The following is a 144,179-nucleotide window of genomic DNA, read 5'->3' on the forward strand; positions in this document are numbered from 1 at the left end:
TCAGCGGATATCGTCATAGGAGAGCTAAACCAAAAAGTTCTGCTCCTTTGAGGTTTTGCAAACAGAGTGATATATTTAATATACCCTGTCGTTTTGGGGTGGAGCCTATTAAAAACCCAAAAAAAAAATGGTTCCTAATGGGGTTCCTTGAAATTCGATAATTTTTTATTGGTTTTCCTCATTAATTTCCCCCTTTTTCAGAGCTCTCCTTGGAGCGCATGGCCCAGGTGAATAGCGTTTTGAGAATACTCACAGAATCGATTGAAAAACTGAAAATATCTCTAATTCTACCTCACCTCTTCGAGAATCCCATTACATTGAGACAGCATTTGGATGATACCGACTACAGATATTGTGAAAAACTCATTATGGAATATATCAGAGAAAGGGTAAGCTCTACAAATTCAATTCTCAACAGCTAATAATCCAAATTGCCTTTCTTTGCAGAAACTCAAATCACACTCAAGCGATTCGGAACCCCATTTAGATTATCGTTTAATCAAAATCATTGATTATTTTCATGAAAACTACAATGTTTTGGAATGCATTACCGATATGGCAGATGATTTATCGCCCAAAGACAAATCCTTGCTGCAGGCATTCGAGTTACTGCACAAAATCACCGAGCAACGTCTCAAGAAATCAGCTATAAGTGAACTGAATAAAGAGAAGAAAATCCATGAAATTTTTCATGAAAATGAAACGGTCAAGAAGAATATAAAAAGTGAGAATTTGGTGGGGAGGAAAATGATATGGAAGTTGTTAAAGGATTCGTTTTTTGCTTTTTTTTTTGTTCCAGTGACCCAACGCCAATTGAAAAAGCAGCGCATCAACCTGCAATGGAAACTGGCTGCCAAGGAGGCAATGATACAGAAATACGAGGAAAGTCTTTCATTTCGTAAATATGACAATAATGTGAAAATCAAACAGGAAATGTAAGGGAAATTGATTTTTTTTTTTAAATATTTGAAAATAAAATAACATTTTTCCTATATTTTTCAGAATCAAGTCAAGTCGCAGTATACGGCAAATACATGCTGCCAGTGCGGTAAAACAAAAGGAGCTACAGGAAGAGCTGGAGCATATAAAGGCAAACTATGAAAAAGTGCTGAAAGACAATTTGAAACAGGAGAAAATTGCCAGGGATGAAAAGTAAGACAAAAAAGTATCTTCCGGACTAACATAGAAAGATGTCACAGAATTAATTTTTTATATCCTCCATCATAATATGGAGGGTATATTAAGTTTGTAATACCTCGTAATATATATTTAGACCCCACAAAGTATATATACAGGGTGAGATAAAAGACTGCAACAAAGTCAAAAGCCATAATTTTTTTTTTTTTATATTTAATTGAACGACATCTCGGAAACAGCATCAAATTTTAAAATAAGTTTAGATTTTTTCAAATTTGTTACATTTGGCACGAATTATGGTCTTCAAACGACGAATGAAACCGCCGTGACACGATGGCCTAATGTTGCTCTGCCTTATTTTGGCCCTATCCCAGTGAAGCGACAATTTGGTAATTTTTAGTGCCAACCTTGCTTTCCAAAATACTCCAAAATACTGATTGGTATCCGGAGATTTTGGTGGCCATTGAGCGCTGGAAATGAAACGAAAAACCTCATTTTGTAATCATTCATAGGTGGCGCGTGCTGATTGCAATGATGCTGAGTCCTGTTGAAATGTCCAAGGTCTGCGGCCAAAATGTTTGCGTGCCCATGGCTTTAATACAACCTCCAGAATATTTTCACGATAATATTTCGGATGCCACGGTCGATTTTAGAAGCCACAATGTATATAAATTCTTGATCAGCATAAAATTCTATGTCGATTTAGTGGTGTCCGTCAATCCATCCGTCAGTGGAAAACACTCTAGCTTCCGAACGAAATGATATTCGGTATTTAGATGATTTTAGCGACATTTTTCACGGGAATTGTTTTAAATTTGGTATTTGCAGTTCGTAATGGATACTACAGCCTATGACAGAAAATTGTCTGTGCAGGTTCATGTCTTCGTATAGCCCCAATATAACACCTACCGATATTCGGTTCTTTCGTGACATTATTCACCTGAATTGTTTCAAATTGGGTATTTGAAGTTCGTAATGGATACTACAGCCTATGACAGAAAATCGTCTGTGCAGGTTCACGTCTTCATATGGCCCCCATATTACTCCCTATATTCGGTATTTTGATGACCAAGTTTCGCATTTGAATATTGTAATGGCTTATGACAAAAGTTGCCTATGCAGGTCTGAGTCCTCGTATAGACCCTAATATAACGGCTACATTCGGTATTTCAGAATTTTTAACGGATTTTATTTTTTGAAAATTGCCAAATTCCTTCCAAATAGTGGAGGGTATTCATATAGCCTTTTTACTTATTTTAAACTATTTTTCTCAAAAACCTTAAAAATTAACTATTTACATTTTTTCTTTGACAGAAACAAACTTCTCATCCAACTGCAATCGCTGATCAAAAAATTTGATCAAACCATTGGCGATAAAATGATTGAAAATATGAATTTGCAAGAGGAATATGAAAAACAAAAGCAACTATTCGATGAATTTATGCTTGAATATAGCCGCGAAGAGGAGGAATATAATCGTATTGTTCGAACCAAAGAAGAGGAAGAGAAACGCAAGCAGGAAGAGAAAATCCTATTATTTATGATGAACCGCGCGGCAAGGACCATACAAAGGCGATGGCTGCGTTTTCGCAAGCAACGCAGTCGCAAGCAGGCGAAAAAGGGCAAGGGCAAGAAGGGTAAAAAGAAATAAAATGAAAATCAATTTAGAAATCACTTTCACAAATTTTCCCACTTTGTATTTTCTCGATACCGAAAATATTATGAAAATATATTTGTTTTGAAAAAAATATCAAATCGAATGGTGTTTTTTATTTTATTTCATTTTGTTGTGTGCTGTTGAAAAAATTACGTTTCGCCTCTTTCAAGTCGGGAAAAAAATTTGTAAAATATTTCAATTTTATTGTTGTTAAATGTAATCTTAAAAACAAACAGAAACCTTAATTCGCCAAAGAAGTAGCCAAAAATTATATTTCGAATGCGGTCGATTGTGGTAAATGCCTGAAGACAAAAAGAAATTAAATTAATTGTCGTTGTTCTGCGTGTTAAAAAGTATTTGATGCTTTCTTCATGAAATTGTCGAAGGTAAGGTTTAATAAATAAGCAGTCTTATCCGCGAGTTATTTCCCTTCAACATTTTTTTATAAAGCAGAACAAATTTTATTATACCAAAAATGTAAGGTTATGTTGAAATTTATATGTTATGATCAAGGCCTACAAAAGGTCGGCCAGTAAGCTGTCAAACAGCATAATTACGATTTCACCATCAATCCAAGAAAACCAAATCACAATAATGTTCTTGTCAAAAGTACTCATCTTGTCCGACCTTATATATGCCTTGGTTGTAATCATAAAGCTACCACTTTTTTATTACTTTTTTGTATATATACTTAATGTTCGACAGGTTATCAATTCGTATTATATATACTTTTATCCAGACAAATTTTCCTTTAACACGCCGATTATGAAGTTAATGCATTTTTTTCCTTTAAAGTTCCTTTTTCGGTGCAAACGGAATGCCAAACATAATATACCCTCCCCTGCTAAAATAATTTGTTAGAATTTAAAATTAACACAATCAATCTGAGGATCCCTACATTATTTCAAATGACTTGCATTGCATCTTGTCTTCAAGATTTCCATTGACATAATCGATCTAAAGAGCCCTTACATCTTTTTCAACAGTTGCAATTATATTCTTGGACATTTTTCAATCAATTTTAAACGATAACATTTATAAAACATCCTTCCGCGGAGTAAAAAAGAAATTTAAGCTTAATCAAAAATCAAAAAAATATTCGTTTTGACCTTGACTTTAATTTTGACCCAATCGATCTAAAGAGTAGCCTAACATCGATTAGCTGATAAAAAGCAACAGGTTCATACTTTCCATTTCAATTAATTTTGTGAAATATTTCACATATGGGCAACTAGTATCGTTTCGGTAGCCCTTATCAAAACTTTTGTGGAAACACAATTAACGAAAGTCTCTGCAGGGTAAAAAACACAGCTAATATTGACTAAATGGTAGTCGGTAATCGGTATTTCTAGATTTTCCACAACAATGTTGGCACACATTGAATGGTACGAAATATTGTACCACATTTGGTACCATTTTTTATGTCCAGGAAACATCGTAGCTATCAAATATCGGGAATACTCTGAGGTTTATAGCAAAAGGATGCATTCAACTCGTTTCTATTTCTGAATAGTTGTCCCTCATAGGGCTTTAACATCCTTCTTTATGGCAGAAAACTTACAGATGTTTTTGCAATGTGTTAAGATATCATTAGCTTGGTTCCAGAACAAATCGTCCATGTATCCGAAATTCTAGTATACTATTATATCTCTCTTTCTCTTACTTTTTTGCCACCAAAAAGTATGGGAAATTCGGAATATATCTTGTTTTTCCCCTTTCTTTTTTCAACGATAAAAAAGAATGCCTTTTCCCATATCGGACCCAAAAGAGTTTTAAAATATATATTTTAGTGGCACCAAATCTAATTTAAAGATAACCAATTGGTATGCCACATAAAAGTTTTTCTCTGCCTTTTATAAATTTCAAATGGAAATCTACAAAAAAATTCTACCCATTTTTGATGAAAAGTCCTTATCACGCGTAACATTTTTTATCATCTCTAATCGATTGGTTCCAGCACTAACACGAAACGATAAGTAATCAAGTAACTGCAATGCAAAGTCTCTTTCTTTTCAATCCGACGTCAAACGAGTCGAGTCCGTTTTGGTGAGCGGTCGTGGAGTTTGTGCACACGACTTGTCATCACATTTTTTTGTGAAAAAAAATTAAAAAATAAAAAAAACCAAAAAAAAATTTAAAAAACCCAAAAACAAAAAAAAAGTAGCAAAAATCGAAAAAAGTGATAAAAACGTAAGTGTAATTGTGTAAAAGAAGAACGAAAAAGTTACAGACATTCTTTGAAATGTGACGACGACGACGACAATGATGAAAGAAAAAAAAAAAAAACGTGGTGTGGTCAATTGTCCCAACTTTGAAATGAAATGAAGAAAAAAGAAATGAGTGAGCGTGAAAGATGTATGGAACTTACCAATGGACAGAAAGAGATGCAAAAAATCGATTCAAAATAAAAATTACTGTGAATTAGTGTTAAAAGAATGCTATGGAATTGCATGGGAACAAACGATATTAAGAAAACTTTAGATTTTTCAATAAAATAGTAATTTGCAAATACATATGTTGGTGTGTTGTCTCTCGTATCATAACCATGGCAATTTACGTCTACTTTTTTTTCTTTCTCTTCATAAGTCATCAGTGTGATGCGATGTGTGTGTGTGAGAGAGTATTTGTGTGATTGCGACAGGAAACCAGCTCACTCATTTCTTTTGAAACTAAAACATGGGCAGAGTTGCCATTGCATTGCAATTGTTAAACCCGCCTTAAGTCATTTACAACCACTGTACGACGACATCAATGTTTTTTTTTTATTTTTTGGTTTCTTCAAAATATTAAACAATTTAATGGTTTTTCTTCTTTGTCTCTTTACAGTTTCTTTTAAGTTTTTCCTTTGTGTAGATTTTCTTTTCTTCTTAAATACAAAAAACTTGAAAAGTAAATAACAAACGGACTTGAAAATGGCTTCTTTATACGTGGGTGATTTGCATCAAGACATCAATGAGGCTGGACTTTTTGATAAGTTCTCCCTTGCTGGCCCAGTTATGTCCATTCGTGTATGCCGTGACATCATTACTCGTCGTTCATTGGGATATGCTTACGTTAATTTCCAACAACCAGCTGATGGTAAGTTTTATTTTTTTTCTATTCCATTTAGTGTTTGTGAGTGCGCCTAGTTTGTAATGTAATCTGTAATTAAGTAATTTTTTCATATCTGCCCCTCTCCCTCCCTTTTGTTTCTCCCTTTGTTTTTGCAACTGTTTTTCTTGGTATTGCAATTTAATCGCTTGTTTATTATTACAATGATGAAATTGTCCCTCCAAACAACACCCCACACACATATGTGAATCATACAACCTCTTTGGTATTCGTTATTTATAAGTCTGGGCTTTTTCTGTTTTGTCCATATCGTTTACAGCCAGTTCTAGAACTAAGCAATAGAAAAAGACAAAGACGGATTGAAAAAAGACGAATCCCAATATGAAATCAAATATTGTCGAGGGAATTCCCCACATTACGAATCTCCAAATTCAATGAAGAGAAACATCCATTTATTAAAGGAATGTGATATATAAAAACAATATTCGCAGCGAAATCTCTAGAACTTATTGCCATTAACAAAAGTTGTATGACATCCTAGGTCTAATATTTTTCTTAATTTCTTTTTCTCTAATATAAATATCTAGAACTATACCTCTAGAACTTATTGTCATTAACAAGAGTTGCATGGCATCCTAGGTCTAATATTTTTAATTTATTTTGCTCTAATATAAATAGGCATGTAAAACATTGGGAATGTGTCTATATTGATTTTGTAGACGACGGTTGGGGTTATAGTTTAGCTAGATATTTACAGCTGACCTTTGCGAGGGCTTCTTAGATCGATTTTGTAGCAACAGAAAAATTGGGCATTATTTTTATTTCCTCTAAAATTTAACGAGTGCAGGTATATATTGCATATTATAATAGTATATGATGTTTGGTATATTAGGAATACCAATTATTATCCACAAAGATTAATAACTCATGCAAAATTTTAAAGAGGAAATATATTTTGCTAATATAATTGTGTTAGGGTTCCATAGATCGATTGTGTCGAAACAGAAAATTGCGCCATTTTATTGATGTCATTGCTACATTCGATCATTCTGCGGGAAGTGGTAAATAATAATTATAAGGGGGGTATATTAGGGATTTAAATAATTGATAATATTAAGATTAATAATTCTTGCAACAATTTAAAGACTCTTGAAACAATTTAAAGACTTGATAAGCAGCAAGTCAATATTCGTATATTAGGGTTACTTAGATCGATTTTGTAACAAGGGCATTTGCGTTCGTTTTTGATTCTTCATCAACATTTTTTTTTATTATTGGGGGAGGAATATAAGGAATATCATAAGATTCGACAATTTATAATCTACGTTTTTTATGAAAACATGTGTAAACTAGGCATTTCTTATATTTCATAAAGAAAATGAGGTGTATGACACTTTTCTGTTTTGAAGCAGAGCCAAAAAAAGTACGTAATTTTTTTCATTTACCCGTTAGATAAGAAAAATATAGCCTTATTTTCTCTTACTTTCCCAATAAGTTGAATAAATTTTACTCAATCACGTTCTTGAAAACATTAAAACACTCCTTTCATTATATTAACTTGGACACGCATCAAGTCAATATGCTTATGTTAGGGTTACTTAGATCGATTGTGTTACAAGCGAATATTACGTTCGTTTTTCGTTCGTTTTTCTTCATCAAAATTTGTTATTATTGGGGGAGTGGAATATAAGAAATCTCATAAAAATCAATAATTTTACATGTAAGTGATGCCCCCTTGAAAATAAATAAACAATGACAATCCATTTGCTAAATGCTTGATATATGTTAGGTTTCCTTAGATCGTTTGTGGAATTATACATTTATAAAAGCAAATAATGAAGAAACTCACCCAAATTAACTGCTTTACCAAGATTTGTAACTTATTTAAAGTATAATCAAAGGAATTGGTACTCTAAGTAACGTTTTTCATGTATAAAGTAGGCATTTCTTATAATTCATAAAGAAAAAGAGGTATATGACATTTTTTTCTGCTTTGAAGCAGAGCCATAGCAAGTACGTAATTTTCCCATTTACCCTTTCCCAAAATTGCTAAAATGCTTCCAAAATGACAAGAAAAAAACTTGAGTAATTTTGCTCAACCACGTTCTTGAAAACAAGCGAAACACGCCCTTTCATTATATATTAACTTTGATATTTCAAAATCACAGTCCGCCAGTGTTTTGCATATAAAGAAAAAACCCAATATAGCTCGCTGTACAATTTTAATGCAAACCGTGACTTAAAAATGCAATTAAATAGTCATTACCTTGCGTCTGTTTTTTTTTTCGAAACCAGTAAAAGCTGTGACTAGCCGACAACAACAACAAAAATTGCAATGCAAAGCAAAATATTTTGTTGCTCTATTCGCCATCACCCATGAGCTTTTTTGTTTTGTTTTTTATTTTTTTTTAATTCGGTTTAACTGTGATTTGAATACGATTAAGGTTAAATATTTTAAATATGTGTGAGCGTAGTTGTTCGTAAATGGCTAACAACAGCAGATACGTCTTTTGTGAGAAGTACACGTTTCAATTAGTATTGGTGGGGTAGTTTCTTGAAATCCTCACTATTTCTTCTTTAGGTAAAATGGATTGGAAACACATTTTCTTGTTCTCAAAAATCCCGCCTTTTTTTGGGTGTACATGACATTAAAATATTGAATGCTAAATAGCTCTTTTCAGCTTCCAATATCATTGTGGTGGGCTGCATTCCACATCCTCGCTCATTTTTTTTTTCTTCTACCTAAAGCATTTTCATTTTCCCCTGCATTATGGCAACAAAAAATGTATTGGGGTGATTAAAGTTCATTCCATCGCAGTAATTGTTTACGCAGTTGGTTTTTCTTTTTTCTTTAGAAATATTTGAATTATTCCCCTTGTGTGTGTGTGCGCGTTTCTTTTTTTGCACACGTTAACATTATATTCTTTTGCTGCTCCCATTTAAGAAACTAGAGGCTATTGTTCTTTGGAGATGGATTTGTTTTTGTTGTGTCATGCTTTGTTGCCTTCTTTTCAATACAACAATTCTTGAAATAAGAAAAAAAAAAAACATGGAACTGGTTTCGCTTTTATTTGGTGTAGCAACAACATCATTACTGGTTTTTAACGTGGCATAGTTTATATTTTTTTTGGTCTTTGTTATGTAGGTATTTGTTTTTGTTTATTGTTTTTATTATATAAATGTTTCCTAAATATGCTGATATTTGTGATTTCTTCACTTGCATTTGTTTTTTCTACTAAAACGTGATTTTTTTTTCTAAAAAAAAACTTTTTTATTTTTATTAAATTATTCATGAGCTATTTTATATGATGTTGCCATCCGCCGTTGCTTTTGGAATTTTTGTTGTTGTTGTCATTGTCACTACTGACCCACCTCATAATTGGGTTTTAAATATCGTCACATTCTTTCCATGAATATTTTAAATTTGCGACTGGCGTCCAAACTGGGCAAACAGGCAGACAGAGCCACACAATTATATCTGACGAATAAATAGCTAGCTCCAATTAAATTTATATTGTGCAATAGGTATGTGCATATTTGCTGGAAATGTGACACATACATAGGCTACATTAGTTAGCCAATCTTATTTTCAATTCGATGAAATGGTATCATCAATGACAGTGGAAGGATGCACATAGAAAAACCAACCTTAAATCTAACAAGTAAAATAGTATCAGCCAGTTTTGCCGACAGATGTATACCCCCAGCCTTGAGTTATGATTATTTAAATTGTTGACCCTTTATGATATGGAGGAGGCTTCGAAACTGTTGACCAATTCGTATCTGATCTAAGACTGATATAAATATTAAAACGTGCCAGATTTGGACTATATCGACTACTTCCTATACATTTTAGGAGATATGTGCAAATTTTTGGAAAATGTGGACATATGTGTGGGGTGGGGTAGCAGATACAACGGACCGAAGTATTTCATTTTCATACTCCAGGGTTTATTTCTATAAGGCACGCCGTTGGCCGTATCAAATGATATATACCCTCTCTAGCCATATGGCTGAGGGTATAAAAAGATGTAAACAAACATTCCATGAACTTGATACAGCGATATTGTTTTTGAATAAACAATGAAAAGCTCTATGGATAATGGGTATATGCAATTCAAATATAATGGGAAGGCTCTCCGAAGACATATGAATATAAAGAAATAGCTATATTTATTAACAAAGAATAGGAAGTGGTGCAACTCGTGTAATCATCAAACCCATTGTAAATTTATTTGTGTATTTCCCCGCAACCCTATTATGATACACATTGTCAATTTTAAATATATACCCACTTTTGTTGCCGTTGTCGCTTCACTTTTTACAAAATAACTAAGTTGGAATTTTTATTCCATGCATGTTTCCAAGGCCATTTGTTGTGCTGAGCGGGCGAGAGTGAGTGACGAACGCGTTTAATAGATGATAGCCAGCCAGCCCATTTGATATGTGTGATGTGCAGTAAATTCAATGATTTGATTTCTTCATAGGTTTTTGTTGTTCCAACAAAAAATTGTTTTTTTTTGTTTTTGTCGACAAAAATAATCAAACTGCGCAATTTTCTATTAAAGTCTGTTTTGGGTTAACATTTTTTCTTTCAATTTTTGAATACGTCTTTCGGGGCTTCTCTTTTGTTGTTGTTGTTGTTGTTTATAAGATATTGAACAAGCTCGGGCCAGACAATAATAGCATATTTTCGTTTATTGGTAACTTTCACTATTATACGCTGTGACGACCTCCAACTCCCTCCTCCCCTTCCTTCTCCCCCTGCACCATATTTTTGTGTGTGAATGGGTTTTCTTGTCATTCGAACATCAAGTTTTTGGTCGTTTTTTTTTACGTTTCTCTGTCTGTTTGTTTTTGTTGCAACAGCAGCACAACTTGACTACAAACTGTTGTGCTGCAGAGGTCATTGTCCTCAGTAGCGACTATTATAAAGTGATATTTTGTTTTTTTTTTTTTTTTTTTTTTTTTTTATTTATTCAAGATTTCGTAACACAGAAGCCTTTTTAGGCCAAAAATAGCATTACAATGTAATATTACCAAATAGAAAAAATCTTAATTATACAAATACAAATATTTATTTTATCACACATTACTATATAATACTTTATCTTACTCTATCTTTTTTGTTTAAATTAGAGTTTAAATTTAAATTTGTTGGCTCCCCAGCCGCAAATACTTAAAGATTAAATACAGAATTATAGAATAGGCGAATAAATCGAAGAAACATCAAGTGAAAAATGGAAAATTGTAAGGCAAAGGTAAGATTATGCAAAGTTACAATTCAGTAGTAGTTAAATGGTTACATAACTTTAAACGAATCACATTATTAGAATGCGAAAAAATGCGCAGGTCAACAGGTAGGAAGTTCCAGCATCTTGCAACGCGAATTATAAAAGACTTCTCAAATTGAGAGTTAAAAATCCTTGGTAAAACAATCTGGGTATTTCTAGTGGAACGGGTAAATTTAAACATATCGCACAGAGGCAAGGGTATACCAGTTTTAATAATTTTGTAAAAAAAAAGCAAATTGCGAAGGTCAATATATCGTTCGAAAGGCAATCCCAGAAACTGCTTAACAAATGGGGAAACATGATCACGCCGGCGAATATTATAGACATATCGGATAATAGAGTTAACAATGCATTTCAATTTAAGAACATTGTAATAGACAGTTCCAGATATGACTTCTAAGGCGTATGAAACCAACGGCATTAATAGCGCATAAGCAATTCTGAACTTAATCCATTTTGGAAAATAGAAACAAGTTGAGTAAAGTCTACGCAAAATTCCATAAACTCTAGCATGAACAGAGTCAATATGAGGTCCAAAATTAAGCCTTCTATCAATAATGACTCCCAAGCACTTATGCTGATCTAAAAATTGTACCATAGTTTGTCCAATAAAAATATTTATTACCATCTCATTAGAAGTAAATCGAATTGCTTTTGTTTTTAAAGGATTTATCGTCAAAGAATTGCTGCTTGTCCATTGGAGTATTGAATTAAGACACACATTTATATTATTTTCTAAAATAGTCTCACATCCCTTATCAGCACTAAACAATAAGAAAATATCATCAGCAAACACAAATGCATCACAGGAGTTTGTATTCAAACACGCAGAGAAATCATTAATATAAAGTATAAATAAGAGTGGTCCTAAAACAGAGCCCTGTGGTACACCAGAAGTCAGGCGTGCAACCCTAGATCTTATACCATTCAATTCAACGAATTGAAACCTATGATTCATATAATCCATAATCAGTTTACACGCTGTATAGGAAAAATTAAAGCCATTCCTGAGTTTACGTATCATAGTAGCATAACATATAGAATTAAACGCTTTAGACAGATCCAAGGAAATCAAGATGCTCTCATAATTTTTATTCATGTTGCCTCTGATAGACTCGGTGAGATGCAACAGCAAAGATGTGCTACTATGACCAGCACGGAAAGCATATTGTGATTCAAAGATTTTATTCCTGGTAAAAGACAGAATTTGATTCTTTAATATATGTTCAAATACCTTGGATAAGACAGGTAAAATTGATATGGGCCGCATATCATCAAAGGAACGTATAGCAGAAGTTTTCGGGATAGGAACAACACGCGCTGTCTTCCATGCTATAGGAAAAACTGATGTAGTTATAATCGAGTTAAACAAGTCCAAGATCAAGTAAGAAATATGAGGAAACAAAATCTTTAAAAACTCAAGTGGTATTTCATCCACGCCAACAGACTTAGACTTAATTTTACCTAAAGCAATTGCAACATCCTCTCTACCTACACACTCAAATGAGTACGAATTACTAACATCTTCAAAGTGATCAACATCAAACAATCCAACTACATCAGGACCAGCACCTGATGCGAAAAAGTTATTCAGCGCATTAACATCATCATCGTAATCTGCACCCTCAGCACCTGAACAACCATACCTTTTTAAAGCCCGCCATAATTCTTTACAATTCATTCCATTAAAATGTCTAGAATAGAACTGACGCCGCACCTTTCTAATCAATGATTTAGCCCGGTTACGATATCTTTTGAAAATACTCCAATTCTCATTAGTGCTATTCTCTTGGAATGCTTTATATGACGCATCTCTTAAAGACTGAGCAAATACAATTTCCCTTCTACTCATCCACTCATGATCAAACGAATGAATTTTTCTTTTAACTGTAGGTACAAAAAGAAATAGCTCTTTTATAAGCAAATCAAGTAGCAAACATTTAGCATTAACGTCACTAGTTGAGAAGAATAAAGGTGTGTCAAAATTACTCAAGGTTTGTTGCAAGCCATCCCAGTTTATGTTATTGTAATCCTTGTACTCTATAATTTCATCCAAGGTTTTCATATTAATATCAAAAGAGGAAAAAATCAAAGCATGGTGTGATAATGAGGGACATTGGACTTGATTAGAATAATGGGGCTTTAAGCTGTCACTTATTAACATAAAATCAATCAAAGAAAAGGAAGCATGAGCCACATCAAAGTGCGTCGGTATAGAGTTATGTAAAACGGATAAGTTCAACCTAGAGCACATAGCACGCATTAAACTACTTCTCGCAACTTTGAACATATCACAATTAAAATCACCAACAACAATCACATTTGAAAAACTCATTAACAAATCATAGTGAATTTCTTCGAAAGCCACCAGATCCCCTACAGGTGGTAAATAAACAACCCCAAAAACGCACTTTGTGTTGCCAGAATATAGTTCTAAAAAGAGCGATTCACACTTTCCCAACACTGAGGACTTAAAAACCAGTTTGTGTTTGAGGGATTTAGATACAAAAATACACACACCTCCACCTCTTGACTGCTCACGATCATTCCTATAACAGTTATATCCTGGAATACTAATCGCTTTCCTGGATACAAAAGGCTTCAACCACGTTTCCGAGATACCAAAAGCATCAATTTTGGATCCAGCCAACATTGCACTAAGTTCATCAAATTTAACTGAATTACTAGAAGGCCTTATGCTTTGGCAATTTAAATGAGCCACAATAAATCTTCCTTCGCTTGAATTAAAAATAGATCTAAAATACGTGTTTCCACTAATCGCCTCACCCATATTCATGTTAAAAGACATCAAAATTATACAAGGCACGTAAGATGGGGAACCAACAAAAATAATTATACAAATTCAGAGTATTATTAAAAAATTCCAGAAATTTCATTAAAATGCGAAAGACACAGCTAATCATAAATCTTACGAGATCAATATAATTGTAAACTCATATTATGAGAAAAAGAAAAAATTCAAAAGCTATAGTTATAGTGACAACAAAAATTATAACCTAGATTTAACAAAAGTTGAACTTCTTATAAGGACTGATATTATAATATTATGCCATTGTATCATCAAAACTAGGTTAAATATGTAGAAAAAGAAAAACTTAGTTTAGCGAAGCAGCATCATGTAGGAGCAAAATACATCGCTCAGTATCATAAATCACCTCCTTACCATCGGACAGCAGCAATTTGGCTCTAAGCTTATCAGCATTTAAAATTTTGAATTTTGTTACAATTTGCTTGCGAACCATACTCTTGCATATTGTATAAAGTTTTGCAGCAGCTGGAGAATAGTGGTCATTCAGGTAGATCCTTGCATTAATATCTCCTCCATCACCTTTCAGGATGTCCGAGACCTTTAGGGAGCGAGTCCGGAAGTACTCCTTCATAACTTTATCACGAATCAGTACACAATTGAATTTTACCAAGACCGCCTTGCGATTATGCATATAGCACACATGATGGATATCGTTTGCCGTAATGGGTATTTTGAAGAATTCACCCAAAGCAACAACAACAGCAATCAAATCATTTAAATGTTCAGGCAAACCCCCAATAATAAAATCTGCCCGGTTAAGCCTCCGATGAAGTATATTATTTTCCGCTTCCAAAGATTTCATTTTTAATGAAGTGCGAGAATCAACATCATCAATGCGGTTGTTACAACTTACAATATCTTCTTTCATGCCATTCAAACATGAAACCATCTCGGCTTTTATGTTATCAAGAGCACTTTTAATAGCATTCTGCTCAGCTTGATTTGTAGTAATAAAATTGTCGAATTTCTTATTGAGCTGGCGGATATCATCAGCAACACTACCTGGATTGGCAAGTTTGTCTCCACAAGAACTACAAACAAATGCTGCTACTTTGATCGCCTTCATAGCCAACAATTCCTTATCAGATAGCTGGGCACATGATGCATGTACCCAGTGTGAGCAAATTATGCATTTGATGCTACCACTCTTCCCAACATTTTCAGAGCACACACCACATACAATTTTAGCGGCACCCGGCATATTGAACAAGAACAAACAGCATACAACAACAGCAACAAGTAGCGTAAAAAGCAAAGCAACTACAGTTAGAATCCAATTCAGCAATATATTATAATCTTCACAGCAACACGCCAAACTCCAGATAAAGCTCGTATACTTTTCCACAAAAATCCAAAGTTTATCTTTTAAATTTCAATTTCTCCACAATGCTCTTACAAAATTCATAAAAGCAAACACAAATTTAGAGATGTATATACGCTTTAGCAAGACAAACGCGAAATATGATCAGCTGCACAATTTCTCACTTCTATTCAGTCATGGCGTTGCCAGATTTTATGATAAAGCCAATGTAAAGCATAGCCGAAATGAAAAGTGAATGTACTTTTGACGTTTTATCTTTTTTGTCTGCTGCTACAACCACCATTCCTCCTCCCCAATTTTTCTTATTACTGCCCTTGTGTGTGTGTGGCTCTCTCTTGTGGCTTTGTAGATATGTGCCAAACAAAGATAGTCTTTGTTAGAAAGCCGATTTGATTTCTATATAGTTTGATAACACCCAAAAACATTGGCATTCCAACATGAGCTGCACTGTGATTTCGTTTCATTGAGGAAACTTACATTATTTTGTTAATGGTAGAATGGTACATTGGATTTCATTATGAAAAAGCTTCAATTTTAAATGGATCCAAATATGTAATATGGTGCTGGTGGGTATTGTACATGGGGTCTTTGAGAGCTGGAATATACACAGAAACAGGATTACAGTTTAAAGTTATGAAATAAGCTTATGTGTAGTGGGAAACCGAAATACATACCCACCCAGACTCTGGTAAAGCAGACAATAGATTTTATTGTTGTGGACGGTTCTACTTCCTAGACCAAATTCCTTTTTTAACTTGAGACAAAAGAATACCACAGGCAAAATTCTTTTTCTGCAAAAAAAAAATGTTAAATGCCAAACGGTTCATTCGTTTTAGGTTTCCTTAGGTTTCCAAATATGTAATATGGTGCTGGTGGGTATTGTACATGGGGTCTTTGAGAGCTGGAATATACACAGAAACAGGATTACAGTTTAAAGTTATGAAATAAGCTTATGTGTAGTGGGAAACCGAAATACATACCCACCCAGACTCTGGTAAAGCAGACAATAGATTTTATTGTTGTGGACGGTTCTACTTCCTAGACCAAATTCCTTTTTTAACTTGAGACAAAAGAATACCACAGGCAAAATTCTTTTTCTGCAAAAAAAATGTTAAATGCCAAACGGTTCATTCGTTTTAGGTTTCCTTAGGTCGACTTGTTAATTACCCATTAGTTTACAAAAAACAGAGAGTTTACGAAGTATACATCAAAATGCAATTGATTTGGTTATTGTTTGTATTTAATTTCAATTTTCCTATGTTCTTTAGCTTTCTATCCTTCTTAATCGCTGCTTGTTACACAGCAAAAGCTAGATTGATTATTATTTTGGTATTGATTATTCTCACTTATGATCACTATCATCCAGCAGTTTAGGGTTTTGTAGATCGAAAATGTCAATTACATTTGCTAATCAAATATGACATAAATAGGGACAAATGAAATAAGCTGAAGAGCTCTACAAAGGACTTTCTAAACTATGTGTAACTCGTATAGTTGAGGATAAATTATGACGGGCTACAAAAGCCTCAAAAATATTATGAATAGTTTTCTAGGATTATAACAATATATAATAAAGAATATAAGGGCGTCAGTATATAGTTGCGTCCGAATTTAATATGGAGAAGTATATAGAGGTCCTAATATATATTGAGGTTCTATACTGTAGTGAGAAGCCCAGTATAAATTGTTGTATATAATGGACTTTTTTTTTAAAAGTTCCACATTTAAATATAATGAGATTTATTTATTTATCTGCAATTATGTACGGAAATACAACTTATTATTATGCAACTTATACCCATTGATTGGTTGGATTTCACATATCTTTTTTCAACCAATTAAGATTCACAGTTGCTAGAGAAATATAAAGCTTGACTTACCATGTTGTAGTCCAATTTTACCACGGCACAACAGAAGTAGAAAAGTTACATTTTAGATTAAAGTAATTTGAGTATTTTCTATGCAATTTATACCCATTGATCGGTTGATCTGCAACTAATTTTCAGTCGATTAAGATTCACAATTGCTATACCAAAATCATTGGCTTGACTTACCATGTTGTGGTCCACATTTACCCGGACACAACAGAAGTAGAAGAGCTACATTTTGGATTGAAATCGTTTTTAGTATTTTCTATGCAATTTATACCCATTGATCGGTTGATCTGCAACTAATTTTCAGTCGATTAAGATTCACAATTGCTATAAAAAATCATTGGCTTGACTTACCATGTTGTGGTCCACATTTACCCGGACACAACAGAAGTAGAAGAGTTACATTATAGAATGAAATCGTTTTGCGTACTTTCTATGCAATTTATACCCATTGATCGGTTGATCTGTACCTAATTTTCAGTCGATTAAGATTCACAATTGCTATAAAAAATCATTGGCTTGACTTACCATGTTGTGGTCCACATTTACCCGGACACAACAGAAGTAGAAGAGTTACATTATAGAATGAAATCGTTTTGAATATTTTCTATGCAATTTATACCCATTGATCGGTTGATCTATAACTAATTTTCAGTCGATTAAGATTCACAATTGCTATAACAAAATCATTGGCTTGACTTACCATGTTGTGGTCCACATTTACCCGGACACAACAGAAGTAGAAGAGCTACATTTTAAAAAAGAATTGTTTTGAGTATTTTCTATGCAATTTATACCCATTGATCGGTTGATCTGTACCTAATTTTCAATCGATTAAGATTCACAATTGCTATACAAATCATTAGCTTGACTTACCATGTTGTGGTCCACATTTACCCGGACACAACAGAAGTAGAAGAGCTACATTTTAGAAAAGAATAGTTTTGAGTATTTTCTATGCAATTTATACCCATTGATCGGTTGATCTGTAACTAATTTTCAGTCGATTAAGATTCACAATTGCTATAAAAAAATCATTGGCTTGACTTACCATGTTGTGGTCCACATTTACCCGGACACAACAGAAGTAGAAGAGCTACATTTTAGAAAAGAATTGTTTTGAGTATTTTCTATGCAATTTATACCCATTGGTCGGTTGATCTGTAACTAATTTTCAGTCGATTAAGATTCACAATTGCTATAAAAAATCATTGGCTTGACTTACCATGTTGTGGTCCATATTTACCCGGACACAACAGAAGTAGAAGAGCTACATTTTAATGATTAAGTGAATATTTATCAATATTTCATTTAATAGGACATTCTTTGTTGCATAGAAATTAAAGAAAATGTATTCTTTTTTCATTTTGAAATTCGTTGTGGGCTATAAAAAATATGTTAGAGATCGTTAGATCGATTATGTCCAACCCAATTTGCTATCTCTAATCAGATTATCTAAACTAGGTTTCCATAGATCGAATTATTACTTCATCATCACACGCCAATAACGGCCGTTACTCAAAGAGATTTCACTGTCTTATGCAAATATAGAACATTAGGAGTCAGAGATGTCAAACTATTCCAAGTGGGTTTCAAATGTCCGGAAGACTTGGGAGGGCTTCTTTATAATTATTAATGTAATTTACTTGGTTCTTTTCAAAAATATACTTGAGACTTGACTCACGACTCTCCTTCCATTCTCTTTCTTTCCAGCTGAACGTGCTCTCGACACCATGAATTTTGATTTGATCCGCAACAAACCCATCCGTATTATGTGGTCTCAACGTGACCCCTCATTGCGTCGCTCCGGCATTGGCAATGTTTTCATCAAGAACTTGGACAAAAGCATTGACAACAAAGCCATCTATGACACATTCTCTGCCTTTGGCAATATCTTGAGTTGCAAAGTTGCCACCGATGATAAGGGCACCTCCAAGGGTTATGGTTTCGTACATTTCGAGACCGAAGAAGCTGCCAACAGTGCCATCGAAAAAGTCAACGGTATGTTGTTGAATGGCAAGAAAGTGTACGTTGGCAAATTCATTCCACGCAAGGAACGCGAGAAGGAACTCGGCGAAAAGGCCAAATTGTTCACCAACGTCTATGTCAAGAACTTTGCCGAAGATGTCGACGACGAGAAATTGAAGGAGATGTTTGAACCATATGGCAAGATTACCAGCTACAAGGTAATGACTAAGGATGATGGCAAGAGCAAATGTTTTGGATTTGTGGCCTTTGAAACCACCGAGGCAGCTGAAGCTGCTGTTGAGGCTCTCAACGGTAAGGAAGTTAGCGAGGGCAAGACATTGTATGTGGCCCGTGCCCAGAAGAAGGCCGAACGCCAACAGGAGCTGAAACGTAAATTCGAGGAATTGAAAAAGAAACGCCAAGAGTCGGTGTTTGGTGTCAACCTGTATGTTAAGAATTTGGATGATACCATCGATGATGAACGTTTGCGTAAGGAATTCTCGTTGTATGGCACCATTACCTCCGCCAAGGTTATGACCGATGAAGAGGGCCGTTCCAAGGGCTTTGGTTTCGTGTGCTTTGTTGCCCCCAATGAGGCCACCTGTGCCGTTACTGAATTGAATGGCCGTGTCATTGGCTCCAAGCCTTTGTATGTTGCCTTGGCCCAACGCAAAGAGGTGCGTAAGGCTCATTTGGCCACCCAATATATGCGTCACATGGGTGGTATGCGCATGCAGACCCTTGGTCAAATCTTCCAACCCACAACTGCTGGCGGTTACTTTGTGCCCACCATGGGACCCGGACAACGTTTCTTCGGACCCCAGGTGCCCACCGCTATGCGCAACACTCCACGCTGGGCTGGTCAGGTACCAAGACCCGTTGCTGGAGCTCAAGGTGTGGCTCAGGCTGCCCCTGCTGCCGGTGGCTTCCAAAATCCTGCCATTCCCGGTGCAGCTGGTGCACAATACCGTCCACCAAATGCCGCTGCTGCCGCCGCTCGCGGTCAACAACAAGGCGTGCAAGGTGCCCACGCAGGTGCGGCCAATAGCATGCGCAACACCGGAGCTAGAGCCATTACTGGCCAGCAAACTATTCCAGCCGCCAATATGCCAATGGCTGGTGCTCCTATGCCAGCTGGTGCTGGACAACAAAGGGCTGCAAACTACAAATACAACACCAATGTCCGTAATCCTGCAGTACAACAGGTCCCAGCTCAGCCTCAGGTTCAGCAAATGCACCAAAAGGGTGGTAAGTAATGGAAATGCATAACAAATAGCAGCAATGGTTTATTTTTTGTTCCTTTTTCAGGTCAAGAAAAATTGTTGGCCTCCATGTTGGCCAATGCCAAGCCTCAAGAGCAAAAACAAATGTTGGGTGAACGTTTGTATCCCATGATTGAACGCATGCACCCCAGCATGGCTGGCAAGATTACCGGCATGTTGTTGGAAATTGAAAATTACGAACTTTTGCACATGATCGAAGATCATGATGCCCTCAAGGCCAAGGTTGAAGAAGCTGTTGCCGTGTTGGAAGTTCACAATGTTCGTGAAACTGTGCCTACCAACTAAACAAAGGAAAAACTTGCAAGAAACCAAAAAAAATTAAAAATTTACAAAAAACAAGCACTACAAAAAACAAACAACAACAACAAGAAACTTTATAGTAGCAAAGCAGAAACTCTTCACTCAAATGGAAAAAAAGGAAAATCAACATTTTTAGAAATCCTAAACTACAAAACAAAAGCTCAGCAAATACCCACTCTTTATGAAATTTTAATGGAATTTTGTTAATTTTTCTTTTGAATACCACTACTACTACTACTACTATGTTTTGTTCTTTTTTACATAAGCATTTTCTAGATTTTGTCTTAACAAACATTGAAAATCTAATCTTCTTTCTCTTTATGTTTTTGATTTTTTCCCTTCATACCATCAGCAGTCGCAAATCGAGCAAGTTTCTCTCCACAATGAAAAAAGAAAGAAAATGAAATGAAATTAGAAGAACTATGTATGAAATTCATTCTGCCGATCACCAAACGGAATTTTAGCTGTCCTCTTGTGTGTGTGTGGCAATACCATAAACAAAACATTTTTAATACTTGTTTTTAATTATTTTTTGTTTGAGCTATTGCCGCCAAGATTCCAAGGGGGACATTAACATTATGATTCGTTACAAAAAAAAAAAAACTGAATTTTTTAATTTCTTTTAATTTGTAAAATTTTCAAAAATAAATTTTTTTATCTGCTGAGTTCTAGAAAACATATATTTTTGTGTTCGCCACCTCCAACATTTTAAAACATTTCAAAAAACCAAAACCAAAAAAAAATTGCAAAAAAATCGAAAAAATTAAAAACTTAAAAATTGAAAACAGTTAATGAAAATGCATAAAAATATTGAAAAACCAAACAACAACAAGAAAAAAACCTAAAAAACAAGAAGAAGAAGAACAAGAACGATTTTTTGCTACTTGAAACAAGATAAAAAATTGAAAAATACTTTCAAACAAAAAACTTTAAAAAATCCACAAAAAAATCGTAAAATGCCATTTAAAAAAACCTTAAAAAAGTAACCAACAACCATACAAGGTTAAAATATAATTTTTTTGAAATATAACAAAAAAAAAAACAAAATCCAAATACAAAAAAATCGCAAAAAATTTGCAAAAAATATTTAAAAAATACAACAAAAAAAGTATATAAAACTCTCAAAGCAAATAAAAACAAGGCCTACAAAATACACCTTATGGCTTCAAAATGTGTGGAAATATTGCTTTCTTCACCCCCTCAAACAAAGTAACACCAATTTGTTTTTGGCATTTCCTGCCCTGCCCAGCGCCCTTTTATTTGGAAAACAAAACGATGGCGTATGAGTTTTTATTTATATCTGGTGGCAAGAAAAAATAATAAATTCAAAACCAACGTTCGTCTCTGAACACAATCCACCAGAAGTAAACGATTTGGAATTTTATGTTTACTGTACCTACTTTTTTTATTATTATATATCCATTAAAAAAATAAAATACACATATGAATTATTATTTTTATTTTATTATGTCAGTAAAAATAAAACAAAAACACACACATCTTTATATTCAAACAACAAACTTATCTCTTGAAATATTTATGTAAAACAAAAGAATTTATTGAAAAATCCATATAAAAACACACACACATTTTTTAAAAAATAAATAAAAAACAATATATAAAATTCCACTTCGGCAAAAATGAAAGTGTTTTTATTCATTATTTGGGGGAAAAGGGTTAATGTTGAACGAAAGAAAAATTTTATAGGTTATGTGAAAATTTGTTGAAGATTCAATTAGACCTGCCAAACCCATAGACAAGTAAAAAATAAGCTAGGTTCGCCCGGACCGAACTTTTAATACCCTCCAACATGTGGAAGGAACTTGAAATTTTTCAAACAAAAAAAGAAGACTATCGCTTAATTGAAAACCATTATATGGCGACTATACGAAGACGTCAACATTTTTGTCATATGCTGTAGTACCCATTCCGAACTTCAAACACGAAGTTTGAAACAGTTCCATTGAATAATGTTGCTAAAATCATCAAAAATCCAAATAAAGGGAGGTATCGTTACATGGGGGTTATACGAAGACGTGGACCTGCACAGACAATTTTCTGTCATAGACTGTAGTATGCATTACGAACTTCAAATGCCAAATTTGATACAATTCCCGTGAATAATGTCGCTAAAATCATCAAAATACCGAATATCGGGAGGTACCATTATATGGGGGTTATACGAAGACGTAGACCTGCACAGACAATTTTCTGTCATAGGCTGTAATATCCATTACGAACTTCAAATGCCAAATTTGAAACAATTCTGGCGAATAATGTAGCTAAAATCATCAAGATACCCAATATCAGGAGGTACCATTATATGGGGGCTATGCGAAGGCGTGGACCTGCACAGACACACTTCTGTCATAGGCTGTAGTATACATTACGAACTTCAAATACCAAATTTAAAACAATTCCGGTGAATAATGTCGCTAAAATCATCAACTCCAGCACAGAGTTGCATTCTTCTAATTCCTTTGAAGTTGCACAAACTTTATTATTGAGCCATGATTAAGCATAATTTAAATGAAAATCTCAACATTAGAATAAACAAATTTACACGTTTTCCTAATAAATAAACAATAAACATTATTATATATTTAATAATGTTTATTGTTAATTTATTAAAAGAGGTCATGCCAAAATTAAAAAAAATACGTCATGAAAAAACCTTTTCAACCTCCCTTGCAAAAGTAAAGACGCCAAACGCCAGAACGCTGTCATTTAATTCCATTAAAAAGTTCTTTCATGTGAAGTTGGCTGCAGTTGTTTTGTTTTGGCAGACAGACAATCAGTTGTCAACCTATATATTTACACTTGACAGATTTTGCATTATTTTTTTTGGAATTTTGGGGTAAAATCTAGAAAAAAATTGCCAAAAATAGATCAAAAATTAAATAACTTGTATTTTATCGCCCATAGTCCATAGGAGAAAACAATAATAACAAACTCGCACAATGTTAATAACACGCATCGCACAAATTAGAGCAGCTGCTGCCACTTTGTCCGCCGCATCTTCACCCGTTATGAGACAACTTTTGGGTAGAGCCATCACGGAGACACAAAGGCGACAATCCACACATTTTCGCAGTGGAGCTCTGAAACCGAAACCCGAAGAAACCCCATTTGGCATGGTGGGTGTACTGTGTTCGGTATTGCCTGGTCTTTTTATTGGGGCTGCGATTAGTAAATCTGTGGCCAATTTTCTGGAGGAGAATGATCTATTTGTGCCAGAGGATGATGATGACGATGAGGATTAAAACCTCGCCCAAGGTTTTGTTCAAGAGCAATTGAAATGCCAGACAAGACGACAATAGCACATTTTTTATTGTATTGGAGCACACACAGACACAACACACTACACTAGTCATATGTACTACTACTTGTTATATAGTGAATCTTAAGGAACGACAAAAGTTAACACAAAACTAAAACACCATCAAAATACGAAGCAAATTGAAGGAATTGCTTGACCAGCCAATGATGGCTACTCTCGACACACCAAAAACACACAACCTATAGAAAAAATTCAAGGTTATGTTAAAATTTGTTCGATAAAGAAACATATATCCCTTGTTTTTTTCTCAATAGCGCACAGTTTTCTTTTTTTTTCGCTGGACCATAGCACAAAATCAATGGACTATATTAAATATCGAAATCGTATTGTTTTCTTCGTTCTTCTCTCTGGAAAAGAAAACTTTTCTCTTATACATATATATCTTTCAATCTCTCTTTTTATATATAGTAATTATAAGCTATTTGAAACAGTCTACTACGCTGATGATTATGAATGATTATTCTTCTTAAGCTTAATTTTTTTTCTTTCTTTCTAAAAACAAAAGCATTTTCTTGTTTACCAACAACAAAATTATAAAGATACAATTATAATCAACGAAATAAAATAGAAATATGAATTATGTTAATATGTACCTAACAAATCAACAATGTATGAATGAATGTGTGTTTGTTTTATTTATAAATCCAATGATTCATTTCAATTGTTGGGATGTGAAATGTTGATCATGGTGAATATGGCAAAGAACAATGCAACAAATTATTTTCCAGGGATGATAGAAAAAACTAGTGTGTTCTGTTTCAGAACCTTCAAGAATCTATGAATGTTGATGGTTCTTAAAATTTATAGAAATTCCTGTTTTTTTATCTTTTTTAATACTTCCATGTATTTCCATTGTTTAGACATTAGATATTTTTTAAAATCCACGAATTTGTATGCCAATTGAAAATCCTTGAAAATTCTTTCAAGCAAATTTTAAAAATCCTAGTTCTGAAGGTATTTTCCTTTAATAGTATTTATACCCTCCACCATTATATGGAGGGTATATTAACTTTGTCATTCCGTTTGTAACTCCTCGAAATATTCATAATAGACCCTACAAAGTATATATATTCTGGATCAGCCTAAAATTCTAAGATGATCTAGCGATGTCCGTCTGTCTGTCTGTCCGTTGTAATCACGCTATCTTTCGAACGAATTGAGATAAAAGGCTAAAATTTTGCATACATGCATAGTTTACCAGTAGGCAGGTTACGTTCGTAAATGAGTCATGTCGTATTGCTACCATATAACGGTACCTCCCAATATTCAGTATTTTCATGATTTTAGCGACATTGTTTACCGGAATTATTTCGAATTTCGTATTTGAAGTTCGTAATGGGTACTACAGCCTATGACAAAAATTTTTGTATGCCAGTCCAAGTCTTCGTATAGCCCCCATATAACGGTACCTCCCGATATTCGGTATTTTGGTGATCTCAGCAACATTTCAAATTTCGTACTGGAAGATACCATTATTTATTTATTTATTTATCGAAATTATTTCAAACTTCGTATTTGAAGTTCATAATAGGTACTACAGCCTATGACAAAAATTTTCGTATGCAGGTCCACGTCTTCGTATAATCTCCATGTAGCGGTTTTCAATTAAGTGGTAGTTTTCGGATTTTTTTTTTTTTGAAAAATTTCAAGTACCTTTCAAATGGTGGAGGGTATTAAAAGATAGGCACGGCCGAAATGAGCTTTTGAATAATTCCATGTCTTGGTTCAGATATGATTAAAAAAATTATGAAACTATTTTTTTCAATTCAATTCAAATTTATTGAGTCTTTGTTTTTTTTAACACAAAAACAAAGACTTAATAAATTTTAATTGATTTAAAAAATGTTTCATAATTTTTTAATCATATCTAAACCAAGACATGGAGGTATTCAACAGCTAATTTCGACCCGGCCGATCTTTTAATACCCTCCACCATTTGAAAGGTACTTGAAAATTTTCAAAAAAAAAAATCGGAAAACTACATTATGAAATATTCCTTCTTTAAATAAACAATTTTGTGTATCAATTGATAATCCTAGAAATATAAATAAATCCTAATCCTGAAGGTCTTTGTAAATACACCCTTTACAAGTTTTCCGTCTCAAATCCTCAAAAAATTATTCTTAAAAAAATATTCACTAAAAAATCAAAATTTTTTTGGAATTTTGAAAAAAAAAAATTCTTTAAAACTTCTTCACTGGCTGGCTTTGAGAGTCTCTTCTAAAAATTATTAGTTTAATTAAATCTGCTCCCTTCATTGTCATGGCCAAGTTTGCGTGCACGCAACAATGTAAGATAACATAATATGGGTCAACGAATTCCCTTTTTGTTCCCAAAGTGCTTGTCACGCAGCCATGGCAAAAGTATTTCGCTTAGCTGCCAATTGGTTAAACTTTTGTTTAGTTTATCAACAACTCCGACGAAGGAAAGTATCCCCCAGAGATGACAACAAGCTTTTGGGAAAAATACAAGGACAAAATCTACATATTTGGTCATATCTATGCCAACTTGTATGGACTGGTGGTCATCAATTATATACCCACAATACCAACGAAATCTTTTCGCCACTATCTGGCCTTGGTGTATAGTCATGTGCTTATGTTCGTGGTCATTGTGGTGCTTCCCCTGTATTTTGTGTATTCCATACAAGATTTAGTGGAGACCAAAGATCGTCGCTGGCAGCTACAGCTTGTGGTGAATTTTTCCAACACCCTGATCAAATATTGCATGGTTGTGGTAACATATATTGCCAATTTTATACACTACAAAGATATACGTTCCATAACAAAACATCGTCAGTATCTGGAAGATGAATTCAATCGTTCGAGTGTGGGCATGGATGAGACGCCGCGGAAACGTTTTGAGTTTATGTTGCTTTTCAAATTTGGTCTAATCAATGCCATGATGATTGTACAAATCTCACAAATTTTACATGCCTATTTTGGTGATGGTCATCCGGTAAGGGTGTATTTTCAGATCTATACTTTCTTTTTGTGGAATTACACGGAAAATATGGCAGATTATTTTTATTTTATAAATTGTTCCGCTCTGAAATTCTATCGGCAGCTGAAACAGCAATTATGCCAAATGGTGGAGGAGAATAGGCTGTTGCTGGCCTACTGCCAGAGAAGGCAACGTGCTGGTCTCTTGGGTCATTTGTGTTGTGTGATGAGTGACCGTGTACAAGAGTTCTGCCGACGTTATTGGCAAATTTATGATCTCTACAGGGATAGCATAAGGCTACATCAGTTTCAGATTTTGGGTCTGATTTTCACAACTTTGATTAGTAATTTAACGAATTTATTTACATTATTTAATTTGCTGTTTAAACACAAAACCTTTGCGGTAACGGGTATTGTTTTGAATTTCATTTTTGCCATTATTTTCTACATCGATACATATATTGTGACAATGATTTGTGATCAAATCGAAAATGAGGTCAAAGCGATAAAGAAAACATTAAAGGAATTTGCTGAGTTGCCGGCTTTGGATTGGCGTTTGGAAGAAACGGTGGGTTTTGCATATAACATTTTCTCAAAACATATGTTTATTCCATTTCATTTTTTTTATTTTAGCTGGAAAATGTCTCCCTATCATTGATAACATTTGATGGTCGTTTTCGTATATGCGGTTTATTTTATTTGGATCGACATTTAACATTTCTAACTGCAGCCACTGGCTTATCATATTTTATAACTTTAGTACAATTTGATATAAATTGGAATAATTTCAAGTGAATTTCGTTTATATATATGTTTTTTTAAAGAATTTAGAAAAAAAATTTTATAACAAAAAATCTAATTAACAATTGTCTTTTCTATAGAATATTCTTCAAATGGAATTTCGTTATGATAATTAAAAAAAGAAAATAAATAGCTTAATTCAAAACTTAACCTTACTTATGGCAAATAAACAAAGAAATAATCCGGGAATCACACAGAGAAAGTTTATGAAAGAGACTTGGGATTTTTTACTGAGAGGGGAAAAGAATAAGAGAAATTTTTAAAGAAAAATGAGATTTCAAGGAAAGCAGCGAAAAATTTTTAGTCATGGTGAACGGTTGTTTTTAAGCAGAGAGTGAAAGTTAATAGAAGAGAACTAAACTCATGTTTTCCAATGAAGAAAAAAAGAGTTTTGTAAGAAAAGAAAGCAGAGTTTTATTTTCATAAGAAAAAAAAAAACAGAAAAAATGACATACTCCTCATGGCTAAAAATATGTTCATCATAAAAGTAAATCGACAGTATTGGAAAGAGAGGAGATTGGGGGAAAATATTCTTTGTTCCTGCATGAACATTCCCGTTTGTATGATTCCCGGTAGCAAGGAACCTAGTTAGTTGGCAAATGTCATTTGTTCTTGTGTGTAGAGTAAAAAACAAATGCCATTCTTAAAAATAATTAATATACACAATTTCTATAGCTATATAGTTAACAAATTTAAAATATCTATATATGACTAGATTTTATACTAAAACAATATTCCAACTTATAACTAAATCAAATTAAGTTAAAAATATTTAAAATTAGCAATAAATAAAAAAATTGCATTTAACAAAATTTTACATAGTTTTTCTTTTCTCTTTTTTGTTCATTAAAATTAAAAAAAAAAAAAATATTCTATTAACACTTTGTACGTATGTTTTTTTCGGGGGCAAAAAAAAAAAATAAATAAAAGAAATCCTAACACAATTATCTATGGTAAATATCTTTAGATTAAGATAAATTAAATTTACTTGTTATTTAAGAACTTGGCTACGATTAGGAAAACAAATGCACTGGTCAGAAATATACTGCCCGGCAGGGAACGGCGTATGGGCAGATTTGTGTCACGTTCTCTTTGGGCAAACAAGGCAATGTCCTCTTCGAATGTTTCATAGTTGTTCCAGCTTAAACACTTCTTAACGGCATACTCCCAGCGTTTGTAGAGCAAAGCACGGCCTAAAAAGAAAAACAATTCAAATTAAAAAAAAAAACCTTGTAAAATAAATCTAGAAAAGCATAACTTACGGTTTGGTGTGGTAGTTGGACTAATGGCATCTGAGGGTGGGACATATGCAATTTGTGCATAGTTTTTATCCAAAACTTTCATTGTAATGCCAGCTGCTATCATGGCACCCAATGCACATGGTGCCGTGGTCTGCGGCCTTTCCAGCACAAACCCCACAATATCGGCAATGAATTGAACAAAGGAAGTATTCTCCGCATAATCTCCACCAAAAATCAGTCGTTCTTTTATATCCTTCCAATTCCATGTGGGTGTATCACGTTTGAATGCCTCCAAGACTTCGTGGATTTGAAACCCGGTTGCCTCATAGGCAGCCTGGGTAACATTTTCGGCAGTAGTTTGACTTGTCAGACCAAGAATGATGCTAAAGAAAAAGCAGAAAATAAATTAATAAGGCAAATATAAATAAAAAGTTATTAAAAATTTTCCTTACCCCCTGGCATCATATCTCCAATAGGGTGCGTAAAGACCATGAAAAGCAGGTACAAAGGTAATCTCCGATCTTCGTGCTGCCAAACCACACTCAGCATTCAATATACTTGAGGAACATGATGATGAGATCATAGAACTTTCGCCCAGAAATGTATTCAACACCTCGACGACATTATCATTTGAATTAATTTCCGTATTAATTTTCAAACCCTCCTTAAGCCATTGGACCGTTGAACCGGCATTACTGATGGCGCCCTCCAAGGCATGACATGCCTTGGCTTTTGGACCTAATTTATATGAAACTATTGAGAGCAGGCCATTTTCCGATTCGATAAGTTCTTCGCCAGTATTTAATAATAAAAAACAACTATCATCTATGGAACAAACGTTTTGGCCAACCTTTAACGATAGTTGACCCAATAAAGCTGCAGGTTGATCACCAATACACTGGAAAGAGATACAGAAAACAGGAAAAATGTTGAATTTAGTAGGCAATTCTAGCGCTATTTTATGGTCATCTAACTTACACTGGCAATTGGTGTATTGTTTAGTGGTCCTTCGATAACATAACCAAAAATTTCTGAATTGGAACGTATTTGCGGCAGTATTTGCATGGGTATTTTATAAAAATTGCATAGTTGCTTGTCCCACTGCATTGTGTGTATATTCATAAGGCCAGTATATTGTGCATTAGTTACGTCTGTGGAATGAACGCCACATGTTTCGGAACCGGTAAGATTCTGGAATTTAGAAAAATACAAATATTAATATTTGGAATTATATTTCTTTATAATTTTGTTTTTTTTTTTACTAACCCACATTATCCATGAGTCCAGGTTTCCAAAACATAATGTATCCCTCTCCAAAGCCTCCTTCACAGCCGTTACATTTTCAATTAACCATTTAATCTTCAAAGCACTAAAACACGTGCTCAATGGCAAGCCACACAGGGGCCGTAAATAATCAACATTTTGTTTAACATTATTAAGCAATGTCTTCAACATTGAAGTACAACGACAATCAGTCCAGCCTTTAGAGAAACAATAAAACAAAAAGAATGACAACATTTAGCATAAATAATTAACACGAAATATTGATAACATGGTTGGCTGGTAACGAAGATTGAAATTGAAAATAAAACATAACTTACCAATGGCATTGTGTAAAACATTTCCAGTTTCTTTGTCCCACATGACAGTGGTACCTCGCATATTACATATGCCCAAGGCGATGATGTCATGCGGACTGATCTCTAATATGACCAGATTTTTGTAAGCCACCTAGAACCAAAAAATCAAACAGTCAATTTGCCATCCCATTGCAAGGATTTTTATATTTAAAACTCACCTCAATACATTCCTGGGTATGTTTCCATATTTCATTGGGATCATATTCCAGCCAACCGGCATTGTGGACTATTTGTTTTAGCTTTAATTCATGGAAAGTCAAAACTTCGGCATTTTTGGTTGAAAAAATCTATAAAGAAACCCAACAGTAAGTAGCACGCATTATGTTTATACTCTTTGGCACACACTCATCATTATTATTTTTATACATTCTCCTCAAGCAATATATTTACCATAAATTTACAATGTGTATTGCTTAGATAGATGACACCAATTAATGGTCCAAAATTTCCATACTGTTCCATAATTTGCTTAGCGTTTGCGAAATTAAAAAAATTCAAATATTTTTCCACAATTTACCGCCGCCTTGACTTGTTTGGCTTTTTAACAATTTATGTTTGATTTTTACAATTTATTATTTGAGTTTGTTTGTTTTTCCGTTTATTCATTGGTCATTTAATTGTTCTTTGGATGAGGAGCAAAATGGATGGTTGGTTTGATTGCGTAAAAAATGTCTGCGAAAAACCAGCCGTCAAAATATTATTTTGGAGAGAGAGGGAGAGAGAGTGAGGGAAAGAGAGAATATGAGTTTGTGAGAATGTGTATGGGGTTTGTTTACCTTCAACCTTTAATGATGGCGTACAACTTAAACTCCATATGGTTATATGTTTTTTTGTTGTACTTCAAACAAATTGGTTTGTAATACAAAAAAGAAGGTGTGCCAGTGAAAAAAGTTGAGTAAAGTTTCGAATAATTGTTGTTTTATTGCTTAAAATTACGTGAAAACAGCGTTTTTATCTTTTCGTCTTTATTAAAGTTGCGCCTTTGTATTGCAGTGTTGCCAATTTTGCAGTTGACATGTCCGTTGCCACAATGGGGGTTATTTCAAAATAATAAACCAAGAAAAGAAATTGGATATAAAATATGGGTATAATTTGTATTTTATTATAAAACTCAAGCAGTGTATGCTGGAAAATAGTGTTATACGGTATATGGGGAGTAAATGGACAAGCAATGTATAGTATTATTGGTAAAAATAGATAGAACTACAAAATTGTTGATATTGAAGTATAGATGGCGTTGTATATAAAACGATTTATGTCAAGTTAAGCGTTACAAATTAGAAAACAGCCATCAAAAATATTACTGGTGGTCAAAACACATTAGGAATTAAAGTTATTGAATGAAAAGATAGTCAGTTAATTAGAATCAGTTAAATTTGTTGAAACCACAAAAATCTAAAAACAATTTATTATTGAAGATTTTTTTTTTAATATTTCTGACATATCAATGTTTACAAGTCGTGATGCATCTATTCTTCTACCATCAGAACTTCCAATAGAAGATATCTTTATCGACTTTGAACCCACAAAGAGAATGTTTAGCGCAAGTCATTTAGGATATTGGGAAATATAGGACGGTTTTGTAATCGATCCGGTTTCCGAAATAAAACTCCAAAACGTTGTATGGTGAAAACATATATTTTTTATTAATTTTTTTCTCTTTCATTGGTTTAATACAAGCATTTTGTTGTTGTTGTTGATGTGGTACATTGTTGTTGTTGTTTTTGGATTTTTTGGTTGTTTTTCTTTTTTTTTAATTACTAAACATTTAAAACATTTGATATACTTTGTTTGCTTTGATTAAATAATTGATTTGTTTATGATGTTTTGTTTATGTACTTTTTGTAATAGTAAAATTTAAGCTACAATAAAACTTAAAAAATATAGAGAACAAAAAAAATGAACAGAATTAAATAAACTACAAATATTTTAATATATGTTTTTTAATAATTTTAATAATAATAATAATAATGATAACATGATTTTTGTTATAAATAATTGATAAATATTTTTTGTTTGTTTTTGTTTTATGGCAGCAGTTTAATGTGGTAGGATAAAATATATATGTATATATGTGTGTGTGATATAATTAAATATTGTTTTAAGTTGTGATTGTTTTGTCTTATGTTTAGAGTGCTTAGGAGTTTTTTTTTTTTGCAACAAAATTAAATTTGAAATCACAGCATAATGGAAATTAAAAAAAATATAAAAATATATGAAAAAAAAAAAATAAAACTGGCTATAGTTATACTGTAAAGAAGAATATAAATGTTTTTATATTTTATTTTAAATATAACAATAAAGTACAGCGAGAGGCCAACAAACGAGCAGGAACAAATAATATGAAAATTTCCTGAAAAAAAAGAGTTTACGATCAAGCCGTGTTTACATTTATAGTACGTTTAGACTTATTAAATCGAGTGGATTTCAACTGTCAATCCCATTGCGTATACGCACTCGTGTGTGAAACAGGACTTAGTGTAACTCATTTCATGCTCAGTTTACATTGGCCTCCCTTGTAGAGAGAGTTCATTTATCTTTAAGTACGCTCAATATATATAAATACGGTTTTTTAGGCAGCAGTTGTATGATTTGTTTTCTTAAAAAAAATAATTCTATATGTGGGGAGATCTACAATTTATAATTGTGTAGGCAAACTTCTGGAACATATATTCTTTAATTATATGCTTAACAATATAAGCGGAGCTCACACACAGAAAGCTTCAACCAAGTGTTATTTCTATAGGAGGAAGAAAGTCTCAAAGAAACTTAACTCAAACCTTCAATCTAACCTATAAATTCATTATTACCTTCCTAAAATGTTAATTTTTGTCGAAATATCGACAGTGTAGTTTTCTAGGACACAAAGAATCTCATGATTTTTTTTTGGGATGAACGTACTCATTTTGCAGGGAATCTTAGTCCCTATTCACACGTAGTAAGTTTGCTGGGAGGAAAGTCAAGCAAAGGATTAGAATGAGGAGTAGAGTACAAGCAAACTGCAAATCTCTTTTGTTACTTTATGCGCAGTTTTTAAACTGAGGAAAGTCCAAACTTTACACGTGTAAATCGGAATCAATAGTGAGTTTTTAGGAGAAAATGTCACATTTATCTCATTCAACTTTCTTCTTTGCCATCAAAAGAAATGTGAATTCACTTTTTTTTTTTGTAAAAACTTTCTGTAAACTCAGAAACTTTCTGTAAAAGTGAATTCACTTTTCTTTTCACCTATCTCGAATGTTTTGCTGAAACTTTCTGTATGTTTTTCCTAAGTAAGGACTCAATAAATATATATATGTAACATCTTCTTTTGTTGTACTAACAACAAATAAACATTTAAATTACTACCCAATGATATAATTTTTGAGGTTATGACACCGATTTTAAAAAACTATTAAACATTCACAGGGTCAATAAAGAAATTGAAACTTGGGACAGTTTTGAATAACTGAAATAGGTTTATCCTGTTGTATGAAGCTAAAATCGGACCAAGAAAAAATGGTTTGGTTTCTCTTAACGAAACTTATGTAAAATTGAGGTTAGGTTCGATTCAATGAAAACAAAAATCCCATTACAAAAATTTATTTTAAAACTGACCTACTTAGACTTGAAAGAAATCTTCGTGAGAAAAGGAAGGTTTTGAAGGCGGGTCGGATAGCAAAATTATTTTCAAGAAGCCATTAGACTAGCTGTCAGTAAATTCTCTTAAAAAAGGGAAAAAACTGGCCCGACCGAACTTTAAATACCTTCCACCATTTAGAACGAATTTGGCAAATTTTGCCATAAGCCATTACAATATTCAAATGCGTAATAAAATCTGGGAGCTATACGAAGACGAGGATCTGCACATACAAATTTGTCGTCTTAGTCTGTAGTATCCATTACGAACTTCAAACACCAAACTCGAAACAATTCCGGTGAATAATGTCGCTAAACTCATAAAAAAAAACTGAATATATGGGAGCTATACAAAAACTTGAACCTACATGACCCCTTTTCATTACCAAAAGTCCTGCAGACATAATATACATTTGAGTAAAATGTTATCAACCTACTTCATTTCGTTAGGAAACTAGAGTGATTTCCACAGACGGACGGGCATCACTAAATCGACATAGAATTTTAAGCTGATCAAGAATACAGGGTGAGATGAAAAACTGCAACCAACATCAGACTGCTGTCATTTCTAAGCCACTCGTCCGACAGCTGTTAAAATTATTTCAGTGACAGCTCATTATATTGTTTACAAGCGTACAAAAGCATTTTGGCGAGAATTTTCCAGGAAAAAAGTTATTCGTGATGGAATTCAAGCGTGAAAGTCCGATTTCTTTATATTTGGCTGGAAAACCACAAGTGGCTATCGTTAGAGCACTTCAGCATTTAAATGTGAATAAATTTTTTCTGTCTCGTAAAATCGCTCGTTGCCGTGGTACTGGTAGCGTAGCCCGACGTCAAGTAAGTGGACGAAAAAAAAAAACCGCAAAATCACCAGAAATGGTTCGAAAATAAAAAAGCGAATTGATCGAAATCTGCGTCGCAGTGGCCGAAAAATGGCTTGTGAGTTGAACATATCGCAATATTCGATTGTGCAAATATTGAAAAAATGAGCTTGGGGTATAGCCATTGAAATTCCAAAAAGTGCAAGAACTTACACCGCAACATTAAAAGAAAATAGACTCAAAAGAGCTAAAGAGTTGCTTCGCTTGGCCGAAAGTGGTGAACTGCTGAAATTGTTTTTTTTTTTTTCGAGTGAGAAAACATTCGATGTCCAGCAGTTTGTAAACAAACAAAATGATCGTGTTTACTTGCCAAAGAGGTTAGCTGAAAATGTGCACCTTCGTTTGGGCACCAGAACAGAACTCAAGCGCCGGCCATGGTGATGGTGTGTGCCGCCATAACAGTCGATGGTCGCTCTCCGCTCGTATTAATCGACCGTGGCATCACGGTCCGCGAAAATATTCTGGAGGTTGTATTAAAGCCTTGGGCACGCAAACATTTTGGCCGCAGACTTTGGACATTCCAACAGGACTCAGCACCATCGCACTCAGCACGCGCCACCCAAGAATGCTTACAAAATGATGTTCCTCGATTCATTTCCAGCGCACAATGGCCACCAAAATGTCCGGATACCAATCCGTTGGACTATTGTGTCTGGAGTATTTTGAAAAGCAAGGTTGGCACTAAAAAAATTCCAAACTTTCGATCACCTCAAGCAAGCGCTTCGCCGGGAATGGGCCAAAATACCGCATAGCAACATTCGGGCAGTGTATGAGGGTTTCATTGTCGGTTTGAAGGCCAGAATTCGTGTCAAAGATGGCCAATTCGAACAAGTCTAAACTTATTCTAAAATTTGCTGCCATTTCCGAAATGTTTTGCTTTCATTAAATAAAATTTAAAAAAAAATGTAAAAATTATGGCTTTTTGACTTTGTTGCAGTTTTTCTATCTCACCCTGTATATATTATTTTTTTTTTTAAATAAATAGATGTATAATAGAATAAATTATTTCTTTAAATACTTAACAACTAAAAGAGCAAAAAAATATATAGGAATAAATTTCGTTTGTGACTTAAATTAGATGATAATGAAATTACTTAGGTTAATAAATAGTTAGTAATAATAGTAATTATAATAGTAATAATAATAAGTATAGTGATAATGCAGCTTTTAGTGAGAGAGATGATATTCATGATGTGTATAAGAGAGAGAGAGAGAGAGAGAGAGTCTAGGAAACAATCATTATTTTGTGAAATTAGAGTTTGAAACGATGTGAAAGGCAAGTGTTTGTAAATCAATGCCAGAATATGAAAGTTTAACGAGAATGGTAATTTGGAAGCCAGGAAGGCGTAGAAACATTTTCATGAGTTGTTGAGGAAAAATAGGTATCAGAGAGAATTTGGATTTTTTTGATTTCAACCACTTTTGATGATTTGACAAACGCACAACATTTATTTTGAACAACTTCTTTGAAATATTGCAAAAAGTTGTTGAAGAAAGAAATAGTAACCAGAGAGAACTTCGATTCTTTTTTTAAAATAAATGCCTCGATTTTTTTTTTTTTTTTTTTGAAAAATTTTATTTGGATCATCTTGGAGTTTGATTGGTGATGATCATCTTTTACAAATTTTATGAAAATAATTTGCAGACAGACATAAAAGTTTTTTGATAAGCAGGAAATCAAAATGGTAAAGGGTGAGGGAATTGTTGAATTTTTTAAAGTAAACGTCTTGATCGTTTTTCATATGAGAATTGGACAATTTGTACAATTTTTTTGGTAAAAGTTTGATGTCTGATTTATAAATTTAAGGAAAAATATTTAAGACACACAAGAAGGTATTTTGGGGAGTAAGAAATTCTAAAGGTAAAGAGTGAAGAAATTTTTACTATATAGAAGCCATGATTTTGATATGAGAACAATTTCATTTGAAAAACTTCTATGGTGTGCTTTGAACCATTGATGGAACTGGCATCTGTTGAATTGCTATTACTGTTCGTAAGACTAGAACGATGAGCTTGGGACATGGAGGCCAACATGGTTTTATTTCTTTTTTTTTTGGAAATCATCCTGGGTCAAGTGTTCGCGACATTTACATTGTTTCAACACCAAACCCTGTACAGAATATAATTCCGATTGATATTTGAAAAATGTTTAAAGTTTCTGTTAGTGGCTGTTGCTACCTTTCATATTTGGCATTGAGATTTTTGGAGATGAAGTGTGTGTAAGATTGTGAATTTATATAAAAGATTTGTATTGAGATGCAGGATGATACGTTACATTTAATTGGGTTGTTTTTTTTTCTGTTTCTTTTTTTTTATCAAATACAAACTAGTTGCGAAAAAATGCCTCAATTTGTTTTATCTTCTTTCCATGTGTTGTTGTTATTGTTTTTCTTTTTGAAGCTGGAAAGAAATATAACAATTAAATGAAATTCTTAATTAAAAAAAATGCAATAAATAAGGAATAAGTTCGGAAACTAAGAATACTAGTTTAATACAAGTAACTATTTCAAAACAAATAAAAAAAAACAGCTTCAAATTTTTGTTTACATGCATCGAAATTTTTTTGAGAGGAGTTGATCTGCCAGCTAGGATCTGAAAAATCAAAAGATAGCAGATTTGCTTGAAACATTTGTGGGGGAGGTTGCAGAAGGATTTCTACCATATTTATAACAGATCTTGTGTTGATAGAAATATTGAAATGTGGCAAATCTGAATGGAATCGGATGTAAATTACCCATTTTACAAGCTTCATTTATATTCAAAATGTTGACCCTTTGCGGGGGGAGGTACCAGAAAGAGTGGACCAATATTGCCCATTTTGGCACTTGAACTTGCACTGATGCAAACATTAGGATTCGCAAAGTTGAAGCAAAATCAGATTACCTTTCACTTTCTGTGCAGTAAATTATTTTCTTTGAAAATGATGACATTTTGTGTGGAAGGTACCAGAAGGAGTGGACCGATATTGCCCATATCCGTACTCGATCTATGTTTGACTATAATATTACGATGTACCAAGTTTGGATCAAATCGGATACGCGCACCAGCCAACCAGACAGACGGTAGGACATCGCTAGATCGACTCCAAATGTCCTGAAACGGATTTGGTCCAAAGGGACCTATGGTCTAAAACCGTTATTTCGATGAGGCACGTTTTGCCCGTAGCAAACGATATATAAGGTGAGATGAAAAAACTGCAACCAACTTCAGACTGCTGTCATTTCTAAGCCACTCATCCGACAGCTGTTAAAATTATTCCAGTAATAGCTCATTATATTGTTTACAAGCGTACAAAAGCATTTTGGTGAGAAGTTTCCAGAAAAAAAGTAATTAGTGATGGAATTCCAGCGTGATAGAGTGATTTCTTTATATTTGACTGGAAAATGGCACAAATGGCTATCGTTACAGCACTCCAGCATTTAAATGTGAATAAATCTTTTACGTTTCGTACCATCTCTCGTTACCGTGATACTGATTGCGTAGCCGACGTCAAGGAAATAGACGGAAGAAAACAGCAACATCAGCAGAAATGCTTTGAAAAGTAAAGAAGTGACTTGATCGAAATCCACGTCGTCCCAGTGGCCGAAAAATGGCTCGTGAGCTGATTATCGCAATATTCCATTCGGCAAATATTGAAAAATGAGCTCGGGGTAAAGCCATTGAAATTCCAAAAAGTGCAAGAACTTATACCGCAACAGAAAAAAAATAGACTCAAAAGAGCTAAAGAGTTGCCTCGCTTGGCCGAAAGTGGTAACCTACGAAATTGGTTTTCTCCAATGAGAAAACACTCATTGTCCAGCAGTTTGTAAACAAGCAAAATGATGGTGTTTACTTGCCAAAGAGGTCAGCTGAAAATGTGCACCTTCGGTTGGCCACCAGAACTCCAGCGCCGGTCATGGTGATGGTGTGGGCCGCCATAACAGCCGATGGTCGCTCTCCGCTCGTATTAATCAACCGTGGCATCAGAATAAATTCTGAATATTATCGCGAAAATATTCTGGAGGGTGTATTAAAGCCTTGGGGTATGCAAACATTTTGGTCGCAGACATTCCAACAGGACACAGCACCATCACACTCAACACGCCACCGCCACCCAAGAATGGTTACAAAATGAGGTTCCTCGCTTCATTTCAAGCCTCCACAACGGCCTCCAAAATCTCCGGATGAAAATCCGGACGTATTTTGCAAAGCAAGTTTGGTAGTAAAAAATACCAAAGTGTCGATCATTTCAAGCAAGCGCTTCGCCGGGAAAGGGCCAAAATACAGCAGAGCAACATTCGGGCCGCGTGTGACGATTTCATTGGCCGTTTGAAGGCCATAATTCGTGCCAAAGGTGACCAGTTCGAACAAATCTAAACTTATTCTAAAATTTGTTGCTATTTCAGACATTAATTGCTTTCATTCAATAAAATTTAAAAAAAAAATGAAAAAATGATGGCGTTTGACTTTGTTGCAGTTTTTTTTATCTCACCCTGTATACCCTCTCTAGCCATATGGCTGAGAGTATAAAAAACCTCCTTTTGAGGAATATCCCTGAAAAATCTACGTTTGTGGCTTCAAAGGCTCTTGAAGAATATTCTATAATTAGCCAAGTTTGTGGCCCCAAAGAGCAAAAGAACATTCATATGTCGAATTCACGTCTGTGGCTTTAAATACCTTTAAAGAATATTCTAAAAAAAATAGCCTTAAAAATATTCTTAAAATAGTTAAATTGGATTCTTTTAAAAAAACATTTTTAAGGAATCCACGATCCTTTAAAATAGGCACATTTGGTTCCAAAGATGCTTGAAAAATATTCTTAAAAAGTTCTTTCAAAACAGCATTGATTGATGTAGGGTACAACTCCATCCCACCCCAATATTGCAAAAATGAATTAATTAAATAAAACAGTGCCAATTCTTCATAAATAAGGATGATTAAGCCAATGACAGCTGATAAAAATTAATATAAGCTAAAAATGGGAAACTGATAATAAAGATAAGGCCATAACAAAGCGGTTGATAAACGCTAATGGAAGAAATGTCGACGTCATATTTGTACTTACATTTTATTTTCTTTTTTTTCTGGGTTGTTGTTGTTTTGTTGTCAATTTATATTTAATTATGTGAAATCCCTGTTCTCTAAAGGATTATTGTTGTAGTTGCTGATGTTGTTTGTTTTCCCACTCTTTAGATTGTCTTTTTTTTTTGTTGTAATTTAAAATCTATCGTTTTTATTACGATTGACATCGGCGGTCATATCCCCACCATTAGCAGCACCTGCTTTCTGTTGAGTTTGACCCGTCTGTTGCTGTTGCTGCTGTTCCCCACCACCAGGTCATAAGTCTGGAAAACGCCTTGAATCCTCAACATAATTTTTCGGAATTTCAAATAACGACGGTGATATATTGTCACGAAATTCAAATTTCTGAAATGTTATCTTTGCCGTGACCGTATGCAGCACCGGTATTTCCACCTTGACCGGAAAGCCGGGAGGCAATTTCAAATTGACAAACTCCCGCAGCTTATTGATGTGCTTGAACGGCGCAATTACCTCCAAGATGTTCAGTAACATTTCGACGGATAGGGGAAAATCTTTGGACATGGCAACAGTGGCTTTCAGCGATTTATTGGATTGTTTGTGGACGGGTGGTCGCCCCAGCTGGGGGCATTTACCAGTCTCGGCATTTATGTATTGTTCCCACGATATGGAGGGCTTTGGTGGTGGTGGCAATGAGGAGCGCCGCACAACTTCTATGGTGTGATTTGAACCATTGGTGGAACTGGCATCTGTTGAATTGCTATTACTGTTCGTAAGACTAGAACGACGACCCTGGGACATGGTAGCCAACATGGTTTTATTCTTTTGTATATCATCCTGGGTCAAGTGTTCGCGACGTTTACGTTGTTTTAACACCAGACCCTGTACAGAATACAGTTCCGATTGATATTGTCCGCCCACCATTTCTTTGCGATCCTCCCTAAATATCCAGCCGGTTTGGGCTCGTGCAAACTGTATACTCTTTGTGGACATGTGGGCTGCCAAAATGTCACTGGACATTAAAATGTCCACTTCATCATCAATATCGGAATCCTCATAGTGTATGTGCTGATAGCATTGATATTCATTGTCCAGCACCGTAATGGAATGATTCATGGGATGGTCACCACGAAAGATGAACGAAATATCTCCACGTTCCCAGCGCATATCATTGAAGTCCACCAAAGTGGTGTCCAAACGCAGCGAGGTGCCACACTTGTGAATCCTACACACATCGGAGGGTAACATGCGAGACACCAGCGGTACCCATGATGTAAAATCCCACTTGAGCTCCATATAGAAATCTTGTATCTGCTTCAGCCCCTTGATCATTGAAGATCTCCGTGATTCCAAATGCGCCCGCGACTGTTGTCGCAACTTTTTCAACAACAAACCAATCGTATCCCTATCCCCATAGGATATTGCCTCTGCCAGCACTGTCCAACCTTCATTATTTTTTATCTTTACCGTGGCATCATAGTCCAAGAGCAGTTTTATGCATTCCTTACGGCCCAACATAACGGCCAAATGCAAAGGCGTATTGCCATGCTTGTCCTTCAGCGACAGATTTTCACGCTTACTCTGCAGAAGTTTCTTCAGCTCGGCAATGTCATTTAAAAAGATGCATTTGTGTAAAGGCAACGCTTCGCCAGAAGTGGTCGTGGTCGTTTTTGCACCACTTTCCTTCTCTTCACGTCTTCCTGAAGTTGGCTGAGACTGCTGCTGCGTGCAAAAGGATTTCAACGAACTATTCGATCTGGTAGGTGTGGTGGGGGCGGAATGAAATTGATCACTACCATCATCATCGTCGTCCTCATCGTCATTGTCTTCCTCTGTATCCAAATCTTTGGCAAATTGTATGACATTCTCACACTTTTCCATTATTTTTCTATCTGGTTGATTGGAATTTTTGGTTACTACTGCCGCCGTCGACGTTGTCTCCATCGTTTCTTGGCCGTTTACACTTTGTTTCATTGTGGTATTGTTGGTGTTGGTGGTGCTGCTGCTGTTGGTCGTATTATTTTTATTCTTTTTTGTTTCTTTTGCCTTAGACATATTATTCAGTTGTTGGCGGCTACCAAACAACAAAAAAAAACAAATTTATTTATTCAATATTACACTATTTTCTCTTGATCTGTTGTTCCTTTAATTTTTCTCGCCATCTTGGACCGAACAATTAAAAAAGCGTTCCAATAAAACGAATTGGAAAAACAAAGGAGTACGTCCAATAAAAACTGACACAAAAGAGAATGGTCAATGTTTACGAATGAGTGTTAGGCATAATTGTCTTCTGTTTACGAATGAGAACATGACAAAATAGCGATACACAATCAGTTGGAAGGGTAGTGATACTGTGGTCGACATCTGTCTATAGGGACAAGTAAATCGATTTTTGATCAAGATTTCAAATGATTTCACTTTCATATGATAATGTGTCCACTAGAGAATTTTTATGAAATAAATATCATGAATTGAGGATAAGGGCACGAAACAAACGTGCATGTTTTCATTTTCTTGCCATATTTGATCAAATGTGTTCGTTTGTTTCAATTAAAAACATTTAGGCCGGTTTTTACATCTTGCCGATAGATAAAAAAGTGATGTTGTCGGACACATAAATCGTTTTTCGTTATTACAAGTTTCATTTAGTATGAACTGTCCGATAAATAAAAGGTCAGACCGTCTTCCCTTCAACTTTTAACGTAAAGTTTACAGAATTCATGTTGCAATATTTTATATTCATAATAGGCAATAACATGGTACAATGATATAAAGGTAGGGCTATGATACCATATGATTTCAATTTTTTTATTTTCTTGGCTTAATATGTCATCTATATTTGTTTATGTATGTGTTTTCTTTTCAATAACAAAAAATTGTTCAGAAAACATTCAAAATCGGGTGTTTTCAAAATGTATATTTCAACGTATGCATCGACAAAATCTAGAGTTTTTGTAGCGAAATAATCCTTTAGAGATATATAGTACATGATTTTGAAAAGAAGTGTTGACCTTTCATTCAGTTGTCGCGGTTTTCAATTATTTATTCAAAATAAATGCAACAAGTTGTTTGATTTTTTATTGTTTTGATACTAATTCTGACATTACAAGCCAAACAGGTAGACCTCTATACTTGCATTTTTTTCAAAGTTGACCTACCTTCTCTTCATTGTACCATGGGCAATAACAGCTAAATTTATTTAAATAAAAAAATGGATAACGCTAGTAGTGTATTTTATATTGAAGAACTGAATTATCAATTTATTTCACGAAAAGAATTGGTATGATTATATCTAGAGTAGTTCCTTACTTTTCAAATTAGATATACATAAAATAATTTTGAACATTTTCAAATTCTGCTGAAATTTAAATTCATATTTACAGCTTATGGGAGAAATCATGGTACAATGAAGAGAAGGTAGGTCAACTTTGAAAAAATTGCAAGTATAGAGGTCTACCTGTTTGGCTTGTAATGTCAGAATTAGTATCAAAACAATAAAAAAAATTAAAAAACTTGTTGCTTTTACTTTGAATAAATAATTGAAAACCGCGAAAACTGAATGAAAAGTCAACACTTCTTTTCAAAACCCGGTTCTATATATCTCTAAAGGATTATTTCGCTACAAAAACTCTAGATTTTGTCGATGCATACGATGAAATAAACATTTTGAAAACATCCGAATTTGAATGTTTTCTGAACAATTTTTTTGTTATTGAAAAGAAAACACATACATAAACAAATAAAGATGACATATTAAGCCAAGACAATAAAAAAATTGAAATCATATGGTATCATAGCCCTACCTTGATATCTTTGTACCATGGGAGAAATAAATGTTTTCGTTTTGAAATGAAATCAAATTAAAATGGTGAGCATTCCATTTATTTTCCGCAATTTTTCTATTTAATTAAAGTATTGTGAGAAAAGTGTCGAATACACAAAACGGTTCGTTGTATTTGTTAATATGATGTTACAAAACTCTAGCTTCATGGTTGTGTTTTTCAAATTTAATCATTCTGCCCTGCCATTTAATTACTGTACCATGGTATGTCCCGTGGCATAATTACAGAAGGTAGAACAAAGCTACCTCCTAAATACAATTTTTTTCTTTTGGTGTCCCTATCCTGTCAAAACATATACACAGTTTGTATATGTTTGTGTATTGTTTTAAATAAAAAATAAAAACAAATTTAATGTATTCCAAATTCAAGAGAAACAAAAATGCATATTTTCGACTTTAATGGGCCACAAGTGTAAAATTTTCGGATAAAACTGCATTGTTCTTCTATCGTAGATTCAATATTGTGAAATAACTTCAACATTTCTTTCAAGTTTTGTCATTTTCCCCCAATATAAGAATTTTGTCGGAAAAAATATAAAATAAACAAAACCAATTGTTGCTTTTTAAAAGTCTATTTGATTCTATAAGACTTCGATACAGAGTTGTAACCCTTCTCCATGTTATCCATCCATGTTATGTTCTACTTTAATGAAACTACCAAATGTTGACAAGTCAATAATCGATTCACTGACCCCTATAAACGAATATCGATCTATATGGCACTATCCTTTCTATGTTTACTCCACCAGTTGTCGCTGTTTCGCTATTTTTCTATTTCTAATTTCCACAATCATTCGTAAACAATGGTATAATAGTGTCCACTATCCATCATTCTCCTTTGTGACAATATTTATCACATTTTATTCCTTATTCTCGTTCATTCTTACAATTGGAACACTTTTAAATTCGTTGGGTTCCAAGATGGCTGATTTATTTTTATCAAAACAAATCAATTAACAGCAGGCAAATATAACAAATAGACTATTTTTTTAATTACAATCAAAAAAAAGTTCATTTGACCCGTCTATAATTCGTAAATTCGATATCAGGGAATCTACTCTTTCCCATCCAGCAACAAATATATAATGTTAACTTTTTTGAATAATGTAAAAACTAGAAAGTTTTTGCTATGGCTATTTGAAAAACAACTGGATGAATAAGTGAATTAACAACAGAAAAACAACGACAAAAGACCACCGAGAAAAACAACTTTATCAAATCAACAAGAAGAATAATAATCTTCATTATTGCTGCATTGCAATTTGCAAACGCAACGTCAATAGTGAGATAAGCAACAAATCGTCGACGACGACGTTGTGGACGGGCAGAAGAGAATCAAAGAAGACACTTAAATTTCAGGTCGATTCGATGTCTGCATAAACACCAGTAAGTTGGTTAATTGTTTATAAATGTTCGATGAACAGTAGATAAGATTATACTTTTGCGTTGCAGATGGTAAATTAAAACCCCTTGGTAGTTACTTTTGAATTGGAGCATTTTGATTTGCAAAATAAGCTTATTGTCTCCTTGAGGGATTCCAATTAGATATCTGTCAATTAGACAGTGTGATTTATTTTAAATTCTCATTGACATCGAAAAAGAGCGGAATCTTTTCCCCTATTATTTGATATATGTGCTAGCCATACTTCTTGTCGATATGTTCTCACTGAAATTAAATATAAATTTGTTTAAATGTTATTCATTATTATTATTCCATTACAGCAACATGAGAAAATCCAAAAGTTATGATTCTCAAAGCAATAATATTGCTCATCTGTTGAATGATCGTATGCTCTATAGCGACGATTTCGGTAGTCATGTGCGAAGACGTTTACATGCCTTGCCGTCATTCATGCAACGTCTCGAACAGGAGTGCGTACTAAAGGGACATGAAGGTTGTGTAAATTGCTTAGAATGGAGTAGTGATGGACGTATTTTGGCCTCTGGTTCCGATGATTTCCAGCTAATTCTCTGGAATCCATTCAAACAGAAACGTTTGCAAAGCATTCACACCAAACATTATGGCAATATGTTTTCAGTTAAATTTCTACCGAAATCCAATGATAGTCTAGTGGCAACGGCAGCGGCCGATAAGACAATCATGTTATTTGACATTAATGCAAATTCTCCGGCAGAATCGTTGTATACATGTCATTGTCATGTGGCAAGGGTGAAGAGATTGGCCACAGCACCAGATTCGCCATATGTCTTTTGGTAAGCAAACGAATGTCCATTTGTGGTTTTGTTTAAATTTTCCATTTATTCCAGGTCTGCTGGGGAAGATGGCTGTGTCCTGCAATTGGATCATCGTGAAAAACATGTTTGCCGTTCGACCAGCAATAGTGTTAGCCTTATAAATTTAACAGCCTACATTGATCCCAATGCTGAGGCAAAATGTATTGCAGTAAATCCAATACGTACGGAATACATAGCTGTGGGAGCAAATGATCCCTATGCCAGAATCTATGATCGACGTATGCTTAAGACTTTTTCATCGGCTTTAAATGGTAAGGCCCCAAAAGGGGCTGAATGATTGCAATTATGAATTTCAAAAGTAGTCCATGAAAAGGACGACCTATGGAAGGAAGCATAAGTTTTTATATTCATAGACATTGCGGAGAAGCTCGTCCAACATACTAGCTTCTAAAGATCTCTTAGGGGTCTGCTTTACTTGGAATACTTTCGAAGGTCTTTTATAGTTGGAAAATCTTTTAAAGGTCTTCTATGTTTAGCAGACCTTTCAAAGGCCGTCTATCGCTTTTCTATTGTTAGAATACCTTATAAATATCTGCTTTCCATTATAAACCATCAAAAGTTATTCTATCTGTGAAGGACCTTCTATAGGTCTCTCATAGGTAAAAGATCTTAAAATGGATTTGTATAAGTAAAAGATTTTCAGACCTTCCAAAGGCCTATTATAGTCAGTAAACCTATGTCTTCTATAGTTAGAATACTTTACCTTATTGGCAGAAGGTATTCGATATATGGAAGGCCTTCCATATATCGATTTCTATGGAAGAGTCTCTATGAATAGAATACTCTGAAAGTGTCTTCTATGCATAAAAAAACCTTCCAATAATTTAATGATGGATTTAACAATTTTCCAATGATCGATTTAAAAATTGTCTTTTTTATCTTCAGATGCTCCCGAAACTGGCGACATACCAAAAGAGTGCGTCACCTACTATTGCCCGGGGCACATCAGTAAAAACAATAGCAAACGAATCGAACATGAATCGCGGGCAATAACATATCTAACGTTTAATGCCACCGGCACCGAACTGCTAGTCAATATGGGAGCAGAACACATTTACATTTACGATTTATACAATGCAGAACAGCCGGTGTTTTTAAATTTACCGGAATTTAAAACACCTAGTCCTAGCACAGAATCCGATGCAGTGGACAAGGATAAGGTGGCCACGCAAAGGGAAAAAGAATCGACGAGTCATAATCGTCGAAAATTACCCGAACAAATTGAGGAATATAAAAAGTGGGGTAATGATTTTTTGGAAAATGAAAAGTATTATCTGGCCATACGAACGTATTCCGATGCCATACGCCTGGCCTCGTTTGCCTCGCCGGTGTTGTATTTGAATCGAGCCACAGCCTATATGCGACGCGATTGGTTTGGTGATATTTATGCCGCCTTGAGGGATTGTCATACGGCCTTGCGTTTGGATCCGTCGTATGTAAAGGCCCACTTTCGTTTGGCTAGATCTTTGCTAGAATTGGGACGTCCCCAAGATGCCGATGAGTGCCTAAAGGAATTGATAAGACGTTTCCCCAGCTATGCCAATAATCATGGTGTTTTAATGCTGAATAAAGATATCAAGGAAAATCGTCAGACAACCCCATCACACCAGCAGCAACAACAACAATCTCCCGTGGCTGATATCTTTGCCCGTGGCGAAATGTCCGATGAGGAATTCTATTGGCGTTGCAAAGCCAAAGATTACAAGGAACGTTTTGTGGGCCATTGTAATACGACAACGGATATTAAAGAGGCGAACTATTTTGGTTACGATGGTCAATTTATTGTGGCCGGTTCGGATGATGGCAACTTTTTCATATGGGAACGAAAGTCGGGTAATATACACAGTATTTATAAGGCGGATAGTGCCATTGTCAATTGTGTTTTGCCGCATCCGGAATTGTGTCTCATGGCCACGTCCGGCATTGATCATGACATTAAGATTTGGACGCCCATGAAGGACAATGAGAAACCCAATTTTGTCGATCCACTGGGTCGCTGTGTCGAGGAGAATCAAATGAAAATGAAAACCGATCCATTTGCAATCAATAATCGTACGGCATTTTGTTGGAATGGATAATGTTGGAGTATATGTTCCATTTAGTTTGTTGTGATTTTTAAGTTTTTCTTCCGCAAAAATAGCTGTTTTTGTTTTTCCTTTTTTACGTTATTTTTGAATATTAGAAGAATTACAATAAATAAAAGAATCATCATCCTGCGTTTGTGCAATCACTCTATCACCTTTTTGCAAAATTTATATATCTTCTGCCCCTCCCTTCTACCGCCCAATTGAAATCAATTCTTGGCATTTCTTCAAATGTGTAACGAAAACTTTGGACCCCATAATAGAGATATTAATTTTGAAATAAGCAGTGGTATTAGTAACTACAATATCTATATATATATGTTAAATAAAAAAAATATACTCGAATATTTTTGTGAAATCGATTGTAACTATTATCATAAAAAAAAATATCTATTTTCTTTTTTTTTTTTTGAAATAAATGTTATATTCTGTTATAAAAAAATATTATATAATTTATTTTTTTAAAATATAATCAAATTGTATAACAATAACACCATGCATTACAACAGTTGCCAGGATCATAAAGGCCAGTGGTTTCTTCAAGTCAAACATGCCATAAATGTTGAAGGAGAATCTAGAGATCGATAGCTTGAGCAAGTAATTCAAAATCTGGAATGGGACATGGACATTTTAAAACACAATTTTGCAAGAAAACATAAAGAGATAACAGAGAACAAAAAATAAAAATAAAATTAACTTACCACCTGCGAATCCTCTTCACAACCCCTTAGGTATTGAATACATTCCAAACGCTTGCCCTGAATTTTCTCACAGCAAATTATTGACAGATAAATATCAAAATAACGAAGAAAAGCCATGAAAACAGTGAACATGGTTACAAAATTGCGATGGGTTAACTGTTGGGCCTCCAGGAAAACCATATAAATAAAGATCGTATTCGAGATAAAGAAGCTCAGCAGCAAAGCCATGATAAAGAATTGATAGAAATTCATGAGACCGGGACAAACTTCATCGATCAGGGATAGATTATTTAAAAGCCACTTCAATTTCCATTCATTTAAAGGCAATTTGGCAAACAACTCCTCCACATTGGGCAGTAAATCATCCATTCGGTCGAGAATTTTCACCAATAAATAAAAAAATTCAAACAACTTAACTTGCAGAATATATTGAACTACATAGAAATAAACTAGCAAAAATATTTCCAAGAAGTTATGTTTCTTCCTCTCCATGCCAAATTTAATGCCCATAAAAACGATTAGGAAATGCGAAATGAAGCCAATGGATTTCAACCACAACATGGCCTGGTTTTTCTGCTTTTCTTTCGTGGATAGATTCAGAAGCCCGAATTGAAAACACAATTTCTCATGCTGCTCCGGAGAAGTTTTCAATTTCGCGAATACGGTCATCAGCACCAGAAGACTTTGTATCTGAACATTCAGGCGATTCAGTAGCGGCAACAATGGTTTCTCCATATAGGCATCCATATAACTGTAACCATAAACATTATAGATCGGCATTAGAGCTAGCGCCAATGTTCCCAGTAGAAATTTGTAGATTTTGTAGAGCCTCCGCTTCGCCAACCAGTGGGTTTCCGAAATTTCAAATAAATTTAAATTTATGCCGAAGCCTAAATTCCAATATTCGAAATATTTCAATAAATTCATTTGGTTTGGGGAATTTCTAATAACTTTCTTATGATTCGTTGTGCATTCGGCAGCGAACTAGTTATGACAAATGTACATTTATTGAACACTCAATGTTTGCAATGGCAATTCCTGATAAGGATCTACAAGGAGAGAAGAGGATATGGGTCATTACAAGATTAAAGTGGACAGGAAATGGTAAAGCAAATCATCGTATGAATTTCATAGTAAAAAGTTATTTCAATGAACTTTTTGGGATAGAACACAAAAAGTTCATGGGATGAACTTTTTCGTATAGAAAACAAGAAAAAGTTCATCGAATGAACTTTTTCGTATAGAAAACAAGAAAAATTTCATCGGATGAACTTTTTCGTATAGAAAACACAAAAAGTTCGTCCTATGAACTTTTTCGTATAGAAAACACAAAAAGTTCATTGGATGAACTTTTTCGTATAGAAAACCAAAAAAGTTCATCGGATGAACTTTTTCGTATAGAAAACCAAAAAAGTTCATCGTATGAACTTTTTCGTATAGAAAACCAAAAAAGTTCATCGGATGAACTTTTTCGTATAGAAAACCAAAAAAGTTCATCGGATGAACTTTTTCGTATAGAAAACCAAAAAAAGTTCATCGGATGAACTTTTTCCTATAGAAAACTGAAAAAGTTCATCGGATGAACTTTTTCGTATAGAAACACACAAAAAGTTCATCGGATGAACTTTTTCGTATAGAAAACAAAAAAAAGTTCATCGGATGAACTTTTTCGTATAGAAAACAAAAAAAGTTCATCGGATGAACTTTTTCGTATAGAAACACACAAAAAAAGTTCATCGAATTAACTTTTTCGTATAGAAAACACAAAAAGTTCATCGGATGAACTTTTTCGTATAGAAAACCAAACTTTTTCGTATAGAAAACCAAAAAAGTTCATCGGATGAACTTTTTCGTATAGAAAACCAAAAAAGTTCATCGTACGAACTTTTTCGTATAGAAAACACAAAAAATTCATCAGATATTTTCCTATAGAAGACACTGACGTTTATAACAGTGCATTATTCCATGAAAATCGTATTCAGTGACCACATTAGGGTTAATCAACTTGTTGGTAATCTCTGATAGGAAGTGACCACAAAACTTCAGTACAAACCAAACCGTTGACAAGTTTAAAGCAGAACGGAAAAAGTGTATTTCTTGTGTCATGAAATTCATATATTTTGGAAAGTATTGTCGCTTTTTTCCCATAGTACAGGGCCTAACCTCATATTGGTATGACACAGAGAGGGGCCTTTTCGTACGCAATTCCCTCTCCCGCAATGTTCATTTGCTAATCAATATTTTGGAGCTGGCGTTATTGTTTCACATTGTTGTGAAATATTTGATGTTCATTTCGGGAGCTGAACTTCTGCACCCTCTCTTGGTCCTGATGTTAACCTTTAATTATCAGCTTCTAACTATATTGGCCATCTATACCATAGGTCACATCTGGTGCAAAGATAGGAGTTATATTCAATTGAAATTGAGAATTTTAAAACTGGAGAACAGTTGTGACGAAAAGTTGCCTGTCTGCCGGAAAATCGATTCCAAACTCCAACTTTTGTTACGCCTTAAATATTTCCTATTGGGTTATTCTTGTTTGGGTGTATTGGTGACGAATATGATAGCCTACGCAGACCGATTGAACATATGGACAGTGATCCTGATTGCCTTCTACACGAATGTGATAAGTCTATATCATTTTGTATTATTTCAATATTTCGAATTGAATTGGAAATTGTGTCGAAAATTTTATCAACTCAAAGAATATGTTGCAGTTTTGAGCCGAAAATCCAACAGGCAAGAGGAACGTAATTTGTCCAAGGAAATACACTGGATTTCGAAAGTACATTCCCAGCTATGTGGCCAATTAGGGGAATTGCAGCGGATTTGTAAATGGCATATTTTCTTTAGCCGTTTCTACATAATATTTGCCAATATTTTAACGGTGTATACGAACTTCGTTTTCGCCGATCAGATAAAGAAATCGTTGCTTTTATCAGGCATATTTATATTTGGTTATTTTTTGAATGCTTTGTATTTATATATAACGGATTTTGTATGCGACATGATTTCACAAAGTTTTAAGGAACTGGAAGCAAGCCTGAAGGAGTTTAATGAAACATCAGGGAGAAGAGGTCCAGTGGAGAAGCAGGTAAGTTTGGAAAATATTTATCCAATAAACCTTCGTATAGAAAAAAGTTCATCTTATGAAAACAGTTCATCGTATGAACTTTTTCGTATTGAAAACAGTTCATCGTATGAACTTTTTCGTATTGAAAACTGTTCATCGTATGAACTTTTTCGTATTGAAAACAGTACATCGCATGAAATTTTTCGTGTAGAAAAAAGTTCATCTCATGAATTTTTTCGTATAGAAAATAGTTCATCAAATGAACTTTTTCGTATTGAAAACAGTTCATCTCATGAACTTTTTCGTATAGAAAACAGTTCATCTCATGAACTTTTTCGTATAGAAAACAGTTCATCTCATGAACTTTTTCGTACAGAAAACAGTTCATCTTATGAACTTTTTCGTATAGAAAACAGTTCATCTCATGAACTTTTTCGTATAGAAAACAGTTCATCGTATGAACTTTTTCGTATAGAAAACAGTTCATCGTATGAACTTTTTCGTATAGAAAACAGTTCATCGTATGAACTTTTTCGTATAGAAAACAGTTCATCGTATGAACTTTTTCGTATAGAAAACAGTTCATCGTATGAACTTTTTCGTATAGAAAACATTTCATCGTATGAACTTTTTCGTATAGAAAACAGTTCATCGTATGAACTTTTTCGTATAGAAAACAGTTCATCGTATGAACTTTTTCGTATAGAAAACAGTTCATCGTATGAACTTTTTCGTATAGAAAACATTTCATCGTATGAACTTTTTCGTATAGAAAACAGTTCATCGTATGATCTTTTTCGTATAGAAAACAGTTCATCGTATGAACTTTTTCGTATTGAAAACAGTTCATCTCATGAACTTTTTCGTATTGAAAATAGTTCATCTCATGAACTTTTTCGTATTGAAAACAGTTCATCTCATGAACTTTTTCGTATTGAAAACAGTTCATCTCATGAACTTTTTCGTATTGAAAACAGTTCATCTCATGAACTTTTTCGTATTGAAAACAGTTCATCTCATGAACTTTTTCGTATTGAAAACAGTTCATCAAATAAACTTTTTCATATAGAATACAGTTCGTATAGAAGACAGTTCATCTATGAACTTTTTCGGATAGAAAACAGTTCATCGTATGAGCTTTTTCGTATAGAAAACAGTTCATCAAATGAACTTTTTCGTATATAAAACAGTTCATCAAATGAACTTTTTCGTATAGAAAACAATTCATCAAATGAACTTTTTGTCGAATTAACTTTTTCTGTTTGGGAAAAGTGTGTGACCTTTCTATGGGAAAACGGATGTCATTTCACGACATTGCCAATGAACTCTTTCGCCCTCTATGAACTGTGAGCTTCCCGTATTACATTTGAAATGGACATGTGTTGATTTAAACTTTTGTGTTGGCATACAATTGACCTGAGGATATGTAAGTATTTATTTACACTGTTAAATAAATATTTACATACCACATTCAAGTCAATCCTATGCCTATCCAACATATCCAGTAGTAATTGAATTCTTCAAGAATCTTCTTCGATAGCGGCAAAATTTGTTTCAAAATCAAATAATGAAAAGTCGTTTTATAAAAATGCAGAAAAGATTTAAAAATATTCGACAATATTTTCTCATATACATGGGCTTAACTTCGTACTGGTATGACCAGGAAAAGGGAGTATATGAACGAAATTCCGTATCCGGAACGCTGGCCACTGCCGTAAATATAATGGGTGCCATTGTCTTGGTACAAGTTTTGATTGACTATTTAGAAGTCTTTGAGAATATTGAGCAGCGACATCGTCTGATGGTGATAATGTCATCATTCAAATATCTTCAAGGGCTGCTAGTTCTAAATGCCATCGTACATATCTGGCGCACAGATGGCAGCTATACAGCTATTAAAAGGCAAATAGAAAAGTTGGAGGAGCAGAGCCGAAGCAATTTTGCAAGTTCTAAAAAAATTGATGGACAATTTAAAAAATTGTTGTATTTTAAATACTCCATTATGGCATACCTTTATCTGTCCGTCCTGATAACCAGCTATACTGTACTGTCCCGCGGCATGAACTTTTGGACCATCTTCAGGATTGTCTTGCTTGCCAATGTCCAATATCTTACCTATTTGATATTGTTTCAAAACTTTCAAATGTTTTGGAAAACCTGTCGCATTTATAGCTACATTGAGTTGTATATTTCCTGTCTAGCCGAAGAGGCCATTCTCGAATTGCCTAGTAGGAATGATCTCAAAGAACGTCATCTATGTTACAAATTATCTTGGCTATTGCAGTTGCATTCGAATTTGGGCTCCTGTCTAAGGAGGTTACAAATTCTCTGTAAATCGCAGATATTTCAGTGTCGTTATAATGTAAATGTCAATGACATCATAGCGGTCTATTATGCTTTCCTGTATCCGGAATATATCAAGGATGATGTGGCATTTCTTATCCTAGTGGTGTCCACAAATGTCTTTAATAATATAGATTTATATTTGAATGACAACATAATTGATATGACCTCGCAACATTTTACCGACTTGAATTTGGCCCTGAAGAAATTCACTGGAGTTCGTAGCTATGCAAGAGATCTTGAGAGACAGGTAAATATTCACAGATTTCTACTACTAATTAAAAACATTTTCGTACAGAAAACAGTTCATCTCGAATGAACTTTTTCGTATGAAAAACAGTCATAGGGTGAACTTTTTCGCATAGAAAACAGTTCATTTCAAATGAACTTTTTTCGTACAGAAAACGGTTCATCTCGAATGATACTCAAATGTACTGTTTCGTACAGAAAACAGATAATTTCGAATGAACTTTTACGTATAGAAAAAGTTCAACGAATGTACTTTTTCGTATAGAAAACATTTCAGTGCTGAAACTTTTTCGTATTGAAAAAGCTCATTGCATGAACTTTTACGTATAGAAAACAGTTCATTGTATGTACTGTTTCGAATAGAAAACAGTTCATTGTATGTACTGTTTCGTATAGAAAACAGTTAATCGTATGAACTTTTTCGTATAGAAAACAGTTCAGTGTATGATTTTTTTCGTATAGAAAACAGTTCATCGTATGAACTTTTTTCGTATAGAAAACAGTTCAGTGTATGATTTTTTTCGTATAGAAAACAGTTCATCGTATGAACTTTTTTGTATAGAAAACAGTTCCTCGTATGAACTTTTTCGTATAGAAAGCAGTTCCTCGTATGAACTTTTTCGTATAGAAAATAGTTTATCGTATGAACTTTTTCGTATAGAAAACAGTTCAGTGTATGAATTTTTTCGTATAGAAAACAGTTCATTGTATGTACTGTTTCGTATAGAAAACAGTTAATCGAATGAATTTTTTCGTATAGAAAACAGTTCAGTGTATGAATTTTTTCGTATAGAAAACAATTCATCGTATGAACTTTTTGGTATAGCAAACAGTTCATCGTATGAACTTTTTTGGATACAAAACAGTTCAATGTATGAACTTTTTCGTATAGAAAACAGTTTATTTCGAATGAACTTTTTCGGATAGAAAACAGTTCGTCGTATGTACTTTTTCGTATAGAAAACAGTTCGTCGTATGTACTTTTTCGTATAGAAAACAGTTAATCATATGAACTTTTTCGTATAGAAAACAGTTAATCGTATGAACTTTTTCGGATAGAAAACAGTTCTGTGTATGAACTTTTTCGAATAGAAAAAAGTTCATGTAAATACATTTTAGTACAGAAAACAGTTGATTGAATGAACTTTATCGTATAGAAAACAGTTCATCATATGAACGTTTTCGTATAGAAAACAGTTCATCGTACGAACATTTTCGTATGGAAAACAGTTCATCGTATGAACTTTTTCGTATGGAAAACAGTTCATCGTATGAACTTTTTCATATATCAGTGTATGAATTTTTTCGTATAGAAAACAATTCATCGTATGAACTTTTTGGTATAGCAAACAGTTCATCGTATGAACTTTTTTGGATACAAAACAGTTCAATGTATGAACTTTTTCGTATAGAAAACAGTTTATTTCGAATGAACTTTTTCGGATAGAAAACAGTTCGTCGTATGTACTTTTTCGTATAGAAAACAGTTCGTCGTATGTACATTTTCGTATAGAAAAAAGTTCATCGTATGAACTTTTTCGTATAGAAAAAAGTTCATCGTATGAACTTTTTCGTATAGAAAAAAGTTCATCGTATGAACTTTTTCGTATAGAAAAAAGTTCATCGTATGAACTTTTTCGTATAGAAAAAAGTTCATCGTATGAACTTTTTCGTATAGAAAAAAGTTCATCGTATGAACTTTTTCGTATAGAAAAAAGTTCATCGTATGAACTTTTTCGTATAGAAAAAAGTTCATCGTATGAACTTTTTCGTATAGAAAAAAGTTCATCGTATGAACTTTTTCGTATAGAAAAAAGTTCATCGTATGAACTTTTTCGTATAGAAAAAAGTTCATCGTATGAACTTTTTCGTATAGAAAAAAGTTCATCGTATGAACTTTTTCGTATAGAAAAAAGTTCAGTGTATGAACTTTTTCGTATAGAAACCAGTTCATCGTATGAACTTTCTCGTATATAAAACATTTCATCGTATGAACTTTTTCGGATAGAAAACAGTTCAGTGTATGAACTTTTTCGAATAGAAAAAAGTTCATGTTAGTACTTTTTCGTATAGAAAACGGTTGATTGAAAGAACTTTTTCGTATAGAAAACAGTTCTTTAAATGAAATTTTTCGTATAGAAAACAGTGCATTAAATGAACTTTTTCGTATAGAAAACAGTTCATCGTATATACTTTTTCGTACAGAAAAAAGGGGAATAAAAGTTGTCTAATGAGCTGTTTTGTGGTCAGAGCGATGATGCCTTACGTAGTGTACTTCCATATGTTATTGTCACTGTTTCCCTTATCTCCTTTGATCTGTCAATAAAAAATTCAAGAGAAAGGACATTTTAAACTATTCGATTAATTGTTTTTAGTTAGGTGCCAGCTATTACGGTGTCTGCAGATGTGTAAAGCAAAAAATGTTTTTCAATCTAAAACATTCCATGAAGAGTTTTTGTCGAAAATTTCGAAATTATTTTCAATATTTTGTCATTGTGCAAGGACTCACTGCCTATTGGTATGATGAGAGCCAGAATGGATTTCAACGAAATGCCCTTAGCCGTGTGGTGGTGTTTTTGGCCCACAGTGTGGGTTTGGTATTTCTGGTTTACATTCTCATCGACTCTTTGGAATTATTTGAAAACACTGGAAATTTGAATCCTTTAATGGTCATTATGTCTGGTTATAAATATGTTCAAGGTGTGATGATTGTCTATACCATAATTCACATTTGGAGATATGATATGGCTTGTTTCGAGTTGAAGAGTTGGATTTTGTTATTGGAAAAGGAGGCGAACCATAACATGAACGAATGCCAAGGATGGAAATATAAATTCGAATATCTGATGTATTTGAAATATGGCATACTTTTCTACATTTATTGGGCCAATATGTTGCTGAGCTACAACTCATTGCCGTGGCAATTTAGCTTGTGGGATGTTCCATTGATAGTATGTTTTGCCAACCTGCAAATGCTACCCTATTTGGTGTTGTATCAATATTTTGAAGTTTTTTTCAAAATATGTCGCTGTTTTTGCCATATTGAGATGAATGTGGTCTCCATGGCCGAGAAAAAGTTATTGGGAGTTGAAAATGATACAACTTCTAGACTTTGTGAGTTACAACGCCTACATTCAAAGTTATGCCGAGTTTTGGGAGAATTAAAGTCAATCTTCCAATTGGAGTTGTTGGTCTGCCGTTCCAACATCATTATGTGTAACTTGACAGCAGCCTATTTTACATTTCTCTTCATTCTGTATATCAGGGAGACCATGGCCATTTTGGGTCTTGTCGCTGTGACGTATTTTTTCAATACTCTGGATTTATATATTAACGACTATATGTGTGACATGACATCGTCTAGTTTTGGTGATTTGAATACCGGCCTGAAAGGTTTCAATGTTTTGCAATCGGTAACTGGTAGTGTAGAAAAAGCGGTAAGTTTTGGTGCTTCAAAATGTTTCGTTTGTTTCTTTTCAAGTGAAATTTTGAAACTTTTGTGAAACTTAAAGCCAAATCTTGGCGAGTGGATATTTCCATATTTTAAAAGACTTTTTATGTTTTTAGGTCCATAAAATTCCATTAAAGAAGAATTTGAAAAGCTGACCTCTCCCTACAATACCCTCCTTCCGAAAAACACATTTTCTTTTTCAAAATCTAATAATTATGTGTCTCTTTTATTTTCATTTCAGTGCGAGGAATTTGCCATTTATATTTGTAATCGTAAACTGAATTTGAAACTGGCCGGAGCTCTGAATATGGATCGAAAATCCTGGTTCTCCATGATGTCCCGACTGGTGATGTTCTCGATAATTTTGATACAAAGTCACATGTATATAGATCGGCAAAAGTGAAGGAATAAAATATTGTACAAAAAAAAATTAAAAGAATTTTCAATTCAACAATTGAAGTTTCAAAACAGAGCGGATTTATAAAACATACAGGATGAGATAAAAAAAACTGCAACAAAGTCAAACGCAATAATTTTTCATTTTTTTCTTAAATTTTATTAAATGAAAGCAAAAAATGTCGGAAATAGCATCAAATTTTGGAATAAGAATTTAAATGCTGGATGCTCTCTCAGGATAGCCACTTGTGGTTTTCCAGCCAAATATAAAGAAATCACACTATCAGGCTTGAATTCCATCACGAATAACTTTTTTCCTGGAAAATTCTCACAAAAACGTGGATTTTTTAAAAATTATTTTTTCAAAAACTATCAAAACGTGGATTTATAAAAATTAATTTTTAAGGACTTTTAGAACTATGGATTTTTAAAAATTATTTCTTTAAGGACTTTTAGAACTATGGATTTTTAAAAATTATTTCTTTAAGGACTTTTAGAACTATGGATTTTTAAAAATTATTTTTTTAAAGAATATTAAAACGAGGATTTTTAAAAATTATTATTTTTTTAAAAATTTTAAAAATTTTTTGAAAAAATAATTTTTTTAAAGGGCTATCTAAACGATTTTTATTTTTTCAAGAACCATTATTATTTTTTCAAGAACAATCAAAACGTGGATTTTTAAAAAATAATTTTTTCAAGCACTATCAAAACGTGGATTTTTTAAAAATAATTTTTTCGAGGACTCTAAAACGTGGATTTTTTAAAAATAATTTTTTCGAGGACTCTAAAACGTGGATTTTTTAAAAATAATTTTTTCGAGGACTCTAAAACGTGGATTTTTTAAAAATAATTTTTTCGAGGACTCTAAAACGTGGATTTTTTAAAAATAATTTTTTCGAGGACTCTAAAACGTGGATTTTTTAAAAAAAATTTTTTCGAGGACTCTAAAACGTGGATTTTTTAAAAATAATTTTTTCGAGGACTCTAAAACGTGGATTTTTTAAAAATAATTTTTTCGAGGACTCTAAAACGTGGATTTTTTAAAAATAATTTTTTCGAGGACTCTAAAACGTGGATTTTTTAAAAATAATTTTTTCGAGGACTCTAAAACGTGGATTTTTTAAAAATAATTTTTTCGAGGACTCTAAAACGTGGATTTTTTAAAAATAATTTTTTCGAGGACTCTAAAACGTGGATTTTTTAAAAATAATTTTTTCGAGGACTCTAAAACGTGGATTTTTTAAAAATAATTTTTTCGAGGACTCTAAAACGTGAATTTTTTAAAAATAATTTTTTCGAGGACTCTAAAACGTGGATTTTTTAAAAATAATTTTTTCGAGGACTCTAAAACGTGGATTTTTTAAAAATAATTTTTTCGAGGACTCTAAAACGTGGATTTTTTAAAAATAATTTTTTCGAGGACTCTAAAACGTGGATTTTTTAAAAATAATTTTTTCGAGGACTCTAAAACGTGGATGTTTAAAAATAATTTTTTCGAGGACTCTAAAACGTGGATGTTTAAAAATAATTTTTTCGAGGACTCTAAAACGTGGATGTTTAAAAAAATATACTATTAAAACGTGGATTTTTAAAAAATTATTTTTTAAAAAATGTTTTAAAAGTTTTAAAAAAAATAATTTTTTAAAAAATTTTTCAAAGAACATCGCAATCTTGATTTTTTAAAAAATTATCTTTTCAAAGACTATCAAAACGTGGAATTTTTAAAATTGTTTTTACAAAGACTATCAAAACGTGAAATTTTTAAAATTGTTTTTTCAAAGATTACAAAATGTGGATTTTTAAAAAAATATATATTTTTCAAAGACTATCACAACTTTGGTTTTTTGTAATTTTTTTTTCAAGGACTATCGCAACCTTGGGTTTTTGTAAATTATTTTTTCAAAAAAACACAAAAACGTCGATTTTTATATAATAATAATAATTTTTTATATAATAATAATAATTTTTTAAGAGCTTTTCTTAAAATAAATTTTTTAAGGATCATTAAAACGAGGATGTTTGAAGAAAAATATTTTAAAAGGACCATTAAAACCAGGAATTGAATAAAATATAATTATTCAACGACGTAAAGAACAGACAATTCTTTAAAAAATATTTTTTCAAGGACCAAATAAACATGAATTTTTAAAAACGGATATTTACGGATAAGGACCATCTGGTCTTTATTTAACAGCAACAAGTAAATATTTAATGGTGCCTAAAACTCCTACTTTGTGAAAAAAATGGTGTATTTTTAGTGAGATTATATTGAGAGTATTCCTCCTCGAAATTTTACTGAAAGGATGATGCCAAGGCTATTATCGAACCTGAGGTCTGTAAAATCTGAAATTAGCGACAATTGAATGGAATTTCTTAAAAATTTAAAAAGAAAATCACTTACCGACGCGAATGTGCTCATCGAGGGTGAAAAGAATGGCACCGACATGTTCAACGATTTCTGAGATCGGCAGATAATCATGAGGATAATGCGCCTCAGTTTCGGATCGCAAATGTACCAGTTGCACTTGAAAACAACTGTGGCCAAATAAATGCTCTGAGAGGAAAATAAAATAAATTGAGAAAAAAAAAAATTACATGGGAAGGGGCTACAAACATTTTCCGCCACCAGGGTGCCACCATAGCAATAGACCGCCAATTGCGATAGGGCCGCCACAGTATAGCCCAAATAAATGAAACGTCCAAAACCGGTGTACTGTAACAATATTTAAGGAGATAATATATTTTTTTAGTTTTTCTCTACCGCTCTTTTATCCCCCCAAATTTCTCTCTCTATATCTCTTACCGTTAACATTTCGAAAATACTCGCCCCAATTACCATGCTGGCCGACACAAAATGGGCCAGGGTTATAATGCTATAACGTTTCCTAAAGAAATCAGTCATTTCGATAATGACATTGTGGCGTTTTATAATTAATATCAATTGTTCCTCCACATAGGCCGCTTCGGTCGGGGTGAGAGTTAATTTGCCTTCAAATTTCCGAAACAGTAACTTGACATCGGTTTGTAACATTTTCAGCAGCGTTGCAATATGGGTACAATATTCAAAATATAAGGCATCCGAGCCGCCAAAGGTGAAGATGGTCACATAGCCGGTATAGGCGGTGAAAATATAGGCCAAGGGATACAGGGGACCTTCCAAGAGAAATTTGGGCATGCTAAATGGGAAAATAAAAACACAAATAAATAAGTGAGGTTAAAATATCAAATATTTATTTTATCAAAATTTCGAAGCACTGGAAGCCCTTGAAAAAAAGTTTTCAAAAGGCTGAAAATTAGTTGAAACAAATATTTAAAAAATCGGCATTTTTTTCTCTTTTTTAAATGTTTTTTTTTTTAGCCTCGACCTTCCTTGGGGAAATGCAATAAACATCCTTGGAAGGTTCATTCAAATATATTAGAGATTTTGTTCAATTTGTCAGTTTTTATTTATTTAAAAGGATGTTTGCAGACAAAATATGGATTGCCTTTCTTAATTATTTTGAAGGAATTTCAAGGATATTATTTGAAGTTTTGATTTGGATTTTTACAAATTTTTTTCAAGGACTGTCAAAACGTGGATTTTTAAAAATTATTTTTTCAATGACTAACAAAACGTGGATTTTTAAAAATTATTTTTTCAGGGACAATCAAAACTTCTATTCTTAAAAAATAAGTTTCCAATGATTTTTTCAAGAAGTGTATTTAAAAAATATTTTTTCAAGGACTAACGTGAATTAAAAAAAAAATTAGGGACTATCAAAACGTAAATTTTTAAAAAATATTTTTTTCAAAGACTTACGTGGATTTTTAAAAATTATTTTTTCAATGACTAACAAAACGTGGATTTTTAAAAATTATTTTTTCAATGACTAACAAAACGTGGATTTTTAAAAATTATTTTTTCAATGACTAACAAAACGTGGATTTTTAAAAATTATTTTTTCAATGACTAACAAAACGTGGATTTTTAAAAATTATTTTTTCAATGACTAACAAAACTTGGATTTTTACAAATTTTTTTCAAGGACTGTCAAAACGTGGATTTTTAAAAATTATTTTTTCAATGACTAACAAAACGTGGATTTTTAAAAATTATTTTTTCAGGGACAATCAAAACTTCTATTCTTAAAAAATAAGTTTTCAATGATTTTTTCAAGAAGTGTATTTAAAAAATATTTTTTCAAGGACTAACGTGAATTAAAAAAAAAATTAGGGACTATCAAAACGTAAATTTTTAAAAAATATTTTTTTCAAAGACTTACGTGGATTTTTAAAACTTATTTTTTCAATGACCAACAAAACGTGGATTTTTAAAAATTATTTTTTCAATGACTAACAAAACGTGGATTTTTAAAAATTATTTTTTCAATGACTAACAAAACGTGGATTTTTAAAAATTATTTTTTCAATGACTAACAAAACGTGGATTTTTAAAAATTATTTTTTCAATGACTAACAAAACGTGGATTTTTAAAAATTATTTTTTCAATGACTAACAAAACGTGGATTTTTAAAAATTATTTTTTCAATGACTAACAAAACGTGGATTTTTAAAAATTATTTTTTCAATGACTAACAAAACGTGGATTTTTAAAAATTATTTTTTCAATGACTAACAAAACGTGGATTTTTAAAAATTATTTTTTCAATGACTAACAAAACGTGGATTTTTAAAAATTATTTTTTCAATGACTAACAAAACGTGGATTTTTAAAAATTATTTTTTCAATGACTAACAAAACGTGGATTTTTAAAAATTATTTTTTCAATGACTAACAAAACGTGGATTTTTAAAAATTATTTTTTCAATGACTAACAAAACGTGGATTTTTAAAAATTATTTTTTCAATATTTCAAAAGTATCTCTAGAGGTCCTTTTGTACTTACGTCATATTAAACGGTGTCAGCCACATCAAATCCTTGCCTTTAGACCAAAATATCCACACCAATATCAATGGTTTTAAATTGTAGGCTGTACAGGTTATAAATCCCGCCAGAAATGGGGCAAAATTCACTCTCGCTGCCATAACCGAAGACTGGCGTATAATACGATTATATACCGCCTTATGTTCCATATCCTTCTCATTACATCCATAGAGCATTTGATGCATTTTCTTCAGTACTGCTTCCAAATCTTGACGATAATAGGAAATCAGAATCATTTTCAATACCGTGACAGCTGAGGTGCCTGCCGGACACAACGTATCCAAACCCTTTTCCAAATCATAATTTAAATAGGAAAAACCAGCATGAAGTTCGGTCACCACACCCACCAACAAAATGATGAAGTTAAACACAGCCCAGCAGAGGATTCGTCTTGAGCGCGGTGAACCTGGCCAAAAGCCCATCAATTGCAGACATATTCGCGGTACATAGAAATAATACTCTTTCAAGGGATTTGAACGCGACAGGAAACGTAAAAACATCTTCGAGAAATAAAATGTTTTTTTAACGGGCCGAATGGAACTACTGATAATTATATGGCCCCAGTTTCGGCCTTTTATAGTCCTTCCCATAATGGCTCAATTAGTTTAAGTGGGAAAAGTTTTTGACGAGTTATGTAAAAGGTTAGGCAATTTGTAAAAACTTTATTTTGCAAATAATTGGCAGTAAATTGGTAATTGATTATCTAAGTGACTTGGCGAAGAGGGATGGTGGGCATTTCATAATCCATAATATTACAGGGTGAGATGAAAAAACTGCAACCAATTTCAGACTGCTGTCATTTCTAATGACTCGTGATCTGAACATATCGCAAGATTCCATCCGACAAATGAGAAAAATAGACTCAAAAGAGCTAAAGAGTTGCTTCGCCCGGCCGAATGTGGTGAACTGCCGAATTTGGTTTTCTCCGATGAGAAAACATTCGTTGTCCAGCAGTTTGTAAACAAACAAAATGATCGTGTTTACTTGCCAAAGAGGTCAGCTGAAAACTCAAGATCCGGCCATGGTGATGGTGTGGGCCGCCATAACAACCGACAGTCGCTCTCCACTCGTATTAATCGACCGTGGCATCAGAATAAATACCGAATATTATCGCGAAAATATTCTGGCACTAAAAAATACCAACGTGTCGCTTCGCCAGAAATGGGCCAAAATACCACAGAACAACATTGGCCGTTTGAAGGCCATAATTCGTGCCAAAGGTGACCAATTTGAACAAATCTAAACTTATTCCAAAATTTGTTGCTATTTCCGAAAATAAAATTTAAAAAAAAATTGTAGAAATTATGGCGTTTGACTTTGTTGCAGTTTTTTATGTTCTTTAAAAAATATACCTCCTCTTAGTCCTTTAAAAATATATTTCTTAAAAAAATCCACGTCCTCTTAGTCCTTTAAAAATATATTTCTTTAAAAAATCCACGTCTTCCTAGTCCTTGAAAACAATATTTCTTAAAAAATCCACGTCTCCTAGTCCTTGAAAAATATATTTCTTAAAAAAATCCACGTTTCTTAGTCCATGAAAAATATATTTCTTTAAAAATCCACGTCCTCTTAGTACTTTAAAAATATATTTCTTTAAAAAATCCACGTCTTCTTAGTCCTTGGAAAATATATTTCTTTAAAAAATCCACGTCTTCTAAGTTCTTGGAAAATATATTTCTTTAAAAAATCCACGTCTTCTTAGTCCTTAAAAAATATATTTCTTTAAAAAATTCACGTCTTCTTAGTCCTTGGAAAATATATTTCTTTAAAAAATCCACTCTCTGTTAGTCCTTGGAAAATATATTTCTATAAAAAATCCACTCTCTGTTAGTCCTTGGAAAATATATTTCTTTAAAAAGTCCACGTTTTCTTAGTCCTTTAAAAATATATTTCTTTATAAATCCACGTTCTGTTAGTCCTTGGAAAATATATTTCTTTAAAAAATCCACGTCTTCTTTGTCTTTGAAAAATATATTTCTTTAAAAATCCACGTCTTCTTAGTCCTTTAAAAATATATTTCTTTAAAAATCCACGTCTTCCTAGTCCTTGGAAAATATATTTCTTAAAAAAAACCACGTCTTCCTAGTCCTTGAAAAATATATTTCTTTAAAAAATATACGTCTTCTTAGTCCTTTAAAAATATATTTCTTTAAAAAATATACGTCTTCTTTGTCCTTGGAAAATATATTTCTTTAAAAAATATACGTCTTTATAGTCCTTGGAAAATATATTTCTTTAAAAAATCCACGTCTTCTTAGTCCTTGGAAAATATATTTCATTAAAAAATCCACGTCTTCCTAGTCCTTGAAAAATATATTTCTTTAAAAATCCACGTTCTGTTAGTCCTTGAAGAATATATTTCTTTAAAAATCCACGTTCTGTTAGTCCTTGAAAAATATATTTCTTTAAAAAATCCACGTCTTCCTAGTCCTTGAAAAATATATTTCTTTAAAAATCCACGTTCTGTTAGTCCTTGAAGAATATATTTCTTTAAAAATCCACGTTCTGTTAGTCCTTGAAGAATATATTTCTTTAAAAATCCACGTACTGTTAGTCTTTGAAAAATATATTTCTTTAAAAATCCACGTTCTGTTAGTCCTTGGAAAATATATTTCTTTAAAAATCCACGTTCTGTTAGTCCTTGGAAAATATATTTCTTTAAAAAATCCACGTCTTCAAAGTCCTTGGAAAATATATTTCTTAAAAAAAATCCACGTTCTGTTAGTCCTTTAAAATATATTTCTTTAAAATCTTTAAAAAATCTACTCTCTGTTAGTCCTTGGATAATATATTTCTTTAAAAAATCCACTCTCTGTTAGTCCTTGGAAAATATATTTCTTTATAAATCCACGTTCTGTTAGTCCTTGAAAAATATATTTCTTTATAAATCCACATTGTGTTAGTCCTTGGAAAATATATTTCTTTATAAATCCACATTGTGTTAGTCCTTGGAAAATATATTTCTTTATAAATCCACATTGTGTTAGTCCTTGGAAAATATATTTCTTTATAAATCCACGTTCTGTTAGTCCTTGGAAAATATATTTCTTTATAAATCCACATTGTGTTAGTCCTTGGAAAATAAATTTCTTTATAAATCCACATTGTGTTAGTCCTTGGAAAATATATTTCTTTATAAATCCACGTTCTGTTAGTCCTTGGAAAATATATTTCTTTAAAAAATCCACCTTCTGTTGGTCCTTGAAAAGATACTCTCTAAAAAAATCATATTCATGGTCCTTAAAAAATTATTCCTCTAAAAAAATCCAGAAATTTTTGGCCCAGGAAAAATATTTTTTAAAACCCAGAATATTTGGCTATTGAAGGAAAAAAAAAAAAAAAATCAAAAATATGTTGGTTCTTGAAAAAATATTCTTAAATGATCAAATATAAAATCCATCCAGGCTAAAAAATTTTATAAAACTTTTTTTTTTATTTTTGCCGGTCTATATACATGTGACTTTGGATCAAAATTATTGAATACATAACCAGTCGGGACATCATAGAAAACCAGGATTTCCGATCCATATTCAGAGCTCCGGCCAGTTTCAAATTCAATTTACGATTACAAATATATATGGCAAACTCTTCGCACTGAAATGAAAATAAAAGATAGAGATTTAATAGATTTTGAGTAACAAGATGTATTTTAAGGACTAAGGTATTGTATCGGGATGTAAATATTTCCAAAATTTTCTGTATTGACGTTCCAATAACCTAAAAAGCCAAAAAGTCTTTTGAAGTTATGGAAATCGAGATCAATTTGTCATAATTTGGCTTAAAGTTTCAGAAGTGTTTGAAAACTTCACTTGTCATGACTTCATTTCGAACGAAACTTAGAAGCATAGAAATGAAACAAACGAAACATTTTGAAGTATTAAAACTTACCGCTTTTTCTATATTCCCAGACACATTTCGTAAAACATTAAACTCTTTCAGACCCATATTTAAATCACCGAAACTAGACGATGTCATTTCGCTCATATAATCGGTAATATATAAATAGAGAATATAGCAGAAATATGTCAGACCAATGAGGCTCAAAAGTTCTACAGCATTTTTAATGAACTCCAGGAAAAGAAAAATCGAATAGGCTGCTATCAGGTTGAATAGTATGATGTTGGCACGGCAAATGAGTAATTGCCATTTGAAAATTATTTTTAATTGCATTAGAAATCGACATAATTTTGAGTGTAATTGGAGTAGATGGTAAAGCCTGGAATGGTATCCAAAAGCCCCAGAAGGCCAGTTATCACTTTCCTGTGCCATGGCCACTATTGTCACATCAATATAACAAAAGCAACGGCATATCTTCCAAATCATTTGAAAATATTGATACAATACCAAAAAGGGAAGCATTTGAAGATTGGCATAGCACACAATAAATATGGGATTCCAGATGAAACAATCACAGGCCAGTGAACCATAGCCGATCAACATATTGACTACGTAAATGTAGGAGAGTATAACATATTTTAAAAACTTCAGATACTCGAATTTATATTTCCATCCCTTCAAAGTCTCCATGTTATGAATCGTCTCCTTTTCCAACACCAAAATCAAACTTTTCAACTTGGTATAAGCCGCATCATATCTCCAGATATGGATTATGGTATAGACAATCATTACACCCTGGACATATTTATAACCGGACACAATGGCCATTAAAGGATTCATTTTTTCCAGTTCTTTAAAAAGCGCCAAGGAATCGTAGAGAACACGAGTCAGCAATGCCAATCCCACACTGTGGGCCGCGAAGACTGCCATACGGCTAAGGGTATTTCGTTTAAATCTTTCTTGGCGCCCATCATACCAATGGGCGGTGAGTCCTTGTATTATGTAAAAATATTGAAAATAATTTTGAAATTTTCTAAAGCACCACATCAAGGAAGGATTCACATTGAAGAACATTTTTTTTGTGTTTAAATTTCCGCTAGTTTTAGACGACTTCACACTTCACTCAAAATAATTAATTTGAGTAAATGAGAATGTCCTTTCCCTTGAAATTTGTATTTATTGATTAAAAGATAAGGACACTCGTGGCAGTGACATATGGAAGCACTCTATAGCATGAACTTTAGTCCGTTGAAAAAACTGCATTCACAACAGTTTCTGCACAAAATGTAAACGAGATTAATACGATTCGTACAATGAACTTTTTCTTTTTCCAAAACAGGAAAGAATTCTTAATAGTAAACTGTACTTTTCCACAATGAAAAGTTCGAACACTGATCTATTCCAAAAGAAAGACTTCAAACAACGAACTTTTCTACAATGCAAAACAGTGAATATAATAAACATTCACACACTGAACTTTTCTACAAGAGAAGTTCAAACACTGAACTTTTCCTCATGAAAAACTTCAAACAATGAACTTTTCTACAAGAGAAAGTTCATTGTATGAACTTTCATACACTGAACTATTTTACAAAAAGAAGTTCATACACTGCAATTATCTACAAAAAGAAGTTCATACTTTCCTACGAGAAAAAGTTCAAGCTTTTCTGCAAGAAAAAGTTCATGCACTGAACTTTTCTACAAGAAAAAGTTCCTACACTGAACTTTTCTACAAGAAAAAGTTCATACACTGAACTTTCACACAAAAAAAGTAGATCATACATTGAACTTTTCTACAAGAGAAGTTCAAACACTGAAATTTTCGTTCGGTTCATATACTGAACCATCTACAAGAAAAAGTTCATTCCATTAACATTTCTATATAGGAAAAAGATCATTCGATGAACTTTTCTATATGGGAAAAAATTCATTCGATGAACTTTTCTATATAGGAAAAAGTTCATTCAATGAACTATTCTATATAGGAAAAAGTTCGTTCGATGAACTTTTCTATATAGGAAAAAGTCATACACTGAACTCTTCTACAAGAAAAAGTTCATACATACAGTTCATATTATCTACGAAAAGAAGTTCATACTTTCCTACGAGAAAAAGTTCATGCTTTTCTAAAAAAGAAAAAGTTCATAAACTGACCTTTTGTACAAGAAAAAGTTCATACACTGAACTTTTTTACAAGAAAGAGTTCATACACTGAACTTTTCTACAAGAAAAAGTTCATACACTGAACTTTCATACAAAAAAAAAAAACAAGTAGATCATACATTGAACTTTTCTACAAGACAAATTCAAACACTAAAATTTTGGTTCGGTTCAGATACTGAACCATCTACAAGAAAAAGTTCATTCCATTAACATTTCTATATAGGAAAAAGTTCATTCGATGAACTTTTCTATATAGGAAATCGTTCATTCGATGAACTTTTCTATATAGGAAAAAGTTCATTCGATGAACTTTTCTATATGTGAAAAAGTTCGTTCGATGACCTTTTCTATACAGGAAAAATTTCATTCGATGAACTTCTCTGTATAGAAAAAAGACATTTTAAACTTTTTTATAGAATTCATTGTGGATGATAATTGGCTATATTTACCTGTCGTTCCAGACTTTTTGCACTGTTTCGAATACCATTGAATTGTCTTAGGCTCAGATTCAAATTCCCAAAATATTGTGAGGTCATATCGATCATGTTATCATTCAAATATAGATCGAAATTATTAAAGATATATGAGGTCACTACCAGAATCAGATGTAGTAACGAATCCTTCATATATTCTTGGAATAGGAAAATATAGTATACTGCTATAATATTATAGACAATGACAGTATAGCGACACCGAAATATTTGTGATTTGAAGAGAATTTGTAACCGCCTCAGACAGGAACCCAAATTTGAATGCAGTTCCAAAAGCGAAGATAATTTAAAACATAAATGGGATTCTACAAATGGGTTGTTCGTAGGTATATCGCGGAGAGGCTCATCAGCTAGGTAGGCGGTATGGTGTTCAATATACGAGTAGATACGACATGTTTTCCAAAACATTTGAAAATATTGAAAGTATATCAAATTGCTTAGAAATTGAACATTTGTAAGGAAAATTATTTTCCAGGCGGTCCAAAACACCATTGTTTCGGACAATTGGCTACACCTGGCAATTAGGACGGCCAAATATAGATATGTAAGAACAAAATATTTCAAATATGACAATTTTTTAAATCGTCCTTCAATTCCTTTACACTTTGGAAAGTAGTTTAGGCTCTGCTCCTCCAACTTCTCAATTTGCCATTTTATGGCTGTGTATGTTGTATCTTTGTGCCAGATATGTACGATGGCACACAGAACCAGAAGCCCTTGAATATATCTAAACGATGACATAATAATCACCAGACGATGTTGTCCTTCAATGTTTTCGTAGATTTGCAAAAAGTTGATGAGGTCCTGCAACAGGCAGAGGACACCCATAATGTTCGCGGCAACAGCAATTGTTCCGGATATGTTATTTCGGCGATACACTCCCTTATCTTCCATATACCAATATGACGTTAAGCCCATAATAATGGGCAGATATTGTGGAATATTTTGAATTTTCTTTAAGAATTTTATGAAACTGCTTTTCATTATCGGCGTTCGTTACTATGTTTTCCGCCAGCGGTAAGAGCTGCTTACAGAGTTCAATTGGTACTAAATATTTTTGCCATGAATGTCACGTGTAAATATTTATTTAACAGTGTAAACACATACACACATATCCTCAAGTCAACATACAATTTATGCCCACACAAATTGAATCAACACTTGATTTAAAGAAGTTCATCGTAGATGTAACCTTATTTCCTTAGTTTCGAGATTGAACTTTTTCGTATAGAATACAGTTTAGTGCATGAACTTTTTCGTATAGAAAATAGTTTAGTGCATGGACTTTTTCGAATCGAAAACAGTTCGGTGTATGAGCTTTTTCGTATCAAAAAAAAAAACAGCTTAGTGTATGAACCTTATCGTAAAGAAAACAGTTCAGTGCATGAATTTTTTTGGTATAGAAAGCAGTGCTGCGCATGAACTTTTTCGTATAGAAAAAGGTTCACTGCATGAACTTTTTCGTATAGAAAACAGTTCAGTGCATGAACTTTTTCATAAAGAAAACAGTTCAGTGCATGACCTTTTTCATATAAAAAACAGGTTATTGCATGAACATTTTCGTATAGAAAACAGTGCATCGTATGAACTTTTTCGTATAGAAAACAGTTTAGTGCATGAACTTTTTCATAAAGAAAACAGTTCAGTGCATGAATTTTTTTGGTATAGAAAGCAGTGCTGCGCATGAACTTTTTCGTATAGAAAAAAGTTTACTGCAGGACCTTTTTTATAAAGAGAACAGTTCAGTGCATGAACTTTTTCGTATAAAAAACAGTTTAGTGCATGAACATTTTCGTATAGAAAACAGTTTAGTGCATGAACTTTTTCGTATAGAAAACAGTTAAGTGCATGAACTTTTTCGTATAAAAAACAGTTTAGTGCATGAACATTTTCGTATAGAAAACAGGCATCGTATGAACTTTTTCGTATAGAAAACAGTTTAGTGCATGAACTTTTTTATAAAGAAAACAGTTCAGTGCATGAACTTTTTCATAAAGAAAACAGTTCAGTGCATGAACTTTTTCGTATAGAAAACAGTTTAGTGCATGAACTTTTTCGTATCGAAAACAGCTCAGAGCATGAACTTTTTTGAATAGAAAACAGTTTAGTGCATTAACTTTTTGGTAAAGAAAACAGTTCAGTGCATGAACTTTTTCGTATAGAAAACAGTTTGGTATAGAAAACAGTTCAGTGCATGAACTTTTTCCCATAAAAAAAAACGGTTCAGTGCATGAGCTCTTTCGTATAGAAAACAGTTCAGTGCATGAACTTGTTTGTATAAAAATACTGTTCAGTGCATGAGCTCTTTCGTATAGAAAACAGTTCAGTGCATGAACTTTTTCGTATAGGATACAGTTCAGCGTATGATTTTTTGGTATAGAAAACAGTTCAGTGAATTAATTTTTTTCGTATAGAAATAAGTTCAGTGAATGAACTTTTTCGTTTAGAAAACAGTTCAGTGATTGATCTTTTTGGTATAGAAAACAGTTCAGTGCTTGAACTTTTTCGTATAGAAAGCAGTTCAGTGCATGAACTTTTTCGTATAGAAAGCAGTTCAGCGCATAATTTTTTGGTATAGAAAAAGTTCAGTGCATGAACTTTTTCGCATAGAAAACAGTCAGCGCGTGATTGTGTTTGGTATAGAAAACAGTTCTGTGAATGAACTTTTTCGTATAGAAATTAGTTCTGTGAATGAACTTTTTCGTATAGAAATTAGTTCAGTGCACGAACTTTTTCGTATAGAAATTAGTTCAGTGCATGAACTTTTTCGTATAGAATAAAGTTCAGTGCATGAACGTTTTCGTATAGAATAAAGTTCAGTGCATGAACGTTTTCGTATAGAATAAAGTTCAGTGCATGAACGTTTTCGTATAGAGAAAAGTTCAGTGCAAGAACTTTTTCGTATAAAGAAAAGTTCAGTGCATGAACTTTTTCGTATAGGGAAAACCTCATCGCCTGAACTTTTTCGTATAGAGAAAAGTTCAGTGCATGAACTTTTTCGTATAGAGAAAAGTTCAGTGCATGAACTTTTTCGTATAGAAAAAGTTCGTCGGCTGTACTGTTTCGTATAGAGAATAATTGTTCGACTGAACCTTTTCGTATAGACAAAAAAAGTTCATCGCCTGAGGGAATATGTTTATTCAATCACATTTTCTCTACAGGAAAGACCAACCTTCGCAAAAATTTCAACCCCTGACCTTTTATACAGGATTGAGTACAATGTAGTTTTTCACTTACCACTTTCTCCAATTTCCTGCCCAAATTTTTTCCGCCATTGAACTCTCTCAGTTTCAAAATTATATCCTCAAAACTGTATGAATTCATGTCTCCCATATAATCGTTGATGTACAGATCCAGAGTATGGAAAAAATAGGTGACGCTTGCGACGCTGATAACAATAACAGCTTCCGGAATATAGATTGTGAAAATAAAAATAAAATAGGCGGCAATGGTATTTGAAATAATTATATTGGAGCGACAGACAAACATTTCTAATTTGAAAATTTGCTGCAGCTGAATCAAGCAACGGCATAGCTTGGTGTGAAGTTGTAGCAGTTCGTAAAGGCTGGAATCGAATGTGACCATGTGACAGGGTGATTTTACAGCTTCTTGGGCTATAAATGCTATAGTGATGTCCAAGTTGTGGAAACACCGACACAGCTTCCAAATCATTTGAAAGTATTGAAGCAACACCATGTAGGGCAGTATCTGCGTATGAGTGTAGCAGAATTTCAGGGGAATGTCCAAGAAGTAGTTGTCATACGACACGGAGCCATAGCTTATCAACAGGATGGCCAAATATAAGTAGCTGATAATACCATATTTTAAATAGGCCAAACAGCGAAATTTGCTTTCAATTCGATTGGACGAACAGAGTTTGCTCCCGTTGTCCCTTTCCAAGTGGAAAATTCTTTGTTTCAATTTGGTATAGGCTTCATCATATCTCCATATGTGAATTACCGTAAAAATAACCAAAACACCCTGAACATATTTATAGCAGGATACAACGATTAGTAATGGATTTAAATCATCAAAGCCTTCAAATAATTCGAAGGAGTCGAATAACAGATGCAGCAACAACGCCACTCCCACACTGTGGGCCAAAAAGACAGTGGCACGGCTAAGGATATTTCGTTGAAATTTTCCCCGACTTTCGTCATACCAATAGGCGGTGAGTCCTTGTGCTATGAAAAAATATTGAAAATAATTTTGAACATTTCCACAGAAACTTTTAACGAATCGATTCATATTTTGAAGGGGGAAAACTTTGTAATTCCGCTGACAATTAACGACTTCTGTTGCGAAGGAAAATAAGTTACACTAGTAACTGGGCATGTTCATTTCTTTGGATATTTATTGACAGATCAAAAGATAACTTGAACATTTGAATTGACATATAAAAGTATTCAAAGATATGATAAACGCACCATATACGGTATGATAAGCATAAGTTCATACGATGAACTGCTTTCTATACGAAAAAGTTCATGCGATGAACTGTTTTCTTAACGAAAAAGTTCATACGATGAACTGTTTTCTATACGAAAAAGTTCATACGATGAACTGTTTTCTATACGAAAAAGTTCATACGATGAACTGTTTTCTATACGAAAAAGTTCATACGATGAACTGTTTTCAATACGAAAAAGTTCATACGATGAACTGTTTTCTATACGAAAAAGTTCATACGATGAACTGTTTTCTATACGAAAAAGTTCATACGATGAACTGTTTTCTATACGAAAAAGTTCATGCGATGAACGTTTATCTATAAGAAAAATTTCATACGATGAACTGTTTTCTATACGAAAAAGTTCATACCATGAACTGTTTTCTATACGAAAAAGTTCATACGATGAACTGTTTTCTATACAAAAAAGTTCATGCGATGAACGTTTATCTATAAGAAAAAGTTCATACGATGAACTGTATTCTATACGAAAAAGTTCATGCAATGAACTGTTTTCTATAGGAAAAAGTTCATACGATGAACTGTTTTCTATACGAAAAAGTTCATGCGATGAACGTTTATCTATAAGAAAAAGTTCATACGATGAACTGTTTTCTATACGAAAAAGTTCATGCAATGAACTGTTTTCTATACGAAAAAGTTCATGCGATGAACGTTTTCCTATACGAAAAAGTTCATGCGATGAACGTTTTCCTATACGAAAAAGTTCATACGATGAACGTTTTCCTATACGAAAAAGTTCATGCGATGAACGTTTTTCTATACGAAAAAGTTTATGCGATGAACGCTTTTCTATACGGAAAAGTTCATCCGATGAACGTTTTTCTATACGAAAAAGTTTATACGATGAACGTTTTTCTATACGAAAAAGTTCATACGATGAACGTTTTTCTATACGAAAAAGTTCATACGATGAACTGTTTTCTATACGAAAAAGTTCATACGATGAACTGTTTTCTATACGAAAAAGTTCATACGATGAACTGTTTTCTATACGAAAAAGTTCATACGATGAACTGTTTTCTATACGAAAAAGTTCATACGATGAACTGTTTTCTATACGAAAAAGTTCATACGATGAACGTTTTTCTATACGAAAAAGTTCAAACGATGGACGTTTTTCTATACGAAAAATTTCATACGATGAACTGTTTTCTATACGAAAAAGTTCATACGATGAACGTTTTTCGATATGAAAATGTTCATGCGGTGAACGTTTTTCGATACGAAAAAGTTCATGCGATGAACGTTTTTCGATACGAAAAAGTTCATGCGATGAACTGTTTTCTATACGAAAAGGTTCATGCGATGAAAGTTTTTCGATACGAAAAGGTTCATTCGATGAACGTTTTTCTATACGAAAAAGTTCATGCAATGAACATTTTCCGGGAGTCAATAGGAGTATTAGTATCTTTCTTAATTTATGTGTCCTTTTTGTCTATAACTTCCAATTTCGGTTTGAATCAATATTGTGGTGTACAAAACGGTTTGAGCAATTATTGAAAATAGAGAGCCTACATTTATTGCAACCATGCCGAAAATTTTGATCTCTGCAGAGTTTAGGCAACAGCTCAGGTTGACCTTCTCAAGCTGTAAATAAAAAGAAATATTAATGGGATATTGGAGATATTTTTCAAACTTTTTTCACTCTACCTCTTCTTCTTCCTCCTGGCTCCCTAAATTGATATAGTCTTTTAGAATCCCCTGAGTTTCCTTGAGGGTACACATCACCCATTCACAGATCATAAAATACAAATACATGTGCACCAAAATGCAAAGATAGAAGCTATCACCGAAAAGATAGTCATAACGATGCAAGTTTTGTCCCGGCACCAAGAAGATCATATAGATGGCATAGCCCACCATGGAGTTGGATATGACCAGGCAAAGGAGTATACACAATATGGAGGGATTGTAGATTTTGTTTAGTTGCAGGAATTTTTGACGTAGCTGGGCGTAAATTAAAGTTAGCTTTGGATCCTGATAGTTGGAGAGTAGTTGACAGTTAATCTGGGAGAGACATTCGCGGAGATAGCACAACAGAATGGCATGTTGCAGCATAAACAAATGCTGGACACCCAACATACCCAGGAGGGGATATAGTTGAATGGTTTTTCGATATTGCCTCCGAATGGTGCTCCTTTGAATGTCCACAACCAAAGTGGTGAGGTGAACAAATGTCAGGACACCATTCACATACAACCATTTGCGATGTCCAGTATGCCTGGGTAAATCTCGTAAACGGTCAAAATATGAGCTCTGGATATCCAATACCGATTCGAACCATTGTCTTAGTTCACGATCTCTATGGGGTCGTGTCAGGCTGTATACATACATGATGACCAGTCGCATGACCAGTGTCAGAAAATTGGCATATTTGGCCACCGGATTTGCGACATAGTACTGGGCCTGTTGGACAGTATAGAGGACCGTGTAGGGCATGTATAGCACAAACGTAAGGCAATTGCAAGTCACATAGAATTTGATGAAGAAATTTGCCGCCTGCAGTTGTCTTCTCTCAAAATCAACTCTCAGTAGTGTTGAACCCAAATAAATACTGAAGAAGACCATGAATTTCATTAGCAAGCGATTCCAATTCATTTTAACCGTCGCGAAGTAAATTACTTATACTAATGGGAGCTTGTTGTGTGTGGAAGTCTGGCTAAGTATTGTTTGAGTTGTAGTCAAGTGTTGATGGTATCCGTTTGAAGAAAAAAATCGAAAAATCAATAATTAAATAATATTTCTATATGAAAAATTTCATAACATGAATGTTTTTCTATGCGAAAAAGTACATATGATGAACGTTTTTCTATACGAAAAAGTTCATACGATGAACGTTTTTCTATACGAAAAAGTTCATGCGATAAACGTTTTTCTATACGAAAAAGTTCAGGCGATGAACTTTTTTCTATACGAAAAAGTTCATACGATGAACGTTTTGCTATACGAAAAAGTTCATACGATGAACGTTTTGCTATACGAAAAAGTTCATACGATTAATGTTTTTCTATACGAAAAAGTTCATACGATTAATGTTTTTCTATACGAAAAAGTTCATACGATGAACGTTTTTCTATACGACAAAGTTCATCCGATGAACTTTGTTTTCTATACGGAAAAGTTCAAGCAATGAACTGTTTCTATACGAAAAAGTTGAAGCAATGAACTGTTTCTATACGAAATAGTTGAAGCAATGCACTGTTTTCTGTACGAAAAAGTTTGAGCACTGAACTGTTTTCTATACGAAAAAGTTCAAGCACTAAACTGTGTTCTGTAAGAAGAAGTTCAAGAATTGATCTATTTTCTATACAAAAAAGTTGAAGCACTGAACTGTTTCTATACGAAAAAGTTCATGCACATAACTGCTTTCTATACTACAAATTTCAGGTCATGAACTTTTTTCTACACGGAAAAGTTCATCGAATGAACTTTTTATCAGACAGAAAAATAAATGACACATTCTTGAATTCAATAATTTTCAATTTGCTTTAATTCTGTAATTTTCCATTTCAGTTTGAATCAAAAATGTTGTGTACAAAACCGTTTGGGCAATTATGGAAAATAAGGCTCTCAAATTAATTGGAACCATGCCGAAAATGTTTATTTCCGCTGTATATATGCAACAGCTCAGGCTGACTTTTTTAATCTGTAAGAGATAAAGGATATTTGAATTAAAAAATAAATTTTATTATAGGGTTCGCTCCCACCTCCTCTTCCACTTCCTCGCTCCCCGAATTGATATGTTCATACAGAATCGACTGAGTTTCTTTGAGGCTGGTCATAACCCATTCACAGATCATAAAATACAAATACATGTGTAGCAGAACACAGAGATAGAAGCTATCACCGAAAAGGTAATCATAGCGATGAATATTTAGTCGTGGCACCAGGAAAATCATAAAGATGGCATAACCAACCATCGAGTTGGAGATGATCAGGCAGAGGAGTATACACAGTATGGAGGGGCTGTAGATTTCATTTAGCTGCATTATCTTTTGACGGAGCTGGGAGTAAATTAAACTTAGCTTTGGGTCCTGATAGTTTGCCAGCATTTGATAGTGAATTTGGGAGAGGCATTCACGGAGATAACACAGCAGGCTGGCATGTTGCAGCATAAACAAATGCTGGACACCCAACATTCCCAAGAGGGGATATAATTGAATGGCCTTCTGATATTGCCTCCTAAAGACACTGCGTTGTATGTCCACCACCACAGTGGTGAGGTGGACAAATGTCAGACAGCCATTTACATACAACCACTTGCGATGTCCGGTATTTTTGGGTAAATCGCGCAAACGATCAAAATATGAGCTCTGGATATTCAATATCGATTCGAACCATTGCCTTATTTCCCGATCTCTTCGGGGTAGGGTTAAGGTATAGACATACATGATGACCAGACGCATGACCAGTGTCAGTAGATTGGCATATTTGGCCACCGGATTTGTCACATAAACCTGGACCTGTTGGATGGTAAAGAGAACGGTGTACGGTATGTATATCACAAATGAAAGGCATTCGAAAATGACGTAGACTTTTATGATGAAATTTGGCGTCTTTAGTTGTCTTCTCTCGAAATCTACTCTTAATAGCGTTGAACCCAAATATATGCTGAAGAAGACCATGAATTGCATTAGGAAGCGATTCCAATTCATTGTAAACGTCCGGCAATGAATAACTTATACTAATGACAATTTGTTTTGCATTGAAGTTGGGTTAAGGGTTGTTTGAGTTGTAATCACACGTTGATGATATATCCGTTTGAAGATAGACATCGAATGAATCAATAATTGAATAAAATTATTTTTTTTATGACGACAGTGGAGCGAACTGATAATACTAATAAATATTTTTAAAAATGTTTTTAAGAAAGGCTTCGTTTCTTGTGGACCTTGGCTTATACATTGAAACAAAAAATTCGTGATACTTTCGGTCTTAAATAAAATATTTTTAAAAACTTCTAGTTGTATTGAGCCCTAAAAATATTCCTAAGCAATTGAAACAAAATTCCAAAAAATAACGATCCACGTTGTATTGGACCTTAAATTATTTTTTTTTTTTTTGAAAACTTGAGTTGTCCTAGGCTTTAAAGAAAATATTTTTAAAAAATCCTCGTTTCGTATTTCCATACGAAAAAGTTCATACCATGAACTGCTTTCTATACGAGAAAGTTCATGCACTGAACTGTTTTATATACGAAAACGCTGAACTGCTTTCTATACGAATAAGTTCATTTACTGAACTGTTTTCCATATGAAAAGGTTCAAGCACTGAACTGTTTTCAATACGATAAAGTTCAAGCATTGACATGCTTTCTATACGAAAAAGTTTATACACTGAACTGTTTTCTATACGAAACAGTTCATACACTGAACTGTTTTCTATACGGAAAAGTTCATACACTATACTGTTTTCTGTACGAAAAAGTTTATACACTGAACTGTTTTCTATACGAACAGGTTCAAGAACTGAACTTTTTTCAATACGACAAAGTTTAAGCACTGAACTGTTTTCTATACGAAAAAGTTCATACACAGAACTGTTTTCTATAAAAGTTCATACACTGAATTGTTTTCTATACGAAAAAGTTCATACACTAAACTGTTTTCTGTACGAAAAAGTTCATGCACTACACTGTTTTCGTTGAAAAAATCAACGATGCATTGGGAATTAAATAAAATACTTTCAAAAATTCCACGTTTTCTTGGGCCTTAGTATAAAATATTTTTTTAAAAAATCTTTGATGCCTGTGGCCTTAAATAATTTTTTTTAAATCCTCGTTGTCTGGGGCCCTAAATAAAATATTTTTAAAATAATCATGATCTCTTGGGCTTATAAATAATATTTTTAAAAAATCCTCGTTGTCTAGGGCCCTAAATAAAATATTTTTAAAAAAATCCTTAATGCCTTTGGCCTTACATTAAAATTTTTTAAAAATCGACGTTGCCTTAGGTTTGAAAAAAATACTTAGAAAAAGTCCTCTAAGCAAAATATTTTTTAAAAAATCCACATTGTCTTAGGACTTGAAAATATTTTTTTGGAATAAAATTTCCAAAAAATATATGTGGAAAAAAATATAATTTCCAAGTTTTTTTTTTTTTATACGGAATTTCATCAGCTCTTATCAGATCATCAGCATTAATTAACCTTTTTTAACTTATCTCCCTTTTCCTGTACTAATGACCATAATTTCTGATAGTGAATCCGATATGACCACATGACGGCCACCAAAAATCACAGTCTGCCGTCCAACTGAAATTAGTTCCATAGAATGTATCGTGCGGCTCGCTTTGCAACTGTCATGGCTTATTTATATTCCATCCTGTTTGGAGTCATAGCCTTTACATATGACCTTGAAACGGGTTATGTAACTAAGAAAACACCCTTAACCACCTATTGTCTCTTGATAAACTTTCTCACCGTCTCGTGTGTCATCTATTTTGGCCGTAACATGGAATTGAAAATGGAATCCAGTGATAAACCTGATCTACACAATAAAATATTGGTTGCCCTGACCTTCATACGCATTCTTGGAGTATCACTGACTTTGGTAAACAATTGGTGGCGGCGTGATGAATTCATACATAACCTCAATACATTTAAAGCGTTTCGAGAGCGATTCTTGCGCAAGCATTCGACCAACAAGAGGTATGAGGAATATTTTAATCAGCAAATTGTTTTAAAATTTGGTATTGGGGCGCTGTGTGAGGTGATTATGTTCTATGGATCGGTGCGCATAATGAGGCAAATATTTTCGGTTCGAAATCCGATGGTCATAACGGTTGTAACGACAGGATTTCTCCCCTTGGGCTGGAATAGCTCGTCGGGGTCCAGGGGTTCGTACAGATATTTTATTTATCGAGACAGAAAGAGAAAGACAGTGGTTTACGTTTTGATATTATGTTTTATTTAAAAAAGGAATTTGAATTATATATAAACTCTATATATTCTAACTAGCCTAATCGTCTTCGGTCCGGGTTTGGTGGTTCTTCCACTCGAGACCTGGATAAGTACTCGAGAACGGGATAAGGATACAGGATCAAGGTGTTCAGGATTCGGGATGGATTCCGTGCGAGAGACCTGGATAAGTACTCAAGCAGGCTACTGGATATTCAAGGATACGCTATAGGGATCTAGACTAGGGTTGCCAGAGACCTTAATAAGTACTCAGGCACTACAAGGATCTAGGGTACGTTTGCAAGAGACCTTAATAAGTACTCAAGCACTACAGGATGTTCAAGGATACGGTTGCGGGAGACCTTAATCAGTACTCAGGCACTACAAGGATCTAGGATACGTTTGCAAGAGACCTTAATAAGTACTCAAGCACTACAGGATGTTCAAGGATACGATTGCGAGAGACCTTAATAAGTACTCAGGCACTACAAGGATCTAGGATACGATTGCAAGAGACCTTAATAAGTACTCAAGCACTACAGGATGTTCAAGGATGTGTTTGCGAGAGACCTTAATAAGTACTCAGGCACTACAAGGATCTAGGATACGTTTGCAAGAGACCTTAATAAGTACTCAAGCACTACAGGATGTTCAAGGATACGATTGCGAGAGACCTTAATAAGTACTCAGGCACTACAAGGATCTAGGATACGTTTGCAAGAGACCTTAATAAGTACTCAAGCACTACAGGATGTTCAAGGATACGATTGCGAGAGACCTTAATAAGTACTCAGGCACTACAAGGATCTAGGATACGTTTGCAAGAGACCTTAATAAGTACTCAAGCACTACAGGATGTTCAAGGATGTGTTTGCGAGAGACCTTAATAAGTACTCAGGCACTACAAGGATCTAGGATACGTTTGCAAGAGACCTTAATAAGTACTCAAGCACTACAGGATGTTCAAGGATACGATTGCGAGAGACCTTAATAAGTACTCAGGCACTACAAGGATCTAGGATACGTTTGCAAGAGACCTTAATAAGTACTCAAGCACTACAGGATGTTCAAGGATGTGTTTGCGAGAGACCTTAATAAGTACTCAGGCACTACAAGGATCTAGGATACGTTTGCAAGAGACCTTAATAAGTACTCAAGCACTACAGGATGTTCAAGGATACGATTGCGAGAGACCTTAATAAGTACTCAGGCACTACAAGGATCTAGGATACGTTTGCAAGGATCTAGGATATGTTTAAGGATACCACTGGGATTCAAGGACTAGAGACCTGGATAAGTACTCTAGGCAAGGATGTCCAGGATAAATTTCTATATAGGCACTTACCGGTCTGGTGTTGTCTCGTTCACTGTTTTGCACTCACTGTCCCGATTCTGCCATTGCCTGCCCTTTTATACCCGGCTCCACCACGTGTTCGCAGTGGAGTAACGGGAACTTGTTTACGAAAAATTTGGTTATCACAACAACATCACATGTGCTCATCACCGCCAATGGTAGTGATGAGTGATGCTGTGTGTTGTTGCGATAACGGTTTACCACTCTTTAGTGTGGTTGCTCGCAAGAATTTTGCTAGGCAATTGGGATTTAAGATAGTGTTTTGTGTGGGCAAAAATGACGAAGGATTTTTGCCGTCACACGGTCTTTGGTCTAATGTCGACGGTGTTGAATTTGATGGCCTGTCATTACTTCTTCATAGCTCTTAGTGTTCGAATCCTATTCTGTATTATAGCCGATGAATTGAGGAGACTCCTCACCACCATGGAGAATTTATTTGCCGACTTCCACACCAAGTGCATTGGTCCTGGGCTTTTAAGTGTCAAGAGTTGCCAGCTGGCCGATGAATTCGATGACTTGTCCGGAATGCACACGGAACTTCAAGTGCTCAGTGAAAAAATCAACTCCATGTTCTATGTCCAGGGTTGTTGTGTCTTTTTGATACTCTATTTGAATAATATTTGTGTCCTCTATATCTACTACATGTTGGCCAAACAGGTGGAGCTGGGTCCCCAATTCAGTCATGCCATTCTGTATTTTTTACCCTTGGCATTATTGCTTTACTATGCCGATGGTTATATGCTAATAGATTTAGTATTGCGTTACATGGACGCCATTGAAATGCCGGCCCAGTTGTTAAAGGATTGTGCCGCTTGGCTGCCCATCTTGGATCGTAGGCTAGAGGAAAGTGTATGTATGATGCCTACTTTTAGGCGCTAGTATATACAATTCATTTGTGTTTCATTTTAGGTAAAACTGTTCTCCCTGAAAATGGCTGCTTTTCCCGTGAGTCGGAGTTTGTTGTATCTTTTCGATGTTACCCGGCCCATGGTGTTTGCCACCATCACTTCGACCATCACGAATGCTATTGTTTTGGTGCAGTATGATTATCAATATAATGAAACTTAAAATACTTGAAATATTTGTTTCAAAATATGTATATTTTTTTAAAGAAACATTACACATATTTATTTTTCCAAAAGAAAATTTCATTGAGTTCACATTATCGGATTCCTATATAGAATAGTTCAGCGGATATGGAAAAGTTCATCGGTTGAATTTTTCTATAAATGAAAAGTTCAATGAACTTCTTCCAATACGGAAAAGTTCATCGGATGAACTTTTTTCCTATACGGGAAAGATCATCTTATAATACTAATAAATATTTTTAAAAATGTATAAAAAAAGGCTTCGTTTATTATGGACCTTATCCTATACATTGAAACAAAATTAAGAAAATTTTTTTTTTAAAAAATCCGTGATACTTTCGGTTTTAAATAAAATATTTTTAAAAACTTCTCGTTGTATTAAGCCCTAAAAATATTGCTAAGAAATTGAAACAAAATTCCAAAAAATAACGATCCACGTTTTATTGGACCTTAAATTATTTTTTTTTTGAAAACTTGCGTTGTCTTAGGCCTTTTCCATACGAAAAAGTTCATACTTTTTCCATATGAAAAAGTTCATACAATGAACTGCTTTCTATACGAGAAAGTTCATGCACTGAACTGTTTTATATACGAAAACGTTCAGAGGATGAACTTTCGTGTACTGAACTGTTTTCTATATGAAAAAGTTCAAGCACTGAACTGTTTTCCATATGAAAAAGTTCAAGCACTGAACTGTTTTCTATACGAAAAAGTTCATTGACTGAATTGCTTTCTATACGAAAAAGTTCATTCACTCAACTATTCCTATTGTCTCTTGATAAACTTTTTTCCTATAAAAGTGTTGAAAAGTTCAATGAACTTCTTCGAATACGGAAAAGTTCATCGGATGAACTTTTTTCCTATACGGGAAAGTTCATCTTATAATACTAATAAATATTTTTAAAAATGTATTAAAAAAGGCTTCGTTTATTATGGACCTTGTCCTATACATTGAAACAAAATTAAGAATTTTTTTTAAAAAATCCGTGATACTTTCGGTTTTAAATAAAATATTTTTAAAAACTTCTCGTTGTATTAAGCCCTAAAAATATTGCTAAGAAATTGAAACAAAATTCCAAAAAATAACGATCCACGTTTTATTGGACCTTAAATTATTTTTTTTTTGAAAACTTGCGTTGTCTTAGGCCTTTTCCATACGAAAAAGTTCATACTTTTTCCATATGAAAAAGTTCATACAATGAACTGCTTTCTATACGAGAAAGTTCATGCACTGAACTGTTTTATATACGAAAACGTTCAGAGGATGAACTTTCGTGTACTGAACTGTTTTCCATATGAAAAAGTTCAAGCACTGAACTGTTTTCCATATGAAAAAGTTCAAGCACTGAACTGTTTTCTATACGAAAAAGTTCATTGACTGAATTGCTTTCTATACGAAAAAGTTCATTCACTCAACTTATTTCCTATATGGAAAAGTTCATCGGATGAACCTATTTCCTATATGGAAAAGTTCATCGGATGAACTTATTTCCTATATGGAAAAGTTCATCGGATGAACTTATTTCCTATATGGAAAAGTTCATCGGATGAACTTATTTCCTATATGGAAAAGTTCATCGGATGAACCTATTTCCTATATGGAAAAGTTCAACGGATGAAATTATTTCCTGTATGGAAAAGTTCATCGGATGAACTTATTTCCTATATGGAAAAATTCATCGGATGAACTTTTTTCCTACATGGAAAAATTCATCGTATGAACTTTTTTCCTATATGGAAAAATTCATCGGATGAACTTTTTTCCTATATGGTAAAGTTCATCGGATGAACTTTTTTCCTATATGGAAAAGTTCATCGGATGAACATTTTTTCCTATACGGAAAAGTTCATCGGATGAACTTTTTCCTTACACGGAAAAGTTCATCGGATGGACTTTTTTGCTATACGGAAAAGTTCATCGGATGAACTTTTTTCCTATACGGAAAAGTTCATCGGATGAACTTTTTTCCTAAATGGAAAAGTTCATTGGATGAACTTTTTTCCTATATGGTAAAGTTCATCGGATGAACTTTTTTCCTATATGGAAAAGTTCATCGGATGAACATTTTTTCCTATACGGAAAAGTTCATCGGATGAACATTTTTTCCTATACGGAAAAGTTCATCGGATGAACTTTTCTCCTATATGGAAAAGTTCATCGGATGAACTTTTCTCCTATATGGAAAAGTTCATCGGATGAACTTTTCTCCTATATGGAAAAGTTCATTGGATGAACTTTTTTCCTATTCGGAAAAGTTCATCGGATGAACTTATTTCCTATATGGAAAAGTTCATCGGATGAACTTATTTCCTTCTAAAACGTATTCTATGGATAGGAGACCTCTTAAAGTTCTCCTATATCTATCTATAGAAGACATCTAAGACTTTTCAATTAAAATAGGATGAGTTAACCTACCACAGAGATCTTCTGTGGATAATGTGATTTTTGAAGATTTCTAGATTTGTTTTAGAAAGATGGATTTCAGTGGGTATTTTACCCATACAACACCTTTAATGCGCCTCCCATATTCGGAGGACTTTTAAAAAAATCCTCTAAAGACAAGCCCATTTTCGATGAAATTTTTTCTTTTCTTTTTTAATTTATTTTCGATTTCCTTCTAAAACTTCCCATTTCAGTTTGAATCAAGATTGTGCTGTATAAAACCGTTTGAGCAATTATTGAAAATATAGAAGCCAAATTGATGGGAAACATGCCGAAAATATTGATTTCCGCTGTATTGAGACAACAGCTTAGGGTGACTTTTTCAAGCTGCAAAGAAAAATTGGGTTATTTGTACTTTTAATTATGTAGTTAATTTTTTTAGAGTCTTCTGTTCTCACCTCTTCCTGCTCATCCCAGTCCCGTGATTGGTTATACTTGTAAAGTATCCTTTGAGTTTCCTTGAGCGTGGCCATAACCCATTCACAAATCATAAAATACAAATACATGTGCAGTAGAATACACAGATAAAAGCTATCCCCAAAAAGATAATCATAACGATGAACGCTTTGTCCTGGCACCAGGAAGATCATGTAGATGGCATAGCCTCCCATCGAGTTGGAGATAATCAGACAGAGAAGAGTACACAGTATGGAGGGGCTGTAGATTTCATTTAAGTGTATTATCTTTTGACGTAGCTGAGAGAAAATTAAACTTAACTTTGGATCCTGATAGCCCTGCAATAATTGATGGTTGATCTGACAGAGACATTCGCGGAGATAACACAGCAGTGTGGCATGTTGCAGCATTATCATGTGCTGGACACCCAACATACCTATTAGGGGATATAACTCCAGCGTTTTTTTTAATTGTCCCCTAATGGCATTCCGATAACTACCAATGATCACTGTGGTAAAATGGGCATACATCAGCACACCATTCACAAACAACCATTTGCGATGTCCCGTATGCCTGGGTAAATCCCGTAAACGGTCAAAATATGAGCTCTGGATATCCAATATCGTTTCGAACCATTGTCTGAGTTCTCGATCTCTGCGGGGTCGTGACAGGGTATAGACATACATGATGACCAGTCGCATGATTAGTGTCAGGAAATTTGCATATTTTGCCACTGGATTTGCAACATAGTGCGGGGCCTGTAGTGCGGTGTACACTAGCGTATAGGGCGTGCACAGCAGAAATGTGAGACCCTCGAAATTGACATAGAGTTTTATGAAGAAATTTGCTGTCTTCAGTTGTCTCCTTTGGAAATCGATTCTCAATACCGTTGAACCCGCATAAATACTGAAGAAGACCATGAATTGCATTAGAAAGCGATTCCAATTCATTATAACCGTTCGGCAAAAAATTACTTGTACAAATGTCAAATGGTTATGTGACGAGGGCGAGTTAAATGTCGATTGAGATGTAATCGATGGCTGATGATATGAATATAGGAATCGGATGCATTAATAATTGAACACAAATTCTCTGTAGGAAGACAGTGGGGGATATTGAGAACTCGTATAGGTAATCCAATGAAAAAAATGTTTCTTTGGAAATTTCAGAATTTTCAATAAATAGTCCTCTTAAAAATATCTACTTAGTTTGTTTTTGTAAAATAATCGATGTTGTCTTATGCTGTTGGGAATAGACCCAAGCCCATAGACGATGATATCGATATGGACCTTATCGATCTCGATAATTAAAACTATCGATGAGGTCACATCGTCAAGGAGTTTTGGTTGGCACTCTTCTTCTTGAAGTTTAAAAAGGTGGATCGCCAGATCAAGCAAAATTGTGAATTTTTTATAAATAACAAGTTAAAAAGCAGTAAGTTCGGCCGGGCCGAACTTTTAATACCCTCCACCATTTGCAACGAATTTGGAAATTTTTAAAAAATAAAATCCTTAAAAAATTCAGTTAAAATTTTAAAAATACCGAATATAGCCGTTATATTGGGGTCTATACGACGTGGACATACATAGGCATTGTTTGTCATAAGCCATTAAGCAAATTCGAAACTTGAAATAAACGGCGAATAATGTAGCTAAAATCATCAAAATATCGTATATAAGGAGGTGCCGTTAAATTGGAGCTGTGCGAAGACCTGGACCAGCATAGACAATTTTCTGTCACAGGCTGTAGCATCTATTACGAACTTCAAATACCACATCTCAAACAACTTCGGTGGATATTGTACCTAAAATCGTCAAAATACCGAATATAGGGAGGTACTGATATATGGGGCCTATACGAAGACCTGGACCCGCACAGACAATTTTCTGTTACAGACTGTAGTTCCCATAACGAACTTCAAATACCAATTTTGAAACAATTCCGGTGAATAATGTCGCTAAAATCATCAAAATACCGAATATAGGGAGGTACCGTTATATGGGGGCTATATGAAGACGTGGACCTGCACAGACAATTTTCTGTCTTAGGGTGTTGTATCCATTTTGAACTTCAAATACCAAATTTGAAACAATTCCCGTGAATAATGACGTTACAATAATCGAAAAACCGAATATCGAAGACGTGGATCTGCACAGACAATTTTCCGTCTTAGGGTGTAGTAGCCATTTTGAACTTCAAATACCAAATTTGAAACAATTCCCGTGAATAATATCGCTAAAATCATCAAAATATCGAATATAGGGAGGTACCGTTATATGGGGGCTATATGAAAACGTGGACCTACATGGCCCATTTACGAACTTAACCTGCCTACTGGAAAAATAAACATGTGTCCAAAATTTTAGCCATCTATCTCAATTCATTCGAAAGATAGCGTGATTACAACAGACAGACGGACGGACAGACAGACAGACAAACAGACAGACAGACAAACAGACGGACAGACAGACAGACGGACATCGCTAAATCGACTTAGAATTTTACGCTGATCAAGAATATATATACTTTGTTGGGTCTGATATGAGTATTTCGAGGAGTTACAAACGGAATGACAAAGTTAATATACCCTCCATAGTATGGTGGAGGGTATAAAAAAGTTGAAAGACAAAGTCATTATACCCTACACCACAAGGTGGTCAGGGTATTATGTCTTTGTGCATTTGTTTGTAACAGGCAGAAGGAAACGAGATAGACCCATAGTTCCTTTTGATGATCTGCATAGAATCACATTCTGAGTCGATTTATGCATGTCCGTCCGTCCGTCTGTCCGTCTGTCCATGTATTTTTGTCAGGTCGCATTTATTGCCCAATCCAGATGAAATTTTGCACAAATCATTTGTTTGGCTCAAGGGCGAACCTTATTGAAATTGGAGATAATCGGTCAAAATTTAGATATAGCTCCCATATATATATTCGTCCGATTTGCCTTTTATTGTGCACCAAATGTGTAATATCAGCCCGAATTGTATGGAAATTTGCATATACACCCAAATTAGGCCTGAAAATAAGTATGTCAATTTGATCGAAATCGGTTCAGATATAGCTATAGCTCCCATATATATTGTTCATCCGATGTGTTACTTTTGTCCACCGCCGCCGTAATATGCACTCTGCAACAACAATATTTGGGGAAATATATCAAATACAGCTCAGAAATACATTTGCTAAATTTTATCGAGATCGGTTCAGATTTGGATATAGCTCCCATATATAACTTCGTCCGATTTACCTTTTATTATGCACCAAACGTCTAATAATTGTCCAAATGGGATGGAATTTGGCACTTATGACCGAATTGAGTCTAGAAGCTAGAAGCTGTCAAATTTGGTGAAGATCGGTTCAGATATAGCTATAGCTTCCATATATATTGTTCATCCGATTTGTTATATTTGTTACCCACAGCCGTGATATGCACTCCGTAACAACGATATTCGGGGAAATATATCAAATACAGCTCAGAAATATCTTTGCCAAATTTTATCGAGATCGGTTCCGATTTGGATATAGCTCCTATATATATCTTTACCTTATTTCAAATTAATTGTGCACCAAATGGCCAAAACAAGTCCGAATTTAAAAGATGCAAATGCTTCGCGCATATTTAGTCCTTTGAACTTTAAATTATAATTATAATCATAGCGTGTATGATTGAATTCTCCCATAAAAAACTTTTAATTGTTATGTGGAGCTCTACTAAATTAGCAAAGTGGTGTAGGGTATCATAACGTCGTCCCCGCCCGACTTTAAGACTTCCTTTACTGGTTTTAATTTTGAAATCATAATTTATGTGCTTTTCTTTTTGTACAGACAACAAACGTAAGTATCGCCAGAATACTTTTGTGTTTGTTTGTAGTTTGCTAAATAATATTGTTGTTCGTCTTTGTGCAATAATAAATTCCGGCTCAAAATCTACTCAGTAGAATTTGAACCACAACAAGTCCATACGACGGTATTGGAACTTGTAAATATGCCTTGAGAAAATATTTCAAGAAAATCCATGTTGGCTTGGGCCTCGAATATTTTTTTTTTTAAATTCACTTTGTCCTGGGTCTTGGATGGAAACCTTACAAAAGCATTGAAAAAATGTCTTTAAATTCAGATTACCTTAGATCTGTTTAAAAAAAATTGAAAAAAATTATCTGGTTTTAAGTCCCCCAATGTGATCTGTGTGCGTTATGCAATTTACGCCCACATTAATTTAATCGATTAACCAAACAAAAATAAAATTCATCAATATTTTAGTACCTCGAATCAAATGTCCTTTACCTCTTCAAACCGCAATTACCTTGGAGTCCTCAATAGCCAGCCACACAGTTCGGTCGCAATGAACTGGAATCGCTTACAAATGAAATTTGTCATTTTCTTTAGTATCTACTTGGGCGCCACATTGCTGCGCGTCGACATTGAAAGAAGAGAAGTGCGACCTACAAATCTTTTTCTAAAAATCTATGCCACTCTGGGTGGTCTCATATTTCTTCTCTGGATACCCTATACGGTGGTGTATACAGCCGACCAGGCCCAGCATTATGCCACAAATCCAGTGGCCAAATATGCCAATCTACTGACACTGGTCACAAGACTGCTTCTGATATTCGTCTTTGGCCTATCGCGACCCCAAAGAGATAGGAAACTGGGACAATGGCTCGAATCAATATTGGATATACAAAAATCATATTTTGATCGTTTTCGGGATTTACCCAAGCATACCGGACATCGCAAGTGGCTGTATTTGAATAGTGGCCTAACCTATTTTCACATAACCAGTGTGGCCGTGGATATCTACAGGTGTGTTTTTGAGGGCCAGTATCGCCAGGCCATTAAATTATATCCTCTATTTGGTATGTTGGGGGTCCAGCATTTGATTATGCTACAACATGCCATTCTACTGGGCTATCTACGAGAACGTCTCTCCCAGATAAATTATCAATTGTTGGCGTGTAATCAAGATCCAAAATTGGCATTAATTTATTTCCAACTACGCCAGAAGTTACTGCAGCTAAATAACATTTACAACCCCTCCATATTGTGTACACTCCTCTGCCTGATTATATCCAACTCCATGGTGGGCTACGCCATATTTATGCTCTTCCTGGTGCCGGAACAAAATTCACATCGTTATGATTATCTATTTGGAGATAGTCTCTATTTCTGTATTCTGCTGCACATGTATTTGTATTTTATGATCTGTGAAAGGGTAATGAACACCCTTAAGGAAACTCAGGCGATACTCTACAACTATACCAGGTCTTTGAGCCAAGAGGAGGAAGCAGAGGTGAGGGACTTCTTTGAAGAACATTTAAAATTTGAAAATTATTTATTATTCTCTTTCTTTGCAGCTGGAAAAGGTCACCCTGAGTTGTTGTCTCAATAATCCGGACATTAATATGTTCGGCATGGTTCCAATAAATTTGGGCTCCGTATTTTCCATAACTGCCCAAACAGTGTTGTATATAACCATTTTGATACAAACCGAAATGGAAAACTATCGAAAAAAATCGAATATAAATTGAATTTTTTTTAAAATAGACCAAAAATACAAACAACTTTTCAGGATCCGCTCAAAATTTTCCCCTTTTTGAGAAAATTTCAATAGATCTAGGTCTATGTATAGGTGAAGAATTTATAGAAATTTATCCCTTGATGGTATTATGATCTCAGCCATATGGCTACTCTATATATCATATCATATGGCCAAAAGTTGCCCCCATCGAAATAACGGTTTTAGATTCTAGGCCTCTTTGGACCAAATCCGTTTCAAGGCATTTAGAGTCGATCTTAGAATCCCCTTCCGTTCGTCTTTCTGTCAGGTATCCGATTTGGTTCAAACTTGGTAAAACGTATTATTATAAACAAACATAGATCGAGTTAGGATATAGATAATATCGGTCCACTCTTTCTGGTATCTTCCGCATAAAAGGTCAAAATTATTTGCCGTATGTGAAAACTTAGCAAATCCCATGATTTCTCTATCGGTGCTATGTTATGTGTGAAAATGGTTAATATCGGCCGACTCCGTCATGTACCTCCGCCACAAAGGGTCAAAATTTTGAATAACTAAAACGCTCATAAAATGCGAAATAACCATCAGGATCTCTTCAAATTCCACACATCGAAATATTTTTGTTAACACAAGATCTGTTGTGAAGATGGGATATATGGGACCACTGGTTCTGGTACCTCCCCCACAAAGGGGTCAAAATTTTGAATAACTAAAACACTCATAAAATGCGAAATAACCATCCGGATCTTTTCAAATTTCAGACATCGGAATACTTTTGTTAACAAAAGATCTGTTATGAAGATGAAATATATATGGGACGACTCCTTTTGGTACCTCCCCCGCAAAGGGGTCAAAATTTTGAAAAACTAAAACGTTCATAAAATGCGAACATAGGCGTTTGATTCTCATAACATTTCACAAATTCTAATATTTCTACCAAAAGAAAATTTGTTGTGAGGATAGAATACATGGGACCACTCCTTCTGGTACCTCCCCCATAAAGGAGTCTAAATTTAGAATAACCGTGACGCTTATAAAATGCGAAATAACCATCCGAATCTCTTCAAATTTCACACATCGAAATATTTTTGTTAACGCATGATCTGTTGTGAAGATGGGATATATGGGACCACTGGTTCTGGTACCTCCCCCACAAAGGGGTCAAAATTTTGAATAACTAAAACACTCATAAAATGCGGAATAAGTTTTCGATTCTCTTCAAATTTCACACATCGCAATATTTTTACCAAAACAAAATTTGTTGTAAAACTGGAATATATGGGACCACTGGCACTGGTACCTCCCCCACAAAGGGGTCAAAATTTTGAATAACTCAAACGCTCATAAAATGCGGAATAAGCCTTCGATTACATTCAAATTTCACACATCGCAATATTCTTACCAACAAAATATCTGGGGTAAAAATGATATATATGGGTCTGCTTATTCTGGTACCTCCCCCACAAAGGGGTCGAAATTTTGAATAACTCAAAAGCTCATATCATGCGAAATTAGCCTGCGAATCTCTTCAAATTCCACACACCGAAATATTTCTATGAACACAAGATCTCTCGTAAAAATGATAGATATCGGTCTACCTCTTCTGGTACCTCCCCCACAAAGGGGTCAAAATTTTGAAAACCCAAACCGCCCATTAAATGGGGAATTAGCTTGCGATTCTCTCGAAATTTCAGCAAGATCTGGTAAGAAGATGGTGGATATTGGTTTACTTATTTTGGTACCTCCGCCACGAAGGGGTAAAAAAACGGTTCTGATGAAAAAAAAAAAAAAAAAAAACAAATTAAGGTAAAATTTTTAAATTATACAACTTCTTTATATTTATAATCATATTGTACCAACACAATGGTATTTGTGATGGTCGATGTGATGGTGGCGAAGACCATGGGCCGGGTTATGTCAAAAAGATACAACAAACTGCGACTCGCTGGAAAAGCAGCCATTTTCAGGGAGAACAGTTCAACCTAAAATGAAATACAAATGATTCATTATAAGAACGCCTAAAAGTATGCAACACACTTACACTTTCCTCCAGCCTTCGATCCAATATCGGCAACCAGGCGGCACAATCCTTAAACAACTGAGCTGGCCTATCAATTATATCGATATATTGTAAAATCAGATCTATTATCATATAACCATCGGCATAATAGCACAGCAGAGCCACGGGCAGGAAATAAAGGGCATTTTGGTTGAAATGGGGACCCATGTCAACGTGTTGGGCCATCATGTAGTAGATATAGAGGACACAAATATTATTCAAATAGAGTATCAAAAAGACACAACAACCCTGGACATAGAACATGGAGTTGATATTTTCACAAAGTTTTTGAAGTTCCGAATGATGCCTTGTCAAGTCATCGAATTCGTCGGCCAGGTGGCAACTCTTGATGCTTAAAAGCCCAGGACCAATGCAGTGGCTGTGGCATTGGGAGAATAAATTCTCCATGGTTTTCAGCATCCTTGTCAATTCATCAGCCATAATACAGAATAAAATTCGAACACTTAGGGCTATGTAAAAATAATGGCAGGCCATTAAATTCAACACCGTCGACATTAGACCAAAAACCGTTAGAATTACTGGATCTCGTACCGCAAAAATGTTCCGCATAATGCGTACCGACCCAAAGAACATAAACACCTCACACATTATTCCAATACTAAATTTGAAAACAATTTGCTGATTAAAATAGTCCTCGTATTTCTTGTGGTTCTTATGTTTGCGCAAGAAGCGTTCGCGAAACGCCTTAAAGGTATTGAGGTTATGTATGAATTCATCACGGCGCCACCAATTTGTTACCAAAATCAGCGAAACTCCAACAATGCGAATGAGAGTCAGGGCCACCAATATTTTGATGTGGAGATTTGGTTTACCGCTGGATTCCATTTTTCAGTTCCATGTTGAGGCCAAAATAGGCGACACACAAGAGGGCGAGCATGTTCATCAGGAGACAATAGATGGTTAGGGATGTCTTCTTGGTTACATGGCCCGTTTCAAGGTCATATGTAAAGGCTATGACTCCCAAAAGTGTGGAATATAAATAAGTCATGGCAGTTACGAAGCGTGCCGCACGACGCATTCTATGAAACTGATTTTTAGTTGGAAGACGAGCTGTGATTTTTGGTGGCCGTCATGTGGTCGTATCGAATTTACAATCAAAAATCATGGTCATTAGTTAAAAGGAGAGGATGATGAGTTCGAAAAGGATAATTAATAGGGAAGGGCTCTTTATCCCTATATAATTGAATATGGGAAATAAAATCTTCTTTTTTTTGAAAATGACCTTTTAGAAAAACTTGTATTTACAAAAAAATATATATAATTTTTTTTTTGATGACCCAAGACAATGTGGAATTTTTAGAATAGTTTTTCAAATCTGAAGACAATAATTTTTTTTTTAAATATTTTTTCAAAACCGAAGACAACGTGGATTTTTAAAAATAAAATTTTTTCAAGTCTAAATACAACGTGGATTTTTTAAAAACTATTTTTTCAAGTCTAAAAACAACGTGGATTAAAAAAAATAATTTTTTAAGTCTAAAGAAAACGTGAATCTTTGAAAAAATATTTTTTCAAGTCTAAAGACAGTGTGGATTTTTAAAAAAAATATTTTTTTCAAGTCAAAAAACAACGTGGATTTTTTAAAATATTTTTTCAAATCTTTACACAACGTGGATTTTTTAAAAAATATATTTTTTCATATCTTCAGACAACGTGGATTTTTTAAAAAATATATTTTTTCCAATTCTAAAGACAATGTGGACTTTTTTAAAAAATATTTTTTCAAGTCTAAAGACAACTTGGATTTTTAGAACAATATTTTTTCAACACTAAAGACAACGTGGATTTTTGAAAAAATGTATATTTTTCAAGTCTAAAGACAACTTGGATTTTTAAAACAATATTTTTTCAACTCTAAAGACAACGTGGATCTTTGAAAAAATTTATATTTTTCAAGTCTAAAGACAATTTGGTTTTTAAAAAAAAAATATTTTCTCAAGTCTAAAGAAAACGTGGATTTTTAAAAAAAAATATATATTTTTCAAGTCTATAGACAACGTGGATTTTTTTGAAAAATAGTTTTTATAGTCTAATGTAGACGTGGATTTTTTAAAAAATAATTTTTTATGTCGAAAGATACCGTGGATTAAAAAAATATATATTTTTTTAAGTCTAAAGACAGTGTGGATTTTTTTAGGTATTTTTTCAATTCCAAAGACAACTTGGATTTTTTAAAACAATATTTTTTCAAATTTTCAGACAACGTGGATTTTTTAAAATATTTTTTCAAATTTTCAGACAACGTGGATTTTTTAAAATATTTTTTCAAATCTTTACACAATGTGGATTTTTAAAAAAATATATTTTTTCAAATTTTTACACAACGTGGATTTTTTAAAAAATTTATTTTTTCAAATCTTCAGACATCGTGGATTTTTTAAAAAATATATTTTTTCAAGTCTAAAGACAACGTGGATTTTTTAAAAAATATATTTTCAAGTCTAAAAATTTAAAAAAAAATATTTTTTAAGTCTAAAGAAAACGTGAATCTTTGAAAAAATATTTTTTCAAGTCTAAAGACAGAGTGAATTTTTTAAAAAATATTTTTTTCTAGTCTAAAGAAAACGTGATTCTTTGAAAAAATATTTTTTCAAGTCTAAAGACAGTGTGGATTTTTTAAAAAAATATTTTTTCAAGTCTAAAGACAACGTGGATTTTTGAAAACACATTTTTCAAGTCTAAAGACAACGTGGATTTTTTATAAAAATATTTTTTCAAGTATAAAAACAACGTGGATTTTTTAAATTTTTTTTTAAAATCTTCACACAACGTGGATTTTTTAATTTTTTTTTTTTCAAATCTTCAGACAACGAGGATTTTTTAAAATATTTTTTTCAAATCTTTACACAACTTGGATTTTTTAAAAAATATATTTTTTCAAATCTTCAAACAACGTGGATTTTTTAAAAAATATTTTTTCAATTCTTAGGACAATGTGGACTTTTTAAAAGAAATATTTTTTCAAGTCTAAAGACAATGTGGACTTTTTAAAAAATATTTTTTTAAGTCTAAAGACAACGTGGATTTTTTAGAAAAATATTTTTTCAAGTCTAAGACAACGTGGATTTTTTAATTTTTTTAAGTCCGAAGATATCGTCTATTTTTAAAAAATATTTTTTTTTGAAGTCTGAAGATATCTTGGATTTTAAAAAAAAAATATTTTTTCAAGTCTAGAGACAGGGTGGATTTTTTAAAAAATATTTTTTCATGTGTAAAGACAAAGTGGATTTTTTAAAAATAATTTTTCAAGTCTAGAGACAAAGTGGATTTTTTAAAAATATTTTTTCAAGTTTAAACACAAAGTGGATTTAACAAAAAAATATTTTTTAGATTGTTTTTAAGTCCGAAGACAAACTGGATGTTTTAAAATATTTTTTTTTTAATTTTTTTTTGAAGTCCGAGAATTTTTTAAAATATTGTTTTGAAATCCGAAGACTACTAGAATGTTTTTAAAATATTTTTTTGAAGCCCGAAGACAACCTGGATTTAAAAAATATATAATGGAATGCCTCATAACCATTGGGTAATTAAACAAATCCTTTCAAACCCTAGCCAACTTATCTATTCCTTGGTAGCGGCACAAATCAAATCACTCACTTCAGTTGCCTACCGAAAACCATGCGACGCTCAACACGTTGGATGTTGGCTTACTTTTATTATAGTTCGCAAATTTTTGCCATTTTCCCGTTTGGTTACGATTCCGAAAGACGTGAAATATACACCTCTCCCACGCTCACCATCTACAGCACAATCTTCAACATTTGCCTGGTGGGGTTTGTACCCTTACTCTGGAGTGTTGAAATCAATCCAGAGAACATGTATGACAAGGATCTGCATGTGGTGATAACGGCCATATCGTCTGTGGTGAATATTTTGGCGGTCTTGATAACGGCAATGCTCGTTTGGTTACGACGTCGCGAATTTATGAAAGTTTTGCAGGAATTTCTGGAACTTCGTTTTCGAATTTTTAGCAATTGGCCATGCAATGAACATTTGCAGGCGAAATATGAAAAAGCCATACGTTCGAAATTCTTTTGGTGTATCTCGGCCCACATTTGTGTCGTCTTCGGTTATGTCGAGTTCTATCGACAACAATTCAAGTTCGATGGCATGTTGCTGTTCGTGGGCATCATGATTTACAACATCTATATGGAAATTATACTCACCAATAGCTATGTCTTTCTCGTCAATGTGAATATTCTGTTGGAGGTACTCAACGGGGAATTGAATAAGATTTTGGAATGCTCAGCACTACTGTCCCATTTCGAATATCTGAAGGAGGCACATAGGTCCGATTTTGAGGATCAATGTAGAAAACTAGCCGCAGAATTGGATGTCGTTGCAAAATTCCAATACCAATTGCAGCAGATTGTGAATCGCATGACCCAACTTTGTGGCGTCCAAATGGTCAGCGATATGTTGATGATATATCTCGGTAATGTTGGAACTATCTATATGACCTACATGATGATCCAACATTCCTACATGAGGGAAATGTATCAAGCGTCATTGCCTCCAACACTGATTTCCCTATTCGTTTACTACATGGATTTGAGACAATTTGCCTTCAGTGTATTCGATTTGGAGGAAAGGTTTGAGGAACCAGGACAGATTTTACGGCTAAGGGAAATGTCGGAGGCAAACCTAAACGACACGTTGGAGAATAGTGTGAGTATGAAATATTTTCGCAAAAACAATAGTCTAAAAATTTCCAATATTTTTCAATAGAAAATATTGGCGATTATCGCCAAGATTTTTCCACAGAAAATTTTGGCGATTATCGCCAAGATTTTTCCATAGAAATTTTTAGCGATTATCAACAAGATTTCTCCATAGACAATTTTGGCAATTATCACCAAGAATTTTCCATAGAAAATTTTGGCGATTATCGCCAATATTTTTCAATAGAAAATTTTTGGCGATTACGCCAATATTTTTCAATAGAAAATTTTTGGCGATTATCGCCAATATTTTTCAATAGAAAATTTTTGGCGATTATCGCCAATATTTTTCAATAGAAAATTTTTGGCGATTATCGCCAATATTTTTCAATAGAAAATTTTTGGCGATTATCGCCAATATTTTTCAATAGAAAATTTTTGGCGATTATAGCCAATATTTTTCAATAGAAAATTTTTGGCGATTATCGCCAAGATTTTTCCATAAAAATTTTGGCGATTTTTCCATAGAAAATTTTGGCGATTATCGCCAAGATTTTTCCATAGAAAATTTTGGCGATTATCGCCAAAAATTTTCTATTGAAAAATATTGACGAAAATCGCCAAAATTTTCTATGGAAAAATCGCCAATATTTTTCAATAGAAAATTTTTGGCGATTACGCCAATATTTTTCAATAGAAAATTTTTGGCGATTATCGCCAAGATTTTTGTAGATAAAATTTCGGCGATTATCGCTAATATTTTTCAATAGAAAATGTTGGCGATTATCGCCAATATTTTTCAATAGAAAATTTTGGCGATTATCGCCAATATTTTTCAATAGAAATTTTTGGCGATTATCGCCAATATTTTTCAATAGAAAATTTTTGGCGATTATCGCCAATATTTTTCAATAGAAAATTTTTGGCGATTATCGCCAATATTTTTCAATAGAAAATTTTTGGCGATTATCGCCAAGATTTTTCCATAGAAAATTTTGGCGATTTTCGCCAAGATTTTTCCATGGCGATTAACGCCAATATTTTCCAACAGAAAATTTTGGCGATTATCGCCAAGATTTTTCAATAGAAAATTTTGGCGATTATCGCCAATATTTTTCAATAGAAAATTTTGGCGATTATCGCCAATATTTTTCAATAGAAAATTTTGGCGATTATCGCCAATATTTTTCAATAGAAAATTTTGGCGATTATCGCCAATATTTTTCAATAGAAAATTTTGGCGATTATCGCCAATATTTTTCAATAGAAAATTTTGGCGATTATCGCCAATATTTTTCAATAGAAAGTTTTGGCGAATATCGCCAATATTCTTCAATAGAAAATATTGGCGATTATCGCCAATAATTTTCAATAGAAAATTTTGGCGATTATCGCCAATATTTTCAATAGAAAATTTTGGCGATTATCGCCAATATTTTCAATAGAAAATTTTGGCGATTATCGCCAATATTTTCAATAGAAAATTTTGGCGATTATCGCCAATATTTTCAATAGAAAATTTTGGCGATTATCGCCAATATTTTTCCATAGAAAATTTTGGCGATTATCGCCAAGATTTTTCCATAGAAATTTTTGGCGATTATCGCCAAGACATTTCCATAGAAATTTTTGGCGATTATCGCCAAGATTTTTCCATAGAAAATTTTGGCGATTATCGCCAAGATTTTTGTAGATAAAATTTCGGCGATTATCGCTAATATTTTTCAATAGAAAATGTTGGCGATTATCGCCAATATTTTTCAATAGAAAATTTTGGCGATTATCGCCAATATTTTTCAATAGAAAATTTTGGCGATTATCGCCAATATTTTTCAATAGAAAATTTTGGCGATTATCGCCAATATTTTTAAATAGAAAATTTTGGCGATTATCGCCAATATTTTTCAATAGAAAATTTTGGCGATTATCGCCAATATTTTTCAATAGAAAATTTTGGCGATTATCGCCAATATTTTTCAATAGAAAATTTTGGCGATTATCGCCAATATTTTTCAATAGAAAATTTTGGCGATTATCGCCAATATTTTTCAATAGAAAATTTTGGCGATTATCGCCAATATTTTTCAATAGAAAATTTTGGCGATTATCGCCAATATTTTTCAATAGAAAATTTTGGCGATTATCGCCAATATTTTTCAATAGAAAATTTTGGCGATTATCGCCAATAATTTTCAATAGAAAATTTTGGCGATTATCGCCAATAATTTTCAATAGAAAATTTTGGCGATTATCGCCAATATTTTCAATAGAAAATTTTGGCGATTATCGCCAATATTTTCAATAGAAAATTTTGGCGATTATCGCCAATATTTTCAATAGAAAATTTTGGCGATTATCGCCAATATTTTCAATAGAAAATTTTGGCGATTATCGCCAATATTTTCAATAGAAAATTTTGGCGATTATCGCCAATATTTTCAATAGAAAATTTTGGCGATTATCGCCAATATTTTCAATAGAAAATTTTGGCGATTATCGCCAATATTTTTCTATAGAAAATTTTAGCGATTATCGTCAATATTTTTCAATAGAAAATTTTGGCGATTATCGTCAATATTTTTCAATAGAAAATTTTGGCGATTATCGTCAATATTTTTCAATAGAAAATTTTGGCGATTATCGTCAATATTTTTCAATAGAAAATTTTGGCGATTATCGTCAATATTTTTCAATAGAAAATTTTGGCGATTATCGTCAATATTTTTCAATAGAAAATTTTGGCGATTATCGCCAATATTTTTCAATAGAAAATTTTGGCGATTATCGCCAATATTTTTCAATAGAAAATTTTGGCGATTATCGCCAATATTTTTCGATAGAAAATTTTGGCGATTATCGCCAATATTTTTCGATAGAAAATTTTGGCGATTATCGCCAATATTTTTCGATAGAAAATTTTGGCGATTATCGCCAATATTTTTCGATAGAAAATTTTGGCGATTATCGCCAATATTTTTCAATTTAAAATTTTGGCGATTATCGCCAATATTTTTCCATAGAAAATTTTGGCGATTATCGCCAATATTTTCCCATAGAAAATTTTGGCGATTATCGCCAATATTTTCCCATAGAAAATTTTGGCGATTATCGCCAATATTTTCCCATAGAAAATTTTGGCGATTATCGCCAAGATTTTTCCATAGAAAATTTTGGCGATTATCCGTAGCAAATTTTGGCGATTATCCGTAGCAAATTTTGGCGAACTTTTTATGAAAAACGTTACGGCGATTTTCGCCAAAATTTTTCCATAGAAAATTTTCTCGATTATCGCCAATATTTTTCAATAGAAATTTTTGGCGATTATCGCCAATATTTTTCAATAGAAAATTTTGGCGATTATCGCCAATATTTTTCAATAGAAAATTTTGGCGATTATCGCCAATATTTTTCTATAGAAAACTTTGGCGATTATCGCCAATATTTTTCTATAGAAAACTTTGGCGATTATTAGATTTTTTATAGAAAATTTTGGCGATTTTCGCCAAGATTTTTCCATGGCGATTATCGCCAAGATTTTTCCATAGAAAATTTTGGCGATTATCAACAAATTTTTTGTATAGAATTTTTTGGCGATTTTTCTGTAGATACCGGTCATCAACTACCATGTAAAACAAGTAAGCAAAGGCTACAGTCGAGCGGGGCCGACCGTTGAATACCCTACAACACTATAATAAACCATACAGTTGATATAGGCGAGATACTCGAAAGAATTCCACAAGATTTTGTGACAAATAATAAAAGAAAACCATCAGGTTCCGTTCTCTAATTTTCGAATAATAGCAACTTAAAATAATTTGCTCATTTCCAATTTATTGGTAGATGTTGCACGAAAATGGTCTTCCTAGATCTGGAACCAATATTTCCCAAAAAAATGAGAAACAGACATTTGACTATATTCTTCAACGAAATCAGCGTTAACGAAATAGTCAGAAGTGCGTCTTTCCTGTATTTGTTAATTCTCCAAAAAGTCACTGGAATCGATATTTTCGTATTTTGTCTACAAAATTTGGCAAACTATTTCACACATTGAATATTTTTGGATGGCCATCCAAAACTGCTTGGCTTTTGTAATGTCCGGTAACCCCCATTCAAATGTGCGTGAGGATCGGACGACAATTTTGCAGTTTTTTGGTCCATTTCAACCCCTAAATATATGGCGATCGTCTCCAAAAAGAGTAGGCTTCTATTCTGACCCTCATCTTATCTCCATGCAAAATTTCGTAAGGATCGGGCCATAAATGCGATCTGCATATGATATCCTGATATCCTAACTACTTAGTTTTGTTAGCTGTAGAAATATTACCAAATGTTTAATTCAAAATGAAAATATTCCAAAAATATGACAAAATTGGAAAAATATTAGAAAATGTTACAAAATCAATATTTTCATCTTTAGAGAGATATTTTTATGAGATTTTTTTAGACGCTTTTTCTTTCCTGCCAAGAGGCCATTCTAAACTAATGAGAACTTTCGAAATCAGTTCAGCCGTTCTCGACATATAAGAGATTTTTCTAGCATATCTTCTTTGATAAACATATATATCGCACATATTTTGCTATATATCCGTTTTGTTGGATGTTAACATCAATGTAAAGGTCAGAAGTAACCTTGTGATGGCTTTGTGATTTCGCCGGGATTTAAAATATTCGCGGTTTAATGAAAATTTTTGAATTTTTTCAACACAAAAGATATGGTCTATTTCACCCGCTAAATGTTATCCGATGACCACCCAAATTGGTAGGCTTCTTCCCCGCCCTAAACTCTAGCTACATGCGAAATTCCGCGTCGATTGGTCTATAATTGCGACCAGTATAGCTACTGCAAAATCCGACATTTTTTCAGTATTTGGTCCATTTCAACCCCTAAACATTTGGCGATCATCTCCAAAAGAAATAGGGTTCTATTCTGACCCCAGTCCCACCTCCATTCTAAATTTCGTGAAGATCGGGCCATAATTGCGACCTGTAGAGTGATTACAAATTAACATGGACAGACGGACAGACGGACAGACGGACAGACGGACAGACGGACGGACGGACATACATAGCTAGATCGACTCAGCTCGGCGAGCTAGGAAGATCCATATATACTTTCCTATGTGGGAAACCAATATTTCGAGGTGTTACATAATTTTTGGGCCAATCAAACTTATAATACCCCCAACACATAGTGTTGTAGGGTATAACGAGTATAATTAGTGTGTACACACATGTACGAATGTATGTTTCTATGTACATTTGATTATCTGAACGTAAGAGTTGGGAGTCTAAGGTCCTGTCACCGAAAATCAACCCTTTTCTATTTCATTTGCCTTGTCTTGAATTAGTAATCAGCCGGCTGGTGACAACGTCATGCGTCGTTCTACGAATTTTATGGTTCTCGTCTTTTTGGTAGCCGGTCATCTGATGGGTACAATTTCCTTTTTCTACAATCATCGCACAGGTGAAATTTACACATCGACCTGGCTGACTATCTACAGCGCTGTCGTAAGCCTGGCCATGTTTGGGGCATTGCCCATGTTACGGCACATTACCATTAACCCCAAATATTTCCATGCCAAAATCCACTTCCTGATATTTCTGATCCGAATAGCATCGGTGTTGGTGACGGTGGTATTCAATTGGACAAAACGCCAGGAATTCATGCGAGCCTTGGCGCAATTGATTCGACTGAAAAAGGCATTTCTGAATAAACGGCCTCTGAGCTCGAGGTTGGAAGAAAAATATGAGAACCTGATACGTTCCAAATTCTGTTGGGGGTTTGCCTCGAGTTTGTGTCTAATGTTGGGATCTCTCAAATTCTTCAAACATCAATTTACTTTTGACAATATCATGGTCATCCTGAGCTTGTATGTCTTGGACAATGTCCTCAACTTGGTGGTGACCAGTTATTTCTTTTGTATCCTCCACATCAATATTTTACTGGCCGCCATCAATGAGGAACTCTTGGCGATTCTCCTGAAATCTGAACATCTCGTCCACCTACAACGACTGGGACAAGCACCTGCAGGCTTCTTTATAACCCAGTGCTGTAAATTTGCCGATGAGGTAGATGAATTGGCCAGATATCAAATAGATTTGCGAAAAATCGCTGGACGTATTAATAGGATGTATGAAGTCCAGGGAGCTTGTGTCCTGCTAACCATATACCTGAACAGTATATCGGTGATTTATTTAATTTACTGCTCGGCAAATATTCCCTGGGAGGACTATAGTCCATGGATAGTGGTGTGGATGCCGATCGCTTTGATCATGTACTATGTAGACGTGGGTATATTTCTATATTCCATGCTGTCGTTCCAAGACCTAATCACAAGGAGCGGACAATATCTAAAGGAGAATCAGACATGTGTCAACAACTTGGATGTTCGATTGGAAGAAAGTGTAAGTACGATATGTGAGATAAGGAGGTTCGAAATAATCGCCAAAATTTTCTATGGGGAAAACTTTGCAAAAATCGCCAAAATGTTCTATGGAAAAATATTGGCGATAATCGACAAATTTTTCTATGGAAAAATATTTGGCGATAATCGCCAAAATTTTCTATGGAAAAATATTTGGCGATAATCGCCAAAATTTTCTATACAAAAATCTTGGCGATAATCGCCAAAATTTTCTATGGAAAAATATTGGCAATAAACGCCAGAATTTTCTATAGGAAAATATTGGCGATAATCGCCCAAATTTTCTATACAAAAATCTAGGAAATAATCGCCAAAATTTTCAATGGAAAAATATTGGCGATAATCGCCAAAATTTTCAATGGAAAAATATTGGCGATAATCGCCAAAATTTTCAATGGAAAAATATTGGCGATAATCGCCAAAATTTTCAATGGAAAAATATTGGCGATAATCGCCAAAATTTTCAATCGAAAAATATTAGCGATAATCGTCAAAATTTTCTATGGAAAAATATTGGCGATAATCGTCAAAATTTTCTATGTAAAAATTTTGCCGATAATCGTCAAAATTTTCTATGTAAAAATTTTGGCGATAATCGCCAAAATTTTCTATGGAAAAATATTGGCGATAATCGCCAAAATTTTCTATGGAAAAATATTGGTGATAATCGCCAAAATTTTCTATAGAAAAGTATTTGCGATAATCGCCAAAATTTTCTATAGAAAAATATTTGCGATAATCGCCAAAATTTTCTATAGAAAAATATTGGCGATAATCGCCAAAATTTTCTATAGAAAAATATTGGCGATAATCGCCAAAATTTTCTATAGAAAAATATTGGCGATAATCGCCAAAATTTTCTATGGAAAAATATTGGCGATAATCGCCAAAATTTTCTATGGAAAAATATTGGCGATAATCGCCAAAATTTTCTATACAAAAATCGAGGCGATAATTGCCAAACTTTTCTATACAAAAATCTTGGTGATAATCGCCAAAATTTTCTATGCAAAAATATTGGGGATAATCGCCAAAATTTTCTATGGAAAAATATTGACGATAATAACCAATATTTTCTATTGGAGAACATTGGATATAATCGCCAAAATGTTCTATTGGAAAACATTGGACATAATCGCTAAAATTATCTATTGGAAAACAATGGCGATATCGCCAAAACTTTCTATGGAAAAATATTGGTGATATTCGCCAAAATTTTCTATGGAAAAATATTGGCGATAATCGCTAAGATTTTCTGTGGAAAAATATTGGCGATAATCGCTAAGATTTTCTGTGGAAAAATATTGGCGATAATCGCTAAGATTTTCTGTGGAAAAATATTGTCGATAATCGCCAAAATTTTCTGTGGAAAAATATTGTCGATAATCGCCAAAATTTTCTGTGGAAAAATATTGTCGATAATCGCCAAAATTTTCTATGGAAAAATATTGGCGATAATAGCCAAAATTTCTATGGAAAAATATTGGCGATAATCGACAACATTTTCTATGAAAAAATATTGCCGATAATCGCTAAAATTTTCTATGGAAAAATATTGGCGATAATCGCTAAAATTTTCTATGGAAAAATATTGGCGATAATCGCCAAAATTTTCTATGGAAAAATATTGGCGATAATCGCCAAAATTTTCTATGCAAAAATATTGGGGATAATCGCCAAAATTTTCTATGGAAAAATATTGACGATAATAACCAATATTTTCTATTGGAGAACATTGGATATAATCGCCAAAATGTTCTATTGGAAAACATTGGACATAATCGCTAAAATTGTCTATTGGAAAACAATGGCGATAATCGCCAAAATTTTCTATACAAAAATCGAGGCGATAATTGCCAAACTTTTCTATACAAAAATCTTGGTGATAATCGCCAAAATTTTCTATGCAAAAATATTGGGGATAATCGCCAAAATTTTCTATGGAAAAATATTGACGATAATAACCAATATTTTCTATTGGAGAACATTGGATATAATCGCCAAAATGTTCTATTGGAAAACATTGGACATAATCGCTAAAATTGTCTATTGGAAAACAATGGCGATATCGCCAAAATTTTCTATGGAAAAATATTGGTGATAATCGCCAAAATTTTCTATGGAAAAATATTGGCGATAATCGCTAAGATTTTCTATGGAAAAATATTGGCGATAATCGCTAAGATTTTCTGTGGAAAAATATTGGCGATAATCGCTAAGATTTTCTGTGGAAAAATATTGGCGATAATCGCTAAGATTTTCTGTGGAAAAATATTGTCGATAATCGCCAAAATTTTCTGTGGAAAAATATTGTCGATAATCGCCAAAATTTTCTGTGGAAAAATATTGTCGATAATCGCCAAAATTTTCTATGGAAAAATATTGGCGATAATAGCCAAAATTTTCTATGGAAAAATATTGGCGATAATCGACAACATTTTCTATGAAAAAATATTGCCGATAATCGCTAAAATTTTCTATGGAAAAATATTGGCGATAATCGCTAAAATTTTCTATGGAAAAATATTGGCGATAATCGCCAAAATTTTCTATGGAAAAATATTGGCGATAATCGCCAAAATTTTCTATGGAAAAATATTGGCGATAATCGCCAAAATTTTCTATGGAAAAATATTGGCGATAATCGCCAAAATTTTCTATGGAAAAATATTGGCGATAATCGCCAAAATTTTCTATGGAAAAATATTGGCGATAATCGCCAAAATTTTCTATGGAAAAATATTGGCGATAATCGCCAAAATTTTCTATGGAAAAATATTGGCGATAATCGACAAAATTTTCTGTGGAAAAATATTGGCGATAATCGCCAAAATTTTCTATGGAAAAATATTGGCAATAATCGCCAAAATTTTCTATGGAAAAATATTGGCGATAATCGCCAAAATTTTCTATGGAAAAATATTGGCGATAATCGCCAAAATTTTCTATGGAAAAATCTAGGTGATAATCGCCAAAATTTTCAATCGAATAATATTAGAAATAATCGCTCAAATTTTCTATGGAAAAATCTTGGCGATAATCGCCAAAATTTTCTATACAAAAATCTAGGCGATAATCGCCAAAATTTTCTATGGAAAAATATTGGCGATAATCGCCAAAATTTTCTATGGAAAAATATTGGCGATAATCGCCAAAATTTTCTATGGAAAAATACTGGCGATAATCGCCAAAATTTTCTATGGAAAAATATTGGCGATAATCGCCAAAATTTTCTATGGAAAAATATTGGCGATAATCGCCAAAATTTTCTATACAAAAATCTTGGCGATAATCGCCAAAATTTTCTATACAAAAATCTTGGCGATAATCGCCAAAATTTTCTATACAAAAATCTTGGCGATAATCGCCAAAATTTTCTATACAAAAATCTTGGCGATAATCGCCAAAATTTTCTATACAAAAATCTTGGCGATAATCGCCAAAATTTTCTATACAAAAATCTTGGCGATAATCGCCAAAATTTTCTATACAAAAATCTTGGCGATAATCGCCAAAATTTTCTATGGAAAAATATTGGCGATAATCGCCAAAATTTTCTATGGAAAAATATTGGCGATAATCGCCAAAATTTTCTATGGTAAAATATTGGCGATAATCGCCAAAATTTTCTATGGAAAAATATTGGCGATAATCGCCAAAATTTTCTATGGAAAAATATTGGCGATAATCGGCAAAATTTTCTATGGAAAAATATTGGCGATAATCGCCAAAATTTTTTATGGAAAAATATTGGCGATAATCGCCAAAATTTTTTATGGAAAAATATTGGCGATTACCGACAAAATTTTCTATGGAAAAATCTTGTCGTTAATCGCCAAAATTTTCTATGGAAAAAATCGCCAAAATTTTCTATGGAAAAATCTTGGCAATAATCGCCAAAATTTTATATTGAAAGTTTCTGTCGGCTTTGTATGTGGAGGGATACACCCATATGTGTGTATGTGTGTGTATATTTTTCCATAGAAATCTCGATTTCTGTGTTTGGTAATTAGTCTCTGATAGGCAATCTCATAATGAGACATTCACATAACTCAGGAATCAAAAGCATTTCCGTTTTGTGTGAATGGTGGTCCGGTCAGTATGTCGTGAAACGTCATGAGAAAGTCTACACGTTTGATGGTTAAAGTTACATTGGCGACCGCTCATGTTTTGGGCATCCTCTCCTTTTTCTACAATCATCGCACCGGTGAAATTTACACAACCCCCTGGTTAACCATCTATACCGCCGTCATCAGTGTGGCCATGTTTGGAGTGGTGCCCATGTTGCGAAACATCAACATCAGTGGCAAACGTATCCATGTCAAAATTAACTTCTCCATTTTTGTGATACGAATAACGGCTGTTCTGGTGACGATGATCTTCAATTGGACCAAACGTTGTGCCTTCATGGAATATCTGAGAAATTTAAAAAAATTAAGAATAGAATTCGAAAAAAAGTGGCCTTTGAGTCAGAATATGGAGGAGAAGTTCGATAGGACACTACGAAGAAAATTCTGCTGGGGCGTTTCGTCAAGTCTGGTCGTATTTGTGGGATTTATGGGCTATTTGAAAATTGAGCTAAACATCAATAATGTTTGGATGATTTTGTTCTTGGCTCTCATGACGAACATCCTCAATGTGGTCCTGACAAGTTACTTTTTTTGCATTCTACGGATCAATATTTTCCTGGCTGCCATCAATGAGGAAGTAACCCGGATTCTGAAGAAGTCTGAAAACCTAGCCTACTTGCGTAGTCGTGGACAAACCCATGCTGGCTTTTTTATAACCCAATGCTGTAAATTTGCCGATGATTTAGATGAATTGGCCAGGTTTCAGTTGGAGTTTCGAAAATTGGCCCGGAACATCAATGGCATGTATGAAGTCCAGGGTTCCTGTGTTTTGCTGTCGGTGTACTTGAATAGCATATCGGTGATTTACGATGCCTATATTTCGCTTCACATTTTGTGGGATGAGTATACGAAAATTAGGCTGGTCTTTACAACGATCGCGTTGTTTTTGTACTTCATGGATTTGAATGTGTTCCTATTCACAATGTTGGAATATCAGGATTTGCTTATTGATTGTGGGCGGATTTTAAAAGAACATCAGACGTGTTTGACCAACTTGGATGTGAGACTGGAAGAAAGTGTGAGTATAAATGATCGGAAATTAGAAAATAATAAAATTTTTGGATAGAAAATTGCGGCGATTATTGCCAAGAAAATTGTGGTGATTATCGTCAATATTTTTCAATAGAAAATTCTGGCGATTATCGCCAATATTTTTCAATAGAGAATTTTGGCGATTATCGCCAATATTTTTCAATAGAAAATTTTGGCGATTATCGCCAATATTTTCAATAGAGAATTTTGGCGATTATCGCCAATATTTTTCAATAGAAAATTTTGGCGATTATCGCCAATATTTTTCAATAGAAAATTTTGGCGATTATCGCCAATATTTTTCAATAGAAAATTTTGGCGATTATCGCCAATATTTTTCAATAGAAAATTTTGGCGATTATCGCCAATATTTTTCAATAGAGAATTTTGGCGATTATCGCAAATATTTTTCAATAGAAAATTTTGGCGATTATCGCCAATATTTTTCAATAGAAAATTTTGGCGATTATCGCCAATATTTTTCAATAGAAAATTTTGGCGATTATCGCCAATATTTTTCAATAGAAAATTTTGGCGATTATCGCCAATATTTTTCAATAGAAAATTTTGGCGATTATCGCCAATATTTTTCAATAGCTAATTTTGGCGATTATCGCCAATATTTTTCAATAGCTAATTTTGGCGATTAACGCCAATATTTTTCAATAGAAAATTTTGGCGATTATCGCCAATATTTTTCAATAGCTAATTTTGGCGATTATCAACAATATTTTTCAATAGCTAATTTTGGCGATTATCGCCAATATTTTTCAATAGCTAATTTTGGCGATTATCGCCAATATTTTTCAATAGCTAATTTTGGCGATTATCGCCAATATCTTTCAATAGCTAATTTTGGCGATTATCGCCAATATTTTTCAATAGCTAATTTTGGCGATTATCGCCAATATTTTTCTATAGAAAATTTTGGCGATTATCGCCAATATTTTTCCATAGAAAATTTTGGCGATTATCGCCAATATTTTTCCATAGAAAATTTTGGCGATTATCGCCAATATTTTTCCATAGAAAATTTTGGCGATTTCCGCAAAGATTGTTGTATAGAAAATTTTGGCAATTATCGCCAAGATATTTGTATAGAAAATTTTGGCGATTATAGCCAATATTTTTCAATAGAAAATTTTGGCGATTATCGCCAATATTTTTCATTAGAAAATTTTGGCGATTATCGCCAATATTTTTCCATAGAATATGTTGACGATTATCGCCAATATTTTTCCATAGGAAATGTTGGCGATTATCGCCAATATTTTTCCATAGAAAATGTTTATCGCGATAATCGCCAATATTTTTCAATAGAAAATTTTTGGCGATTATCGCCAATATTTTTCAATAGAAAATTTTTGGCGATTATCGCCAATATTTTTCAATAGAAAATTTTTGGCGATTATCGCCAATATTTTTCAATAGAAAATTTTTGGCGATTATCGCCAATATTTTTCAATAGAAAATTTTTGGCGATTATCGCCAAGATTTTTGTATAGAAAATTTTGGCGATTATCGCCAAGATTTTTGTATAGAAAATTTTGGCGATTATCGCCAAGACTTTTCCATAGTAATTTTTGGGGATTATCGCCAAGATTTTTGTATGGAAAATTTTGGCGATTATCGCCAATATTTTTCAATAGAAAATTTTGGGGATTTTCGCCAATATTTTTCAATAGAAAATTTTGGCGATTTTCGCCAATAGAAAATTTTGGCGATTATCGCCAATATTTTTCAATAGAAAATTTTGGCGATTATCGCCAAGATTTTTGTATAGAAAATTTTGGCGATTATCCCCGAGATTTTTGTATAGAAAATTTTTGGCGATTATCCCCGAGATTTTTGTATAGAAAATTTTGGCGATTATCGCCAAGATTTTTGTATAGAAAATTTTGGCGATTATCGCCAAGATTTTTGTATAGAAAATTTTGGCGATTATCGCCAAGATTTTTGTATAGAAAATTTTGGCGATTATCGCCAAGATTTTTGTATAGAAAATTTTGGCGATTATCGCCAAGATTTTTGTATAGAAAATTTTTGCGATTATCGCCAAGATTTTTGTATTGAAAAATGTTCAATATTTTTTTTGGAAAATTTGGGGTACATTTTTTATGGAAAATTTTACCGATTTTCGATAATAACGACATTAGTGAAGAGAGTGTAATTAAGCTATCCTGAGCCATAGACTGTTAAAATTTGGAAATTAGTACACATACATATGTATGTTTGTATGTGAATTAGATTGTCGGAATGATAGGAATAGTTACACCAAACAAAAACCCTTTACTATTTCATGTGCCTTACCTTGAATTAGTTATCTGCCGTCCATAGACAACGTCATGCGTTGGTCTACGAATTTTATGATTCTCGTCTTTTTGGCCGCCGCTCATCTGGTGGGCACCATATCCTTTTGCTACAATCATCGTACCGGTGAAATTTACACAGCCACATGGCTGACCATCTACTGTGCTCTCGTCAGCCTGGCCATGTTTGCCGCTCTGCCCATGATGCGGCACTTTGCCGTTAATCCGAAATACTTTCATGCCAAAATAAATTTCCTGATATTTGTGATACGAACAGCAGCCATCTTGGTAACGGTGATCTTCAATTGGACCAAACGCCAGGAATTTATGGGAATTTTGGGGGCTTTGATCAGCCTGAAAAAGGAATTCACATCAAAATGGCCCTTGAGCAGAAAGTTGGAGGACAAATATGAGCAGCTAATTCGTTCAAAATTCTCTTGGGGTTGTGCTTCGAGTTTGGGTCTACTGTTTGGATCCTTTGAATTCTTTAAACACCAGTTTAATTTGGACAATATCCCGGCCCTTCTGGGCCTGGCCATTATGTCCAATGTGATAAATCTGGTCATTACAAGTTATTTCTTTTGCTTCGTGCACATCAATATTATACTGGCCGCCATCAATGAGGAGTTGTCGACGATTCTCCAGAAATCTGAACACCTTTCCCACCTACAGCATCTGGGACAAGTCCATGCTGGCTTCTTTATCACCCAGTGCTGTAAATTTGCGGATGAAGTAGATGAATTGGCCAGATATCAAATCGATTTGCGGAAACTCGCCCGACGTGTCAACGACATGTATGAAGTCCAGGGAGTATGTGTCCTGCTCACTACATATCTGAACAGTATATCGGTAATTTATATGATGTACTGCACGGCAAATATTCCATGGGAGGCCTACAGCCCCTGGGTAAAGGTTTGGATGCCGATTGCCCTAACGATGTACTTTGTGGACCTGGCCATACTTTTATACGCAATGCTGGGGTTCGAAGATTTAATCACACAGAACGGACAACTTCTAAGGGAGAATCAAACATGTTTCACTAACTTGGATGTTCGATTGGAAGAAAGTGTAAGTATGAATCCAGCAAACGAAAATCGCCAAATTTTTTTGAAAGAAAAATCGCCAAAATTTTCTATACAAATATCTTGGCGATAATCACCAAAATTTTCTATACAAAAATCTTGGCGAAAATCGCCGAAATTTTCTAAACAATAAACTTGGTAATAATAGCCAAATTTTCTATTCAGAAATCTTGGCGAAAATCGCCAAAATTTCCAATACAAAAAACTTGGCGAAAATCGCCAAAATTTCCAATACAAAAAACTTGGCGAAAATCGCTAAATTTTTCTATACAAAAATTTTGGCGATAATCGCCAAAATTTTCTATACAAAAATCTTGGCGAAAGTCGCCAAAATTTTCTATACAAAAATCTTGGCTAAAATCGCCAAAATTTTCTATACAAAAATCTTGGCGATAATCGCGAAAATTTTCCATGGAAAAATAGTGGCGTTAATCGCCAAATGTTCTATAGAAAAATATTGGCGATAATTGCTAAAATTTTCTATGGAAAAATATTGGCTAGAATCACCAAAATTTTCTATACAAAAATCTTGGCGATAATCGCGAAAATTTTGTATGGAAAAATCTTGGCGATAATCGCGAAAATTTTGTATGGAAAAATCTTGGCGATAATCGCGAAAATTTTGTATGGAAAAATATTGGCGATAATCGCCAAAATTTTCTATGGAAAAATATTGGCGATAATCGCTAAAATTTTCTATGGAAAAATATTGGCGATAATCGCTAAAATTTTCCTTGGAAAAAAATTGGCGATAATCACCAAAATTTTCTATACAAAAATCTTGGCGAAAATCGCTAAAACTTTCTATAGGAAAATTTCATCGAAAATCGCTAAAACTTTCTATAGGAAAATTTCATCGAAAATCGCTAAAATTTTCTATAGGAAAATTTCATCGAAAATCGCTAAAATTTTCTATAGGAAAATTTCATCGAAAATCGCTAAAATTTTCTATAGGAAAATTTCATCGAAAATCGCTAAAATTTTCTATAGGAAAATTTCATCGAAAATCGCTAAAATTTTCTATAAGAAAATTTCATCGAAAATCGCTAAAATTGTCTATAGGAAAATTTCATCGAAAATCGCTAAAATTTTCTATAGGAAAATTTCATTGAAAATCGCTAAAATTTTCTATAGGAAAATTTTATCGAAAATCGCTAAAATTTTCTATAGGAAAATCTCATCGAAAATCGCTAAAATTTTCTATAGGAAAATCTCATCGAAAATCGCTAAAATTTTCTATAGGAAAATCTCATCGAAAATCGCTAAAATTTTCTATAGGAAAATTTCATCGAAAATCGCTAAAATTTTCTATAGGAAAATTTCATCAAAAATCGCTAAAATTTTCTATAGGAAAATTTCATCGAAAATCGCTAAAATTTTCTACAGGAAAATTTCATCGAAAATCGCTAAAATTTTCTATAGGAAAATTTTATCGAAATTTGTTGATGTTTTTCGATAGAAGTTTCACCCTTTTGTCCTTTTGGAAATGTTCTTCCCTTATCCACGAAAAGGGTGCCATCATGAAACCAATTAAGGCCAGTGTCCTGTATCTGCTTAGCTTTATTAATTAATTACTGATACCCATCTCAGGTGTCGGTGTCTTCAGGTCGCTTCATTGCCCGACCCTTGTTAGCGTTTCAGTTGTGTTTTTCGTTTGGCCATGAAACGTTCAACTCTTTGGATGTTAGGCGTGTATTATTATGCTTCCCAACTAATGGGTGTCCTGTCGTTTCACTACGATACGAATAGCGGTGAAATCTATACATCCCCCTCCCTTACCATCTACTGTGCGGTGGTCAGCATTTTAACCTTTACTGCCTTGCCGCTAGTGCTCCGTGTGGACTTGAACCTGCAAACCATGAATGCACCCGATTTGCATATTCGCATAGTTGGAGCTATATGTTCTATTCGGATTGTGGTGATACTGCTGACAATGACCATGAACTGGACCAAACGCCACACCTTTATGACCACCCTGAGGAGATTTGTAAAATTGAGGCAGAAATTTCTCAGGAAATGGCAATTGAGCTCTGGGGTAGAGAACAAATTCGAAACAGCTGTGAGATTAAAATTTTTATGGGGTTCCCTGTCCGACATTGGTTTAATCCTGGGTTCCCTGGAGTACTTTAGACATCAATTTCGGTTGGAAAATCCCATATTGTCCCTGGCACTGGGTGTGTACTGCAGCATTCTCAATATTGCGATATTTCATTATTATTTTCTCATCCTGAACATTAATATCCTGCTGAGGACCATTAACGAGGAATTGCAACGAATCATGGAACAGGCTCTAAAGGAGAATCCCACCAAATTGTGTATCCAACTAAGCAAAGACCTCGACGAGTTGGCCTATTTCCACTTTCAGCTACATACATTGGTGATTCGCATCAATGACATGTATGGCCTGCAAGGAATCAGTGCGACTCTGTGTGTCTATCTTAACAATGTCGCCATGATCTACATGAATTACATGGCTTGGCAGTACACTTACATGCGGGAATTCTACAGCCTCTGGACCGAGGTGGTAACTGTATTTGCAATGATCTGCTACTATGTGGAATTGACAATATGTTTCGGTTGCATGATGGACCTGTTGGTTTTGTATGACCATCCTGGCTAGATGATAAAGGAATGGGAGAATATCGGAAGGCCCCTGGATGCTCGACTGGTGGAGACTGTAAGTTGAAAGAGAAATGAAAAAATTAGGCGAAATTTGTCGAAAATAGCAAACAATGTTCACACCAAATTTTTTTCAAAAATCGCCAAAATTTTTCTGAACTAAAATCTTAACGATAATCACCAAATAATTTCGATAGAAAATTTTTGCGATTATCGCCAAATAATTTCGATAGAAAATTTTTGCGATTATCGCCAAATAATTTCGATAGAAAATTTTTGCGATTATCGCCAAATAATTTCGATAGAAAATTTTTGCGATTATCGCCAAATAATTTCGATAGAAAATTTTTGCGATTATCGCCAAATAATTTCGATAGAAAATTTTTGCGATTATCGCCAAATAATTTCGATAGAAAACTTTTGCGATTATCGCCAAATAATTTCGATAGAAAATTTTTGCGATTATCGCCAAATAATTTCGATAGAAAATTTTTGCGATTATCGCCAAATAATTTCGATAGAAAATTTTTGCGATTATCGCCAAATAATTTCCATAGAAAATTTTTGCGATTATCGCCAAATAATTTCGATAGAAAATTTTTGCGATTATCGCCAAATAATTTCGATAGAAAATTTTGCGATTATCGCCAAATAATTTCGATAGAAAATTTTTGCGATTATCGCCAAATAATTTCCATGGAAAATTTTTGCGATTATCGCCAAATAATTTCGATAGAAAATTTTTGCGATTATCGCCAAATAATTTCCATAGAAAATTTTTGCGATTATCGCCAAATAATTTCGATAGAAAATTTTTGCGATTATCGCCAAATAATTTCGATAGAAAATTTTTGCGATTATCGCCAAATAATTTCGATAGAAAATTTTTGCGATTATCGCCAAATAATTTCGATAGAAAATTTTTGCGATTATCGCCAAATAATTTCGATAGAAAATTTTTGCGATTATCGCCAAATAATTTCGATAGAAAATTTTTGCGATTATCGCCAAATAATTTCGATAGAAAATTTTTGCGATTATCGCCAAATAATTTCGATAGAAAATTTTTGCGATTATCGCCAAATAATTTCGATAGAAAATTTTTGCGATTATCGCCAAATAATTTCGATAGAAAATTTTTGCGATTATCGCCAAATAATTTCGATAGAAAATTTTTGCGATTATCGCCAAATAATTTCGATAGAAAATTTTTGCGATTATCGCCAAACAATTTCCATAGAAAATTTTTGCGATTATCGCCAAATAATTTCCATGGAAAATTTTTGCGATTATCGCCAAATAATTTCGATAGAAAATTTTTGCGATTATCGCCAAATAATTTCGATAGAAAATTTTTGCGATTATCGCCAAATAATTTCGATAGAAAATTTTTGCGATTATCGCCAAATAATTTCGATAGAAAATTTTTGCGATTATCGCCAAATAATTTCGATAGAAAATTTTTGCGATTATCGCCAAATAATTTCGATAGAAAATTTTTGCGATTATCGCCAAACAATTTCCATAGAAAATTTTTGCGATTATCGCCAAATAATTTCCATGGAAAATTTTTGCGATTATCGCCAAATAATTTCGATAGAAAATTTTTGCGATTATCGCCAAATAATTTCGATAGAAAATTTTTGCGATTATCGCCAAACAATTTCCATAGAAAATTTTTGCGATTATCGCCAAATAATTTCCATGGAAAATTTTTGATAATAGCTAAAATATGCTATAGAAATATTTTAGGTAAATGAAGTTTTCGCTGGGTAGTACATGTGCTTAGCAATTGTTTGCTGGGATTCCAGCCGGTTTTGTTTTCCTTTTGAGCAAATAAAAGAAAGTGAATGAAATGTGTCACCAATCAATTTAAAACAAAGACGTATTGCATTGTGTACTCATATTTATCACTGTTATATATCACAGTTGTCAGTCGTACTTTTTTCTATGTCCCGTTACAAAATTATTTATGACAAGCTCTCAGTTTTCCTGCACGCCGCGCACATGAAACGTTCAACCATTTGGATGTTGTGGTTCTGTTATTTTGCCTCACAGTTAATGGGGTTGTTAACGTTCCATTACGATTATCGCAGCGGCGAAGTATACACCTCCAAACTGCTTACCATGTACAGTGCTGTACTGGGTATTGTAATGTTGGCTGTGTTACCACTGACCCTTCAGCTGGATTTTGATTTTAAGAATGTGCGGGCACCGGATCTACATCTGAGAATTTCAGCGATATTTTTTGTCTTCAACGTCGGGGTCATACTGACCCTTATCCTTTTGAACTGGACCAGAAGGCAATGTTTTATGCAGACCCTAAGGGATTTTGAAGGTATGCGCCGGAGTTTTCTTCTCAAATGGCCCCTGAGCCCCGCCGTGGCAGAGAAATGGGAAAGCGAGTTTAGAACTAAATTCCTTTGGGGCTGTCTGTCGGGAGTTTTGATTGTAATGGGAGCCAATGGATATTTCACAGTCCTCTTCAGGCGGCAGAATATCTGGGTGTACTTGCCGCTGAACCTTTTCCTGCAAATCTTCAGTGTTTCCATGTTCCATTATTACATTCTGCTGCTCAACATCAACACCATCCAGTTGGCCATCAATGAGGAGTTGGAAAATATTTTGAAAATATCCCGCAATCATAGCCTTAGTTGGGGGACACCGGCAAATGGGTCCGTGACCTGGATCTTCTGGCGGTAACCCAATACTCGGTGCAGGGCATTGTGAAACGCATCAATCGCATGTACGACCTACAGATGATATGTGTCATATTCACCGTCTCTCTGGATTTCTTGACACTCATCTACATGTCCTACATGTCGTGGTATCACCCCAAAGTCCGAGATTACTTTAGCGCCTGGACTAAGATAGCGTTAGTACTTGGCATGTTATTCTATCATGTCGATGTGAAAAATTGTACGATTTGCATGTTTCGGGTGCGGGATTATGGGGAGCATGCTGGATTTTTATTGAAACAGAGAGACGAATTCGAAGCGCCATTGGATCAAGGACTAGAGGAGGGGGTGAGTATTGAATTATCAATGATATTTTTCGTATAGCAGGAAACATGTCATCGATTATTATCGATGATATTTTCCGTATAGAAAATGTCATCGATTATTATCGATGATATTTTCCGTATAGAAAATGTCATCGATTATTATCGATGATATTTTCCGATTATTATCGATGATATTTTCCGTATAGAAAATGTCATCGATTATTATCGATGATATTTTCCGATTATTATCGATGATATTTTCCGTATAGAAAATGTCATCGATTATTATCGATGATATTTTCCGCGTATAAAATGTCATCGATTATTATCGATGATATTTTCCGCGTATAAAATGTCATCGATTATTATCGATGATATTTTCCGATTATTATCGATGATATTTTCCGATTATTATCGATGATATTTTCCGTATAGAAAATGTCATCGATTATTATCGATGATATTTTCCGATTATTATCGATGATATTTTCCGTATAGAAAATGTCATCGATTATTATCGATGATATTTTCCGCGTATAAAATGTCATCGATTATTATCGATGATATTTTCCGCGTATAAAATGTCATCGATTATTATCGATGATATTTCCGCGTATAAAATGTCATCGATTATTATCGATGATATTTTCCGCGTATAAAATGTCATCGATTATTATCGATGACATTTTCCGTATAGAAAATGTTATCGATTGTTATCGATGATATTTTCCGCATAGAAAATGTATTCGATAAAAATAATAATTATCGGAAAATATCATTAAACATCCGAACAAAACATTGAAAAAATTCCTCAACTTTCCAAGTTTAGTTGTTGTAAAATGGCCAGGTTTCTGCAACAACAAAATACTATGATATCCCGAACAAACAAGCCAAGCCAGCACTATCCTTTCCAAGTTTATTTTTCATGAAAGAATATAAAAATAACTTCGGTACTGAGATTATCGATATTCACCGAAAAACATTGTCCATTAATTATATTGCCTAATGCAAGAATTATGAGAACATATGCTTCGAAAATTTATCACAAACAATTATCTGTCAAGTATGCTTTACTACCGCTGGCTTGGAAACAACATTGCCAGCAGTTGCTGTCGGTAAGCCATGAGGCATTCTACCATTCTGTTTCTACGGTTCTCTTACTTTGCCTCCCAATTATTGGGAGCGCTGTCATTCAATTATGATTATCGGACGGGAGAAGTTTATACTTCTCCCTTGCTTACCACCTACTGTGTTGTAATAAATTTAAGCACGTTGGCTGTAATACCATTGCTGTTTCGTCTGGACTTTGGCCCGGAAACTTTAAATGCTCCCGAATTACATATTCAAATAACCTCGATAACGTTTCTCTTACGCCCCTTGACGATATTCGTGACGCTGATTTTTAATTGGACTAAGCGCCAGGGTTTCCTACAAACCCTAAGGGACTTGGAGCGGCTTCGACGAAATTTCCACACCAAATGGCCGCTAAGACCCAGGGTCGAGGAGAAATTTGAACAAGATTTAAGAGCAAAGTGCTTGTGGGGTATCCTAACTAGCCTTTTTATGATAATGGGCTCCAGGGAGTATTTCCAGAAAATCTACAAAGTAGAGAATATTTGGCTGTACCTTACCTATGCTCTCTTCTGTCAGATATTTAACATTCTCCTGTTCCATTATTACTTCTTGCTTTGGAATATCAATGCCATGCAGGCCTCGATAAAAGAAGAGTTAATGGAAATTTTACAAGACTCCAGGAAAGCCACGTCGAATCTAACCGGAAAGGTTTCTGACAAAAGGCCCTCTTCTAAAATTGTAGACAACTTGGCCGAGGCACACTATGCTCTGGAACAACTCGTCAAACGTATCAATTGTATGTACGACATGCCGGTGTTGTGCCTTTTCTTGACCGTCTACCTGAACAATGTGGCCCTAATGTATATGGCCTACATGCATTGGTATCATACCTATATGCAGGAAGTATACAGCCTCGGCACTATGACCCTGATGAATTTTGGAGTACTCAGCTATCATGTCGATTTAAAACTGTTCTTGAAATGTATGTTCGGCGTGCACGATAATTGGGAGAACATTCGCATGGTGCTAAGGCAGTGGCAGGATATATCACCTCAGTTGGATTCCATATTGGAAGAGAGTGTGAGTAATTAAAATATTATGTTATAAAGAAATTATAATCGATAAATTAAAGGAAAGTATATGATAAAGGATGTGGACAATCGACTTTTTTTCTATATAGCAAAAATGTCGATAATCGATGATTTTTTTCGTATTGAAAAAACATCGCTTTTCGATGATTTTTTCCATATAGAAAAAACATAGATTATCGATGATTTTTTCCGTATAGAAAAAACATCGATAATCGATGATTTTTCCGTATAGAAAAAACATCGATAATCGATGATTTTTTCCGTATAGAAAAAACATCGATAATCGATGATTTTTTCCGTATAGAAAAAACATCGATAATCGATGATTTTTTCCGTATAGTATAGAAAAAACATCGATAATCGATGATTTTTTCCGTATAGAAAAAACATCGATAATCGATGATTTTTTCCGTATAGAAAAAACATCGATAATCGATGATTTTTTCCGTATAGAAAAAACATCGATAATCGATGATTTTTTCCGTATAGAAAAAACATCGATAATCGATGATTTTTTCCGTATAGAAAAACATCGATAATCGATGATTTTTTCCGTATAGAAAAAACATCGATAATCGATGATTTTTTCCGTATAGAAAAAACATCGATAATCGATGATTTTTTCCGTATAGAAAAGACATCGATAATCGATGATTTTTTCCGTATAGAAAAAACATCGATAATCGATGATTTTTTCCGTATAGAAAAAACATCGATAATCGATGATTTTTTCCGTATAGAAAAAACATCGATAATCGATGATTTTTTCCGTATAGAAAAACATCGATAATCGATGATTTTTTCCGTATAGAAAAAACATCGATAATCGATGATTTTTTCTGTATAGAAAAAACATCGATAATCGATGATTTTTTCCGTATAGAAAAAACATCGATAATCGATGATTTTTTCCCATGTAGAAAAATACATCGATAATCGATGATTTTTTCCATATAGAAAAAACGGTAATCGATGATTTTTCCATATAGGAAAAACATCGATAATCGATGATTTTTTCCGTATAGAAAAGACATCGATAATCGATGATTTTTTCCGTATAGAAAAAACATCGATAATCGATGATTTTTTCCGTATAGAAAAAACATCGATAATCGATGATTTTTTCCGTATAGAAAAAACATCGATAATCGATGATTTTTTCCGTATAGAAAAAACATCGATAATCGATGATTTTTTTCGTATAGAAAAAAACATCGGTAATCGATGATTTTTTCAGTGTAGAAAAAACATCGGTAATCGATGAGTTTTTCCGTATAGAAAAAAAAAAAACATCGGTAATCGATGATTTTTTCCGTATAGAAAAAAACATCGGTAATCCATGATTTTTTCCATGTAGAAAAAACATCGATAATCGATGATTTTTTCCATATAGAGAAAAATTCATCGGCACGTATTCATTACACCCTAAATACATTTACATAACCCTCTTCGCCATTTCACCTTTAATCAACGTCTCATCCAATTAATCGCTGATGTCCTCTGGGGCGATAGTCTATCAAATTTCATTTAAAATTAATTATTAATTGATTGCTGGCGAGGTTAGACTTCCACTAAATTCATTTGGAGGTTTTAGTTACCTCACTGATTTCAAAGCGTTAACGCAATGAGTCGCTCCATAAAATGGGTGATAGCCGTGAGCTATTACTTCTCCATTCTGTTTGGGGTATTGTCGTTTTGTTATGACCAAAAGACGGGTGAATTTTATACCTCGACTTGGCTGACGGTGTATAGCGCCATTTTGAGCGTTGGCATGTTTTATGTCCTACGCGCTTTAATGCGCATGGATTTTAATCCGACAATCTCGAATGGTCACGATCTGCACATTCGTATCACTGGTGTCATATATATCATACGAATAGCTGTCATCCTCCTAACGGTGGTGATTAATTGGATACAACGCCACCGCCATGTTGCCATATTGCGGGAATTCCAGAGTGTCTACAGGTCGTATTGCCAAAAATGGCAATGCCATGAAAAGCTACAGGAAAAGTTGGAAAGTAAAATCAAGTGGAAATTTTGTTTGTCTTTAATATCGAATTTGGGCCTCTTTGTGGTCTCCTGGGAATTTCTTCAGGTTCATTTCAAATTGGAAAGCTTATTTGAAATTTACGTTGTGGACACCTTGTGCATCATTCTTAATCTGATAATATTCCACTACTACTGCTGCATGGTGAACATTGCTTTCCTCCTGGGTTCTATTTATGAAGAATTGAAGCGGATTTTGGAACTGACCAAAACTTTGGTTAGACTACATATGATGGGCCACCTGGGCAGTGGTCCATATGGCAGGCATTGTTGGCGTCTTTCCAGCGATTTGGATGATTTGATGGCGGTCCAACTGCAGGTTCAATTGCTGGCTACCCGCATCAATCGTATCTATTCCATTCAGGGTGCCTGCTGCCTGACCAATATGTACATGAACAATGTGACCACATTCTATATGACCTATATGCTGACGGAACACGAATATATTATTCGTAGCTACAGCTGCTGGACCGTCATTGTGTTGTGGATCACATTGGTTTCCTATAATTTGGATTTGAAAATGTTCCTCTACAGTATGTTCGACTACGTGGATTTTTATAAGGATATCCGGGAGCTGTTGCGGGAACGTCAACCATGTCAAAGCCTGCAGAACAAGAGGCTGGAAGAAAGTGTAAGTGGGAAAAATGAATAACCTTCTGAATAATTTTTCTATCGACAAAAAATCCGTCGATTTTTTTATAGGGGAAAAATCCATCGATTATCGATGATTTTTCCATAGGAAAAAAATCCATCGAGTATCGATGATTTTTCCATAGGAAAAAAATCCATCGATTATCGATGATTTTTCCATAGGAAAAAAATCCATCGATTATCGATGATTTTTCCATAGGAAAAAAATCCATCGATTATCGATGATTTTTCCATAGGAAAAAAATCCATCGATTATCGATGATTTTTCCATAGGAAAAAATCCATCGATTATCGATGATTTTTCCATAGGAAAAAAATCCATCGATTATCGATGATTTTTCTGTAGGAAAAAATCCATCGATTATCGATGATTTTTCTGTAGGAAAAAAACCATCGATTATCGATGATTTTTCTGTAGGAAAAAAACCATCGATAATCGATGATTTTTCCATAGAAAAAAAACCATCGATTATCGATGATTTTTCCATAGGAAAAAATCCATCGATTATCGATGATTTTTCCATAGGAAAAAATCCATCGATTATCGATGATTTTTCCATAGGAAAAAATCCATCGATTATCGATGATTTTTCCATAGGAAAAAATCCATCGATTATCGATGATTTTTCCATAGGAAAAAATCCATCGATTATCGATGATTTTCCATAGGAAAAAATCCATCGATTATCGATGATTTTCCATAGGAAAAAATCCATCGATTATCGATGATTTTTCCATAGGAAAAAATCCATAGATTATCGATGATTTTTCCACAGGAAAAAATCCATAGATTATCGATGATTTTTCCACAGGAAAAAATCCATCGATTATCGATGATTTTTCCATAGGAAAAAATCCATCGATTATCGATGATTTTCCATAGGAAAACATCCATCGATTATCGATAATTTTTCCATAGGAAAAAATCCATCGATTATCGATGATTTTTCTATGGGAAAAAATCCATCGATTATCGATGATTTTTCTATGGGAAAAAATCCATCGATTATCGATGATTTTTCTATGGGAAAAAATCCATCGATTATCGATGATTTTTCTATGGGAAAAAATCCATCGATTATCGATGATTTTTCTATGGGAAAAAATCCATCGATTATCGATGATTTTTCCATAGGAAAAAATCCATCGATTATCGATGATTTTTTCCATAGGAAAAAATCCATCGATTATCGATGATTTTTCCATAGGAAAAAAATCATTGATTATCTATGATTTTTCCATAGGAAAAAATCATTGATTATCTATGATTTTTCCATAGGAAAAAATACATCGATTGTGGATGAATTTTCCATTGGATTTTTCTATGATTTTTCCATAGGAAAAAATCCATCGATTATCGATGATTTTTCCATAGGAAAAAATCCATCGATTATCGATGAACTTTTTCTATAGGAAAAAATCCATCGATTATCGATGAACTTTTTCTATAGGAAAAAATCCATCGATTATCGATGAACTTTTTCTATAGGAAAAAATCCATCGATTATCGATGATTTTTCTATGGGAAAAAATCCATCGATTATCGATGAATTTTCTATGGGAAAAAATCCATCGATTATCGATGATTTTTCTATGCGAAAAAATCCATCGATTATCGATGATTTTTCTATGCGAAAAAATCCATCGATTATCGATGATTTTTCTATGGGAAAAAATCCATCGATTATCGATGATTTTTCTATGGGAAAAAATCCATCGATTATCGATGATTTTTCTATGCGAAAAAATTCATCGATTATGGATGATTTTTCTATGCGAAAAAATCCATCGATTATGGATGATTTTTCTATGCGAAAAAATCCATCGATTATCGATGATTTTTCCATAGGAAAAAAATCCATCGATTATCGATGATTTTTCCATAGGAAAAAAATCCATCGATTATCGATGATTTTTCTATGGGAAAAAAACTATCGATTATCGATGATTTTTCCATAGGAAAAAATCCATCGATTATCGATGATTTTTCCATAGGAAAAAATCCATCGATTATCGATGATTTTTCCATAGGAAAAAATCCATCTGTAAGAAAACATCCATAGATTATCGATGACTTTTCTTTGCAAAAATTTACCCTGGAAACAATCATAGTTTGGTTTAAGGGAATCCATAAATCACTTATTAATTACACCTCAAATATTATTTTGAATCAATGTCTTATCCAATTCATCGCTGATGTTCTCGTGGTCGATAGTCCATCAAATTTCATTAGAAATTAATTATCCATTTGATTACTGCCCAAATTGATGTTACACCAAATACAATTGGCGGATATCGTTTTACCGAATTTTGGAACTCACCCAATCTTTGGTGAACCTACGGATGATGGGCTACCTGGCAAGCGGCCCATATGACAGAAAATTTGTGGGCATCTTGCCAGCGATTTGGACGATTTGATGCTGGTCCAACTTCAGATTCAGTTGCTGGCCACCCGCATTAATCAGATCTATGCCATTCAGGTTGCCTGCTGCCTGACCAATATGTACATGAACAATGTGACCACATTCTATATGTTCTATATGCTGACGGAACACGAATATATTATTCAAAGCTACAGCAGCTGGTCCGTCATTTTGATGTGGATAGCATTGGTTTTCTACAATTTGGATTTGAAAAAGTTTCTCTATAGCATGTTTGATTATGTGGATTTTTATAAGGATATCCGGCAGCTGTTAAGGGAACGTCAACCATGTCAATGTCTAAACAACAAGAGGCTGGAGGAAAGTGTGAGTTAAAAAATATATTCGAAAAAAATATTAAAAAAAAAATATTTGAAAATTAAAAATTTTTCAAAAATTAATCCTATAAAAAATTTCTCGATAATTATTTATCGATTATCGATGATATTTTATCCGTATAGCAGAAAAATTCATCGATTATCGATGATATTTTCTCCGTATAGCAGAAAAATTCGTCGATTATCGATGATATTTTCTCCGTATAGCAGAAAAGTTCATCGATTATCGATGATATTTTCTCCGTATAGCAGAAAAATTCATCGATTATCGATGATATTTTCTCCGTATAGCAGAAAAATTCATCGATTATCGATGATATTTTCTCCGTATAGCAGAAAAATTCATCGATTATCGATGATATTTTCCGTGTAGAAGAAAATTCATCGATAATCGATGATATTTTCCGTGTAGAAGAAAATTCATCGATAATCGATGATATTTTCCGTGTAGAAGAAAATTCATCGATTATCGATGTAGAAGAAAATTCATCGATTATCGATGATATTTTCCGTGTAGAAGAAAATTCATCGATAATCGATGATATTTTCTCCGTATAGGAATAAAATTCATCGATTATCGATGATATTTTTCGTGTGGAAGAAAATTCATCGATTATCGATGATATTTTTCGTGTGGAAGAAAATATCATCGATAATCGATATCGATGATATTTTCCGTGTGGAAGAAAATTCATCGATTATCGATGATATTTTCCGTGTAGAAGAAAATTCATCGATTATCGATGATATTTTCCGTGTAGAAGAAAATTCATCGATTATCGATGATATTTTCCGTGTAGAAGAAAATTCATCGATTATCGATGATATTTTCCGTGTAGAAGAAAATTCATCGATTATCGATGATATTTTCCGTGTAGAAGAAAATTCATCGATTATCGATGATATTTTTCGTAGAGAAAAAATTCATCGATTATCGATGATATTTTTCGTTGAGAAAAAATTCATCGATTATCGATGACATTTTTCGTAGAGAAAAAATTCATCGATTATCGATGATATTTTCTCCGTATATCAGAAAAATTCATCGATTATCGATGATATTTTCTACGTATAGCAAAAAAAATCATCGATTGTCGATATAGCAGAAAAATTCATCGATTATCGATGATATTTTCTCCGTATAGCAAAAAAATTCATCGATTATCGATGATATTTTCTCAGTATAGCAGAAAAATTTATCGATTATGGATGATATTTTCTCCGTATAGCAGAAAAATTCAACAATTATGAATGATTTTTTCTCCCTATAGAAAAAAACATCAATTATCGATTATATTTTCCAAATAGCAGAAAATTATCGATAACAAGTTCTTACAAAAATAGATTCCACTGTACAATGTTACATATTACCCTAATTAACTACTTGATGAAGCCATGATGGACGCACCTGTGTCGCCTACCCAGAACATCCTTCCTGCCTTATCTTGATCCTTCAAATAAATAATTTACCAAAGATTGTCATCGTTGGACCTCAACTGCTATTAGGTTGGCTGAGACCATGTTAGTCGTTTGGTTTCTGTCACAGTGTTAAGGTGATGCGTCGCTCCACTTCCTGGCTGGTGGCTTTAACCTACTTCACCTCCCTTGTGTTGGGGCTGGTAGGGTTTTGTGTTAATCGAAAAACCGGGGAATTTTACACCTCACCCCTCATGACGGTCTACAGTGGTTTGATGGGTGCCAGCATGTTTTCGGTACTGCCCATTTTGCTGCGAATGGATTTCAATCCGACCACCTCCAAGGGTCATGATCTACATATTCGGATCAGTGGAGTTATATATCTGACACGTATTGCGGTAATTCTCATCTCGGTGGTTATCAATTGGTCCAAACGTCATCAATACGTGGCCATATTGGGCGAATTCCAGGAGTTCCACAGGGCATTCTGCAAACGATGGTCGTGCAACGAGAAACTTGAGGAGAAAATGGAAAATGATATCAAATGGAAATTCTATTTGGGATTTGTGACGAATTTAGGTCTCTTTGTGGTCTCGTGGAATTTCCTTGACATCTATTTTAAATTGAGGAACTCTTTTGAAATTTGCCTGGTGGACGTGCTGTGCGTGATTCTGAATCTGATAATGTTCCACTACTACTGCTGCATGGTGAACCTTAACTACTTGCTGGGCTCCATCTATGAGGAAGTGAAGAGAATTTTGGAATTGACCCACAACTTATGGAGCATAGAGATGAGGGGCCACTTGGTGGCCGGGGCGTGTGAACGTCTGGCCAGGGATCTGGATGAGCTGATGAGAGCCCAGTTCCAGGTCCAGTCATTAGGCAATCGCATCAATAACATGTATCAGCTTCAGGGTGGCTGCTGCCTGGCCAACACCTACATGCATACGGTGACCGTTATCTATATGGCCTATATGGTACTGCAGCATGAATATATTCTGCAGATTTACAGCCGATGGGCCGTCATAATTATATGGTGCACTTTGATTTTTTTCCACATGGATTTGAAAATCTTCTTCCAATCCATGTTCGATTTTGTGGATTTCCAACAAAAATTTCAAGAACTGCTTCGAGATCGTCAGACGCATCTTCCGTTGAAAAGTGAACCGCTGGAGGAAAGCGTGAGTGGCAAACAAAATTAAAATAAAAGTTCTAAGATAATCGACAAATTTTCCCTTAAAAAATTCATTAATAATTGATGATTTTTTTGCCATATGAAAATATCATCGATAATCGGAAAATATTATCGACATTCGATGAATTTTTTTATATACGGAGAAAATATCCTCAATAATCGATTAATTTTTTTCTTTTTGAAAATATCATCGATAATCGATGAGTTTTTTCCTTTTTGAAAATATCATCGATTATCGATGAATTTTTTCCTTTTTGAAAATATCATCGATTATCGATGAATTTTTTCTCTACGAAAAATATCATCGATTATCGATGAATTTTTTCTCTACGAAAATATCATCGATTATCGATGAATTTTTTCTCTACGAAAAATATCATCGATTATCTATGAATTTTTTCTCTACGAAAAATATCATCGATTATCGATGAATTTTTTCTCTACGAAAAATATCATCGATAATCGATGAATTTTTTCTCTACGAAAAATATCATCGAAAAATATCATCGATAATCGATGAATTTTTTTGCTATACGGAGAAAATATCATCGATAATCGATGAATTTTTCTGCTATACGGAGAAAATATCATCGATAATCGATGAATTTTTCTGCTATACGGAGAAAATATCATCGATAATCGATGAATTTTTCTGCTATACGGAGAAAATATCATCGATAATCGATGAATTTTTCTGCTATACAGAGAAAATATCATCGATAATCGATGAATTTTTCTGCTATACAGAGAAAATATCATCGATAATCGATGAATTTTTTTGCTATACCGAGAAAATATCATCGATAATCGATGAATTTTTTTGCTATACCGAGAAAATATCATCGATAATCGATGAATTTTTTTGCTATACCGAGAAAATATCATCGATAATCGATGAATTTTTTTCTATACGGAGAAAATATCATCGATGATCGATGAATTTTTTGCTATACGGAGAAAATATCATCGATAATCGATGAATTTTTTCTCTACGAAAAATGTCATCGATAATCGATGAATTTTGTTCCTACACGGAGAAAATATCATCCATAATCGATGAATTTTTTTGCTATACGGAAAAAATGTCATCGATAATCGATGAATTTTTTTTGCTATACGGAAAAAAATGTCATTGATAATCGATGATTTTTTTTTGCTATACGGAGAAAATATCATCGATAATCGATGAATTTTTTTGCTATACGGAGAAAATAGCACCGATAATCGATACAAAAAATATCATACATAATCGATAATTTTTTTTCCTATACGGAAGGTATCATCGATAATCGATGAATTTTGTTCTATACGGAGAAAATATCATCGATAATCAATGAAATATTTCCTAAGAAAAATGTCATCGATTGTAATTTAGAAACAACTAATTGTAATTAATTTGTTTTAATTATTTTTAATGTTAATATCCAACTCCCTGGAGATACTTTAAAAACAATTGAATCGTGTGTGTTCAACTTTTTATTAGCCTCATTAAAATTAGATTGGTGTTCACATTGGTATGACCTCAGCTATGCCTAGTAGGGATTAGCACACCATGGCTAATATAACTCATCTCTTGATATCGCTTTGTTATTATTCTTCCAAAATGTTGGGACTTTTGGCATTTTCCTATGACACGAAATCGCGTCGGTTTTCGACCAATCCGCTTAGTACGTGGTATTGTGCCTTTATTCGTTTGGTTGTGGTTGCAATCATACCTCGACTTGTCGTTGATGATTTGTATCAGCGAAATGTTTCAATATCCGAATTACATCAACAAGTTTGGTTGGCAATCTATGTGATACGAATAGCTTCGGTTCTAATTTCGGTTGTCTTCAATTGGAGCCAACGGGAAAAATTCATGCAGACCTTTAACGACCTCGAAGCAATACGGGAATATTTCCACAAGAAATGGCCCAAGTGGAATGAGGGTTTGGAATCAGAATATAATCGATCTATACAAACGAAATTCCTTTGGAGTTTTCTGGCGAACATGGGTTATGCTTTGGAACATTTGGCCATTTGGCGAACTCAACATCATATGGTGGCTCTATTCGTCATGACCTTTCTGAATGGGGTCATTAGTGTTATTATGACCCATTACTTCATTGCCTTGGCCAATGTGAGTACATTGTTGATCGCCATTAATAAAGAGCTGCAGGGAATCCTGGATGACTGCGATCATCTGGTCAGGCTGAGGAGTTTCCATAAAATTGGTTGTGGATTTTTAATGACGCGATCCTGTCAATTTTCTGACGAAATCGATGAGCTGGCTCGGATTCAATACCAAATGCAACTTTTATTTGAGCGTATAACCAACTTGTTTGACATACAAGTTGTAATGGTCCTACTGACCGTCTATATGAATAACATTGCAGTCTATTACATACTTTATGTGTGGGCCAATGACGAGCACCTTTGGAGGGTATATAGTCACTGGTCACTGTATTTGGTTCCCTTGGTAATATTTTGCTACTACATGGACATCCAAATGAGTAGGAAAAATATGTTGCAGATAGAGGAGCAATTTGTCGAAACGGCAAGGCTTTTAAAGGAACGGGCACTATGGTGGCCCATGTTGGATTCACGGTTGGAGGAGAGTGTAAGTTGGGTTTTGGGTGTCCATAAAATCATCGATAATTGTTTCTATAGGAAAAAAAAAACATCGATAATCGATGAATTTTTCTATAGGAAAAAATCATCGATAATAGATGATGAATTTTTCTATAGGAAAAAATCATCGATAATCGATGATGAATTTTTCTATAGGGAAAAAATCATCGATTATAGATGAATTTTTCTATAGGGAAAAAATCATCGATTATCGATGGATTTTTCTAAAGGGAAAAAATCATCGATAATCGATGAATTTTTCTACAGCAAAAAATCATCGATAATCGATGAACTTTTCTATAGCAAAAAATCATCGATTATCGATGAATTTTTCTATAGCAAAAAATCATCGATTATCGATGAATTTTTCTATGGGAAAAAATCATCGATTATCGATGAATTTTTCTATGGGAAAAATCGTCGATTGTCGATGAATTTTTCTATAGGAAAAAATCATCGATAATCGATGAATTTTTCTATAGGAGAAAATTCATCGATAATTGATGAATTTTTCTATAGGAGAAAATTCATCGATAATTGATGAATTTTTCTATAGGAGAAAATTCATCGATAATTGATGAATTTTTCTATAGGAAAAAATTAATTTTTCTATAGAAAAAAATCATCGATAATCGATGCATATTTCTATAGAAAAAAAATCATCGATAATCGATGCATTTTTCTATAAGAAAAAATCATCGATAATCGATGACATTTTTCTATAGGGAAAAAATGCATCGATAATCGATGATTTTTTTCTATAGATAAATTAATTTTTGCCTATAGAAAAAATCATCGATAATCGATGAATTTTTCTGCTATACGGAGAAAATATCATCGATAATCGATGAATTTTTCTCTAGGAAAAAATTAATTTTTCTATAGAAAAAAATCATCGATAATCGATGCATTTTTCTATAGGAAAAAACATCGATAATCGATGCATTTTTCTATAGGAAAAAACATCGATAATCGATGCATTTTTCTATAGGAAAAAAACATCGATAATCGATGCATTTTCCTATAGGAAAAAAAACATCGATAATCGATGCATTTTTCTAGAGAAAAAAATAATCGATAATCGATGATGAATTTTTCTATAGGAAAAAATCATCGATAATCGATGATGAATTTTTCTATAGGAAAAAATTATCGATAATCGATGAATTTTTCTATAGGAAAAAATCATCGATAATCAATGAATTTTTCTATAGGAAAAAATTCATCGATAATCAATGACATTTTTCTATAGGAAAAAATTCATCGATAATCGATGACATTTTTCTATAGGAAAAAATTCATCGATAATCGATGACATTTTTCTATAGGGAAAAAATCCTTCGACTATCGATGAATTTTTCTATAGGAAAAAAATCTATCGACTATCGATGAATTTCTCTATAGGGAAAAAATCCATCGACTATCGATGAATTTTTCTATAGGGAAAAAATCCATCGACTATCGATGAATTTCTCTATAGGGAAAAAATCCATCGACTATCGATGAATTTTTCTATAGGGAAAAAATCCATCGACTATCGATGAATTTTTCTATAGGGAAAAAATCCATCGACTATCGATGAATTTTTCTATAGGGAAAAAATCCATCGACTATCGATGAATTTTTCTATAGGGAAAAAATCCATCGACTATCGATGAATTTTTCTATAGGGAAAAAATCATCGATAATCGATGAAATTTTTCTATAGGAAAAAATCATCGATAATCGATGAAATTTTTCTATAGGAAAAAATCATCGATAATCGATGAAATTTTTCTATAGGAAAAAATCATCGATAATCGATGAAATTTTTCTATAGGAAAAAATTATCGATAATCGATGAAATTTTTCTATAGGAAAAAATCATCGATAATCGATGAATTTTTCTGTGGGAAAATATCATCTACTCAATGTTTTTATTGAATCAGATTCTCTGTTTCAGTGTCTAATTATTGCAATTTCTTTTACGTGGTTTTGTTTTGAGGATTTGTAACAGCAAAAACAACAATAATTAAAAATTCAATTATTGAAATTTGATTTTATCTAATCAAATAAATCGATTAGTTTTTAAGTCGTAAATTAATTGCTAGGTATGAAAACCTTTCATTTGTTGGTCAGTAGTATTCTGCAAGTCTCAATGAAACGTCCATCTCGCTGGATATTGGCCATTTGTTACTACTTCTCCCTACTCCTGGGTATCCTGTCGTTCGGTTATGACCTGAAAACAGGCAAAGTCTATACCTCACGCATCTTGAGTATTTATTGTGGTATAATAAATGTAGCCATGTGCGGTATATTACCGCTGATTTTTACCCAACTCCATTTGAGTCCGGGAAATTTTTTGAAACTGCATTTCCCCCTCAAAGTTCGTATCATTGTCTGCTGTATCCGGATGGTGGCCATCCTGCTGACAATATTCTTGAATTGGACCAAACGGCAGGAGTTTATGAGAACCCTAAATTATTTGCAGGATATGCGTAGCGAATTCCGAAAAATGTGGCCCCTCAGTGACCGTGTGGAGCATTATTTTGACCGGGCTATTGTGCTGAAATTTGTTGTGGGCCTCATAGCGAATTTCTGTATTTCAATGGAAAGTAGTGCCGTGGGCCACCCGAACATTCAATGGTCGCAGTTTTGGATTGGTGTAATTGATTCATTGGCGATTATTTTAAGTGTAATCATGACCCATTACTATAACACCATCAGTAATGTGAGTGTCATGCAAATGGTAATCAGAGAAGAACTCCGGGAGATTTTATTGAAATCACAAATGTTGAGCCATTGCCGCAATAGAAATTTGATAAAGCATGGAATTTTCATAAGACAAAGTGAAAAATTGGCCAAGTTATTGAATGAACTGGCATCGTCCCAGTATCGGTTGGAGCAGCTGGTGCACCGCATAAATGCCATGTATGACATTCAAGGTGTATGCCTGTTGATAACAATTTATTTAAATAATATGGTCTTTGTGTTTATTTGGTATCTTTTGCTGGGGAAAATGTATGTTATGATCCAGTGGAATCAATGGGCCGCCTTATTTGTACCCTTTACTTTTGGCGTGATTTATGCGGATTTGTTAATATTTCGATTTGGCCTATTGAGGCCGGTAGATTTGGCCAGAGAGACGGGTCAGTTGTTGCGGGATGGTAAATTAATGTGCCTGAGATTGGACAAAAGTTTGGAGGAGAGTGTAAGTTTTTTTTTTAATTAGCCTAAAAGTAGGCACCGTTTTTTAAACATTTTTCTGCCTAAAAGTGGGAACCATAATATTGTTATAATTGTTTGTAAAATACATTCTTCGTGTGTCCTGAAACATGTTTTTAAAGATTCCCGGTTTTCCGATAGTATTGAGAAAATATTTTTGGATATTCATGACTCTGCGACAGATTTTTTTTTTTAAAATACCTGAAAGGCTTTTGTTTCAAAAAAAAAAAAAATAAAATAATAATAATAATAATAATAATAATAATAATAATAATAATAATAATAATAATAATAATAATAATAATAATAATAATAATAATAATAATAATAATAATAATAATAATAATAATAATAATAATAATAATAATAATAATAATAATAATAATAATAATAATAATAATAATAATAATAATAATAATAATAATAATAATAATAAAATCCCAGATTTTTTGTTAAAAACATTTAAAAAATATTTTAATAAAATCCGCGCTTCTTGGTTCTTAATATATTACTTTTTTTAAAAATAAAAAAAATATTACTTTTTTTAATGAAAGAGCCAAAAAATAGGCATCAATGTTTTTTAAAAATGTTTTGCCTAAAAGTAGGCACCATAATATTGCTGCAACTGTTTGTAAAATTCCCAATTCTCATTCCCCATGACTCTGCGATAGCCACAGATTTTTTTTTAAAATACCTGAAAGGCTTTTGTTTCAAAAAAAAAAAAAAAAAAAAAAATAAATAAATAAAATAATAATAATAATAATAATAATAATAATAATAATAATAATAATAATAATAATAATAATAATAATAATAATAATGATAATAATAATAATAATAATGATAATAATAATAATAATAATAATAATAAAATAATAATAATAATAATAAAATAATAATAATAATAATAATAATAATAATAATAATAATAATAATAATAATAATAATAATAATAATAATAATAATAATAATAATAATAATAATAATAATAATAATAATAATAATAATAATAATAATAATAATAATAATAATAATAATAATAATAATAAAATAATAATAATAATAATAATAATAATAATAATAATAATAATAATAATAATAATAATAATAATAATAATAATAATAATAATAATAATAATAATAATAATAATAATAATAATAATAATAATAATAATAATAATAATAATAATAATATAATAATAATAATAATAATAATAATAATAATAATAATAATAATAATAATAATAATAATAATAATATCCCAGATTTTATGTTAAAAATATTTAAAAAAATATTTTAAGAAAACCCTTCTTTCTTCTTGGTCCTTGAAATATTACTTTTTTAATAAAAGAGCCTAAAAGTAGGCATCAAAGTTTTTCAAAAATGTTTGCCTAAAAGTAGGCACCAAATATTGCTGTAACTGTTTGTAAAATTTCCAATTCTCAGTTTGACCTGAAACATGTTTCGAAATCGAAAATATTTAACAAAGATAAATATTTTATCGAAAATATTTCCGATTTTTCGATAGTATTGGGAAAATATATTTGGATATTCATGACTTTCCAATAGCCAAAAAATATATATATTTTTAAAAATCCCTGACTGTTTTCTGTTCCTAAAATATATTTTTGATATATTTTTATTAAAAATATTTTTTGATAGAAATATTTTTAAAAACCATGGGTTCTTTGGGGTTTGGAAAAAATATTTAAAAAAAAAATCCGCATTTCCGGTTGCTCCTTGAAATAGTATTGTTAAAAATTGAAAGTTTCTAATTTCTCTCTCTCTATCTTTCTCTTTCTTTGCAGTTCAAAAACTTCTCCCTGCAGCTGGCCAAATTCCCCATTGAAATGAAATTGGTGGGCCTGTTCAAATTTAATCGGGCCATGGTATTCTCCATTTTCGGTTCAACAATATCGAATGCCATAGTTTTAATACAATATGACTACAAGAATAATTACAATGAATGATTGGTTTTGTTTTTGTTGTTGTTGTTGTTTTGGATAATAAAGAAATTTTGGAAATTTTAAAAATCTGCAATTTTAACACTCCTTAAAAGTTGGCGGAAACTGCATTGGCTTGAATGGCTTAAAAGCTTAGGCTAAATGGGATTATAAAACACCAAAAGCCATTGGCTTTAGGTTAGCCAACAAAAGAAATTGCTATCATTAGTTGTGGTTGTAAGTGCGAAACATTTGAAAGGGGCTAGTCCTAATTGGCCATGGCATAACTTCACCCATCGCTGGCACGCATTCCATATATTTGCATTTTACAAAAATTTGTTTTCGTTGCATGTCATCCATCCGTGGCTTCTATTCATTCTAATAATATGAAATTATTTTCAATTTATTTTTTTTTCAATTTTTCAGCTTATTCAGCTTAAATTTTGATTGATAAAATAAGTTGAGGAAAGTAGAAGGTAGGGACACTCCTAAGATTTGCTGAAAGTGGAACAAAAAAAAATGGAAGAAAATCAAACGAATAAGGAAAAGTAGATCAAGGAGCATTGTGGGAGAAGTGACTGAAATGACATGCACCCTTTTTTACCAGTAATGACTCACATTCACGCTTTTTATTTGCCCTTGAAAATATGTTTAAAAAGTTTACTTTTTTCCAAAAAAAAAGTTTTTTTTTTTAACTTTTCTAAAAAAAATATTGAGAAAAAAAATAAACATTACCATCTTTCTCCACTAAAAAACCAATGTTTTTTTTAAAAAACAACAATAATGGAATTAAGCCTGAATAAATTCCAATATCAGAAAAAAATTTATTTTGAAAAATATATTGAAAAAACTTTGTTAAAAAAATCTTTTAAAAAAATCCACGTTCTTTCTTGGTTCTCGAAAAATATTTAAAAAAAATTCGCGTTCCTTCTTGATACTTAAAAAAATATTTAAAAACTCAAGTTCTTTCTTGGTCCTTAAAAAATATTTTTAAAAAATATACGTCAATTTTTGGTTCTTGAAAAAAATATAAAAGTAGCATTCTTCCTTGGTCCTTGAAAAACAAAATTATAAAATTAACATTCTTCCTTGGTCCTTGAAAACATATTTTTTTTAAAAATCCACGACCCGTTCCCACAGCTGAGAAAAATTATTTTTAAAAAAATCCATGTTCTTCCATGGTCCCAGAAAAATTATTTTTAAAAAAATCCACGTTCATCCATGGTCCCAGAAAAATTATTTTTAAAAAAATCCACGTTCTTCCATGGTCCCAGAAAAATTATTTTTAAAAAAAAAACACGTTCTTCCATGGTCCCAGAAAAATTATTTTTAAAAAAATCCACGTTCTTCCATGGTCCCAGAAAAATTATTTTTAAAAAAAATCCACGTTCTTCCATGGTCCCAGAAAAATTATTTTTAAAAAAATCCACGTTCTTCCATGGTCTCAGAAAAATTATTTTTAAAAAAATCCACGTTCTTCCATGGTCCCAGAAAAATATTTTTAAAAAATCCACGCTCTATCTTGGTACCCTAAAAATATTTTTAAAAAATCCACGCTCTATCTTGATACCCTAAAAATATTTTTAAAAAATCCACGTTCTTCCATGGTCCCAGAAAAATATTTTTAAAAAATCCTCGCTCTATCTTGGTACCCTAAAAAATATTTAAAAAAAAATCCACGCTCTATCTTGGTACCCTAAAAAATATTTTTAAAAAATCCACGCTCTATCTTGGTACCCTAAAAAATATTTTTAAAAAATCCACGCTCTATCTTGGTACCCTAAAAATATTTTTAAAAAATCCACGCTCTATCTTGGTACCCTAAAAAATATTTTTAAAAAATCCACGCTCTATCTTGGTACCCTAAAAAATATTTTTAAAAAATCCACGCTCTATCTTGGTACCCTAAAAAATATTTTTAAAAAATCCACGCTCTATCTTGGTACCCTAAAAAATATTTTTAAAAAATCCACGCTCTATCTTGGTACCTGAAAAAAATATTTTTAAAAAATCCACGCTCTATCTTGGTACCATAAAAAATATTTTTAAAAAATCCACGCTCTATCTTGGTACCCTAAAAATATTTTTAAAACACCCACGATCTATCTTGGTATCTGAAAAAAATATTTTTAAAAATCCACTCGCTTCCAAGGTCCTTGAAAAATTATTTTAAAAAAATCCACGTTCTTCCATGGTCCCAGAAAAATATTTTTAAAAAATCCACGTTCTTCCATGGTCCCTGAAAAATATTTTTAAAAAATCCTCGCTCTATCTTGGTACCCTAAAAAATATTTAAAAAATCCTCGCTCTATCTTGGTACCCTAAAAAATATTTAAAAAAAAATCCACGCGCTATCTTGGTACCCTAAAATTTATTTTTAAAAAATCCACGCTCTATCTTGGTACCCTAAAAATATTTTTAAAAAATCAACGCTCTATCTTGGTACCCTAAAAATATTTTTAAAAAATCCACGCTCTATCTTGGTACCCTAAAAATATTTTTAAAAAATCCACGCTCTATCTTGGTACCCTAAAAATATTTTTAAAAAATCCAACCTCTATATTTATACCTAAAAAAAATATTTTTAAAAATCCACTTGCTTACAATGTCCTTGAAAAAATATTTTTAAAAAAATCCACGTTCTTCCATGGTCCCAGAAAAATATTTTTAAAAAATCCACGCTCTATCTTGGTACCCTAAAAATATTTTTAAAAAATCCACGCTCTATCTTGATACCCTAAAAATATTTTTAAAAAATCCACGTTCTTCCATGGTCCCAGAAAAATATTTTTAAAAAATCCTCGCTCTATCTTGGTACCCTAAAAAATATTTAAAAAAAAATCCACGCGCTATCTTGGTACCCTAAAATTTATTTTTAAAAAATCCACGCTCTATCTTGGTACCCTAAAAATATTTTTAAAAAATCAACGCTCTATCTTGGTACCCTAAAAATATTTTTAAAAAATCCACGCTCTATCTTGGTACCCTAAAAATATTTTTAAAAAATCCAACCTCTATCTTGGTACCCTAAAAATATTTTTAAAAAATCCAACCTCTATATTGGTACCTAAAAAAAATATTTTTAAAAATCCACTTGCTTACAATGTCCTTGAAAAAATATTTTTAAAAAAATCCACGTTATTCCATGGTCCCAGAAAAATATTTTTAAAAAATCCACGCTCTATCTTGGTACCCTAAAAATATTTTTAAAAAATCCACGCTATATCTTTAACCCTAAAAATATTTTTAAAAAATCCATGCTATATCTTTAACCCTAAAATTTATTTTTAAAAAATCCACGCTCTATCTTGGTACCCTAAAAAAAAATATTTTTAAAAAATTCCCTCTCTATCTTGGTACCCTAAAAAAATATTTTTAAAAAATCCACGCTCTATCTTGGTACCCTAAAAATATTTTTAAAAAATCCACGCTCTATCTTGGTACCCTAAAAAATATATTTTTAAAAAATCCACGCTCTATCTTGGTACCCTAAAAATATTTTTAAAAAATCCACGCTCTATCTTGGTACCCTAAAAAATATTTTTAAAAAATCCACGCTCTATCTTGGTATCTGAAAAAAATATTTTTAAAAATCCACTCGCTTCCTAGGTCCTTGAAAAATTATTTTTAAAAAATCCACGTTCTTCCATGGTCCCAGAAAAATATTTTTAAAAAATCCACGTTCTTCCATGGTCCCAGAAAAATATTTTTAAAAAATCCACGCTCTATCTTGGTACCCTAAAAAATATTTTTAAAAAATCCACGCTCTATCTTGGTACCCTAAAAAAAATATTTTTGAAAAATCCACGCTCTATCTTGGTACCCTAAAAATATTTTTGAAAAACCCACCTTGAAAAAATATTTTTAAAAAATCCACGTTCTTTCCTGATTTTTGAAACATTATTTAAAAAAAAATCCAAGTGCTTCCAAGGTCTTGAACAATTTTTTTTTAAAATACGCGTTCCTTTTAAGCTATTCACATTCATTTTTGGTCCTTGAACAAAAGTTGTTTCAAAATATTACTTGTTCCCTGAAAACATATTTTTAAAATATCCATGTCCTTTCTTAATCCTTGAAAAAATATTTTTTAAAAAATCCACGTTCCGTTTTGTCCTTGTAGCCATATGACCTTGTAGCCATATGACTGAAAACTAAAGTTTTGTTATTTTTCAATAACCCAGCTTAGATTTCAGGACATTTTCAGATTAAAAAATCCATTCCTGTCCCCCTCAAAATTCAAAATTTCAAAAACAAAGCCAACATGTTTTTTAATGAAGAAAAAAATTCTCTGGAGCCCACTCTTAGTTTCATTTCTCTTCATTCGTTCTTGAAACTATGCTCTTCATTGGCCCCATTTTAAGCAATTTTCGCAACGCTCCAGTGAGATTCATTGTCACATCAGTAAACGTTATGCTTGGATAATTATAAAAGAAATGCATTTTTCTTTGGCTGGAAAACCAAACCGAAAACAGTAGCAGTTGAGGAGTTACAGCATTCAGTTCAATTTTCTGTTGGAAAATGGCTTATGAAAGCCTCATGTATCCAGCCTATGCACCAGGTCTTGGTTCCAGGCCACGTCTGCAATCGATACATCCTTTTCGCCAGCTAATTTCATCGGGATCCCATCCGAATGGAGCATGGACAGGTGGCGGTGGTGGTGGTGGCCCAGGGCATTCGGGATATGGGTGAGTTTTTTGATTTTCTCTATTCTCGAATTTTTCATTTTGAAGTTTTTCTCTTCTCCCATTTTCAGTCACGATCCCCCGGAATATGACTACCATTCGGGGCCTCCCGCCCCCAGTGGTGGCAGTTATTCATATCATTCCACTGCCGGCACGGGTTATGGTGTGCCACCGCCGGCCCCACATCCTCATCCGCATCCCCATCCTCCGGTACATCCGCTCACAGGTGGAACTGGTTATGATTACGGAGGCGGAGGAGGTGGTGGAAAAAAGAAAGGCGGTGGTGGTAAAAAGAGCAGAAGTGGTACTTCAACCATAACCGCATTGACTCTGCTTTCCTTTTTCTTTTTCGTCAATCTGCTGCAGGGCTGTATCAAAGAACACATGGACTCCATGAATCCAACCGTCATGGTTATGACCACCGATATACGACGCAGTAGTCTTAACAAAATGGGTGATATGAACTCAAGAGAACAACATTCCGTCTCACCCGGAGTGGTGGCCACGGGAGGAGCAAATTTGGTAATGCAACCCGCGGATATGTTGGCCTCGGCAGCCTTGAACTCGGCGACAGTTATGGAGGCAATGAAACCCTATGTAAATCTACAATCACCCTATAGTGGAGTGACAAACAAACCATTGGATGTGATGGCCTCTCAGCCACATCAACAACCACCACCTGGACCGGGGGTGATGCATTATCAGCCACAGAATATGGAACAACCTCAAGTGAGCTATGCCCGACCTCCACTCTATGATCCACATCAACCAGATGTCTATGAGCAAAGGCCAAGCTATGGTCCCCCACCTGGTCCGGTTTCACAAAATCCTCAATATGGCAATCCAGGGCGACCCTCGAACCATGAACCTCCACCACCATATCAGCAGCAACCTCCAATTTACATGGGTTCCCCCATGGAACATGCAACCCATCACCACGGCTATGATAATGGAAACAATGACTACCATTCTCCACCTCCCACATCGCCACCACCACTATATTCCACACCCCGTAATCCTTTTTATGATCAACCTAATCCACAATCAAATCACAACTCCTACAAGGGCGTCTATGTGGCCTCACAACATTCATCGGATAATGGTTATCAGAAATATCCACCGCAAAAATACCCACCACAAAAATATCAGGAAGAAGAGGCCGCACCCTTGCCCGGAGATTCTTATTATCATTCGCAGAATCAAGGACCCGTCCCCTGGTCTTCATCACAATCTTCGTCGTCGGTGGTCTCCGGTCCCATTCGTCGTGCAACAATTGTTTCCATATCCCCGACCATAAAATGGGTTTCTGTTCCCTCCAACATTGATGATCATACCGATTTTGAGCACTCGGCATCGGAGGCTGAGGAAATAAGGCGCAGTAGTCGTTATGATGAGTTATCTTTCAATGATAAACCTTAAAATAAGGGAAATTTATTTTTTTCGTCTTTTTTGTGGGATAATTTGGTTTTTTAATTTCAATATAGATATTTTTTTCACGGTGTATTAATAAAATTTATAAATTAGAAATTGTTAATTTCTTCACAGTGTATTGAAAAAGTCGATTGCACATAAAACATAAGCGATTTTAATCTGTAATGCGATAAAAAATAATTATTTGTTATTTTTCGAAAATAAAATGTGCTTTTGCGTATTTATAAAATTTCTCACAGTGTAGCGAAATTATTGCAAACTCATCCAAATCTTATATATCCCATGAGAGGAGAGTCAAACCTATTATCGTAAATTATTATATAGGCCATATCATTTCTATGTGTGTTTCTGGGCTTGCAGAGATCCAAAGGTGATTATGAATTGCATGTCGGATAAGTGTTTACTGATAATGTGGCGATAATACATCAGAATGATAGTGCAATCCTAGAATTTTTATGCACATTAAAACTATTTATATCCAGGAACAATATTGCGCTAAAGGGTTCCTATATCAATTCGTAATATGGCGGAATTTCTTCTTATTTTACTTCT

At 33.5% G+C, this 144,179-nt stretch overlaps 12 protein-coding genes across 12 annotated transcripts; 8 read left to right on the plus strand and 4 right to left on the minus strand.

The window, feature by feature from the left end:
* The first annotated feature begins 4,799 nt into the window (after positions 1-4,799).
* On the plus strand, positions 4,800-22,035 carry LOC101900954 (polyadenylate-binding protein). The gene is made up of 4 exons (XM_005178396.4): positions 4,800-4,984; positions 5,621-5,872; positions 18,878-20,380; positions 20,441-22,035. The coding sequence occupies exons 2-4, from the start codon at positions 5,707-5,709 to the stop codon at positions 20,698-20,700; spliced, it is 1,929 nt and encodes a 642-aa protein (XP_005178453.1). The 5' UTR covers positions 4,800-4,984; positions 5,621-5,706; the 3' UTR covers positions 20,701-22,035.
* A 1,454-nt stretch (positions 22,036-23,489) lies between these two features.
* LOC101900778 (essential MCU regulator, mitochondrial) lies at positions 23,490-24,675 on the plus strand. The gene is made up of 2 exons (XM_005178395.4): positions 23,490-23,572; positions 23,641-24,675. Exon 2 carries the CDS (start codon positions 23,676-23,678, stop codon positions 23,976-23,978), a length of 303 nt encoding a protein of 100 aa, XP_005178452.1. The 5' UTR covers positions 23,490-23,572; positions 23,641-23,675; the 3' UTR covers positions 23,979-24,675.
* Positions 24,676-26,257: 1,582 nt separating this feature from the next.
* LOC101891443 (gustatory receptor 10a) lies at positions 26,258-28,142 on the plus strand. The gene is made up of 2 exons (XM_005178428.3): positions 26,258-27,565; positions 27,631-28,142. The coding sequence occupies exons 1-2, from the start codon at positions 26,498-26,500 to the stop codon at positions 27,790-27,792; spliced, it is 1,230 nt and encodes a 409-aa protein (XP_005178485.2). The 5' UTR covers positions 26,258-26,497; the 3' UTR covers positions 27,793-28,142.
* Positions 28,143-28,149: 7 nt separating this feature from the next.
* LOC101900595 (glycerol kinase) lies at positions 28,150-31,377 on the minus strand. The gene is made up of 8 exons (XM_005178394.4): positions 31,070-31,377; positions 30,838-30,966; positions 30,641-30,770; positions 30,306-30,520; positions 30,018-30,230; positions 29,492-29,937; positions 29,061-29,422; positions 28,150-28,991 (listed from the first exon to the last, which is right to left on the minus strand). Exons 1-8 carry the CDS (start codon positions 31,139-31,141, stop codon positions 28,783-28,785), a joined length of 1,776 nt encoding a protein of 591 aa, XP_005178451.1. The 5' UTR covers positions 31,142-31,377; the 3' UTR covers positions 28,150-28,782.
* Positions 31,378-36,321: 4,944 nt separating this feature from the next.
* On the minus strand, positions 36,322-42,386 carry LOC101900417 (ankyrin repeat domain-containing protein 13C). The gene is made up of 2 exons (XM_011292171.3): positions 40,223-42,386; positions 36,322-37,578 (listed from the first exon to the last, which is right to left on the minus strand). The coding sequence occupies exon 1, from the start codon at positions 42,250-42,252 to the stop codon at positions 40,495-40,497; it is 1,758 nt and encodes a 585-aa protein (XP_011290473.2). The 5' UTR covers positions 42,253-42,386; the 3' UTR covers positions 36,322-37,578; positions 40,223-40,494.
* A 2,513-nt stretch (positions 42,387-44,899) lies between these two features.
* LOC101900250 (WD and tetratricopeptide repeats protein 1) lies at positions 44,900-48,698 on the plus strand. Its single transcript, XM_005178393.4, has 4 exons — positions 44,900-45,424; positions 45,761-46,252; positions 46,307-46,545; positions 47,180-48,698. The coding sequence occupies exons 2-4, from the start codon at positions 45,765-45,767 to the stop codon at positions 48,370-48,372; spliced, it is 1,920 nt and encodes a 639-aa protein (XP_005178450.1). The 5' UTR covers positions 44,900-45,424; positions 45,761-45,764; the 3' UTR covers positions 48,373-48,698.
* Positions 48,699-53,785: 5,087 nt separating this feature from the next.
* LOC109611783 (uncharacterized) lies at positions 53,786-58,599 on the plus strand. The gene is made up of 2 exons (XM_020035046.2): positions 53,786-54,745; positions 58,437-58,599. Exons 1-2 carry the CDS (start codon positions 53,786-53,788, stop codon positions 58,596-58,598), a joined length of 1,122 nt encoding a protein of 373 aa, XP_019890605.2. The 3' UTR covers position 58,599.
* Positions 58,600-60,760: 2,161 nt separating this feature from the next.
* On the minus strand, positions 60,761-64,050 carry LOC101891272 (odorant receptor 10a). The gene is made up of 5 exons (XM_005178427.3): positions 63,482-64,050; positions 61,398-61,770; positions 61,209-61,307; positions 60,996-61,148; positions 60,761-60,937 (listed from the first exon to the last, which is right to left on the minus strand). Exons 1-5 carry the CDS (start codon positions 64,018-64,020, stop codon positions 60,887-60,889), a joined length of 1,215 nt encoding a protein of 404 aa, XP_005178484.1. The 5' UTR covers positions 64,021-64,050; the 3' UTR covers positions 60,761-60,886.
* A 13,913-nt stretch (positions 64,051-77,963) lies between these two features.
* LOC109611782 (uncharacterized) lies at positions 77,964-79,285 on the minus strand. Its single transcript, XM_020035045.1, has 2 exons — positions 78,193-79,285; positions 77,964-78,131 (listed from the first exon to the last, which is right to left on the minus strand). The coding sequence occupies exons 1-2, from the start codon at positions 79,138-79,140 to the stop codon at positions 77,964-77,966; spliced, it is 1,116 nt and encodes a 371-aa protein (XP_019890604.1). The 5' UTR covers positions 79,141-79,285.
* A 1,371-nt stretch (positions 79,286-80,656) lies between these two features.
* LOC101891102 (putative gustatory receptor 36c) lies at positions 80,657-83,804 on the plus strand. The gene is made up of 3 exons (XM_020035044.2): positions 80,657-81,242; positions 83,022-83,585; positions 83,646-83,804. Exons 1-3 carry the CDS (start codon positions 80,757-80,759, stop codon positions 83,802-83,804), a joined length of 1,209 nt encoding a protein of 402 aa, XP_019890603.2. The 5' UTR covers positions 80,657-80,756.
* A 25,662-nt stretch (positions 83,805-109,466) lies between these two features.
* LOC101890079 (putative gustatory receptor 36c) lies at positions 109,467-137,570 on the plus strand. The gene is made up of 2 exons (XM_020035047.2): positions 109,467-110,498; positions 137,380-137,570. The coding sequence occupies exons 1-2, from the start codon at positions 109,467-109,469 to the stop codon at positions 137,539-137,541; spliced, it is 1,194 nt and encodes a 397-aa protein (XP_019890606.1). The 3' UTR covers positions 137,542-137,570.
* Positions 137,571-142,032: 4,462 nt separating this feature from the next.
* On the plus strand, positions 142,033-143,615 carry LOC109611781 (uncharacterized). Its single transcript, XM_020035043.1, has 2 exons — positions 142,033-142,199; positions 142,268-143,615. The coding sequence occupies exons 1-2, from the start codon at positions 142,033-142,035 to the stop codon at positions 143,613-143,615; spliced, it is 1,515 nt and encodes a 504-aa protein (XP_019890602.1).
* The last annotated feature ends 564 nt before the right edge of the window (positions 143,616-144,179 follow it).

Source organism: Musca domestica, unplaced genomic scaffold (genome assembly GCF_030504385.1).
Source record: "Musca domestica strain aabys unplaced genomic scaffold, Musca_domestica.polishedcontigs.V.1.1 37, whole genome shotgun sequence".
NCBI classification, from domain to species: Eukaryota; Metazoa; Arthropoda; class Insecta; order Diptera; family Muscidae; genus Musca; species Musca domestica.

Excerpts from the sequence above, each read along its gene's own strand:
- LOC101900954 (XM_005178396.4), top strand. The coding sequence starts at position 5,707 with ATGGCTTCTTTATACGTGGGTGATTTGCATCAAGACATCAATGAGGCT. Across the intron at positions 5,873-18,877 it reads TTTCCAACAACCAGCTGATG|CTGAACGTGCTCTCGACACC; the intron begins GTAAGTTTTATT and ends CTTTCTTTCCAG. Across the intron at positions 20,381-20,440 it reads GCAAATGCACCAAAAGGGTG|GTCAAGAAAAATTGTTGGCC; the intron begins GTAAGTAATGGA and ends TTCCTTTTTCAG.
- LOC101900778 (XM_005178395.4), top strand. The coding sequence starts at position 23,676 with ATGTTAATAACACGCATCGCACAAATTAGAGCAGCTGCTGCCACTTTG.
- LOC101891443 (XM_005178428.3), top strand. The coding sequence starts at position 26,498 with ATGACAACAAGCTTTTGGGAAAAATACAAGGACAAAATCTACATATTT. Across the intron at positions 27,566-27,630 it reads ATTGGCGTTTGGAAGAAACG|CTGGAAAATGTCTCCCTATC; the intron begins GTGGGTTTTGCA and ends TTTTTATTTTAG.
- LOC101900595 (XM_005178394.4), bottom strand. The coding sequence starts at position 31,141 with ATGGAACAGTATGGAAATTTTGGACCATTAATTGGTGTCATCTATCTA. Across the intron at positions 30,231-30,305 it reads TGGACTCATGGATAATGTGG|AATCTTACCGGTTCCGAAAC; the intron begins GTTAGTAAAAAA and ends TCTAAATTCCAG. Across the intron at positions 29,938-30,017 it reads ACAATACACCAATTGCCAGT|TGTATTGGTGATCAACCTGC; the intron begins GTAAGTTAGATG and ends ATCTCTTTCCAG.
- LOC101900417 (XM_011292171.3), bottom strand. The coding sequence starts at position 42,252 with ATGTCTAAGGCAAAAGAAACAAAAAAGAATAAAAATAATACGACCAAC.
- LOC101900250 (XM_005178393.4), top strand. The coding sequence starts at position 45,765 with ATGAGAAAATCCAAAAGTTATGATTCTCAAAGCAATAATATTGCTCAT. Across the intron at positions 46,253-46,306 it reads GATTCGCCATATGTCTTTTG|GTCTGCTGGGGAAGATGGCT; the intron begins GTAAGCAAACGA and ends CATTTATTCCAG. Across the intron at positions 46,546-47,179 it reads TTTTTCATCGGCTTTAAATG|ATGCTCCCGAAACTGGCGAC; the intron begins GTAAGGCCCCAA and ends TTTTATCTTCAG.
- LOC109611783 (XM_020035046.2), top strand. The coding sequence starts at position 53,786 with ATGGGCTTAACTTCGTACTGGTATGACCAGGAAAAGGGAGTATATGAA. Across the intron at positions 54,746-58,436 it reads CAAGAGATCTTGAGAGACAG|TGCGAGGAATTTGCCATTTA; the intron begins GTAAATATTCAC and ends TTTTCATTTCAG.
- LOC101891272 (XM_005178427.3), bottom strand. The coding sequence starts at position 64,020 with ATGTTTTTACGTTTCCTGTCGCGTTCAAATCCCTTGAAAGAGTATTAT. Across the intron at positions 61,149-61,208 it reads GCACCCTGGTGGCGGAAAAT|AGCATTTATTTGGCCACAGT; the intron begins GTTTGTAGCCCC and ends TTTTCCTCTCAG. Across the intron at positions 60,938-60,995 it reads CGATGAGCACATTCGCGTCG|ATTTTACAGACCTCAGGTTC; the intron begins GTAAGTGATTTT and ends CGCTAATTTCAG.
- LOC109611782 (XM_020035045.1), bottom strand. The coding sequence starts at position 79,140 with ATGAATTGGAATCGCTTCCTAATGCAATTCATGGTCTTCTTCAGCATA. Across the intron at positions 78,132-78,192 it reads GCGAGGAAGTGGAAGAGGAG|ATTAAAAAAGTCAGCCTGAG; the intron begins GTGGGAGCGAAC and ends TATCTCTTACAG.
- LOC101891102 (XM_020035044.2), top strand. The coding sequence starts at position 80,757 with ATGTATCGTGCGGCTCGCTTTGCAACTGTCATGGCTTATTTATATTCC. Across the intron at positions 81,243-83,021 it reads TAATGAGGCAAATATTTTCG|GATTTTTGCCGTCACACGGT; the intron begins GTTCGAAATCCG and ends AAAATGACGAAG. Across the intron at positions 83,586-83,645 it reads ATCGTAGGCTAGAGGAAAGT|GTAAAACTGTTCTCCCTGAA; the intron begins GTATGTATGATG and ends GTTTCATTTTAG.
- LOC101890079 (XM_020035047.2), top strand. The coding sequence starts at position 109,467 with ATGAGAAAGTCTACACGTTTGATGGTTAAAGTTACATTGGCGACCGCT. Across the intron at positions 110,499-137,379 it reads ATGTGAGACTGGAAGAAAGT|TTCAAAAACTTCTCCCTGCA; the intron begins GTGAGTATAAAT and ends CTTTCTTTGCAG.
- LOC109611781 (XM_020035043.1), top strand. The coding sequence starts at position 142,033 with ATGGCTTATGAAAGCCTCATGTATCCAGCCTATGCACCAGGTCTTGGT. Across the intron at positions 142,200-142,267 it reads CCAGGGCATTCGGGATATGG|TCACGATCCCCCGGAATATG; the intron begins GTGAGTTTTTTG and ends TCCCATTTTCAG.